The sequence below is a fragment of the Notamacropus eugenii genome, chromosome 4, assembly GCF_028372415.1.
Source record: "Notamacropus eugenii isolate mMacEug1 chromosome 4, mMacEug1.pri_v2, whole genome shotgun sequence".
Classification (NCBI taxonomy): domain Eukaryota; kingdom Metazoa; phylum Chordata; class Mammalia; order Diprotodontia; family Macropodidae; genus Notamacropus; species Notamacropus eugenii.
Window position 1 is genome coordinate 12,033,382 of NC_092875.1, and position 113,487 is coordinate 12,146,868.

Here is a 113,487-nt window from a genome sequence, read left to right on the forward strand (position 1 = left end):
TGCTTGGTTGGCTGGTAGTTGTCCCGCATTCTAGAAGAGGACCAAAATGACATCTCTGTGTTACAGTCAAGTCACAGTGTGTCCAACTGTGGCTGAGCAGATCAGTAGGATTTTCTACCACAGGTTGGGCACAAATAATCCATGTGAACACTTGGGGTGGATTCTCTAAATTTGGGTATCTTGTATTTCTTTTGAGTTTGGTGGATTTTGTGTTGTCTATAAGTATGGGCACATTCCATGTACCGATGGTAAGTGAAATTATCTTTACAAATGTTTTTATACTTTTTTCATCTTTCATCTGCAGAGTGGGATCATGGTCTGCAGCAGTAATATAGACATTTCGGTTCTGTTGTTTTCAGTTGTGTCTGGCTCTTCATGACCCCACTTGGGGGTTTCCTGATAAAAATACTGTAGTACTTTGCCATTTCCTTCTGCAATTTATTTTACAGATGAGGAAACTGAGGCAAACAGGGTTAAGTGACTTGCCCAGGGTCACACAGCTAGTAAGTGTCTGAGGTCCAATTTGTACTCAGGAAGATCAGTCTTTCTGACTCCAGGCCTGGCTGAGCTAGAAAAGTACCACCAGGTGACTTTGCTTGGTAATTAAGGATGGAAGAAAGGAGAAAGGTAAATTAAAAAAAAAAAAAGGAATTTACTGCTACAGAGTCCGTTCCTTTGACTAAAAATGTTTGACTCTCCCACCAGTTCCACATCCCACCCTGACCCTTGACTAGTGTAAAAAGAACAAAAAGAAATCCATGGGTCACTTGTATTGGTAATAATAATAACTCGCATTTGTATGGGCCACCAGATGGCGCCATAGTGGATAAAGCCCTGGGACTGGAGTTGGGAAGATTCCTTTTCCTGAGTTCAAATCTGGCCTCAGACACTTGCTTCAGTTTCCTCATCTGTAAAATGAGCTGGAGAAGGAAATGGAAAATCCCCACAGTGTCTTTGCCCAGAAAACCCCAAATGGGATCACAAAGAGTTGGACATGAATGAGGAATAACAAACGCGTTTATATAGTCCTGTGAGGTTTACAAAACACTTTAGAAATATCATTTCACTTTATCCTCACATCAGCCCTGAGGTAGGTGCTATTATTATTATCTCCATTTTACAGATGAGGCAACTGAGACAGACGGAGGTTAAGTGACTTGCCCAGGATCACAGGACTAGTAAGTACTTGCAGGGGGGATTTGAACTCAGGTCTTGCTGGTTCCGCGCTCAGGGCTCCATCCACTGCACCATCTAGCAATATTGGTGAATAGTCTTCTTATGATGATCTATTCCTCCCTGGTTTAGATATTTGTACCCTATAATCTGATATTAGGAGTGTGACAGAATGGCTTTTCTATCAGGTGTGCTGGCAAATGTTTTAACAATTGCCTTTCTGATAACAACACACTTTCAAGCCTGACTTGCATTATTAACATTTTTTCCATCACTTTCTTAAATCTAAACAATCCCAGTCTTTATATGGAGTAAATTCAGGGCCCTTCCCCATCCTGATTGGCTCCTTCTGGACATTGCAGCTTTTCAATGTCCTTAAACAGCACCACCGAGACAAGCCCATTACTCAGACAGGTCTGATAAGGGCAGAGACCTTGGGATCATCACCTCCCTCATCCTGGACTCTGCCCCAGGTTTCGTTAACGTTTATGACTGTTACCATCGTGTCACATCCTCCATTTACACTGAGCTTCTAGAATATGAAAACCCCAAGTTTTTATTCTGATGATTTGCTATGTGGTCATGTCTCCCCATCTTCCAAACATGTAGCTGATTTTTTTAAACTCTCTGCTCAATGAGTTTTTAGGACATTCCTCTGTCCTGGTTTCCCCCCATCCCTTTCTGGCCTATTCTTTGTCTCCTCTGCAGCTTTTTCGTCCTTGTCAGACCTCGTAGAAAGGATGAGGTCACCCTTCTCCTTGCCAAGACTGATTGCCTTGTCTGTCGTCCCCATGTTCTCACCAATCTTAAATCTCTCCATCTACTTCTTCTTCCCTATTGCTATCAAGCACGCTCATTGCTCCCCAGTTCTTAAAAAAACCCTCACTTGACCCATCCATTTCCACCAGCTAGTGATCCCATGTCTCTCCTCCCTTTGGTGGCTAACCTCCCTGAGAAAGTCATCTAAATTGACACCTTGACCTCCTTTTCTCTCACTCTGTAGTCCGGCTTCCAAGTGAAACTGCTCTCTCCAATTTTATTAACAATCTTAATTGCCAAATCTGACACCTTTTCTCAGTTCCCATCCTTCTTGACCTCTCTCCATCCTCTTTGATTCTCTTTTCTCTCTAAGTTCTCAGGATATCCTCCCCCCCTCCCAGTTCTTCTCCCACCTCTCTGACTGCTCCTTCTCTGTCTCCCTTGCTTGATCTTCATCTAGATCACACCCCTCACCCTAGGTGTCCCTCAGGACTCTGTCCTGAGCCCTAGTCTGTTCTCCAATACCACTTCATCAGTTCCTATGGATTTAATTACCATCTCTATGTTGATGATTCAGATCTATCTTTCCTGCCCTAATCTTTCTCCTGATTTCCAATCTGCCAATCTGCAGTCTGTAATGACTTTTCAGACATCTCAAACTAGATGTCCACTAGACATCTTAAACTCAGTATGTCCAGAACTCATTCCCTTTCCCCCTAAATCCTGGCCCCCTCCTACATTCCTATTATTATGGAGGGCACCATCATCTTCCAGACTCATCATCTGGCAGTCATTCTGGACTGCTTACTCTCACCCCCTATATCCAAGCAGGGACCAAGGCCCAACGATGTCTCCTTTACAACAGCTCTCAAACACACCCCCTTCTGTCATCTACCCCTGCCCCCACCCCTCGTGCAGACCCTCATCCCCTCACCCCTGGACTATTGCAATAGCTGTTGGGGAGCTGCCTATGTAGAGTCCCACCCCCTCCAGTCCTTCCTCCATTCAGCCACCAAAGTGACCTTTTTAAAGTACAGATCTGACCATATTACTCTCCCTCCCCAGTCAATAAAATCTAGTAGCTCCCTATTACCTCCAGGCTGAAATATGAAGTCCTTTGTCTGGGTTTCAAAGCCCTTCATGATGATACTCCTTCCTACCTTCCCTGTATCCTTACACCTTACTCCCTTAGGCCCAGTGACACTGGCCCCCCAGCTCCTCCTGGCCCAGGTCCCTCTGATTCCAGGAGTTTTTCCTAGCTGCCCCCATGCCTCTGCCCCTCCTCATCTCAGTTCCTGCCCCTGGTGGCTTCCATCAGGCCTCAGCAATACTCTGCATGAAGCCTTCCCTTGCCCTCCTGAACCTTAGTGCCTTCGCCCTGGAATCATCTCCAGTTTATCTTGTCTATATCTTGTTTATGCAGTTATTTGCATATTATGTCCCCCATTAGACTACGCATTCCATGGGGCAGTGGATGGTGCAGTGGAGGAGTCTGGAGGACCTGAGTTCAAATCTCACCTCAGACACTTGACACTCACTAGCTGTGTGACCTTGGGCAAGTCACTTAACCCCAACTGCCTCATCCTGGGTCATCCCCAGTCATCCTGATGAATATCTGGTCACTGGATTCAGATGGCTCTGGAGGAGAAGTGAGGCTGGTGACCTGCACAGCCCTTCACTCAAAACAAAGTCAAGAGCAAGTCATGTCATCATTTCTCTGATGTCATGGTCTTCTTCAGCAACAAAGGATGAGCACACACATGAGTTCCATGATAGCAAGGACTGTTTTTTGCCTTTCTTCATATGCCATTACTTAGCATGGTCCCTGGCACATAGTAGATGCTTAATAAAGGTCAACTGACTGACTCTCCACTTCTCTCTCTTGGTCATCTCATGCCTTCCTCTGAATTCAGCTTTCTTTTCCATGCAGATGACTCCAATATACGTATCCTGTGCATGCCTCCATCTGAATGTCCCAGAGGCAACTAAAACTCCACCTATCCAAAACAGAACTCATGATTTTTCCACATGTAGGACTCACTCTAGTACCACCTCCCCAACTCCTATTTGAACTGGTAAATTGAGTCTCCAGAAAAATGATTTCTACTTCTTTAGGGTTTAGGGATAAACCTAAGTTTCACCTGAAGTTTCTGTTAACATTGTTAATGAGCCCTCACCAGTGTGCTCCCTAACTTAGTTAGCCAGTAGACATCAAATGGCTTTTAGCAAAGAGATTTACTAAGAAGGTATCATAAGAAAAGATAGTATAAACATTCCCCTCCAAAATTATGAGCACACTCTCCTACCAATACAATAAGTGTCTGAAGTGAGCGTGGAGTCTAGCTCAAGTAGTGAATATAGAGAACATGTGTAAAAAAGGGGTACTTCATGAAACCTGGCTCTAGAATTGTTTTCCCTTTAAAGAGTCCTTATTGAATCTACTATAGGATGAGGAGGCAAGAATGGATGATTGGCTCTTCTGCTCCCGTGGGTTGGTCTGCTGTTGGACTAGACCACTACTCTGACAGGCCAGGCTGCTTCCCTGCTGGACTGATCCACTCTACGTACCCTGTTAGCCACCACCTATCTGAGGCCACCCCTACTATTGTCATTCATCTCCATCTTCTAGTGGGACTTTTGATGGCACCTTTGAATCTCCTGAATTCACAAGATCGTCTTGGAATATTCATTCACCTAAACTCTGGAAAGAAAAAACACAGAGAAACTGATGTGGCATTGTGCTCACAGCCACCACATCCAGGTAGAAGAAAGGGCTCATCAATTAAGGGGTAAATTCCATCAATGGGGGAATGGCTGAACAAGTTGTTGTATATGATCGTGGTGGAATATTAATGTGCTATAAGAAATGACGAGCAGGATGCTCTCAGAAAAACCTGAAAAGACTTCCATGAGCTGATGCAGAGGGAAGGGAGCAGAACCAGGAAAACACTGTACTCTGTAACAACAATACTGTATGACGATGTACTGTGAATAATTTAGCTATTCTCAGCAATGCAATGATCCAAGGCATTTCTGAAGGACTTAGGATGAAAGCTGCTGTCCATCTCCTGAAGAAGAACGGGTGGAGCCTGAATGCAGATCAAAAATACTTTTTCATTACGTTATTTTTCTTGGATCTTTTCTGTCTGTGTTTTCTTTCACAGAATGACTTACACAGGAATGTGTTTCACATGACTACACATGTATAATCTAAGTCAGATTCTTTGTCTTCTCAATGAGGGGGGGAGGGAAAGAATTTAGAACTCGAAATTTGAAAGAAAAAAAAAGAATGTTTTTTACATGTAATTGGGAAAAAATTAAATGTTACCTTTTAAAAAGAGGAAGAAAAAAGGGCTACCGTCCTTCTCTCACCCAACTCTTAGAACCAGCTCCAAATAGTGTTGCTTCCCTGGAAACTTCAAAGCCAAGAGACAAAGGGAAGGGTCATGGCTTTGTATGCCTACCTAGGTCTGGCTCAGCAACCCATGAGTCATCAGTTCTTCCAACCCACAGCCAATCAGAAAACTTTTGATCATCATGACCAGAAATCCTCTCCTTCCAAGGTTCCACATGGTTACTTGGACTGAAACTAGGCAGGGAATATCTAGGCAAACTTCAAGGATTGTCCCTCATAAGTCAGCTAACTCTCATTACACTTCTGTCCTCAGCAAAAGAGCTGGGGTGCATTAAAAACCCATTATCTAAACTCTTAATCCAGAAAAGTCTTGTGATGCCTTGGGAGAACCTTCCCAAGTACTTTAGACTCAAAAGTCTGGGAAACAGTCCATGAGGTGTGAGTCCCACACACTGCTGCCAAAGTCACTTTCCATAGATACAGATTGGACGTCGTGACTCCCCCATTCAGTCGCCTGCTGCAGCTTCCTGTTGCCTATAGATCCCATAGAATCTCCTCAGTTTGATCTTTAAAGCCCCATATGACCTGGTCCTAATTTATCTTTCTAGCTGCAATGGGACAACCTGCATAAATATATGCAACTTCAACCAAAAAAACATTTCCCCCCCCAAAAAATTATGTTTTTCCGTTTGTGAAACCATAAATCTCTGTAAATTCAATGTGTTGTTTTCAATGCTGTGCTGCTTGTCCATATTTCCCTCCAACCCTCCTTCTATTCCCTTCTGGAGATTTTTTAAATTCAAATTTTTTTAATTACAAAAATTTATTTTCTCTGCCTCCCACTTGCCCCCCCCCCACATTGGGAAAACTCAAAACAAAACTCTTGTAACAAATGTGCTTAGTTAAACAAAACAAATCCCAGTGTTACTCATGTCCAAAAATACGTTTCGTTCTGTACTTTGAGTCTGTCTTCTCTCTGGCAGGAGGTGAGGTAGATTTCATGACAAGTCCTTGGGAGTCATGGTTGGTCACTGCATTCATCAAAGATCTTGAGTTGTTTTACATGATTGTTGTAATTGCAAAAATTCTTTTCCTAATTCTGCTCATTTCATTCTGCATCAGATCATACAAGTCTTCCCAGGCTTCTCTGAAACCCTTCCTTCACCATTTCTTACAATATAATAACATTTCATCACATTCTTATACTGTAAGTTGGTCAGCCATTCCCCAGTTTATTGGGACCCCTGTAGTTTCAAGTTCTTTGCTCTCAGAAAAAGAACATCTCTAAATATTTTTTGTAACTATGGGTCCTTTTTCTCGTTCTTCAATCTCTTTGGGAGTATAACCTAATAGTGGCATTGCTGGGTCAAAGAGCATGTACAGTTTAGTAACTTGTGGGGACTAGTTCTCAATTGCTCTCCGGACCATATATCTCCAGTAACTATACATCAATGTGGCTGTTTTCCCACAGTGCCTCTGAAATTTGTCATTTTCCATTCTTGTCAACTTTGCCAAACTGAAGGGCGTGAGGAAAAACCTTAGAATTGCTTTAATTTTCGTTTCACTAATCATTAGTGATTTAGAGCATTTGCTCATATGACTATTGATAGCTTGAGTTTCTTCCTTCAAAAACTGCCAGTTCATGCCCTTTGACCATTTATCAACTAGAGAATAACAAGGAAAGCATTTCCGAGCCTCCTGCTTGCCCGGCATTTCTATAGGGCCTTCCTTGGTACTTGCAACCAAGAAATAAAGAAAAGAAAAAGGTAAAGGAGATCAAGCTTTGTATCTGAGGTCCCTGAAGAGCTCCCAAAAGAAATAAGATTTGAGGGTTACTGAAAGTCATCCCTTCACTTTCATTTGAGAAACCAAACTAATCATATTTGGGTTTTGTGTAGCAGCCTTGACTTGTGGCCACCAAGAGGGCCCAAGGTACACACTCTGTTCCTCTCCCACTGAGGGGCCCCTTTGCTCTGGGCTCAGTTGGATATTGAGTGCTACAACTAACTGATACTAGGACCAGGGAGAGAATGGCGGTTCTGACCCACTCTCTCTCCCACCAAAAAGCCTCCCAACCACAAAAGAGGCTTAAATATGGGAAATTCCCCTGGATCTCTGCAACAATGTTGGACGCATAGATTTTTTCCCAGAGGTTCATGAAACACATGGAGAATCCAACTGGAAATCTAGACCCAGCCTCTCCAGGCATCATAACACATACAGTGTGCCCAAGGCTTCTTCGGGGTCCCTGCAGTCCTTGGGGAATTGTACCTGGAGGTCTGAGCTCACGCCTCAGCAGGAAAAATAAGCTTAGTTCCAAAAGAGAGAAAGTAGGGCCAGGGATACCCTGAACATGAGTTCAAGGGATTAGGTCCTTTGAGTTCATTACTTAGAGTCTCTAGGTCAACGGGCAAACCTTATTTATGATCCTGTCTGTAGTCCATAAGGATCTCCCAATAGGGTGAGCAGTTATCATGTCTTTAAAAGAAAAAAAAAGAAAAATATATGGGGTATCATAATGTGCTTTCGGTGACCTGTTAGGCACCAATATTCTTGTAGATACACTAAGTTTTGGCTCAACAGCCCTGGAGTTGTCAGTTCCTCTGGCTCCATAGCCCATTGGATAGGAACATCATCATCACACACAACAGCAGCCCTGGGGTGATCATGGTCAGAAAATGGTTTCCCCCAAGTTTCCACATGGTCTCCTGGAATACAGGCAGGCAGGGGATGCCTGGGGATATTTCCAGAACTGGCCCAGAGCAGTCCATGCACCCATTTACACTCCTCCTAATTTCTCAGTCTCTGTAGAGGGCACCATCATCCTTCCCATCACCAAGATCCCTGACCTCCATTCATCCTCAACTCAAGGATCTCTCTCCCCACTCATCCAATCACTGACCAAGTCTTGTACACCCCACCTTCTCAATATTTCTTGTGTCTGTTCTTTTCTTTCCGTTCAGACCACAACTGCCTCCGTCTAGGTCCTCATTGCCTCTAGCCTCCTCATCTGTCCTGCATCTTGACTCTTTCCTCCAATCCATTCTCCTCACAGTTACCAAACTGGTATTCCCAAAGCACTGGTCAGCCATGACCAGTCACTTCCCTGCTGTGGAACACATTTAGTGCATTCATGTTTATTAGTTAGTTGGTTGTTAGGATAAAATACAAACTCCAGCTTGGCATTTAAAGCCCTTCCCAGTCTGGCTCCAGACTATCTTTCCATACTGCTTATATTTTACTCTCCCTCACTCTTGACATGCTGGTCAAACCTGCTAACTATGACTTTCATGGTCAAACTGAGGATTTTATATTTTGCACCAGAGGAAGTAGGGAGCTATGGAGCATTTTGGAGTAATGATGGGTACAATCAGTTCTGGATTTTAGGGATATCCCTTTGGCAGCTTTGTGGAGGATTGATGGAGAGGGAAGAAAACGGAGGCAGTGAGGCCTCTAGAAAGCTAGAGGACAGGTGAGGGAGGAGGGACTGAATCCATCTTTCTGTCTTGTCCACAAGAACACCTTGTCGAGTACTTGACGAAAATGAGAGTATCGGCATCATCCACATCTGCCAACCAGGCTAGTCATCCTGTCCCAAGAGGAAATGAGTTTTCTGCATTGTCTTTGACAACCCCGACTTGAGACCATGCCAGCATCTCTGCCAAGAAAACACCAAATGGGGTCACAGAGAGTCAGACGCGACCGAAGCAACTGAACACCGATGACAACGGCTGGTTCTGTGATCACTTCTCTCTTCTCCTGGTATTTATTAAACATCTCTGGCATGCTTCCTTCTAGAATTTTCTCTGGATTCAAAGTCAAGCTCACAGGCTTAGCAGACTACTCTTTCCCTCTTTTTGGAAAGTTTGTCCTTCTGTAGTTCTGTGAAATTGACTCTTCCTTTTCAGTAAGAAATGGGTTCAGATGAGAAATGCCTCTTACAGCTTCCCTCCTTCCCCCTTATCTCATGTGCCCTCAACTTTGTGCTCCCCCATTTCCTCTTCCCTTAGGCCTCTGATGACATAGTGTCCCTAGTGCTTGCTAAACCCTTGATAACCCCCATCCTGTCTCCTCCTGAAGAGTGCCCCTATCGTCCTCCTTCAAGACTTGACAAAAATGCTACCTTCCATGAGAGGCCTTTCTGGGTCTGACTCTGTCCTCCCCCCCCCCCCCATCCCAGCATTCCCCTCTCAGAAAACCTTCCACCTATTCAATACTTATCTTGTACAAACATGTAGTCATTTACATGCTGTTGACTCAATTAGAGGGTGAGCTCCTAGAGGACAAAGATTTTTTGTCCTTGTATCCCCATCCCTAGCGCTAAGTAAGTGCTTAATTAATGCTTGTTGATTGACTGAAAAACTCTAAAGAGGAGAAAGTATTCAGGTTGTTCACTTGTGTCTGATACTCTGTGAGCCCGTTGGGCATTTTCTTGGTAGAGATACTGGAGTGATGGGCCACCTCCTTCTCCAGCTCATTTTACAGATGAGGAAACTGAGGCAGACAAGGTGAAGAGTCATACACCTAGTAAGTGTCTGAGGCCAGATTTGAACTCAGAAAGAGGAATCTTCCTGACTCTAGGCCAGGCCTTCTGTGCACTATAGTGCAGCCTAGCTGTCCCCAAAGTATCCAGAGGAGGAGAACAACCTTAATACTTAACACTTAATAAATACTGGCTGATTGATTGATTCCCTACTCCCTGTCTAGCCTTCCTGCCCTGCTGCCCAAGGCTCCTCCATCCTTAAGAAGCCCTCCCTAGTCACTATGCCCACCAGGAATTGTCCTCCTCTCTTCTCGACTTCTCCACTATCTACCCAGGGGACGTTCATGCATGGGCAGTCTATCCTCCACCTCCTTCAAGATCTTGCTCCAGAATAAGGGAATACTTTTTACTTTTCAGGATCTCTCTCTGGGCCCATTTCAACTCTAAAGCTTACTTTCAAGGTTTCTTCTGCCTCACAGGTGTGGATTTTCCTCAAAGCTGGAAGCATTGAGTGCTGACAGTGAAGCCATAGGTGCCAATCATTGCATGGCTGGGGCAGCTGGCTGCAAGACTGTCCTCCTCTTCCCCTCCCCCCACACAACCCCCAGCCCCAGCCCCAAAGGGTCTGGTTTTCTGGGGGAAAAGAAGGGGAGTGTCGTTTCTATCCTGATATAGGCAGAACGTTCACGTACTGCCTGTGGAGCTAGCATGTGACAGAAGCAGGGCCCAGGACTTTTCTAACTTTCCGCTCTACCAGGGGGTCTAGTCCAGACATTTTCCCTCTGTACCATGTTAGTCACCACTGTGCAAAATTAAACTCGCTCTTCGTAGGACTAAGGGTGAGAAGCCCTACTCTGGGGTTACTTTCATATATAAAGTCTCCTTTGATAGCCTCAAAGTACAGGAAGACTCTTAGGATGATCTCCATATGGAAATGCTTGTGTAATAGTAAGAATGCGCATTTTTATAGTGCTTAAGGTGTGTCTCGTTGGATGCTTCCTCCAGCCCTGGGTAGGTGTGTCATAATTATCCCCATTTGACAGAGGAGGAAACTGGGCTGAGCAAGGTTAAGTGGCTTGCCCATCCAGCTTCATGCTCATCAAACTTTGGGATGACAATAAGTTGTAGCTCGCACATTGGATGACAGTCAAGATCCAAAAAATCTTGGCAAGCTCATACATTGGGCCAAATCTCATAAGATGAGGTTCAATGGGGAAAATATAAGTTCAAGTTTTATACTTAGATTCAAAAAATTCATCCTAACCAGGGCAGAAGCTGGATGGGCCGTGGTTAGAGTGGCAGTTTGCCAACAGCTTGTTGGGGAAAGATCAAGGGGATTTTGTGAACCATAAGATCAAGTGTTTTGAATCTGATGCAGCAACTTAAAAGGCTGACTTGTTCTTGGGCTTCATTGGGAGGGGCAGCATTTCCGGGAACAAGGAGGGTGAAGCCCCACCATCCTCTACCCTCATCCGGTCTCATCTGGAGAATGTGGTGGTTCAGTTCTGGGCGCCATCATTCAAGATGGATTTTGACAAGCTAGGGAGTGTCCAGAGGAGGCAGCCAGGGTAGGGAAAGGTCTCCATTCTACATTCTGTGAAGATCAGTTGGAGGATATATTCACCCTGAGAAAACTAAGGAGGTGGGGGAGTGTCACAATAACTGTGCTGAAGTCACCATCTCCTGAGTAGGGACTGTTTTATTCTTTTTATTTGCCCTCCTAGTGCCTAGTAAGGTGGCCTGGAGTCAGGAAGTCTCATCTTCCTGAGTTCAAATCTGACCTTAGACACTTACTAACTGTGTGACCTTGGGCAAGTCACTTAACTTCGATTGGCTCAGTTTGTTCATGTGTAAAATGGGGGATCAAATGGCAAACCACTCTAGTATCTTTATCAAGAAAACCCCAGATGGGGTCACAAGGAGTCAGGCATAATTGAAATGCTTGAGCAACAACAAAGGGCCTGGCAATGATCGATGCTGGTTAGGTGACCTGGATTAAATTTGAATAGCCCTGCAAAGGCATTTCATAGGATCACAGACCTTGGACAGGAGCTCCAAGGCCATCTGGTCCAAACCTCTGGTTTTACATATGAGGAAACTGAGGCCCACAGCGATTAAGTGACTTTCTGAAGGGTCACACAGCAAGTCATTACCAGAGGCAGGATTTGAACCCAGGCTCTCTTTCCATAGCCCCCATTTCTCCCATTATAGTCCCTTGCTCTAAGTTCCACACCTGGAGAAGTCGAATGATAAGTTATGTGGATGCCTCTTCGGGTAAGAGTTTCAGGTTTGTTAGTCATGGAACACAAGGTTGGGTTTTCTTGTGGTTTACTGTTACACCAAAGGGCTTTTTCGTCAAAAAGAATGCACCTGTCCTGTAACCACCTTCTCCCCTTAAACAAAGGGGTAGCACTTAAGATATGCATTGTCTATTTATAATGAAAACCTTTTGAGAAAGATGGAATTGGTTAGTGAGGGTGTGTGAGGCAGCAGCAAATATTTCATGGGCTTGGGGTCAAGAGCCCTGTTAGCCATCTTATACCATATACCAAGATAAGGTCAAAATGGGTACATAATTTAGACATGAAGGGCAAATTAGGGGAGCAAGGAATAGTTAGTTTATCCGTCAGCTCTATGGAGAAGGGAAGAATTTATGATGAAACAAGAGACAGAGAGCATTACAAAGCAAAAAATGGATAATTTTGGTTATACAAAATCAAAAAGGTTTTGCACAAACAAAACCAGTGCAACCAAGATAAAAAGAAAAGCAGAAAGCAGGGAAACAATTTTTACAGCAAGTGTTTCTGATAAAGGCCTCATTTCTCAAATATATAAAGAACTGAGTCAAATTTATAAGAATACAAGTCATTTCCCCATTGAGAAATGGTGAAGGATGTGAACAGGTAATTTTCAGAAGAAGAAATCAAAGGTATCTATGGTTATATGAAAAAATGCTCTAAATCACTTTGGACTAGAGAAACACAAACTAAAACAACTCTGAGATACCACGGCACACCTATCACATTGGCTAATAAGACAGAAATTCCTGACAGATGTTGGAGGGGATGTGGGAATATTGAGACACTAATATATTGTTGGCAGAGTTGTGCAGTGATCCAACCATTCTGGAGAGCAACTCGGAACTATGCCCAAAGGGCTATGTCTACTTTGACCCAGCAATACCATTACTAGGTCTGTATCCTGAAGAGATTTTAAAAAAAGGAAAAGGACCTATTTGTACAAAATCATTTATATCAGCTCTTTTTGTGGTAGCAAAGAACTGGAAATTCAGGGGATAGCCATCAATTGGGGAATGGTTGAATAAGTTGTGGTATATGTTGTAATGGAATACTATTGTGCTGTAAGAAACGATGAGCAGGATGATTTAAGAAAAACCTGGAAAGATTTACATGAACTGATGCAGAACAGAAGAACATTGTACGCAGTAACAGCAACATTGTATCATGATCAGCTGTGAATGGCTTAGCTCTTCTCCACAATACAATAATCCAAGACAGTACAATGAAAAATGCTTTCCACCTCCAGAGAAAGAACTGATGGAGTGTGAATGCAGATTAAAGCAGTCTTTTGGTCTGTGTTTTCTTTCACAATATGACTAAGAGGGAAATAGGTTTTGCATGATCACACATGTATAACCTATATTGAATGGCTCACTGTCTCAGGGAGGGGGGCAGGAAGGAGGGAAAGAATTTGGAACTCAAATAAATGTTAAACATCGTCTTTACAGGTCATTGAGGAAAAATAAAATATTATTCTTCCATGAAGTCTTCCCTATTATAAAAAAAAAAAAAAAGAATTCTGTTGGCAATCCAGTGTTCTGCCCACTTCACCAGTTTTAACCCTTTTGTCTGAAGTTTGGGGCTCTCCACACTCTTGCACCTCGTCCCTGCCCCCTTTCCCATCTTATCTCACATTATGACTTATTGTGATAATCCCCCCTCTGCAGTACAACCTCCGACCAAAGGGTCTAAATGACTCATCTCTCTCCCTAAAGCTGACTTTTCTCTCCTGTCTGCCCCTACACTCTGGGTCAAAAAGTCCTTCCTCCCTCTCTTTGCATGCTGAATTCTCACCCATTCTTGGGAGGAAAGGAGTGAGGGGAGACATGTTGCTTTATTTTTGTTCAAATACATTTCATTGACATTTTATTTTTGCATCACCTACATTCCCCAGTATATCCCTCCTTCCGGCCATTCTTTACAAAAAATTTTAAAAGAAGAAGAAGAATTCAGTTCAGCATAGCTATTTGATTCAAAAAATCTAACACTATATATAGCATTTCATTCCCTTCCTCATCCCTTCTGAAACCTCACTTCCTCTCTGCGAAAGTGATGGTGTATCTCACAGACGGTCTCCCTAATGCATTGATTTAGACCATTCCAGTAATCTGTGTTGGTGTCTTATCCCCATGTCATGTGGGACTATGAACTCTGTGAGGCTGAGGAGCTCATCTTATGGAAGCTTTCTGTTCCCTCAGGGCTTCATACAGAGTTCTGCACACAGTAGTTGCTTAATCAATGTTTGCTGAATGAATCAATGACTCTCAACCTGTGACAGAAGAAAGACTCTTAGTGGAGCCTAAAAATTGCTCAACCCCTGAACCACCTGTCTGCTCTGCTGAGATCCACATGCAGAGAGAAATTGGTCCGACTGCAAAATGACCAACTCATCTGTATACTGGAAACTTGGCACTGTCCAAATGCAGAATTAAGCTTGATTCAGGATCCAGCACGGAGAAGTAATAGAATCCTCTCCCTCCAGCTGAAAGGAACCTCAGAGCCTAGCTAGTACAGCCCCCTCATTTTGTAAAGGTAGAAACTGAGGCAGAGAGAGATTGTGACCAGTGCTTCTTTCTTTTTTTATTTTATTGGTCTCTATTTTTATATCCCCTACACTTCCCCACATTTGCCTCACTCCTCATCTCAATCCTCCTTTGTAACAAAGAATAAGAAGAGAGAAGAAAAAGAAATTGAACAAACCTAATCAACCCCCGAGGTCCACTAGCCACCTTTGACAGCTTCTGCCACGTCCCATGGTGCCCCTCCTCGGCTGCATTGACTATACCCTTCAGGGTCCAAGCTTGAACATTTTCACTACACCAGTCTCATTTGTAAGTTTACTTTTTAAAAGATCTTTTTATTGAATCCCAATCCAGCCCTTCCCATTTTCCTGTTATTGGCTCAGCTAAGTAAGCATAACCCGTCTGCTCTGATCCAGCCTGCTGACTATATCTGACCTTGACTCTGGCCAGAAAGTTTCTGGTTCAGCGTCTCCCCTGCCCAATCACTGATTTGGGGTGAAACAGACCAGAATATTGAATAGGGTATTGGGCTTGGAGTCAGGAAGATCAATTCCACCTCAGACACTTAAGCTGGGCAACCCTTGGAAAGTTACTGAAGTGGGCCTCTGCCTCTACATCTGTAAAATAAAGGGGTGGGACTCAGTGGCCTCTAAGGCCCTCCCCAACTTTTTGTCTATGATCCCATGATCTCAGGTGTGTAGAGTAGCCAGGTGCAGTAAAATTCAGTTCCTGCTCTCCTCAGTTTTCTTCATCTGTAAAATGGAAATAATAGTATTTGTTCAGAGGGTGAAGGGGACCAAGGACAGTGTTTTCCATCCTTTCTTTCCTACTTTCTTTGTCTCTGGAGATTTAATATCCTGTTACAATACACAGAGTAGATCATACCAAACGCCAGGCTGGATGAATCAAATGCTAGCAAGAAGTTTGCTGGAGAAACATCATCAATCTGAGATGTGCAGCTGATACCACTCTAATATCAGAAAATGGAGAGGAATTAAAAAGCCTCTTGATGGGGGTGAAAAAGGAGAGTGTAAAAGCTGGCTTGAAGCTTACTGTCAAAAAAGCTAAGATCTTGGCAACTGGCCCTGTCACTTCCTGGCAAACAGAGGCAGAAGAAATGGAAACCGTGTCAGATTTTATACTCTTGGACTCAAAGATCACTGCAGATGGCAACTGCAGCCATAAAATGAAAAGAAGCTTGCCCCCTGGAAGGAAAGCTCTGGTAAAGCTGGCCAGCTGGCTAAAAAGCAGAGACTTCACCTTGCAATACAAAGTCTCTTTAGTCCAAGCTATGGTCTTTCCCACAGCAATTCGTGGCTGTGAACGCTCTACTGTAAGGAAAGCTGAGCGCTGCAGAATTGAGGCTCTTTAATCATGATGCTGGAGAAGATTTTTAAGGGTCCCTTGGACAGCAAGGAAATCAAATCAGCTCACCCTTAAAGAAATTAATTCACTGAAAGGTCAAATACTGAAGCTGAAACTTAAATACTCTGGCAGAAAACAGGACTCATTGGAAAAGACTCTGATGATGAGAAAGACTGAAGGCAAGAGGACAACAGAGGATGAGATGGATAGAGTGTTATGGAAGCAACAAATAGGAGCCTGGACAGAGTTTGAAAGATAGCGGAGCATGGAAGGGTCTGGTGAGCTGCAGTCCAGGGGCTTGGGAAGAATCAGACACACCTGAAGCACCACCACAAAGCTACAATTAGGTCATTTTTTCTAAGGCAAATTTAATGACCCCCTCAAGTCCATTCAGTCTCCCTCCTCTAATGTTTACGGAGTTTATATTACCAAAAAGTTAAGAGTACAATCACAATAGCTCAGAGCCCCCGATTAGGAAAATTCTTGACATTTAGGTTCTCTGCTTTAAATGTTTTTGAGACTTTTTTTCTTCAAATCCCCTGGCTCTATGGCTGAGGCAAAATCCAGGCTTTTGGAAACCTTTGGGTAAAAGAAATTAGTAGAGTATGTTGCAATGTCTGTAAATGGATAGATACCTAGGGAAGTTGAGGAAAGAGTAGATCCTTTTGGAATGAGTAAAAATAAGAATCAGAATATGTATAATTTACTTATTTGTGTTCAATTCAAAGCCCTCAAGGAGACTATAAACTCCCTAACGGCAAAACTATTTCATGTTTGCCTTTGTGACCCTGTGTTTAGTATACAGTTGGTATCTAATAAGCACTTGATGGATTTAATGAGAGGCAATGTGGTAGAGCCTGGGTCTGGAGGAGGATGTGCCTCTAATGGGGCATCTTATAATCCATTCTAGTTTTCTCTTCCTCTCTGTACATCCTTCAGAGAATTCACCAGGGGTCAGGCTGGAGACCTTGGGCAGTGTATGGGCCTTTGTCTCCTGTCTGTCCCGCACTCTTGCTACCGGTCCACCTCCTTTTCTGGTCCTACATTTCTTTGAGGACCTCTCTTACGCTTCAGCTGACTTCTGCTCCTCAGCCTTGTCTCTGTTGCCTGTTGGCTGAAAGAAGTTTTGATTTATTTGACATTGGGATACTTTAAGATTCACAGACACTTAATAGGAAGAACCAAGAAGAACACTGACATCAAAAAAATTTTTAAAAATGGTTTTCTAGCTTTGTCAGACCACCTGGCTAAGGCACAAGGGCTCAGGCACTCACCTGTCCCTGTCCTGTTTCCATGCTTGTGGTTGAACTAGGCTCAGTCCTAAGAAGGCTGGTCCATGTAAGGGAGGCTCCCCTTTCTCACATTCCGCAGCTCACTAGACTCCCTACCCCAGTAACCCTGGGAAAAATTACATTCTACGTCATGTCTAAGTCCCTTCCTCCCAAAAAAAAGTGGGAAGAAAAAAGTATTCAAGGTACCCTACGAATCAAGTATGGGGCAGGAAATTTATTCCTACATGCTAAACTGAAGAGGCATTTAACTAGGATGAGTAGGAGTCAGTAATTTCACTTATACCGACTGTTTTGATCTGCTGGGAGGCTGATACTCAAACTGCATCAGAACATAAAAACAGTTTGGAAGGGCATAAAGCAGATGGATAATCAGGCTTTGCCCTTGTCTGATCCAATGATTTCTTTGGGCCATTTTCATTTCCTGTGGCCTCCATCTTGAGTACCAAGCCTTCCTAGGAGGCAATTTTCCATTCCTTAACCTGACTTTCAGGAGGCAGTTCAAAACAGCCCTCACATTTCTAAGGGAAAAAATGAGGCAGAGTGGCAGGTCATTTTTGTACTTTTTTTTTTTTTTGCATCCTATGATTGATTAGCTTCTTTGACTCAGAAGCCAAGAAGGAGAATCTTCATCATCTTCCAAACAAGTCTTGAGCCCATTTTCCACATTCTAAATCCAATGGTCTTTCTTCTGTACCACCCTGGGGTAGGAGTCAGGTTTCCCGTTTAAAAATGATTATTTTTACTTCCTCTAAGTTCCACAAAGAGAAGTTGCCTAGGGTAGGAGATGGGGAACTGGGCTCAAATCTCACCTACTGCCCAAGAGCCCTTGGTCATTTGGTGCTGGGTAAGACTTTGTGTCACAAAACAGTTACTGATCTGCCTTGGTAAAGGTGTGTGGGGGGGGGGGTGTCCTCGTGGGGAGTTTCTTAGACCAACCCAGATTCTAGCCACATCCTCGGAGCCTTCATCCTTGGGTAAAGCCCCTGGAGGGCTGCCTATGCCAGTGGAGTCCAAGCTCAGGAAGGTCCTCCCAAACGGGAAGGGCTTCAAGGACAGGCTGGTTATTGATTAGATACTTCTGACGTCTGAGAACCAGCCCATCTAGGGTAGGAGAGGGCCTGCCTCAGATTGGCCACAGGTGGATGAATTCTTTGGGCAGAACCACTCCTGAAAGAGAGCAAGAAAAACCGTGGAGAGACCACCAGGTTATTGAAATATGGTAGCTGCTTTTATAAAAAGCTTTCAAGTAGAATCTAAGACATTTCACGTGGGAAGATCCACTCCTCCCCCCCAAAGTCTCAAGACCAACTGGGCGCAGAGGTTTGTTCTCCTCCTGTCACCCCTCTACCCCCAGGTCTGTCCCTAAGCTCTTTTGTTTGGGTGAGCAAGAACTCTACTGCAAGCTGGCTGTCTCTCTGCCAGTCCCTCTCCAGCCAGTGCTGCTCTGGGTGAGGATCCTGGTGGTCCCAGCTGGGTGCCTTCCATCACCACACAAGCCAATGTTCAACAGGAAGGAAAAGCTGACTTCTTGCCTGACGCTGAAGCATGTCTGACGTTCATGTTGGTTGCAGAAGCAGGTGTGAATCCCTTTCAATAAACACTGTAAGCTCAGAACCCTGGGGGATATGCACAGTTTAGATAAGACCATTGCTGCTTCCTATTTACCCTCCTAGAGCCCTCAGGCTGGTAAGAAGATAAGATAAAGACAGAAATAACTATAATGCCCAATATTACTTCACCCAGAGACAAATCTTCTCAGCCTCAGAAGAACGTAGGATTTGCCTGGTGAGACAAACTTCAGGACTGTTTTCAGAATCAGCAGATGCTTCTGGGAAGGCCCACCTCTTCCTTGAAATCACCACCATGGGCCTTACCTCCTGTGGGCCCTGGCCCCGCTCATCCTAGTGCCAGATTCCTTTCAGTCTCAGTTCACCTGCCCTCAACTGTCTGTTCTCCTCACCTAGTCTGTGAGTTCCCTAATCTCAGCTGACATCCTTATACTTTGGTCAAATAATGCATCCTGAAGATAATGACAGTTAGGATCACAGACAAATCTGATAAAAGAGCACTGTATCTAGAGTCTGAGAACGCAGGTGATGTTTCCCCCAGATCAGAGATGTCAAATGTGAGACCCACGGGCCCCAAGTGCAGCTCAAACAAGGCTGAATGTGATTGGGAAACATCTGACAAGATAAATGAGAATAGAAAAGTCATAGATAATGTTACTGTATGGTTTTCTAAGTCTCTATGTGCCCATGGGGATCCTTGGGTTCCCTTTAGGAGAGTCTTCTATTGAGCTTGTACCTGTTTGCCTTAGGTATTGGACACCCTCTCCCTCAACTTCTCCCCTAGATCCTTGTTTGCTTACATGCTGTATCCCAGAGTAAGCTCTTGGAAGGCAGGCTCTGTTTTTCATATTACATTTTCCCTAGCACACAGGAGGTGTTTAATAAATGCATTTCATCCATTCTTTATCTCCCTAGTGGTTAGCCTTGTACCTAGTAGGTGCTTGGTAGATGTATACAGGATTGGATTGTTAGAGGCCTCACCACACACCGCTTGGCATTGGGCAATTTACTTCCTCTTTATGGGTCTCAGTTTCCTTATCTGTAAAATGGAATTAGGCAATTTCTAAGTTCCCTTCCATATCAGTTAGTGGCGTAATCAGCGGTGTAAAAACAGCAGGAGATTCTCTCTCAGGGGTTTGGCTGAAGCTTCTCTAAGCTGTCCAACCACTGGAATAGCAGACTCCAAACTGGCTCACAGCTTTATCTGCAGGAAATATGCTCCACGGACCCACTATCCCACAGTCAGGCCAGCGACATCCTTCCCTTTGGGTCCTAGGGGTATTTCTTCTCAGCCCCTCATCAGTTTTTCCCCCACTGTGTGGTTCTGGGGCACTAGTTGCTGGTACCTTTTAACCACTTAATATGTTAGCTTTTACAAATGGAGATTTACTTCTAAGCCACAAGAACTGAAGAAAAAGTATTTCCCCCCCAACATCTTAGGGGCACAGTGAAGAGTGTACATTCTCCACACACTTTCCACATAACATTAGTCCTACCTAGTCATGTCCAGATGTGCCATGACTGTTGGACAAGTCCTCATCTCAGCTACCAGTGGCCTGGGTCCCAAAGGTCACTCTTTGCTCTTAGGACACTGATGCTGGGCCAGCTGAAAAACCAGGCACTGACTCGGACAACCCAAATCCAGAAGGTTTTGTCTAATGGCCTTTTGAAACTCAGAGTCTCCTATCCCTTCACCTACAATGGAAATCCAAAGCAGACCAGGAACCAAGGTTCATTTTTATGAGACTCCCTGGGTCTAGCAGGGAGAAGGCCTAAGGTCCCTCTCATTAGAGCTGATCGGCACCCTCAGCTAAGCAGTCAGACCAAGAAAGAGGATCTGAACAGAGGGACTGAGGCTAGTTAAGGTCTAGTTTTAAAAATTAAATTTCATGTTTTTCAGTGAAAGAAAATCTGTCTTCTCTCCTTCCTTTCCTTCCCACCCCATATTGGGAAGGAAAGAAAAACAGAGCTTCCATTACATAGTCAAGTAAAACAGAATCCCTTCATTGGCCATGTCCATTCTTTTGGGGGGGGTTGAGGGGGGGTGGCCTGTGTCATATGAGTTGTCGGGACCCCTGGCTGGTCAGTGCATTGATTGGTGTCCCCAAATGACTTACAGCTTTTTGAAGGTTCTCCAAGTTCCCATTCTGAAACTTCAGCTAATCAAAAGGTTACAGTTCATTATGGAGTTATCTGCTTAGAACCAGTTACAAAATGCCTCCCCTTGCTCCTGAATCTCTACCTGGCTCTTTCATTATGAGTTGTCACAACCCTCCCAGAAGCAGGCTCCCTCACCTCTTCTACATGGAGAGGCATTTGGCACATGTGCCAGACTCCTGTCCTGTATCTAAGGCAGGCTACTTCCTGGTCTTCAGTATTCTCAGCTGGAAAATGAAGGCACTGCAACACCATCTCCAACCTCCCTTCCAGTTTTCAATCTTATCACCCTATAAGAGGTCATTCTAGGCTACTATATTTTAATAAAAACTGAAATGGAAGAATCTTTACAAAACTTTTCAGCCCTTGTGAGCCCCGTCCCTGTTTGTTTGGTCATTAATTCTTCTCTCTTATCATCCAAAGATCTGCTGGATAATTTCTTTCACGCATCCATACTCTGTCTATGATAGCACCCTTTAGTCTAAATCATATACCTATTTTTAGTTCATTTTGGTATATGGTATAAGATGTTGGTCTCTGCCCACTTTCTGCCAGACTATTTTCCAGTTTTCCCAGCAGTTTTTATTGAATAGTGAGTTCTTGCCCCAGTAGCTGGAATCTTTGTGTTAATCCAACACCAGAGATGCTCGTTTGCTTCTGTGTATTGTGCGCCTCATCACTGGTCGACCTCTCTATTTCTTACCCAGTCTCAGGTTGTTTGCATGATTACATTTTTGTAGTAAAGATCCTTCCTGATCTTTGTCACTAATTCCCTGGATACTCTTGACCTTTTATTCCTCTTGGTCAAACTCTTGGGCAGCTAGCTGCTCAGGAGAAACTCAGTAGCAGTCAGGGATGGCTCCAGAGAGAAAGTGAGGCTGGTGACTGCACAGCTCTGCCTCGCTTAAATCCAACTTACTTGCATGTCACAGCATCACCTCCTTGATGTCATGGTCCTCTTGGAGAATGAAAGATGAACAGTAAGAAACAGTCAGGGGAGAGAGAAGAGCCTTAAAGTATTGTAGAGTAACATGATTTACAGGTTCACTATCCCCCACCCCATTCACACTGGTAGGCTAAGTCCCTAGAAGTTACTTGGCTTTTCCCCCCTTGGAGGTTTTCAGTATAACCCTGAGGAACTGGGAACAGTTTTTTGGACTATCATAACTAATGAGCCACCACTGATTTCCTCCCTCCATTGATTATCAGTTAGCAACTTAGACTTAATTAGATTTTACAAATGCATATTTACTAAGGAGGCACAGCAGGAGGCACCTTTTGGTATAAAACATCCCATTACTTTGGGAGAGTATTCTCCCAAAGGTCCACCCCGAGATCAGGGGAAAGTGGGCTCAAGCTGAGAGAAAACATTCGCCTAAGGGGTAATTCACAACTCCTGGGTGCCAGAAATCCTTCCCTGCCCTTCCTGGAATCCTCATGATCTATGGCTTTCTGCTAGGTCTTTCCTCAGAATGTCTAGTCTGTTTTATTCCTGACGCAGGAAGTCCAGAATACTTTGCTTTTCAAAGTTCCCAGGTGGAGGCAGGGAGGAAAAGGAGACAGAGGCTCTCTTTTCCCCTTACTTCAAAGCAATTCCCTCTCAGAGGCTGCTCCAGGATGACCTCCCCCTGAAACATCCCAAGATTCTGAACTGGTTTATTCTTTTATACAAGAGACTAATTGGGTAACTTTGTCTCCTCTGCCAATCTAGAAAAAACTTACTGTGTAGCCTTGGTTCATTTTATCAAACCAAGTCAATGAGCATTTATTAAGTACCTACTATGTGCCAGGCATGATGAAAGAGAAAGAACAAAAAATAAGCAACATGAAAGAAAAAAAAATGGTGCCCTCAAGAAACCTCAGTCTAACAGGAGAGAACACTCTCCTGTACTCACATGCAAACAAGCTGGAGATAGGCTAAAGTGGAAATGGGTCCTGGGATTATGGGGGATCAGGGAGGCTCCCTTGGAAGATGGGGCTTTGGCTGAGCCTAGAAGGTGACGGATGCTGAGGAACAGGAACAGACTGGGACCAGAGTATTCCTTGACTTTCCCTATGCCTCCTCACTCTTGTGATTATATCACTCGATCTCAAAGGCCTGCTAGAAGTAAAGGAGACAGCTTCAGTTACTTTAATAAGTGTTAGTGTGAGTGACTGACTCCTGGAATGATTGATTCAAACCGGGACTCCAGGCTAATGACCTGGCGCTAACGCCTTGCTCTTTGGTTTAAACTGAATGTAGGCGGCTGGATTTCAATTTCCTGTGCTCTCCTATGTCTTCTCACCACTGTAACCCAGACACCCTGGCCCTCACCATCCTAAGGCCAGGAAGGTTACAGGTTACCTCTCCCTCTTCAAAAAGAGTCTTGGGGGTTCTCCAGGTTCTCTGCCAATGGGTCCAGCTCCACCAACTGTATTCACCCGAGTGTAGGAGCTGGGGATCCCTGCACCTCAGTTTCATTTGAAAACAGATTAGTTTTTACAAAGAAATATTCACTTCCAAAGGTAGAATCACAAATATATTAATCCCCCTCCCTCTTGCATCCATCATACTCTGGAGGGGGGGAAAGGGATTAGGTTCCTAGCTTAGTTCAGTTCCTATAGAACTCTGTCCACCCTCCAAACCCCAACCCACCTTGCATTTGCTTCCCTGGCACCCTAGCACCTCCCAGGGACTCTGCCAGGCTGGTTGGCTGCACCATTGGTCAGGAATCCTGGTTCCAAGGTTACCATGACTTGAGGTTCTGGGTTTACTGGGGCATCATTATAGACACTTGAAATTGAGGGCCAATGAGACAGGGGACCCCAGCCCTATTTCTGGGAGCCATGTGTGCTGTGACTGAACTGCAGCCTGCACCCTCTGGATGCAGCCACAAAGAGAGGGTGTTTCAGTGTGGTCAGCTGGAAAGGCTTAGCCTGTTCTGGCTCTACCCTCACCCCCAAGGCAGGGGATGCTGAGTACCTCAGGTTACACAATTTGGGCATGAAGGTGAGCCCAGTCCTCTTCGCACTGTGGCTGCCTCTGACCCAAGGAATCCTGACAGGGGCCATCGTAGTGGCCAGGGCTTTGCCAGCCAGGGACCAAAATATCTGCTTCTATCCCCTTTTCCACCAATAGGATTTCTGTATTGCTTATAGGTGAAAATGTCACTTCTATTCCTGATTTTCTATGATCCTATGACCTCACCCTATAATCAGCAGGGAGCCTTTGAAGCTTTGTGAGTGCATTGCAAGTCCCCCTTCTGTGGCTCAGTTTCACCAAGTGTAAAATGAAGAAAGGGGTGAGATTATTTCTTGACATTCCTTCCCACTCCAGACCTCTGGTCCTGTGTTCTTGGGAGGGAAGGAATGATGAGACCCTGGGTTGGAGGGGGCCCTCAGGTCTGCTTCCAGGGAATCTGAGTGGGGGGGCCCTCTGCTTGTCCACCCTAGAGAGGATGCTTTTTGTCACGGTATCTGGGGAGACGCGTGCTTGGGGATTTGTGAAGTGTTGGTGCGGTAAAGGACAAAGACAGCTGGGAGATCCCTTAGAGAAGGGAATGTCTGAGGTGTGTGGGAGGGCACTTAGAACATGGAATGCCAAGGGTTGGGGGGGGTCCTTTACAACAGGGAATGCGGGGGGGGGGGTCTTGGAACATAGAATGTTGGGGAAGTATACTTAGAACATGGAATATGTGTGTGGGAAACTTAGAACATGGAATGTGGGGGGACACTTAGAACATGGAATGTATATGGGAGGTTAGAACATGGAACGTGGAGGGACACTTAGAACATGGAATGTGGGGGGACACTTAGAACATGGAATGTATATAGGAGGTTAGAACATGGAATGTGGGGGGACACTTAGAACATGGAATGTATATGGGAGGTTAGAACATGGAATGTGGGGGGACCCTTAGAACATGGAATGTGGGGGAACACTTAGAACATGGAATGTGGGGGGACACTTAGAACATGGAATGTATATGGGAGGTTAGAACATGGAATGTGGGGGGACACTTAGAACGTGGAACGTATATGGGAGGTTAGAACATGGAACGTGGGGGGACACTTAGAACATGGAACGTGTATGGGAGGTTAGAACATGGAACGTGGGGGGACACTTAGAACATGGAACGTGGGGGGACACTTAGAACATGGAACGTGTATGGGACGTTAGAACATGGAACGTGGGGGGACACTTAGAACATGGAATGTGAGGGGACCCTTAGAACATGGAACGTGGGGGGACACTTAGAACATGGAACGTGGGGGAACACTTAGAATATGGAACGTGGGGGGACACTTAGAACATGGAACGTGGGGGGACACTTAGAACATGGAACGTGGGGGGACACTTAGAACATGGAACGTGTATGGGAGGTTAGAACATGGAACGTGGGGGGACACTTAGAACATGGAACGTGAGGGGACCCTTAGAACATGGAACGTGGGGGGACACTTAGAACATGGAACGTGGGGGGACCCTTAGAACATGGAACGTGGGGGGACACTTAGAACATGGAACGTGTATGGGAGGTTAGAACATGGAACGTGGGGGGACACTTAGAACATGGAACGTGAGGGGACCCTTAGAACATGGAACGTGGGGGGACACTTAGAACATGGAACGTGGGGGGACACTTAGAACATGGAACGTGGGGGGACACTTAGAACATGGAACGTGGGGGGACACTTAGAACATGGAACGTGGGGGGACACTTAGAACATGGAACGTGGGGGGACACTTAGAACATGGAACGTGGGGGGGTGACAGAACTCCCTCGTCGGGAGGCCTGGGCAGACTGCCGTGTGGCGGCCGGCCTGGCTTGGGGGAGGTGGGGGGGCGGTCTGGCCTGGGGATGGGGGTGGGGGCGGGGCGGCCTGGCCTCAGGGCAGGGCGGGGGAGGGGGCCGGAACCCTCGGGCCGGGGGCGCGGTTTCCCGGCGGGGCGCTTTGGCAGGTGCGCGGGTGGCCGGGACTTCCGGCGTTGCCGGGGCGCCGCGGCGGGCGGGCGGGCGGACGCCGGGGGATGCGGCCCGAGGCGGCAGCGGCGGCGGCGGGAGCGCGGGCGCGGGCACGGCGCGGGGGCGCGGGCGGCAAGGCGCGCGGCCGCGGCGGCGGCGGCTGCTGCTGCGGCGGCGGCGGCTGCTGAGGGTGGAGGCGGCGGCGGCGGCGTCGGGCGCGCGGGCGCGGGCGCGGCGGCCTCGGCCTCGGCGGCGGGAAGGAGGCGGCCTCGGCCTCGGCCTCGGCCTCGGCCTCGGCGGCAGCTCGGGCCCGGAGCGGCCTCGGTCTCGGCCTCGGCGGCGGCGGCCTGGGCGGGCCCGGGCTCGGGCCCCGCGGGCTCCATGGCCCCGGGGCGCTGAGCGCCCGGCCCGGCCCCGCCTCGGCAGGCAGGCAGCCCGGGGGCGGCCTCGGCCTCGGACCCGGCCCCGGCGGCCGAACAATGAAGCTCCTGAAGCCGACCTGGGTCAACCACAATGGTGAGTGAGCGAGCGGTGACAGCGCGCGAGGCGGGGGGCCCGGCCCTGCCGGCGGCGGGAAGCGAGGCCGTTTGAAAAAGGCGCCGGCCGGTCTGCTCCCTGCGGCCCCGGCCCCGGGCGCTCGGACGGTTGGGCCGCGGCCCCCGCCCCGGATCGCGGGCAGCCCGGGCCCCGCACGCGGACCCCGCAGGAGCCATGTGGCCCGAGCCGGTGGTCACCTTGGGCCCGGGGCCGCCGGACTGCGGGGGAGCCCCGGGGCTGAGAGCGCCCCCTGCGGCCGCTGCGGGCCGGGCCGGGAGGGAGGGAGCCGCGAAGTTGGTCCAAGTGTCCTTGGCCGGAGCGCCCGGAGCGTGCGGGGTGGGGGCAGAGGGCCCGGTGGCACCCGCGGCCGCCTCTCCCGGGGCTTCTGGGGGAGGCCCTCCCGGTCTCCTCCCAGCCCCCCTCCCCCGCGGTCATTCTTCGGCACCCCTGTGTGCCTAGGAGAGTGCCGGCGCTGGAGCAGAGCCTCCCCGGACTGTCAGCGGGAAGCGTCCGGGCCCCTCGTGGGGGATGCGGAGCCGGGAGCTTCGGGCTGCTGGGCGGCGGGGTGACCCTTCCCTGGCCAGGCCGGGGGCTCCCCTCCTGGCGGGCCCGTTGTCAGCCCGGTGTGTCGGGGCCCCCCACCTGCTGGACCTTTGGTGCCCCGTGTGCGGCCGGCCTGGGCCGCAGAGGAGGAGGGAAGGGTTAGGGGAGCTGACATCCCCTTTATTTTGGTTGTTCCGTGGCCCGGCCGGCCCAGCCCAGGCCCATCAGTCAGAGTCGGCCTGCTGGGGGCCTTCCATGCATGGTGTGCATGCCCGTGGCGCTCACTGTGTGCACATCTTTGTGATGCACTGGGCATGTGTGAGAGCCCTGCCGTCTCCATCCTCAGCTCTCCTTTAGGGGTCACCACGAGAGTGCCAAGGAGAAGGTGGGGTGGCCGGCGGGGCGCCTCTTCAGCCTGCTTGGCCTTTTGGGCTCAGTTCGGAGCCGGGACAGGCACTGCTGGCCGTCCAGCTGCGTGCGCTCAGCCCCGGGCTCTTCCTGGGCAGGTAAAAGGGCTGGACTTTTTCTAGTGATTGTGGAGCCCGAAGAGCACTGGATTTGGAATGAAAGGACCTGCCTTCAAATCCTCCTGCCTCCTTGGGTGATCATGGCCCTTCTGGCTCCAGGTCTGTGATCGGGGCTCTGGCCTTCATGAGAAGCTGCCGAGGTTTGGGGAGGGGCTCATTACCCAGTGGGGATCACTAGGAGGTGATTCCAAAAGGTGGTTTGCTAAAGAGGAGCTGCCACAGACATCCTTGAAGGGAATTGGACCGGGTCCTGACTCTCCATGCTGCTGAAGGGACTAGTGGTAGATGCAGTCAAGGAATGCTTCTTGGAAGAGGCACATGAGCCCCAGGGAGCGCATGAGCCACAACATAAAGGCTTCCTTCCATGTGGATGGGGTTTATGGTGCAATAGGGCACTCCGCCATCATCTCAGTAATTGTAATATGTACCTGGACTTGTGAATGAACTTAGAAGGGAGTGTAACACACTGTGGGAAGCACACGATGCAAACTACTTGTTTTCAGAATGCTGTAGCCCTGTTACTATTAGATCTGAGTTCAGAGTGCCTCAGATGCTGTCGCCCTGGGCAAATTACTTCACTTTGGTCTGCCTCAGTTCCCCCAACTGTAAAATGAAGATATAATAGCACATACCTCCCAGGTCATGTAGTAAGCACTGTAAAAATCCTTCTTTGCTTCCTTCCTTCCTTTCTTCCCTCCTTCCTCCCTTGCCTATACAAAATGATAAGGAGATTGGGCTTTTTAGTTGCTGTTTTGTCCCCCCAGGTAACAATACTAAGAGTCCCATATCGTTTACAGAGTGTGTCACTGACACCCCCTCCAGGGATCTTCACAGTGCCTCGATGCTTTAGGAATTAAGCATTGTACTGTCTCTAGTATTTGCAGATGAGGTAACTGAGCCCCAGGATTCCAGGCCTGCTAAGTGTCTGGTGAAGGAGGTGCTGTCCATCGGACCATTCATTTTCCCATTATAGCTCAATTTCTATCCAAGTAATTTAGGGCATTCACAGCAGCTAAGTGATCTGGCCAAAAAAGTGTGGCTGGTGTTTCAGGCCTCACAGGTATTAAGCATGTTCATGTAAAGAGGGTGTGCCAGTTTCTCTGGGCAGATGCTGTCTAAGAGGTATTTATTAAGTGCCTGCTGTGTGCAGGGCCGGGCTGCCCTGCCCTCAAAGAGTTTATTTTCTTGGGGGAGGTATACAGTATGGCCCCTTGCATGGCACTTGAGGGAGAGATTAGGGATGGGTTTCTGGGGGGGGGGCGGGGCGGGTTGGCATCTGAGCTTAGCCTTGGCCAAGGCTAGGGTTCTGAGAGATGGGGATAGGGTCCAGTTTGTTTGGGCTGCAAGTCACAGACATAAGTGTGGAAAGGGAACATGAAGACAGAAGACAGGTTGTGAAGGCTCTTGGAGGCCAGGCCAGGCTGAGGAGGAGTTTATCATTTCTCCTGGAGGCTTTTAAAAATAATTTAAATTCAGGCTTTCTTTCTGATATCCCTGTGCCTTTTTAAAACGGCTGTCAAATTTCTTATCTGTGTCCCTTTTTCACTTGAGAAACTTAGCAGCCATGAAAGTGTTGCCGAAATATCCTACAAAAGGTCTTAGACTAGTCACAGAGACTTTGACTTACTGACAGAAGCAGTGTGCCCAAACTCCTCACCTTGCCAGATCTGACCTGGCCTGCTGGGAAGCCAGGTGTTTGTCACAATTCCTGCCCCTTAAAGGGTGTGCTTGGCACTACAGAATGTGTCCTCAGAAGGTGACGGTACACTTTCTCTTTGGGAGTCGCCACCAAGGATTCAGGAAATGGGCAGAAGTGAAAATGATCTGAAGTCAGAAGAAGGGGCTTGTGTCAAGGCACATGGCAGAAGGCTAGGGCACTGGTGGTGGCAGGTCGAATATCAGTGGGCATGTAAAAAACCAGAAGATAAGATGACTGGCAGTAGTCAGTACAGACAGAGTTTGGCTTGGTTAAAGTCAAAGGTGTGTGTGTGTGTGTGTGTGTGTGTGTGTGTGTGTGTGTGTGTGTGTGTGTGTGTGTGCGTAGTGACTTCAGACTTGGCATTGTTAGGGCCACACACTGTGTGTACTTCTGGCAGGATTGACTAGACCCTGTTTCTCAGGGTATTGAGTTTGGTGTAATTTCAGGCTCTCACAGGCAGCTCAGGTTGGGGACATGCCAGCTTTCTTTGTACCCTAGGACCAAGTCTAAACATTTCCTTCCTGGTCTGAGCTCCCCAAATTCCTAATCTGACTTTGGGTCTGAGCAAACATAGCTGTGGACTTGTCCTTGGTTTGAGCTCCAGTAGGCAGCCATCAGTTGGAGAGTTCTGTAGGTTCAGACCCACAGAACTGTGGGCTCCTCGTTAGTCTGGTCTTCTTGCCATGGTCATTATGCTGCAGGCTTCAGACAAGGGTGGGAGTTGGATCTGAGACCCTGTTCTGTTGCTTCTGTACTTGTGCCTTGCTCTGTACACAGGCCAGGACTAGTGACTACACCATCCCTACGTGCAGATTGCCCCTTCAGTCCCCACTGAATCCATGGCCCAGCATTGGGTAGTAAGCAACAGAGTTGCCACTTCGCATCTGTTCCTGCTCCTCGAATAGTGTCCAGCCTCTCTGTGCCAGCCTCTGGTGTCCAGTTGCAGGCAGGTCCTCAGTCCCAGGGCTGGAATACTTAGCCCTGGAGTTCTCCTGGCTAGATCCCACTCCAGTTTTCACCAACTTCTGTTTCCCTGAGCTGGCCCAGGCTCACCATGGTTTTTCCTTGGATTCCCTGCTCAGGGTTTGGTCTGGTGTGTTTTCTAGATCTTTATGAATGAAGTAAGGGAGAGGGTGGGTTGTACTGCTTCTTACTGTTCCACCATCTTGGCTGGTCTCAGGAACAGTTATTTTCAACTACGTAATTTCATCTTGGTTTTCTCTTACTCAAATACTAGAAGGATCTGTGATCTCATTGGTGTGAGAATTCCCTCCAGATATTCAGATTTGTGCCCACTACCCATCTTATGCCACTTTAGTCTCATCAAAGAAGGTGTACCCAGCATGCTGAACGAGTTCCTCCTGCTCCCCTAGTATCTTGAGGGTACTTGGGGAGCGTCAGGGCTGTCTACCAGGTATCTTTCTGCACTCTCCAAAGAACTGGCCCTTTTCTTCCTATCACACAGTTCCTTGATTACATCTGGTAATCCTAGTCTCCAAATTTCTTCAGTCATTCTATGTTGCCGCCAGCTCTCACCTGCCATATGCCTCACCATTACCCTCTGCAGGAGAAATTCATTTCAACTTCTTTGGACGCTGCAACTCCCCCAAAGCCCATGTCTATTTGTTATATAGCCTGGCCAGCAGAAGGTTGGTAGTACAAAGAGGGACATCTGCTTTCATGGGTTGGCATCGTTAGAGAAGCTTTGCGGTTTCCTGAAGGCAGTGCTAGCCCCCTCTCCTCCTCCTGTTCAAGAAGTGAACGAAACTTTTTAGTATTTCTTAAACCTTTTATTCTTGTTAGATTTTTCTTGTATTGGTCTCCTTGAGGGCAGAGCTGGTGTCATCTCCATGGTGCCTTCCACAGAGAGATCCTCAAAGATATTTGGTGAATGGACTTATAAAGTTCCCAAGTTTCCCAATAGCTCAGGAACGGGTTCTGGAACAGGGCTCCAGACCATCTGGATGCAGACATTCACATTTAGATAACTGAGATTAAATTGTAATCTCTGCTAATGTGTCCTATTCCTTTCTGGTTTAGTTCTTTGGGAAAAGGTCTTGAATGAGTCTAGTGGATTGGAGTATTTCCAAAAAGTAGACTGAGAATGCCAGAGGAGGGCAAAAAGACAATTTAATTTTATGAGAAGCTGGAAGTCTGGACGAGATGGCTGCTGCTTGTGGCTGGCAGAGCTGTATTTTAGAGCTGTTGTCTCTGTTGCCGGTAGGGATGTCTTGGTTCTGGCCTGTTGGTGATCAGTGGATTCCTGGGTGGTCCCAGGTCCCCCTTTCTTCCTAGTCTCATGATGACAATGGCTTCATGTGTGCTTCTTTGGCAATTCCTAGCTCAGCCAGTAAAAAAGCTTTCAGATAAGCCTTGGGAACCAAAGAGCAAATAGAAGCACAATGATCCATTACCTGATCCAGCCTGGTAAATTCATCTTGATTTGCTAATTTACCCATTCTAAAGGGTGAAAGCACGCCATTAGTAAAATCAGCCAAGAGCTAAAGATAGTGTAGACAGAATTAATCTGCTGAGAATTGGTGAACTTAATTTTAACCGATGTATTTTGTTTTAAATTACCTTGTGAAATACTAGAGGCCAGGATGGCAATGAACCCTGAAAAACTCTCAGGTGATGAAGCATCAAGTGGCTGAGTGTGATTCCGCATGAGGCCAGGCCCTTCTGTGATTTACTGAGAGTTAAAAGAAGCCCAGACTACGTTTTCATTAGTTGGTAGCACAACTTTGTGTTGTTGCCTATGGGACCTTGTAAAAAAAATTTAGAAAATCTGTAGTTTTGATATTCTGATGTTGGAGTCCAGTAAATCTAAATCCTTTATTTTTTTAAATTATGTATTTTTTTCATTCAGCAAACATCTGTCTTCTTTCCCTCTCCTAATTCCATGTAAGAGATAAACAGACAAAACCCTTGTTATAAACATGTGTAGTCGAGCAAAACAAATTTCTGCGTTGGCCATGTCTGAAATAAATCTATCCATGTATGTAGGTCTCAGTCTGCACCTTTTCTATCTTTGTGTCTGGGACCCGAGGCAGAGTTATCCTAGCTGACCAGCCTCCTTCTGGCTCTTCTCCCTCCGTCTTGCTCTCGTCACATTCATAGCGTCGGAGCTGGCAGGACCCTTAGAGGTCATAAGCCTAAGCCACCCCCTTCATAGACCATTGTCCAGGTGATGGGTCCCTGCCCTCAGTTTCCAGTTCTTTGCTGGCACAAAAAGAGCCTTCTATAAACGTTTTTGTCTCAGTGGGTCTCTTTCCTCTTTTGTTGGTTTTTTGGGGTTAGGCCTAGGAAAGGTATGATTGAGTGAAAAGCTCTGCAGTTTAGTAGCTTTGAGGGTGCACTTCCAAATGGCTGGGCCAGTGAAGACACAGTTTCACAGACAGTGTATTCATGCCCCTGTTCTCCCTGCAGGCCTTCCAGCATTTTTCCTTTTCCATTTTTGGTCCTTATTGCTGATCTGATTGACTTGAATCAAGACAGGCAGCAGGCTGTAGCAGTAGCTCAAGTGTTGGCCTTGGCCTCTGGAAGATGCAGCTGTGTGACTCTGTGCAGGGCACTTGGTCTGTCAGCACTCCCTCCGAGCAGCTCAAAGCCTACAGTTTTGGGATCTAAAAGTTCCGCTTTGGGTATCCCTTTACCACCAATGAAATCACCTCACACAAGTCATGTGTGTAAAACAAAACTGTCTACCCCACCCCGGGTTACTTGCTTTGTGCTGTGTTGGATGCAAAAGGATGAAAACAATCATCCCTGTCCTCAAGGAGCTTGCTTCTGAGAGGGATGGGGAGGATATAATCGATAGAGAAGTAAATAAAGGTCATTTTCGGAGGGGCCACTGAACAAGTTGTACTGTTCTGAACTCCTCAACTAGGTGGCAGCATATAGCTGGTGACTCGAAGTCCTGAAGATCTAAGTTCAAATCTTTCCTCAGACACTAGCTGTGTGACCACCTGTGCCTCAGTTTCCTGATCTGTTAAATGGGGACAGTAACCACCCCTGCGTCCCAAGGGTGTTATGAAGACCAAATGAGGTATCAGGCGAAGTGTTTTGCAAACTTTAAGCACAAGATAAATGCTAGTAATTAATAACTGGAGGGTACAAGTCAGCTAGTGTGGCTGGGGGATGAAGGTGGGAAGAGGGGATGGGATCCAGGTTGTAGAAGGCTTTAAAACCATATTAACCAGACCAAAGCAGCGCACATTCTGTTCCAGAGTAAATAGGGAGACCCTGAAGGTTTTAGAGCAGAAGCGGCACTGTCAGATCTGTTCTTTAGGAAGATTATTTCGGCAGCTGGCCAGGGAATGGATGAAAGAGGGGAGAGACTAGAAGCAAGTTAAGGCATAAAGCATTTCATTTTTCTTTTTAAAATTCATTTAAAAATTTTTCAGTTCCATATCCTCTGCCTCCTCCTTTCCCCCTCTCTACATTGAGAAGGCAAGAAAAACAAATCCCTTTACAAATGTGTGTAGTCATAGAAAACGGATCCTTACATTAAACATGTCAGAAGGACGGTGGGGGGAGGGAGACATCTTTCAGTCTGTCTCTGAATCCTTCACGAGGTCTGTGGAGTGTGGTTGGTCCTTGGTTGGTCAGAGTTCCAAAGGCTTTCAGATTTGTTTGTCTTTACAATGTCATTGTTAGTGTATAGATTGTTCTCCTGGTTTTGCTCACTTCACTTTGCATCAACTCATGAAAGTCTTCCCAGGGTTCTCAGAGATCATGCCCTGCATCATTCTTTACAGCACAGTCACACTCATGTGCCGTTCTTGCTCAGCCATTCCCCAGTTGATGGGCATGGCCTTAGTTTCCAAGTCTTTTCTGCCACGGAAAGAGCTGCTATCAATATTGTAGTCCATATGGATCTTTTTCTTCATTCTCCTTTTTCACTTTGGGGTATAGTCCTAGTAGTGTTCTCACTGGACCAAAGGATATGCTCATCAACTAGTATTTATTAAGCATTTACTTTGTGGCAGCCAAGCAGGGAGACAGATTAGGAGTCTCTTGGAATAGTCTAGGTAAGAAGTAATGAAAGTCTGAACTAAGGTAGCTTTGAGGCGACTGCAGGGAAGAGGACCAGATGTGCTAGGTTATGGTGACTGTAGAATTTATAGGACTGCATATTTCCAAGTGTATGGGAGATGAAAGGTTGAGAGTGACTACAAGGTTTTGCTTTCTGAAAATGGGAAGGAGGATGATGCCATCAAGAGAAATGGAGAATTTTGGATAGGAAGGGCACATTTAGGAGGAAAAATGAGTTCCCTTCGGGTTGAGAATGTTGACCAGGCACCACTTTGAGGTGCCCAGTGGACAGAAGGCATGTGGGGTTTGGTTCCTGATGAACACAAATCTGGATGAAAATGCAAATTGAGCCTCTGTGAACAAATGAGGTCAGCAATGTGGAGAGAAGAGAGCCAGGCAGAGTCCTTGGGGATGGCAACGCGGAAAGGCGAGAGACATAGCAGAGGAGACTGAAGGCAAGGATAAGAACCAGGAGTTCTTATAAGCTGTGAAGGAGCTGAGTGGGATGGGACTAAACAGGGACAAGTTAGAGGTAGGCATCCAGGACAGGTGCCAGCCAGGGAAGAAGGTGTGGGATCCAGTGTAAATTGGCCCCGAAGTTCCCAGTTGTCAGTCTTCATGGGCAGAGGGGGAGTTTCCCTACTGGGCATTTTCTGTTCCAATGAAATCACAGATCTGGGCAAAGAAAGAAAGAGAAGCAAGTGGAGCTGGCCTCACACTGACCCTTGTTGGCCTTAGAGTCCATCGTGGGGCCTGGCTCTGGGCACGGAGAGATGGGTGGGGAGCAAGGGAAGAGGAGAGCTACAGGGTAATTTGGAGGGCTGGCCAGCTAAGAGAAAGGGGACTTTCCTTTTAATGGTGGCGGGGACTTGAGGGTTATCATTTTAGGCCCAAAGGGAAGGCTCCAGAGAGCTGGCTGTAGGTGGTGATGGATGGATTTCAGGGGCAGAAGACACAGCGATCCCATCCTGGGAGATGGTCCCTCAGATCCGGTCTTACTTTTTATTTCTGTGTGTCTCTCTGAATCTTTGATGTCCCTCGACTGTTTTCTGTGTTCACTTCATCTCCCTGAGATTCCTGGTGTCTTCTTGATGGAGCCTTTAATATTTTATGAACACCAGTGGCGCACTTGGGATGACCATCTGTTTGTACCCTTCCCTCTTCTTACCTGGCTGGCCTGCCTCCTTTTCTAGGCCCTGACAAGGTAATGAATTATTACTGTTTTTATTCAGGGCTGCTCATCAGTTGTTCTAGTATTTTCCAAGGGAGTATGTGGTAAATTGATAATGTTTCATAGCATTAGTTCATTTTTGTGCGAGGAGGAAAGTGGGGAAACCTCCAGAATGCCACTGTGTTGGGCAGGCGTGATGGGAAGGGCTCTTTCTCACTAAGTAGCATTTAACCCAGAGTCACTCATGTAGTCATTTTCCATCCTCTGGGCTGCCTAGTTCGAACCCTCCCCCAGATAAAACCTGCCCCCTGAAACCCCATCAGCATGAAGATTGGTTCTACTTGGAGACTCAACACCTCCTGGCCACCCTTGGGTAGAAGCCTCTCCCGCCTAATTGGAAACTGGAAACCCCTCCCACAGGCTTCATTTGCAGCTGGCTCTTTGCCTGGGGTCCACTTCAGGAACTTCTTGTTCCATGATGGATGTATACCCTACGCCCCCCAGCTCCCTTTTGCTTATTGGCTTCTCTCATTTGATTACAAGCTCCTAGAAGTCAGGGACTGCCTTTGTTTTGGGAGGTGGCTGTGAATTCCTGCCTGAGCAGAAGCTCTGCATGTGATTCTGTTATGAGGCCAAGCTTGAGTTGGTGATGGACAGAACTCTTTCTTGTGATTTGTGCTTGTCTGCGGGCATCGGCACTCATTTGGGTTGGATGACATTAGAATTGTGGGGGTCAGGCTTTTACCTAAAGCACTGAAGTTTGTTTTTTATTTTTCTGTGTGATGATAGTATGTGCCCCTGGAACATTTGCTGGAGAGAGCTTCCTAGTCCTGTGGATAAAAAGGAATGGAAATGTGTGTCCCCCTAGGCCCAGTGCCTTCTGGGTTATCTTGCCTTTCAGCTCACACTTCCTGCATATTGCAGATGGTCTCTCAGTTCTTTAGTTTGAGAGAGTTTCCCACTGAAATGCCACCTATAAAAAGTGTATATTTTTTTGACCCCAGTTGCCTCTGATTGGCTTCTGTGGGGTAGAGAGCTGCTTGGGACCCTGGGAGGTGCGGAGATGGAGCCTGAGACAGGGATCTTCCACTACCCAGAGCTGCCAGTCTCCTACTTGGCACTAATCAGCCACACGTTGTGCCTCTGTCCTTGGAGCCTTCTTGACCCATTCATACTACAGGTACACACTGCCACCATCTCCTCTCCTTGAGCAGCTCTACATGCCTCCTCCTCACTTTTATTCTGAGAGGGGACACACAAGTGGCATGTGTCATTTCAGCCCTTCGAGTTTCATGCCTCTCATTTGGCTTCCTGACTTACTTCTGGGGCAAAGCAGATCATGTGTTTGGTAAGACTGAGGCAAAGCCTCTGTCGTTGGAAGGCGCCGTTTGCTTTAACTGGACATTTCTTTGGTTGTTTTTCTATATATATATACATTTATATAATATGCATATGAATTTATATAAGTTCATTTTGAACTTAAAAAGGTGGAAAAATAAAAACATTTCAATGTACACAGTGCAACATATGAAACCATAAATCTCTATTCCACAGTTTGCATTTTTGGAAAAAACTATGTACTGAATATTATACATTTTCAAAGTTACCCCACCTTCTTGTGCTTCCTTCTGGGCAATTTTTATTTTTTATTCTCCCTCTCTACCCTGCGCCATTAGACACAGATGCGTGTGTGTATATATATGTATATGTATGTACATATACATATGTACACACACACATATATACGTACATGTAAAGTCATATTATACAAACTTACGTTTATCAGTTCTTTCTCTGGAGGTGGATAGCATCATATTTCACTGGTCCTTAGTAGTTGGTACTTATAATACTCAATCATGCACGGTTGTTAGAACAATTTTACTGTCACTGTATACAGTGTTCTCTTGGTTCTACTTACTTCACGTTGTATAGTTCATATAAATCTTTCCAAGTGTTTCTGAAATCATCATCATTTCTTATAGCACAGTAGTATTTCATTATAATCATATACCACATCTTGTTTGGCCATTTCCCCTCAATTTTCAGTTCTTTGTCACCATCCCAAAGAGAGCTGCTATATGTAGGTTCTTTTCTTTTTCCCTGAGCACCTTGGGAAACAGATCTAATAGTGGTGTTGCTGGTTCAGAGGATACACACAGCTTTATAACTCTTTCAAACTCTCCTAACAGATTGCTCTCCAAAATGGTTAGATTACTTCACAGTTCCACCAAGAGTGAATTGTGTCTCAATTTTTCCATCATCTCCAATGTTTGTCACTTTCCCTTTCTGTCATTTTAGCTAATGTGTTAGGTGTAAGATATTTTATACACATATTTTTAAAATGTTTTATTGGCACCTTTTGTCTTCACACCCCTGTCATTTCTGGATATATCCTCCCCTGATGTTGAACTGTAGCAAGTAAAAATTAAAAACAGACAGACAAGCTCCAGGTGGCCCAGTGCCCACATTTCATAGCTCCCACCATAAGCTGCAGCCCAACAGGTTTGGTGCGCATTTCCTCATGTCTCCGCACCAGCCCTGTTGGCATTATAATTACTCAGTGCTGTCCTTCTGAGCGTGTTCTGTTGATTTACCTTCTCTCTGGCATTGCTGATGTTCTTTGGGATGTGTGCGCTTCACTCCATGTGAGTTTTTTCATGTTTCAATATATTTCTGATTGATATTTCTTTCAGTGCAGTGACAGACTATTCCATTTGTGTGCCACATTTTGTTCAGCCACTCCTCAGGGCATGGGTAGGTACCCATTTTTTTATTAATTCTTTTTACATATATACATATATATATATATATATATATATATATATATATATATGAAAAATAAAAATAAATAAAAGAATTTAATGAATTCTTGAAAAGTACTGTTGCACTTTATTTGAAGATATGTTAGGTCTTTTTTTCTGGCTTTGGTCATATGTACAAGAGTGGGGACCATTGGATCGAAAGTGATGAATAGTTTAGTTTCTTTACTTCCAGAATTCCGGATTGTTTTCCAGAATGGTTGTACTGCCAAACTATTAGTTTGCTTGCCTTCCCAGCCCCATTAACATTGTTTCCATCTTCTTGTTATCTTTGTCATTTTGATAGGTTGAAGAGGTGAAATCTCAGAATTGTTTTAATCTGCACTTCTCTTATTGTTAGTGATTTGGAGCATTCTTTTGTTAGGTTGTTTTTAGCTTGTATTAATACTTTAATAGCTTCTTTTGAAACTGCCCGTTCATATCTCTGACCATTCTAAATGTTGGGGAATGGCTCTTGTTTGTATCAATTCTTAACATCTTGGACATGGAACCTCTATCAGAAATGTGTACTGCAAATATTTTCCCCAGTTAATTACTTCCTTTCGAAATTTAACTGCATTGTTTGTTCATGCCAAAGCTCTTTATGCATTTGAAGTTGTTTGGTCTTTTGTGATCACAGATGACCTACTTGTAAAGAATGGTATGTCAGATTCAGAATTTATTGAAATCAAGAGACCTGGGTTCAAATTCTGACTGTCACTAATTTACTGTGGGATTTGTGGCAAGTTACAGTCTCTAAGCCTGTTTCCTCAACTGCAGCATGGGGATAATACTTTTACTATTTCATGGAGTTGTTTGGAGAATTGCTTTTATCATCTTTGCCAATTTGATTAGTGATGTAAAACTTGAGTTTCACATTTGCAAATTTGCATTTCTCTTATTAAAGATTTAAACCAGTTTTCATATGGTTGTTGATAGTTTGTTCTTTTTAAAACTGCTGATATGTTTTGATTGCTTACTGGTCAGAATAATTCTTAATAGTTTTCTTGTAATTCTAGTTGTGTTGATTTTTTTCAAAGCTTTTTATTTTTATGATATACAAATTATTTTATTCCATATGATTATCTCTGTCTCTTGCTTGGAAAGGCTACTTTCCATCTTCTCTCAGAAATTTCAGTGGTGTGATCTTTTATATATAAATATGCTTTGGGTGCTTTTTTGAAATATATGGTGCAAGATGCTAGGGCAAACCTTATTTTTGCCAAACTTGCCAATTTTCCCAGCAGTACGTACTGAAGAGAGTTCTCCTTCCTGTCTTTTCCCCTTACCAAGAGTTTTTAAAATCTTAGTTAATTGTGCTATTTGTTTCTTGAGAAAGGATCAGAGCAGTCCAGGGTAGATCCTTTTCAGACGTGTAACAAGGTTACTGCTCTTTTACTATATGATTTTGTGCACTGCTACTGTATTATTTGATTGAGATGATTGTAGCAATAGAACAATGCCTGAAAATTCTCCAGCCTCCTCAGAGGAACAAATCCGTAATGAGGTCAGAGAGATCCATCTCACTGCCTAGGTTGGAAAAGCAAGGGATTGAAAAGGCATTTTGTCAAATGTGCATCCCCTTTGACCCAGCAATATCACTCCTGGGACTCTATCCCAAAGAGATCATAGAAATGGGAAAGGGTCCCACATGTACAAAAATATTTATAGTAGCTCTCTTTGTGGTGGCCAAAAACTGAAAATCAAGGGGATGCCCATCATTTGGGGAATGGCTGAACAAGTTGTGGTATATGAATGTAATGGAATACTATTGTGCTATAAGAAGTGAGAAGGAGGCAGACTACAGAGAGGCCTGGAAGGACTTATATGAAGTGATGCTGAGTGAAAGGAGCAGAACCAGGAGAACTTTGTACACAGCAACGACCACAGTGTGCGAGGAATTTTTCTGGTAGGTTTAGTACTTCATTGAAATGCATGGACTTAAAAAATTTCCAATGAACTCTTAAGGCAAAACACCTTCCACATCCAGAGAAAGAGCTATGGAACTGGATCACAGACAGAAACAGACCATTTTCTTTTGTATTATGTTATGTTTTGTTTTGTTTTGTGGTTTCCCTCATTCATTTTAATTTTTCTATGCAACATGCATTTAATAGGAATGTATGTGTTGAACCTATATAAGATTGTACGCCATCTCAAGGAGGGAGTGGAAAAGGAGGGAGGTATAAGAGGGAGGGAGTGGAAAAAAATCTAAGATATATGGAAGTGATTGTCGAACACTGAAAACAAATAAAATAATTTAATTTATAAAAAAAAAAAAAACAAAGAAAAAGGCATTTTGTCACACTGTCAGACAGGCTCTGTAGCAGTCTGTGGAGCTACAAATGGGTATATCTCCAACCAGGTACTGCCAATAGGTCGTGAGCTGGGCCAGCTATGAAGTAGGAAGGGGAGCTTTGTCTTGATTGTATCTGGGAAATTTTGTAGTGCTTTGAGATATCTCAGACTCGCTCTGCTACAATAGCTACTTTCTTTCATTGTTACTCTTCAGTGTATCTGAGTTTAGCAATCCACTCTTGCTCATCCTGTGCAACTTTTGTCCATTCTCTCCTATGAGAAGTTTACTTCAGGGTGTCCATCCACCTGGTGTGATTGTTGATACCTTGTTTTTATGCCACCTTTATTTCCACATATACCCCTCTCATACCTAAATGATCTGTCTCTGATAACAAAGATTTTTTTTCCTTTTTTTGGAGCCAGTTGGGGTTAAGTGACCTGCCCAGAGTCACACAGCTAGTGTCTGAATCTGTATTTAACTCAAGTCCTCCTGACTCCAATCAGTGCTCAGTTCACTGTGCCACCCAGCTGCCCTGATTTTTTTTTAAGAAACTCAGTAAAACTAGCCCATATCTCAGCCATGTAAGAGATTCCATGGAGGATGTGAACATCTGAAAAAAAGAGGTGTGACTGGACCATTCCTATGCTTTAAAATCCCCTTTCACAATCTGACTAGAGCCCACCTTCCCTCCTTGTTATAATTTCTGATTCCCACGCGCTCTGGGTCAGCTAAGCTCTTTTTTCTCCCAAGATGCCTTCTCTCGTCATCTCTGCCTATTCCTTTAGCACTCTACTCCAGGCCACTTTCTGAGCTCCCTGGTTGCTAGTACTTGCCCCCAGGAAAAGAAAAGTACCTTGTTTTGCCTTTTATATATTTTGAATGTATGCATATATGTGTGAGTATATTTGGATATGTATACATACATGCACATGTGCCACTTGGTCTCCCCTTAAAGAACATAAGTCTTTTGAGTGCCAGGACTGGTTAGTTTTTGCCCTTGTATCCCCACAGCTTAGCTGTGCCTGGCACATAATAGGTACTTAACAAATGGCTTGACTAATTTTTCAAAAGAGAGATCCGGATAGCAAGAGGAAGAGATAAGGAAAGAAAGTTAAAGAAAGTCCCCAACATGTTGGGTAGATCCTTGATGGAGCTTTCTCAGAAAACAATGTAAACAAACTTGCCCCAGGTTAAGAAGGCCTGGGTGAATGATGGGAAAATCCCAGCAGAGACTCTGGGAATAGGAAATAGGGTCAGACTTTATAATAGAGCTTCAGGCTCGATTTCTTTCTTTCTTTCTTTTTTTATTACTATTTTTAAAAAAATTTATTTATTTTTAGTTCTACAAGCTTTTGAGTTCCAAATTTTCTCCCCAAGATGGCATGCAATCTGATATAGACTCTACGTATATGTTCACTTTAAACATATTTTCACATTAGTCATGTTGTAAAGAACCAATGGAATGAACCACGAAAAAAAAGAAACAAAACAAAACAAAAAAGAGAGAGCAAATAGCATGTTTGATCTGCATTCAGACTCTGTAATTCTTTCTTTGAGTGTGCACAGCATTTTCTATCATGAGTCTTTTAGAACTGTCTTAGATCTTTGCATTGCGGAGAAGAGCCAAGCCTATCAAAGTCAGTCATTGCACATTGTCACTGTACCTGTGTACAGTGTTCTCCTGGTTCTCCTCCCTTCACTCAGCATCAGTTCATGTAAATCTTTCCAGGTTTTTCTAAAGTCCACCTGCTCATCATTTCTTATAGCACAATAATATTCAGTTACATTCATCCCACAACTTGTTCAGCCATTCCCCAATGGATGGACATCCCCTCAATTTCCAATTTGCTACCGCAAAAAGAGCTACTATGAATATTTTCGTACACATGAGTCCTTTTCCCATTTGTATGATCTATTTGGTATACCAAGCTCTATTTCTGTTATGTATCAATTGTTGTTTAGTCTCATGGAGCCTGGGCCACCTGCAGTTGTCCTGATAAATATTGCTATGGAGGAGGAAGTGAGGCTGATGACCTAGCACAGCCCTCTCTCACTCTAATCCAAGTCAACTGCAAGTCATGTCATCATTCCCTGATGTCATGGGCCTTTTCAAGAACAAAGGACAAACAGCCTCAGTTTCTACAGTTGCAAAATGGAATGTTACTATTTACCTTGCACTGTCACTATATAAATGGGAGCTCTTACTCTCTTTGTGAATTTTAAAGGACCTTCTTTACCTGAAAGGTGGTATGAGTCCTTGGTAGATAAGAATTCACTGGATTATAAAACAGCTAAAATTAAAAAAATAAAATAAACAGTAAGAAAAACACAAAATGCAGGTGTTTTCTGATTGAGAGAAAGCCTTTCCGGAGAAATGTAAACCTAGTGAAATCATGATGTGATGATTCTTTTAAGAGAGGCTCCTCTGAGGAATGGAGGACATGGATCCCATCCTCCTGCTCAGCTCCAAAGGGAACTCTTAAGCAAATTCTGAACAGAACCGAAGTCCTGCAGACCCAAAGACCAGTAAGAAGGCAAGATGAGGGCTTTTCCAGGTATCTGGGCAGCCCTTGAACATTTCCGAGGACAGAACCACCAGGCCTAGAGTGGGCCAAGACCAGCAGCTGGCTTTCTGTCTCATCCAGCTCAGGCCAAACCTATTAAACGCCCACCATGTGCAAACTCTATATAAAGCATTGAGACACAGGTTAGGAAGGTCAGTGAGAAGGCAAAAGATGAAAAGTGCAGAGAAGGCAGGAAAAAAACATGAGGGTTGGTGAGGGTGGGCAGGACATCCTTGTCAGCCAGTAAGTGCCTCCTCCCTGGAGGTATCCCAGTAGAAGGGGCAGGACCACTCACCTGAATACCCTGCTCAGGTGCACTTTGGAGCAGGAGACCTCCAAATGCCCTTCTCACTCGAATATTCTCTGATTCTAAAAAAATACCATCTCAACATTAAAGTGGAAAGAATGTGGGATTTAGAGCCATTCTTTGGCAAGGCACTTCTTCCCCCTTGGCCAGTGTCTTTATTGTCAGTTAAATGAGGGAACCAGCCTTAAATGGCCTCTGAGGGGTTTCTCCAAATTTCTCTTTCTCTAAACTCTATGCCCTAAAGGAAACTGATTTTTTTCTCTGCCTCTGGATGGATTTTTTTCTTGTGGATCTGGGCCACTTCATAGATAAAAGATCCCCAGTTCCCACTTGTACAGAGATATTCATTGTAGATCCACAAGGCTTTGTTACTGTGGGCCTCGTGCCCAGACATGGAATTTTGCTATATAGACCCTGACTTTGGAGGAGAATTTACTCTTATGGAATTAATCTGATGATGGAGTTCTTGGAAAGGACTGGCCCCTGCTGAATGGGCATCTTTTCTTCCTGTCATTTCTTTGTCTTTGTTGTCCTTTTCTAAGGAATGGAAAGGAATTCTTTGTCCTCAGTTTCCTCTGCTGTCAGAGAGGTGGTTGCATAAGGTAATCTCTGAGTCTCCTTCGGTTCTTAAATCTGTCATCCTCAAATCCACTTGTTTCTTTAGAGCACAGTAGCCCGGAGGGGCCTAGTTAGCATTCTTGCAGATTTTTTCTTCTGGTTTCCAGCTTTCACTTTTAGCTTTCAGGTTCCTCAAGGCAAATCTGTTGTCCTTTGATGAGCCTATGGTGCTCTGGGTCCAGCATCCTGTTCCTTGGTGGCTGGAAATCGTGCCACCACCTAAGGCTAGTGTGGACGAATCCATGCTGGCAGGGGGAGGACAGAGGGCTCTAAGCTCAAGAAGCATGGCCACTGCTCCAGAACTTGCATTTTGCTTTGTTATTTGTTGGGAATATGCTTGTCTCTGGTGGCAGTTCCCGTGCAGTGGACAATGTCAGCCAGGATGGGACACCTTCCGTCTGATCCAGCCAGCCCGTTGGTGGCCACCTTCTCCCAGCGCCTGCTGTATCATGGGGCACCAATCTAAGCATCTCAGAGGGGACTTCTTGGCTAGAATTCCAACAGGACTCGCACAAAAAGCATTCATTAAGACAGGCATTGGCCATGCACGTAACCGACAATCCCTATTCTACAGGAGCCACAAGAAGTATGTGTGTAAATCTATACAGGGATAACTGTAAAGAGAGGATGAACCAGTAAGTCCGAGGGATCGAGAGAGGGGAGGAAGCAGCAGGTGAGGAGAGTCAGGAATAATGATGATAGTGAGGATGGGGATCGAATGGCTACAAAGAGCTTATCTTACTTGTTTTGTAATTAGGAAAGACTTTATGTGGAGCAGGAACTCTTCACTTGGAGTCTATGAACTTTAAAAATGTATATGTTTTAATCCTTGTTTCCACAGAATTGGTTCCCTTTGTAACGCTATATATTTTATTCACTTTAAAGCATGATTCTGAGCAGGGTTCCACAGGCTTCACTCATTAGACTGATAAGGGGGCCCAGGACACAAAATGGTAATAACAGAACAGCAGCACTCATAGCATTACACATTGTCCTATGGGATCTTCAGAAGAGGAAGCAGAAGCTGAGAGGATAAGTGACTCACTTGCCTGAGGTCCCAAAGCTTAGCGTCTGAGGCCAGATTGGAAGCTGGGACTGCCAGACTCCAGGCCTCCACTGTGTCCCAATAACTTGCCGTCCCATTGACTTTTTTTAAGCTGCCATACTCTTTCTCCCAAATGGCCTGTGTGGGTTCCTTGAGGGTAGGGACTGTTTTGCTTGTAGCGTAATTACTTGAGCTCAGGTGCAAGGCTGTGCCTTCCTTGCCAGTAAATTTCATCTGCTGTGTGGAAATCCTGCTAGGATGGATCCCCTTCCTGGCTCCCAGAGTGGCAGGAAGGCTGTGCCCGCAGAGCACACACAGAGCAGGCTTTGAGGACAAGTCAGGCTGGATAAAACTGGGGAGCCTTGTCCCCGTGGGGCTGCTCTTGGCTCCAGAGGCTTCTGAAGAAGTTCTCTTAGGCCTTTTGGGATTCCTTGAGGGTGGAAATGCATGGTATGTTTGAAACAATCCCACTGGCTTCATCAGTCCTCTCAGGGTCTTTTTGGCCTTTGATTCTGTCATTCAAGGCATCCCCTTTTCTTCATCCCCTTTCTGCAGCTGGAGCAGCAGAGGCTTGTGGCCAGCCTCTCTGGGGCCCCTGGTGGCTGGGGGACTGTGGGCAAGTCTTTTCAGCTCTTGGGGCTTTAGTTTCCTCATCTGAAAAGTGAAACGAAGCCCAGTGGAATAATGGCCTCCCATGGCCATGGGGAGGTCCCAGGAAGTAGGTGGTGCACTGTGCTTGAAATATTTGGAGTTCTACCCAGTGTTTCACCTCACTGTCACCATGACTGGCTTTGGGGTCATCTGAAGAGTTGATGAGGGTGCCATGTGGACCTCTATCCATGACACAGAGAAAAATGATGGATAGAAGAGAGCCAAGGGGAGGCCTCTGGATCCCTCCATCAAGGATGATGGTGTCACTTCAAGGTGACATCAAATCATTATGGTTCCCATCAGTCTTATCTCTCTGTCTAAACTGCCCCTATCTAGATCACATATCCTCTCATTCTTCAGTTAATTGACAAGTATTTGTTTATTAAACACATGTACCATGCTAAGCACTAGAAGCACTCCTTTGATTCCCCCCTCAAAACCAACCCCAAAACAAAACTCCTCACCAAAATAGTCTTTGTTTTCCCGGGGCGCTTACATTCTAACAAGCAGATCCAAGATAATTATAGATTAAGTGAAATGTAGCCTTAGGGACATGACTCTACTATCAGGGAAGACCATGAGACCTCCACAGAAGGTGGCCCTTGAGCTGAATCATAAAGGAACCTTGAGAAATTGATCTGGAATCAGATTCCAGACATTGAGAGACTTGGCCAGTTATCTTGTTGAAATTCAGATATGCATACTGTCATCAGTTTGGTGATTCTGTGAAGAAGATACTCTGTTCTCAGTGCAATTGAGTATTAAAGTGAAAATCTGTGTCAGTGGAAATTCCTGGGTGTGAAAACTCTGTGGGACTTCACTGGGTGTGAAGGTATCAATAGTGCCCTGTGATCTCTAAAGCTTTGGAACCTGGAGCCATCATAGCCCCACTCAGCTCATTTATTCACTTAGTGGGAAGAACCTGTGGGATAATATTGTTCAGTTGTGTCCAGTCTTCATGACCCCATAGACCACACTGTACGTGGGTTTTCTTGGCAAAGCTTCTGGAGTGGTTTGCCATTTCCTTCTCCAGTGGATTAAGGCAGAGAGGTTAAGTGACTTGTCTAGGGTCACACAGATAGGAAGGGTCTGAGGCCAGATTTGGACTCAAGTCTCCCTGACTCCAGGCCTAGAGCTCTATCCATTGCACCTCAGAGCTGCCCCTCCCTGTTGGAGAATGCCCCACTTTTGTTTCTTGAGGCCTTCCCACACCCCCATTAAAGCTGCTTCCGTCCCTTATCAGAACTGCATCTTTTAAGACGTTAGTGAGTGTGGGGTCTCTTGGATATGGATCCTCCCTCACTGGGTCCCTGTGTGTGCCTTCTTGTTCACCATGCCACTTATCCGTATCAGTCATACGATCATACATTTAGAACTGAAAGGAACCTTGGAGGTCGTTGGTCTGGCTCCCCCCTCACTTTGACACAGGAAGGCCCAGAGAAGTCAGAATGACGTGCTCTAGGTCACACAGGGGTGAACCCCATCCTTGAACCCAGGCCAGAGTTTTTTCCATTGCCCACACTGTGCCAGGCACTGGGCTAGGTACTGAGAGCACAAAGATAAAAGTCCAGTGGTTTCTGCCCCATGGAGCTTACATTCTGACAGAGAAACACCATGTGCCCAAGCGAGGTGTACATAAACCTGAGCAGCTGGGCAGCGCAGTGCTATGCACCAGGCTCTGTGCTAGGCTTTGGAGACACAGACAAAAGGGAAATGGCTCTGCCTTCCTGGGTCTTTCATTGGAAGCTGCAATAGCTTACAGCCTAGCCAGGGCTTGGGGCACTGTGTGTCAGTATGTACTGAGTCAGTACAAGGGAGTTAGGGAGAGGAGTATTGGAGATGATCAGTAGAGGCTCCCTCTGAAGGTGGTGCTTGGGTGGGGTCTTAAGGTGAGGAGAGAAAGTGTTCCAGGCCTGGGGGACCTGCTGGCAAAGACCCAGACTTGGAGAGTGAGGAACTGCCAGAAGGTGGCCTGGGAGAAGGTGAGGGTGTGTGAGGGGGCCGGGAAAGTATGGTGGGGCTCGCTTCCAAAGGGCTTCCAAAGGTGGATGGGTTTGTATTCGATCTGTTAGAGAGAACTCTTGAAGTTTGCTGAGTAAAGGAGCTGGGTTAGGCCTGCTCTTGTCTTTTGAAGCATTTTTAAAACTGCCCTTGCCTCTTCTCTCCTCTCCCCTCACCACACCGAGCAAGCTAAAACATAAATAAATAATTAATTAAAGTTGGTAATTTATAGTGGTGTGGTCAGATTCACTGTGTCTGGAAAGGATTGCCTCTTGGCCTCATTGTGAGTTCATCACTTTCCATCGCTTTGCATCACCAGTTCTAAGGTCCCAGTTTTCTCTGAAACTGTCCACTTCCTAATTTCTTATGGCACAGTTAATATTCTAGTGCTTAATCCATAGCACAGGGTTTGTTTTAGCCATTTCCTAATAGGAGGACACACTCCAGTTTGGCCCCTACAGAAAGAGCTGATTTAAATGTTTTTGTACATGTAGAGTCTTTCCCTCTTTCTTTGATCTTCTTGGGGCACAGACCCAGTAGTGGTCTCGGTACTTTGGTAACTTTCTGGTTGTGGTTCCAAATTGCTTTCCAGGATGGCTACACCAGTTAATTCACAGCTTCCTCTACAGCATGGGGTTTTCCCACAGCCCCTGGTCAATATTGACCATTTTCCTCTTTTGTCATCTTTGCCAGCTGGTCAGGCCTGCTCTCCAGGGAAAGCACTTTAGCAGCTGTTCCGGAGAGGCAGCTCTAGTCTAGGGGATGAAGCCCTGAAGGGGAGGAGTGAGACGATAAACCAAAGGAAGGCGGGCATTGAGGATGATGTGGTAGAGAAGAAATGACAAAGTTTGGTCATCGATTGGCTCTGTGGGCGAGAGCAGAGTTGAGGCTGCAAACATGGTGGATTGGAATGTGGGGGTGCCTTCAGTAGTACTCGGAGAGCTCAGAAGAAGGAAAGATGATAATTCCACCTTTATGGTGGAACCAGTTTGGAATGTCCATAAGCAGTTGGTGGCATGGAGCTGGAGCACCAGGGAGAGATTCTGAGAGCTCCCCACGTGGGACAGTGGAAAGAGAGGAGAGACAGTGGCCCAGGGTGGAGCCTTTTGGGTCTTTCTACCTTTGAAGGGTGGAATGTGACTGAAGAACAGCTAAGCACACTGAGGCAGGCAGGAGGAGAACCGAGACAGAGCAGTGTCATGAAAACTCAAAGAAGAGAAGAGAGGGTGCTAGACATCAGTGTGAGAGGCTGCCAGAGGCCAGGAAGGAAAGAGGACTAAGAAGAGCCCCTGTTTGACAGGCAGAAGAGAGCTCCTGGGGAGCCAGACTGCAGGGAGCTTTGGTCTATAAAGGTCAGCTGTTGTTATCCGAGAGCCAGCAGTGCCTCCTCTTTGGCACAGCTGGGAGCCTCTCCCCCACTTTTAGCCACCCAAAATATATACTCACCTTCCTTTATTTGTCAAAGGTAACCTCTGTACTTTCAGGAGAGGGCATGTTGAGGTAGCGATAGTCACATCGAGCTTTCCTGCCATAGGATGTCTGAGAGAAGCAGCATTCCAGAATGTTGTTAGGAGAACCCGGAGAATGGCTGTCCTCACAGTAATGAGGCCACATAGGGGCTCTTTCCCTCTAGATAGCAGGCACACTTGCTCCTTCCTTTCAAGTGAATGAATAGGCAGCTGATTGGAGCCCATTCTCAAAGAACCTCTCCTCTCTAGGACCACATCACAAAGCAGGTTCTAACTGAATAAACGTCAGCTGTTTCCTGGCCCTCTCCTGTGGCCCTTTGAGATGCCTACCCTTTGAGGCATTTACATTCTAACCTAGTTTTATCCGAGCATCTAAGTCACTTTCCTCCTCCATCCATGCTGCGCTGAATGAAGTCAGAGCCTCAGCTCTCCTTTTGTAGAAAGTCTTCCCAGGTGTGTTTTGGAGAGAAGGGAAGGAAGTGAAAGAATTCACTGAATTTCAGGGTCGGAAAGGACTTTTTAAGATCATTTGGAGATACTTTCTCATGTTCGTAGGATCCAGAACCGCAAGGGACATTGGGGTCATCTCACTGTAGAGAAAAGGAAACCGAGATTCTAGGAAGGGGGGAAGGTGCTTTCCTGAGGTTCCCCTCATAGTCTGTGCCTGAGCTGGGTCCAGACTAGGGCTTGGAACACCAAGGGCAGTGCTACATTTTCTCTTCTCTGTGTGATAGGAGACAAGGGAAGGGTTCAACATGGCAGGTGGCAGAACCGAGCCCAGAGGCCTGGCTTTCTGCTGTCCACAGTATCTTATTTGAAATCCCAGCCTTATTCAGCTGGAGAGAAGCATCTTTGGAAGACGGTGCTGCCTGTGCTTCAAACCACAGGACAGGGAGCTGGGAACAAAGGGGCTGTTGCTCTTTGGGTGAGCCCCCTCTCCTTTCTTGTTCCCCATTTCATCCAGTCATTTATCAATGTAATAGACTTTACTTAATGAGCCCCTCCCCACAGCCGGGTGTGTGTGTGTGTGTGTGTGTGTGTGTGTGTGTGACCTTGAGAGGGAGCTGTTGGGCTCTTCTACTGTCGCCAGTGCTTCTTGCTTTGGTTTGGGTTCTAGTTGCCAGTACTCGAGGCACCGCTCACTCTGCCTTTTGTCCTCTGAGGCCAGCACATCTAGCTGAGGATGCAGCCTAGCATTGGAGAAGGAGCACTGGGCCTTAATCAGGCTGCCAGGGTGTTAGTCTCAGTGCTGACAAGACTAGACAGATGATCCCTTTCAAGCCTATATAATTTAGGTAGTTTTTTATCTAAATTCTGTCTCCTGGAGTACTGAGCAGCCCAGTATATTCTAAACATGATGGATCCTTGAGGGAGGATTTACAGAAGGATAGAAAGTGCAGAGAAGAATCCTTGAGCTGTTTGTCCCTCCATATGGGTGTGAAGAGTGTACAGAGCATCCCCCTGTGTGAGAGAGGAGGCCTTGGAAGAAACAGAGTGGCCTAGACACTGCCTATGCTTCCTTCCTGCCCTGGGCTTGAAGTTGTCCTTCCATCTCTTGGTCAGGTGCTGCCTTTTCTTAGACGCCTCCTCTGATCCCCTGCCTCTCTACCAGAGGTGCTCCAGCCTTCCTCGGGCACAGTGGCCTGTGTGCATTGAGTCATAACTTGTTTGCTTTGTTGTTTCCTTACATCATTAGCCAGGGCTAGTGTCTGTAGGGGCTTGCCAGCAGTGCTCAGTCCAGGTCAGGTGCCTAATGAGGATGGCAGATTTGTTACTGACTTGCTCGTGATCTAGAACTCTGGTTGTGGGCATGTATCATGTACCAGGTACTTGGAGGCACCAGAAAAGTCTCCTCTTAGGGGCCACTGGACTTTATTGAGTATGGGTTTGTGACATGGTCAGACTTCTGCTTTAAGAAAATTATGTTAGTGGCTCTGTGGAGGACAGATTGGCATGGGAGAGATTAAAGCAGGGAGACCAGGGAGCCTCCTGTAGCATATCTGAGCAGAGCTTGAACTTGTGAGAAAGCTATGTTGGGGGCAGAAAGAGGGTGGGCTCTACCCTAGGAGTGTGCTAGGGTCAGATGCTACTGGATGTGGCAGCCGATTGGATGTGCAAGATGGGTGATGCCAAGTCAGCACGCCTGAGTGACTAGAAGGATGGCAGTGCCCTTGACAGAAATAGGAGAGTTGGGAAGAAAGGAGGACTTGTGGGGAAAGACAGTGTGTTCTATTTGAGGCATATTGAGTTTGAGATGCCTAGAGATGCATTCTGTTTGAAATGGTTAATGTAGTTAGTAGTGCAAGAGAGAGACTGCATCTGGACATTGAGATTTGGCAGTCATCCTTCTAAACCTATGGGAGCTATAGAAATCATATCAAGAGGGAAGAGAACTGGGCCTGGGCAAGAGTCTCAGGGAGTAGCCATGATTAGTGGTTGTAATGTGGGTGATGAGCTGGCCAAGAGGAAGGCAGATGGGCAGGAGAAGAATCAAGAGAAAGCAGAGCAATGAGAAGCCAGGGAGAGAGTGTGATCAACAGTGTTAATTGGTGAGAGGGGAAGGAGGGTGAGGGTTAAGAAAAGGCCATTGACCACTCGTTGGAAGCCTCTTCACTCTTGTCAGTGTTCAGGAGTGAGAGCAGGGGAGGCGGAGCCATTGGCTAGAGTCAGCCTTCCCCAGGAGTTTGGGTGAGAAGGGAAGGAGCAACGTAGGACAGGAGCTAATGATGATAGTAGGACCTTGTAGGGAATGAAAGTAAAGGCAGAAAAGAGAAATCAAAGGGAAGCCAGGATTGCCTCTGAAAAGCGGAGCTGCCATGGATCACTCCTTTGACAGCTCTTTCTGCCCTCCTCCAGGAAGCCCTTTGGGACTGAAAAGAGAAAGATTGCCCCCAAACTCCCTCTGCCCAAGCATGTGACTTCTGAGAAGATTCACTTGTGCATTAGCCTTAAATTTAATCTCAAGCTGTCTCAGGTCTGTTTTGGTTGCTCCGTCTGCCACTAGTATGCAGATACACGTGGCTGTTGCTGGAGATCAGCCAGCTTTCTAGGCCTAGACTCAATGTGGGTGGCTAAAGGTGGAGCTTCTATCAGGCGATGAGGTTGGGACCTGTAATTCAAGTCCATCCCCCAGATTAGTCTTGAGAGAGTCTAGACTGTTGTGGTATTTTCTCTTGTGCCGAACACGGAGCCGTCCACATAGGAGATGCTTGACAAATGTTTGCTGGATGCATCGGACATTAAATACCCAGTATGCACAATCAGCAGGCATTTGTGGAGGTCTTGTTATGTAGTAGGCCCTGTGCCAAGGATGGAATAAGCCAGCCTTCTTTGCATCCATTTAGAGACCGAAGGAGTTTGGGGGATGAAGCCAGGGGGCAGAGACCAGTCTAGAAGAGGCCATCTTCTCTTAGAGTCCAGATTGTCCTGCATGAGAGATGCCCAGATGCTGCCCAGTACCCAGAGAAGATACCAGGATGTAAGGCAAATGTATCTGAGGACTTCCTTCAGCCTTCATCCCTCCTACATAGACAGGAAATAGCTTGTTAGAGGAAGTGACAGGCTGGGCAGCCAATCTTCTGACTTCAGAGAGGGCCTATGGACTAAGCTCCTCTCCATGTCCTAATAAAATGTGTCCCAAAGCTCAGGTTAGGGGTGACTGTTTTCCAAGCAAAATTATAAAGAAAACAGAATCACAACCAAGACCATGCATAATATGTAGGAGAGAAGAACCCTCCCCTCCCCCAAGTTGCCCCCCCTCCCTTCCTCCCACTCTCCCTTTCCTTCTTTCTCTCCCCCCTTCAACTTTGAAACTCTGAGGAAGAAGAAAGGTGTCTTTATGCCCACAGAGCATGGGTGGCTCAGGTTTGGCTTAGACTTGTGATGTTTGAATGGGGATGAGAAGTTCACCATCATCTTACCCCATGGGGGAGAATCTCAGCCTGAAATTCTCCTGCCCCTAGTCCTAGAATGAGGCACTAACTACTGCTCCATACTCCCCAACCCTTCTCCTTTTCCCCCAACCCCAATCCAGATTCTCCCTTCCTTCAAGCTCTGGCCTCCATGCTTTCTCCATGAAGCCTGCCATGATCCAATCCGCTGAACAGTTGTTCTCTCTCCTCTCCAGTGCTTCAGCACTGACTATTCCTCTTTCCCATTCATTCCACGTTCTGCTTAATTGGTATCCATATCTTCCAAAAATACTCTCCTTGAACTTTAAAGACCTTGATTAAAGGCTCTGCCCTTTAACCTTAGGGAAGTCTCTTCCCTTCTCTGAGGCTGTTTCTTTATCAGGAGCTGTAGAAATGTGCACTATGATGATGAGACTTCTCACTGAGAGTCCTAGTTTCTAGAGGTTGTAGCCAGTCTTTGAAGTTATTTTTGAGCCAGTGTGGGTCAGTGGAACGAACTCTAGAGGCAAAGGACTTGAGATCAAATCTCAGCACCTCTCCTGCTTACCTTCAGGACCTCAGGTGGGTCACCTGATCCCTTGGCCTCAGTTTCTTCCTCTGAGGTTCCTTCCCACCCTTGATCCTGGATCCTGGCATCCTCTGCTCTTTGAATGCGCCACTCTGTAGGCATTTGGCAAATGAACGAATGGAAGATCTCATTCTCCACGTCACTTTCTTCCTCTGAAAAACACAAACGAGACCAGCCTGTCCTCCAAGCCCCACATCTGAGGGATCGAGAAATCTGAACTCAACACATGTAACCCTCCTGCTCTCCACCTACAAATGAGCAAGCTGCTGCCCGAAGCAAGTGAGTGTAACCCTGTAAGAGGCTAGCAGCAGCCATGCAGAACTGTCCTCCCTAGGCCATCCCAGCCCTGGCATGCTGGAGAACAGTAACTGGGAGTGCTCCATTCCCCAGGTGACTTGGCTCACCATTGCAGTTTAGACTACCATTATTCTTCCCTTGGTCTTCTGTACAACCTGGAAGGACGTTGGGGAAAAGTGTTTGGAATGTGTAGGATGGAGTGCTTCATGGACTTGGATCTTTGGAGGCCCTGTCAGGGTCATTCTTCTTAAACCTGTCCCCGCATAATAGCCCTGTGGCCTGCTCTGGTAGCCAGTGGGGGAGAATCTTCCTTTTCTCTGACCACACTCACTTGTGTTGGGCTGTATCTCAGTCATTGGTAGGTGGAGAGCCTGTTCCACTGCCATCCTTCCCTTGTCTTGGTCCCTCAGGAGGGGCCTCTTGGCACTTCTGCTGATGAGCAGCCAAGGCTGGCCTGCTCTCTCCACTGGAGCCAAGTGGCCAGCTGTCTGATCTTGGCTTTTTTCCCTCTCCTGCTGTGGGGGCCTTTATTCCTCCTTGGGGGAATTAATCAATACTCAGTCTGTCACTGAGGCAGGTCTTCCTTCTCCCCTCCCCACCATGACTTAATGGAATTGAATCAGGATTTGCACCCCTGCATTGGAAACCTCCCCCCCCACCCCAGAGTCTGAGCCTTAGTCTCCCTGTGAGCCTCTTACTCCTATCTCAGCCTGCTGGCCTCCCTAAATCCCCCTTTTGAGAAGCCTTTAGCAGCCTCTCTTAATTGCTAGTGCTTGACCTAATCATGCTGTAGAGAGCTTGCTTTGTGCCCATTAGACTGTGAGTTCCTCGAGGTCAGGGACTGGTTTTTGCCTAGAGTTTAGTCCAGTACTTGGCATTAATATGAATACGTATTGACTGCCTGCCTTGGCTGGGGGGGTGGAGCGCAGTGGCTTCCCCCTGTGTATGCAGCCTCGGTGTGATCTTTGTCCCACAGCTATTCTAGCCTCTTTTCATTCTCTCTCTGACTGACTTTAGAGTGTCTTGTACTTTTCCTAGTTTTACCAGGTAGGGTGAGGGTTTGGCAGGGGAGCTTGGCATCTTGGTAGATGCATTGGTGTTTGGGGCTGCACTCTTCCCAATACCACAGGTCACCTGGCTGTGCTGCTAGATGGGGAGGGTGTGGCGGGAGGATGATCAGATGTATATGGCACATGTACTGATTGAGGGAAAGGGGAGCTGGAGACCCAGCACCAGGTTGTATCTGCCCCAGCTCCAGCAAGGGTGCAAAAAGAATGGATTTTTTTTTGCCACAGGGAAATCTTTTGATATGTTGGTGTACCCTTAGCGCTGAGAAACTCAGTCTTTAAACACTCCCAGCCTTTGGAACCTTTATCCCTAGAATTCACTCATTTCCCATAGCTTTCCTCCTTTGTATTCAATTCCCTGGATAGTCTCCTGTTTCCCCTTGTCCTCTTAGAAATAGAAAAATAAAGACTCAGTTGAATAAGTCTGTAAACAATGGCAGGTCTATGGGAATTACTCCCCTACTTTCTCAGGTTATACTGCTATTCATAAACCTCATGATGGTGGTTGCCTCCTAGTTCACTCCTAGTCAGGAGTGTGCCAAACTTGTATTAGGATCCTTGCACCTCTGAACCCAGGCTCCTACCTAGAATACAAGGAACTTATCACATGTACAGTCGAAGTAGGCACTCCTGTGCTTCACACACACTAGCACATAAAAGTCACCCTAGAGAAATAGTTACCTAGAAAAAAATATTTTGCATCAAATTTTTCTGAAAAAGGGTCTCATTTTGAAGAGATATAAAGAAAGAACTGATTTAACTTTATAAGAATGGTTCATTCCCTAATTGACAAATGGTCGGAGGATATGAATGGGCAGTTCCTGGGGAAACATCCCAAGCTTTGTATAGCAATATGGTACAAATCACCAATAAAGAGAGAAATTTAAAAGAGAGCCACTCTGAGTTTACACCTCACACCCATCAGATAAGCAAGGTTGATAAAGATAGTGATAGATGCGAGTGGGGTTGGGGGGAAAATCGACACATTGATGCCCTGGTAGTGGAGCAGGGAACTGATCTGTCCATTTTAGAGCACAGATAGGAACTCTGCCTCAAAAAGTATCAAACCCTTCTGATCCCCTAACCCCTTGACATGAAAAGTCACATATGTAAAAAAAATATTTGTAGCAGCTCTTTTTGTAGTTGCAAAGGGCTCAAAACTAAGGAAGCATTCATCTAGTGGGAGACAGCTGAACAAATTATCATAGATGAATGTAACAGGATACTATTGTACTATAAGAAGAGAAGAGATGGTTCAGAGAACCCTGGGAAGATATGTATGAACTGATGCAGCATGAAGTGAGCAGAACCCGCAGAACAATTTATACACTCTAATATCAACATTATAAAAATGACCAGTTCTGAAAGACTTACGTACTCTGATTAGTGCAGTGACCAACCAGGATTCCAGAGAATAGATGAAGAATCCTGTCGCCCTCTTGATAGAGAGGGGGTGGACTAATCAGAATCAGAATGATACGCCTGTTTTTGGGTGTGGCTAATATGGGAAGTTGTTTTGTTTGACTTTACTTAGATGTTACAAGGTTTTTCTGTTTTTTCTTTTTCAGTAGAGGTAGAGAGATGAGAGGGGAAAACTGCTTCATAATTTGTGGGGGAGGGAAACATTTTAAAAGAAAAATGGCCCTAAGCATCAGGAATCAATGCAGCCTGGACCATACAGAGTAGAAAAGAACTGGGATCAGGCCAGGCTGCTGTGGAATGTCATGGAGTACTGTTGGCTTACAAGATGTTGAACACCACCAAACCTTTTGGTTCCTTTGAAGGAGCTGTAAAAGTACAGAATGGAGCATGGGGAGAAGGTGATTCCTTTGTGGGGATGGAGAGCCTGTGGACTGCAGACTCAGTGTGAGAGACAGCATGCCACAGTGATTTAGAATGCTGGATTTTGAATCAGGAAGATTTGGGCTCGGATCCTTTGATATTTCCTAGGTATATGAGTTGGGACCAGTCACTCAAACTTTTTGTGACTCAGTTTCCTGAATGTGTGCATAAAGCACTGGGCTAATGGAGAACAACCACAGGAGTCTGTTGTCATTGGGCGCTAGTGTGGTGTGGCAACCAGAAAAGATGACTTGATGTTAAGCACTATCAGTGGAGGGCCACTGTCCAGTAATGATGAGCCTCCTTTAGTCAGCCTGGCTGAGACTGCAGGTCGTAGTCTGGGCACCATATTTAGGAAGGATGCCTATAAGCCAGAGTACTTCCAGAGGGGAAAAAAAGGAGAAGGATGAAGGGGACTAAGAAACCAGACCTTGGAAGAGGATCCATTGGAGGAACTGTAGATGGCTGCTTTAGGGAAGAGAAAACCAGAACTAAGGTCAAGGGGTGGAGGTAAGACCAAGGAAGAGCATCTAGGAACCAGAACTTCCCTAACATGAACAAGCTGCTTGGGGAGAGGAGGCAGGGGAGATGCTCACTGCCACCAGGGTTGGTGTTTCAGGTTCCAGTAGGACCCCATGAGGTCTTGGGTCACTTCCAACTCTATAGGGTAATAGGAAATCACATTGTTTTGTAGCTCCTTCCATTCAGTTATCTTGACTTCTGACTAGTCTGTATCCCTCCCCAGGATTGTATCTTATTTTTATTGATGACTCTTTTGAGACATCGTAGTCATCTCTAGTCCTAACCCTCCGTCCTCTCTGCTGTTGTTGTCTGGTCCTCGCATTGGTCGCTGCAGTTACCAAATTTGGCTTCCTTTTACTGCTGTGTTCAGTTATATCATCCTGATCATTGTGTCTCCTTGATTCCAGTTTCACAAGTATTTATTAAGCCTCTCGGTGTGCAGGCACTGGGGGAGCGTCCGTCTTTGTGCAGGGATCCAGGGTGTGGGCCTGACGTCTGGGTTCTTCTCTGAATCAGTCGGTAATGTAGGGATAGCGGCAAAGCCCTTTGTTCTTCCTCAGTCCTGCTACCTGGCCAGTGTACCCCCTTCCACACGCACATGCGTGGACGCCACTTCTCCCGATTAGGTCGTGAGTATTGATGGTTACTCTTTCCTTGTGGCCACTGCATAGAACATTTTGCTCTATTGAATCAAAGGGAAGGGAATAAACATTTATGTGGCACTGGCTATGTGCCAGGTACTGTCCTCAGGGCTTTTTACAAATATGATCTCATTTGATTTCTAGTCAACAAACATTCAGTTATGAACCTGTAAAATGTCATCAGCTTTGAATACTCATAGAGCTAGGAAATGAACCTGGGATTTCAGTGGTGGACAGAATTTGGACAAGGAAGCCATCTTGGTGCAGTTTGGCACCCACTTTGCTAGAGAGTATTGTCTGCAAAGAGCCTTCTTGTTCCTATCTCCTGCCTTCATCAAGGATGTCCTCAACCTTTGTCAACATTTTTCTCATGAAGATTTTCCAGAGATGGAAACGGTGTATAGTTGAGTTGGAAGTTTACTAGCTTGCTGTTTTCAGTAGAAACAATATCCTTGACTCATCCCAGGCATTTGGTATCTTGAGAACTGGTCCCTTGATGTGCCAGAATCAAGCTGCTTCCAGCAGTGTCTAGGCCAGCTCTTCCCACTTTTCTTCTTTAACCTTTCAGTGATGGTGGTGGCAGAGTGCCAGGTGGGGCTTCCCTTCTGGGGCATGGGTGGAGAGAACGCTTGGTGCCTGTCATCCACACTGGCCTCTTCCTTTTGTCCTTGAGTCACTAGGAGGAGGATGGTGCGGCTGTTTGCCAAGGGAAAGAGAAGGCATTTAGAGCTTGGAGTGATGGTGGGTCCTTAGGCCAAGGTGGTCAATAAGCAGTAGAAAATTCAGACCTGGATATTAGAGGGATGTTTGTCCATCTGCCCAAGCACCCACTGTGTCCCATTCCTGCTACACTGTGAGTAGTCACTGATCGGTCACAGATGTGCTAAGCTGGCCCAGCTGTTGCTCCTCAGGATAATTCAGGATCATCTCTCTTAAGACCTAGACTCTAGATACAGCAGGCATTCGGAACCATTTCTGTCCATTGGCCTGGGTCTCTCCTCCATGGTGAAGCTTAGGGATCCCTTCTCTGAGTCATGTTTTTAAATGCAAAAAATAAAATACATTAGATTAGAAAGGGAACCAGTTACATTGAAATGTTGTTATCTGAGCAGCAAGAATCCAGTTCACCCAGCCCAGGCTAAGACCCCGCCCTGGTCAAAGGAAGCCGCAATGTGACATGACCCTGCTTCTCTCCTTAGATTGAGAGCATCTGAGGATTTGTCACACGGCTCTGCCACTCTCAGAGGTAGATAAGGAGGAAACATTTGGAAAAAGGTTTGGTTGGCGCTCTTCGCATCCAAAGAGCTCAGTTCAAATCCTGGCTCCCACGCTCAGTCACTGTGGGCCTTTGGGAAGACACTTCATTTCTAATCATGGGTTTTCCCATCTGTGAAATAGGAGCAGTAATTAATACTTATATCACCTGCTTACAAGGTTGTAATGCAGGAAATGTTCCCCCAACTTAAAAACACCATGTAAAAGTTAGCTATTGTCTCAGTGACCACAAGAAAAAGGTGACATGCACTTTAGACGTAAATATGTATCTTGTCTTCTAAGGGATAGAGCACTGAGATGTCTTTCTTTTCTTTTTTCTCCAGGCAAACCAATTTTTTCTGTTGATATTCATCCTGACGGGACCAAGTTTGCAACTGGAGGGCAAGGTAGGTCTGCAGTGAAATGGAGAGGGGGCGAGGGACAGTTACAGGCCACACTTGGAGACTCATGATCTACTCAAAGATTCCCCTTTGGTGTGTGATGGCCGGGTGGCTGGGGCCAAGAAGCACCCCCGCACATGCGCATGTGCATACACTGTTCACTGTGTGAACATCCTGGTCACACATACACCTTTCTAATTCTTCCTCACTCTTACATGAGAATGATTTTGTGTTTGTTGATGTTTAGTGACAGTGGAGGATCACCTTGTGTTGTAGTAGAAAGAACTAAATGAGGAGACTTGGTAACTAGTTCTGACTCTGCCTCTATGTGATCTTAGTGAAGCCTTCTGACTCCTCTGAGACTTTGTTTGCTGTTCTCTAACACCCTTCCCACCTCTGCTATTCCCTGTTCTAAGACCCCTTCCCAGCTCTGACATTCCCTGTTCTAAGGCACCTCCTCAATTCTAAGGTCCCTTCCCCCCAACTCTGAGGTTCTAGATTCAGTGACCCGGTTAAGTCAAGCTGTACAGTTTATGTGGGCCCTCCTGCTCTCACCCCCACCCCCACCCCTTTGGCTGTCAGAAGCCCCCATTAGATAGTCATGGTGTTATAAAGGTTTAGTTGGAGTCGGGCTGACTGGAGCAAGAGCTTTTAGCTAGCCATGCCCAGCCCTAACAACTGGCTTCCTCATTTCATGGAAAAAGCCTGGACCCTACATTGCATCTGAATGGGCCTGGTAACCTTGGGTGGAACCCCTAGCTGCCTGGGCCTTCACTCTTTCTTTGTAGAGTGGAGGGCATCACCTCCCTCGAGGAATGTTCTGGGTCTCTGCTAGTTCCTAGTCCCATGAAGCTCTGTGAGCATCTGGTCGAAGCCCCTCCTCTGATCAGTGACCCCAAGGCCAGAGTGAGTGAGGCCTCAAGAGTGTACAGGGGGCCAAGGAGGGGAGTCTTAATGGAGGCAGGACCCCCAACAAGGGCTCTGGGAAGGGAAGAGCGCGTAGAGTTCGCCTGAAAAGAGACCAGAGCAGGAGCACAGGAGTGCTTGTCTATATTCAGACTGAGGCAGTGAACTTGGGGGCCCATTGGCATCTTCTTGGTGTTGGGTCCCATCTGCACCCGGGGAGTATTAGGAAAGACTTTAAGGCAGCCCAGAACAGCCACAATTAATCCTGATGGCCATAGGATCCCTGGTGCCCCCCACTCCCCTCCTTCCCCCTCAACTACTTGGTGCCTGGTGACTCTCTGCCCCTTGAGGTTCATCGTAGCCACGCCAGACTGGTCTAGACGCCAGTCAGCTTTAGCGATAGATGTCGCCACTGCAGAGCCTCAGCATCCCACTTCATAGGGAGTGACCAGTGGGAGCCACCACCAAGCAAGTGCTCTTCCACAGACCCCGTTCTCCTCCTACTATATTCTCCTACAGTGTTTTATGGGGAGGGTACATTAATAAGTCTCCTCCTTGAGCCTTGTAAGGTTGGGAGACCTTTAATTGGTACATTTCGTTGTACTCCTGTTACCCTGTGAGACAGGGGTATGTATGTGTACGTGTGTGTGCATGTGTGTGCATACGTGGGTGTGTGTGTATGTGGATGTGGATACATGCCTACTCACAGGCTTTAGGGTTAGAATGGACTTTAGTCAGCATCTGTTCCTGCCTTGTTTAAGGGCACCTGGGCCCAGAGAAGGGGGGACACTTGTCCGTAGGTAGCAAGCTGCAGAGTGAGGAGTTGACCCCAGGTCTCTGATTTCAGACAGGCCACTTTTAGTTGGCTCTTGGCTGGGACGTGCCAAAAGTTGACATTTCTCTGGCCATTTCCTTTCTGGAGCTCCCCAGTGTTCACAGTATGGGTGGCACAGAGCTGAAACTAGAGGCAGTGGGAGCCCTTCATCATAGACCCCCTGGAACTTACCTGAAACTTAGCAGAAGCAGCAGCCAAGCCATCAGGTCTTTACAGTATCCGAGCTGGAGGGCCGAATGAGCTCAGTAAGAACATGAGCCCCTTGAAGGCCCAGGGTGTTTGGAGTGTGCCTGGGTAGTGCTCCTTGGTGTCCAGCACAACACCTGGCACCTGCTGACTGTAACCTAAGGGATTGGCCTCTGCCCTGGGGCCCAAGCTGCAACTGTGGCCCAGCGCCTCTCATTCCTCCCAGGGTCAGGAGGGTACTAAGAGCTTCTGCTTTGGGTTATTCTACTTTTCCCCTTGAGGTCAGCCCTGTGTGGTGTTTCTTCAGGTTCTGGTCTGTCGATGGGGAGTTAGTTGGACAGATACGTTGTTGTGCTTGGAAGTAGAGAGCTTTTGGAAACCTGCTGGGATGAAGACAGCCTAGCCAAAAGGCTAGCACTTCAGAGTCTGTTGACATCTTCTTTCCTGTTCCTTGTAGGGCAAGACTCTGGGAAGGTTGTGATCTGGAATATGGCTCCAGTCCTCAAAGAGGAAGATGAAAAGAATGAAAATATTCCCAAGATGCTTTGCCAGATGGACAATCACTTAGGTATTACAGAATAGCCCTTCGGGGGCTTTGCGTGTTGGCAGATTGCCCAAAGTTAGCCCATGTGTTTGTAATTAGAAATATAAGGCCCCGTGCAGCGGTAAATGTCCCCGGTCTGCTGTCAGAAGGCACAGATGTTGGCTACACACCTGGTTGAGTTATTCAGCAGAAGACTTGGCCAACCCACAGAACCACCTTTGGACAGTCCTGCAGGTACCTCTGGTGATTTCCTGCTCATGAGTCTTACCGCCTGATTCAGTAGGGCTTCCACACATGTCTTGTGCATCTTTGGGTCCAGCTTCCTAGCAATAGGAAGATTCTGGGGAAGGGGGAAGAGAATGGACTGCTCGCTGTGGTTTTCCAGTTGGACCAGCGTGGTTCCCGGGGTTTCCCTGCCAGGACCCCTCTGGGGACCTGCCTGGATGTCATAGAGTCCTTTTCTGTGTTTGTGGCTTAATTTCCCCTTCCCTTGATCCCGGTGAAACCATTTTATTTTCATGGTATTTTCAGCTTTGCTGTTCCCCTGCTGGTTCCCCATGAGTTGTTGTTAATCCATCCTTTTGTCCCTCAGCGCGTCGCCTTTCATGGTGTGATAGGAGCCCTGGATGTGCAGTCAGAGGGCCTGGTTCAAATCCCAGCTTGGCCACTTGCTAGTTGTGTAACTCTGGCCAAGTTACTTAACTTTTCCTGGGCCCTCATGGCCTCTTCTGTAAAATGGGATGTGTGTGCCGAGTGACTGAGCTCCAAGGTCCCTTTGGCATTTGTCCTCTGAGCCTTCAATCCGGTTTCAGATGCTTCTCCCCCATCCTTGCTTTTGGAGCACCCTCTGGGCCTGGACCCAGGCTGGCCACAGGCCACTTTGGTGACAGTGGCTTTCATTCTCTTGGCCCTAACTTGATTCTCCTGAGGACTGAGCCATGAACCATCTGGAAGCTTCAGCTTCACCTGGTGGACACTGCCTGATGTCCTTGTTTATACATACAGAGTCTGTCTGCCTTGTTGGCTCTGCTCAAGAAAGGACCAGGCCTCCCAGGCAGCCCAAGTCAGTTCATTATGCCCTACATGGCTCCCAAGCATTGGTGAGGAGACATCCACTTCAGTGGTCCCTGCACCATGCAGTCCTCTGAGCTCATTCAAGCTCCAGAATGTGTCCCTTGGAGAAAGAAAGACATGGCTTATGTTACATTCCTCCTAAAACCAGAAATGATGTCAGCTGGATTGTGACTACTACCTTTAATGACTCCCCAGGTCACTTACCATTTTTCCCTCCCCAAACTGCAGCACCTCTTGGCCAGATCTGGTAGGTATCAGACCAGAATGGAGCCTGTGTGTGCCCAGTGGGACATCAGTGCCCTCATTGGCACGGAGATTCCACTTAGGGAGGGGCCTCTTGGTGGGCCAGTGCTGCAGCTCTGGCCTTTGTTGAAGGGCTGATCGATTGCTGTGTTCACAGCAAGATGCTTTTCAGCTGTGATACAGATAAATGCAGGTGTCCCCTGCTCCGCCGCCCCAGCCGCTTGCCCGCAGGCTTTGGCAGAGCTCCAGCTCATGTCTCCCACATCGGGGCCTGTGATTCTTGGACCAGAGCCTGCAGAAGAGGAAATGGGCGTGAATTGGGGATTTTCATCCACCTCTTTTCTTTTTCTTCCTAGCTTGTGTGAACTGTGTTCGGTGGTCAAACAGTGGGATGTATTTAGCTTCTGGGGGAGATGACAAACTGATTATGGTGTGGAAGCGGGCTACGTAAGCATCGTTTTCTTTTTCATGTTTTATTTTGGAAGCATTTGTTTTCCAGTTCTCCTTTTCCCCATCCCCTGTATGGATGATCATTCACTCCAAGTGCTCATGTGCAGTTTGGGGGCATCTTCCTGGAGCCCCCTGGACAGACTCTTAGCTTAACCCTGAGGCTGAGTCCTACTGCTTCTCACCAGAAGGACCACAGTTCTGCTCTACTAGGATTTTACTCCAGATTTGGCAGCAGGAGGTCCGGACTCAGGCCCAGGCCCTGATACTTGATCCCCATGGAACCTTGAGCAGATCACTAACTTCTCATAGTCTCAGTTTCTTCACCTGTTTGTGGTGAAATGAGCCCCAATTTGTGATCTAGCTCTGATGCTTCCTGGCTGAGTGACCCTAGACAAGTCATTTATCCTGATTGTGCCTCAGTTTCCTAATCTGTAAAAGGGGGTTCCTTTTCTTAGATTCCATCCCTGCTATATTTGTGTAGAAGGGACTTTGCATCCCTTTAAGAGTTATAAAAATGTGACTTGCTCTCTCGTCATTGGGGATAATAATGTCTGTAGTGCTGACTCAGTGGGACTGCTAACCTATGCTGTAGACATGTCAGCTGTCATCAGCTCATGCCCATGGCAAGGGGGCTACAGAGGTCATGTTAATGGAGACACCAGAAGTCAGGACCCCCCCCTGGAGCCATGTCCACAAAAGCACAGGCCACACTGTCCCTCCTCAGAGAGGCCTGTCCATGCAGCCCTGCCTTGGCGACTTGTGTGTTCTTTGCATCCTTGGTGTTTGATGAGGGCTGAAGTGGTGACCTGTTGGCTTCTCTCTCACAGGTACATCGGCCCCAGCACCGTTTTTGGTTCCAGTAGTAAGCTTGCCAACGTAGAGCAATGGCGATGTGTGTCGATTCTCAGAAGCCATTCAGGCGGTGAGTGAATGGCCAGTTGATTGGTTCAGAAAAACCCAGAGAGCACCCAGGAGGCTCGCCTTCCCCCCCACTCCTTCCCACCCTCCTTGCAAAGGTCCAGGGTCCTGGAGCTTTATAGGGAAAAGGAGTCAGAGGAACAGGAACCAAATGTGGTGAGGGTGCTGCTTCTTGCCCCCCAGGCAGTCTTCCCCAGCCTAGTTAAGAGAAGATGCAGGAGGACAGGATTTCTAAGATTTTTGCCAGCATGGACATCCTGTTTTGGGACCCTGTGCCCCATTCCTTCCACCCATGAAGACTCCTGGGAGGAAAGTGCTCTTACCTGGGAACCCTGCCATAGTTTTCCTCTCTTTCTTCCCCCCATCATCTCCCTCTCTTTGTCCCCTCCTTCTCTCTTTCTCCCTGTCACTCCCTCCTTTCTTTTCTTTCCATCTCAGTCCTTCTCCCCCCCTGCCCCCACTCCCTGTCCCTCCTGTTTTTCCCTCTGCCTTGTCAGTTCCTCTGCCATCTGAGGTCATCTTACTCTATCCCCCAAACGAAGCTGAAACTTGGGCATTTTCACGTTCCGTCAGCAGGGCAGCATTCTTGGAGTGGGTGCAGGAGCAGGCAGGCCTGCTTCGTTTCCTGGCTTGGCTGTTTCTGCCCCTGAGGTGAATTAGGGGCTTCTGGGCTTCTGTAAGATAGAGGCTTAGACTAGGGGACTGCCAGGGTCTCTTTGGCTCTAATCCTCTGGTCCCAAGTAGTCACTCTTAGAATGATGAGGAAGAAAGGGAAAAAGTATTAAGGGGCATTAGAAAAGGAAGCAGATCCCTGGAGGCCATCCACCATCACCAACAGAAGCATCTGTGCTTTGCTTCTCTACCAAGACTGACAGGCCCCACAGACCCTCTCTCAGAAAATCCATCATGTCAAGGCATCAGCACTGGTTCCCCCCAGGCATGCCCATATATCCACAGAAATCCTGTCTCCTCATGTCAGTATTTACTAAGTACCTACTGTGTGCCAGCCACTATGCTCCTCGCTGAAGATGCAATTAGAGGCAAAAGCCCAAATCTACCCTTGAGCTGATGGTCTGCTGGAGGGGCAACATGCAAACAGATATACACAAGGCAAGCTCTATACAGAATAAATAGGGAACAGATTAACAGAGGGAAGGTACCAGAATTAAGAAGGGTTGAGTTGGGAAAGGCTGTCTGTAGGAGGTGGGATTTTAGTTGGAACTTGAAGGAAGACAGGGAGGGGCAGCTAGGTGGTGCAGTGGTTAGAGCACCACCCTGAAGTCAGGAGAACTTGAATTGAACTCCTGCCTCAGACGTGGAACACTTAACTAGCTGTATGACCCTGGGCAAGTCACTTAACCTCAGTTTCCTTGGGGGGGAAAAGGAAAGCCAGGGAGGTCAGTAATCAGAGCAGAGGAGGGAGAGCATCCAGATGTAGGTGAGAGTCAGAGAAAGTGGCCAGAGCCAAAAGATGGAGGATCTTGTTTGTGGCCCAGCCAAGAGGCCAGGGGCACTGGAGCTAAGAGTATGTGTCAGGGAGTGAGGTGTGAGAAGGCTCTGAGGATCTGCATGTGGAGGCCCCAGGGAGCCACTGGAGTTTATGAGGGGAGAAGGGGGTGGCACGGTCCTTCCTGTGCTTTAGGAAAATTCATTTGCTGGCTGAGGCAGGCAGAGCCACCTGTGTGTGAGGGGATGAGGGTCTGCGCCAGGGTTGGGGCAGCATCGAAGGAGAGGAGGGAATTTGAGAGGTGTTGGGAAGAGATGACATGGATGTGGGCAGTGAGAGATCCTGAGGAATCCTCTATAATGATAGGGAAAGTGGGAGGGGCAAGGTAATGAGTTCCATTTTAGACATTTGAATTGAAGCTGTCTGTTGGATTTCTGGCTTGAAATGTCAGAAAGGGCAGTTGGCTCTGGGAGATTGGAGGTAAGCGGGAAGATTGGAGCAGGAAAGGCAGATCAGAGAATTGTCAGCATAGAATGATCATTAAATTCATGGGGGCCTAGGACAGAACTCTTATAGTTAGAGGGCATGACCTGCAGGAGGATCCTGCTGAGGAGACAGAGAAGGAGGAGAACAGGAGAGGCAGTGTGCTGAACAGCTAGAGAGAAGAGAGCACCCAGGAGAGGATAGGGAAAAGCCCACTGGGTTTGGGAGCCAAGAACTCATTGTCACTTTGGAGAGAGCCATTCCTTTTCTGTCCTTCATACCCCCAGAACTGACCACTTCCCCACTGCTGCCTCTTCCTAGATCTCTGACACTGACCACCAGGTTGCTTGAGCCTTTCTGTCCATTCTGTAACCAAACTCTCTTGTGTATGTTGTTTTCCCTCTTAGAGCAGGCACCATCTGTTCTTCTTGTCTGTGCTTCCCATGCTTAGTGCATGGTTTTTGTTTATTCATACATGCCCGTAGTAGCCACATCTGATGCCTTGAGCACCCAACTCACAGGACTGGTCTTAGGGCAGAGTCACAAAAGTCCACCCTGCAAATAATCTTACTCTGATATTTCCTTCAGTCTATCAGACAGTAAATATCTGTTAAGAGCCTTGCCTGTGCTAGGAGGAGCTTCCATTCTCTTTGGAGAACATTGATGTTAGTGCTTCCTCCTTGACTCTGGTTTTGTCTGTGACCAGCACAGGCTCCAGCATTGGGGCCTTCCTTCTGCATTGCCCTTTGAGCATCACTGACCCTTCAGAACCTTGTTATCCTGCCGGCTCCCCATGCTGGTTATGAGGGAACTTCACAGTGTGGCGGTGATGTGAGGCATGGGGCTGAGTGGTTGGTCATGGTTGCAGAGCCTTGGGGCCAGGCTTCCAGTTGTACTGAGCCAGACTCAGAGTGACCTCCCCTGCTCATGCTACTTCCCATCACCAGATGGGACCAGATGCTGTGACAGTGGTTAGCAGCCACGTCAAGTCCCGCTTCCATTAGATTCCTGCTTGCCTGTCAGTTCAGCCCAACTGCCCTGCACTGCCACACTGTCCCTTCTGTGTTGATGAGAGTTTTGTCCAGCTCCCAGAACAGTTCAGTTCCCCTTCCCAGACACAGTTCGCTTTTACTCTTTGGCATCTCACTTAGTGAAATATCAAACGAGGCTTAATTTTCTTAGAAACTGGGACCCTGAGAGCATGGCTGTGATGCAGAGGGCAATTCCTCCCAGCCCTGAGGGGACTGGAACATTTGCTCTCTGCATGGCCCATGGTGTCATCTCCTCAGTAGATGAGAAGCTGTTACTGCGCCTCCCCAGGGAGGCGGCCTTTGTGTTGAGTTGGGCCTAGGCCTGGGCCAGCACTCCTAGCGGCCCAGGATAGGCCTACCCTCTTCAGCTGTGGGCTCCTCACTTTTTAATCTTTCAGAGAGAGATGATATTTGCAGCCCCAACTCAGTTTTGTTCAGAGATGAACACTTTGTAGATGTTGAAGTTGTACACCAATGAGATTTCAGGGTGTGGGCGGAGTGCCTGTTATCTTGGTAGTAAGTTAGTTTTGAAGACTGCTGCTGGCAGTAGTTATAGCTCCCCTTTGCCTGCTAAGCTTTGAGTGGTTACCCCATTCTTTCTTGTGGTAGGCTGACCTGGCTGGGCTCTGGACCATAAGGTTTTCCCCACTAGCCACAGTCCTTTCTAAAGCTGAGAGTGAAGCCTTCGAGGGATTTCCTCGTTGGTCTGCAGTTGAAAGGCCCTGTGGGGCAGCTGTCTCCAGCCCAGGGGAGGCTGCCCAGCCTTAGGGACTTTCTCCATGGTGCTGTCTTCCGATAGCCAGGCCCTGTGCTGACCCATAGGATCCCTGTCCCAGAGGGTGGACTGAGTAGAAGTGGAGTGGGCAGTACCCACAGTGGCAGGGCTCAGCACCGCGGGGGATTATTCCGGACCCACCTTCAGTGACAGTTGGTCTCCTGGGGCCATGCTGTTGTGTTTGCCCCAACATGGACTACTTACCTTGTACTTCAGCACAAAATAGAGCAGCCAGCTCTTGGGAGGCTCGGATTGGGATTACATCCATTTATCTTCAGGTTCTCAAGCTTTAAGATTTATTGTTAAAGATTAAACAGAAGCCTCCTTCCTCTGTCGGGCACCAACCAAGCGCCCTGCCCTGAGTACACACTCTGGCCTTTTTGGGACACCCAGCACTTGAGTTCTTGTCTTAGGCTGGCTTTGGCAACAACAGTAGAGAAGACTGCTAGGCTGGTCTGAGAGGAGACCTGGGTTTGAACTTGGGCACCATTCAAGCCCATCAGGTCCCTTTTCTGGGATGGACTTTAGGCCCCTCACATGCAAAAAGAGGTGGTTGACTTGGAAGATTCTGACTGCTTCCAGACAAGGTCTGGTCACTCAGCTCCCTAAGCAGCCACCCTTTGCCAGTCTTTCTGGGTTCAGAGACTTCTCTCAAGAAGTCCCTAGGGCCTCTGACTGGAGGCCACCTTAGGGAGGGAGAGATGACTTCCCAATGGAAGGGGAAGGAAATGCCCTCATCCAGGCCAATCTTGATAGGGAGAATTCCATGTGGTAGAGGGCAGAGCAAGTCATCCTGTGGTATTGGCTTGAGCAGATGCGATAGAAAGGAGAGAGTGAGTCTCGATGGGCAGGCTGGTGCCAGCCTGCACAGGGCATTCAGGGCTAGCACTCATTCAGTAAATGATTGGATTGAGGAGGATGACCTGCAGGCATTCGTGGGTTTTGTGTGGGTCACAGATGGCACCTTTTCATTCCAGAGTTAGCAGTGACTTTTCTTTGGTGTAGGATTGACCCATGTGGTTCCAAATTAGCTTTCAAACCAAGGGGTGCAATGACAAGAGTGCCCAGCCCTGGGTGTTCCTACCACCGCTGGCCATGGGACCTTGGGCAAGTTCCTTCCCATCTGAGCAAACAGCGTGATGGGCAGAGCTGGGCTGTGATGAACTCTTCTAGCTCAGACAGTTGGATCATATGTGATTAGGCACGAGTCTTCCAAGCCATTGGCCATACTTACTCATGGGACTTGGAACTGTGACCCATCCTGGCTCTCCTTTCCAGATGTGATGGATGTCGCTTGGTCGCCTCATGATGCTTGGCTTGCGTCCTGCAGTGTGGATAACACTGTTGTCATCTGGAATGCTGTAAAATTTCCAGGTACGAAGTCTTCACTCAGACTTTTTGTATGGAGGAGATGAGCTAGGTGGGGTAAGTTGGGGTGGTACCCTGTCTCTGTAAGTAGAGCAGGAGACAAGCATTCCTGATTGCTGTTCTGACTTAAGACTTGTTTTCTGAGTCTGTCACATTTCACTGGAAAGGGTGTCTGTGGAGCCTTAGGTGTTTCCCCCTTGCTGGGGCGCTCATGCATCAGTTCAGCTCCACAAGTAGCTTCCAGAGAAAATGACCCCAGCCAGAAAGGCCCCTAGGGCTTCTGGCTCGAAGCCATGTCTTACTGTTTTTGGCCCTGCTTTTTTATTGCTTTCTGGCTAAGAGAAGCCCTGAGCTCCCAGGTGGGGATCAAAGCCAGAAGGTAGTCAGGGCCTTCACCCTGCCCTTGAGTTAAAGCAGGGAAGGAGATGCAGGGGACTGCTTCTCTTGGTGCCAGAAGGTGGCCGCCACTTGGTTGTTTGCCCAACACCCAGCCCTACTTTGGGAATGCTTCCATGGGCTCTCTCCAAAAGGGGTTTTTGTGCCAGCTTCCTTTCCTTTTTAGATTTTACCAGGTGGAAAGCAGGTTTGGACACCTAGGTGTCCAGTCCCTGGAATAGGGGCCATGCACTTAGTGACTGGATTAGCCAGCCAGTGAGCAAGCTCCTCATGACTGCTTTGACTTCAGAGAAGTGGGGGACCCTGGGGTGCTCGGTTTTCCTCAGATAAGGTTTGCACTCTTATTTCCCAAGACTTCAAGTTCCAGGCAGACAGGCTTGGCTCCTCACTGTTCCTTGATTTCATCTTGCTTCACAGAAATTCTTGCCACTTTACGGGGCCATTCTGGTTTGGTGAAAGGGCTGACCTGGGATCCTGTTGGAAAGTATATTGCTTCCCAGGCTGATGACCGAAGTTTGAAGGTGTGGAGGACCATGGACTGGCAGCTGGAAACCAGCATTACCAAGCCCTTTGACGAGGTACAAACCCTGAGTGGCTTGAGCTCTGCCCTCAGAGTCAGGTGCTTGTTGGGTAGCAGCCAAATCCCTGGGGCAGCACTGATGGCACCATGCCTCTGTGGGGTGGATGACTGAGCCCTGCTGCCAGGGGGAACGGTGACTGGCAAGAGAGGCCTGGGACTTGGAAATGGAGGTGCTGTCACAGCAAGGGTCCTTCCCTCTCCATCCTCAATTGTCCCAGACCCCACTGTGAACAAAGTGTGGGAAGGTCCTGGGGCATCTTCACCTACTTTGTAGACCCAGCAAGGATTCCCATGGCCTCCAGACTAAAAATCAAGCTCCTTTGGCTGACATTCAGGACCCCCTGCAGTCGAGTTGTACCTCACCTGGCAGCCTTTTCCAAGAAGTCCTGCTCCAGGCAAGCAGGCGTGGCCATTCACTAGTCCCTCATCTTGTCCTGCATTCTCCACCCTCTGTGCCTTTGCATTCACTCTTCCCCATGCCTGGAACAGACTTGGGCCCTCCCTGAGCAGGCCCGTCCACATCCCTCTGCTGTTCCTCAGGCTGCCATTGCTGGGGGTGTGACTGTGAGCATGGCCCTGGAGCACCCCCTGGGCTCCATGACTTCCAGGCTCTTCCAGCTCTAATATTCCAGCCATGGAGGAGTTTGCATGAGCCTAGGCTTCCAGGCTTCAATATTCTGGCTCCTCGTGCTTCATGACTGGTGAATCAAGTGACATGATGCTCTGTGGACCTAACCCATTCCACATGGACATTCTTCTGGGCATGCACATGTCCACATCCCTGGCCCCCAGCACCCTGTGTCCGGGGCTTAGCTGTCATCCCCAACCTCAGACTCAATAGTACCAGCTCTGAGTTAGCGGTGTCTGGAGCAGAGTTTGTGTTTAATGAATGTTGACTGATTTAACCTTTCATAGGTGACTGCGCCTCTCTTCCAGTTTCAGGCTGTTTTTCTTGCAGTGTATTTCTTATGTTTGTGATGATACACTGCATCTTAAAGTGCCAATGTCCACCCCATGAGGAGATTGACTGTAGCCTAGGGGAGGGAATTCTTTTTGTCTTTTGTGTGTAGTTCCCCAAGGAGGGACCAGGCGGGTGTGGTTGTGGCTTTCCAAGCCTTCTCTCTTTCTTTGCAGTGTGGAGGGACAACCCACGTTTTACGGCTCAGCTGGTCACCTGATGGCCACTATCTCGTCTCCGCTCATGCCATGAATAATTCAGGACCTACTGCTCAGATCATTGAGAGGGATGGATGGAAAACCAACATGGACTTTGTGGGGCACCGCAAGGCAGTAACGGTGGTGGTGAGTTTGCCCCATGTTTAGGCAGGAGGGCGACTGTGGCTTCCCAAGTGTTGTGTGAGGATGCCTTGGGATCTGGTGTGAAAAGTGCTTTGTAAACCTAAGTGGACATATTAAAAATAGAGAAAGAAAGGAAGGAATGAAGGAACCCAGGGGATGGTTAAGTAGATAATGTTCATCATGAGCAAGAAATCCTCACGTGCCATTTGTGCTCCCTGTACCTAGGCTCTTGGATGTATCCCCATGCTGATGATTAAGGGAAATTAATAGGCCTGAAGTAGAGAGCACCTGAGTGGGAAAGAGCACGAGGATTCTGAAATGCCTTTTGGGCCGAGGGCCAGGCTAGCACAGTGAAACAGAAGCAGGACACTGGTGTAGGGCTTTGGCAAATGCAGAGCTATGGCCAGAATTGGGCCCTGTCATAGTGCCCATGAACTGACCGCGCCTCCCCACTAAGCTACTTCTGTGCCAAGATGGACCCAGACAGCAGCTGAGCTACAATTTAGGGGGCCATGCCCTGTCTCCATAAAGTAGGATACAAAAGGGAGAGTGGCCCTGGTTGATGGGGGAAATCTAACTGAGGAGAACTGGTCATCCTCACCCTCAATGTGGCGTAATTTATGTGCTCTGAGCTTACCTTGGACTCCAGAAACCTTCACCCCTTCATCTGGGATCCCAGAGCAGTCACCCCTCTCGGCCTTTGTCATCTCATTTCAGCAAATCTTGCAGCTCTTGGGCATGAGATGCCAGGGGACCCCCACCTACCTCTGTGCCTTGAGTGGCTGCACAGGTCAGAGTGTTGGGAAGGCTTGACCCAGACTGCCTCATCTTCAGGATGGAGAATTCTTTAGGATGCTTCAGGCAGCGTGAGGACAGAGGGAAAGGGGCAGAGAACCTTGATGCAGTGAGTGGCTGGGGCTGGCCATTAGAACTGTGAAGTTCCCAGGTTGGCTTGGAATCTGCAGCTCTTGGGCACCTGGCATGGGCCCTGCCTAGCCAGGACCTTGAGGGAATCAAAGGAATTCCCCTTCCCATGCCCTTTGTGGGTTTGGTGGGCTGTCCAGACATGGAGTGCTCCTCCTGGCTGGGCCCTGGACAGGTAAAGATGTGCTGGTAGTACTTTGGACAGTTGCTTATTGAGTGCCTTTTTGTTTGTTTGGTTGCAGAAATTCAATCCCAAAATCTTTAAGAAAAAGCAGAAGAACGGGAGTTCCACCAAGCCCAGCTGCCCGTACTGCTGCTGTGCCGTCGGTAGCAAGGATCGGTCCCTCTCTGTCTGGGTGAGCCGCTGGGGCTGGGAGGTGAGACCCACACCCAAGGCCACACAGGGAAGGACTGCCGACATGAAATCCAGCATCCCCTTTCTGTGGCGCTATGCCACCTCTCCTCAGGGCTGTCCTGGATAGGCTGGGTGGGGCATTCTGCACTTGGTAGTGAGGCTCCCAGCCGGCCAAGTTTCCCGGACTGGTGAGCCCTTCTCCCCCCACCTGTCTGCTGAGTGTCCTTTTCCATACCCTTGAATGTAGAATGGAAGCCTCGTGGGCCTGTGTAGACATGGAGCAGTCACCTTGGTCTTCTGGTTAATACATGTCTAAAATGGGGGAAGAGGGTGGGGTGTGCTCCATCCCTCAGGCTGTAGGCAGCTTGTGAGCTTGCTCAGAGGGCTGCATGCATCCTGAACACTTGGGCGACCAGGGTCAGGAACAGCAAGGAGCACGTCTCGGTCAGTCACGGCCAGGCATTGGAGGAGAGCCCCAAGGGTTCGAGGGCTGGCTCCACAAGGCTCCCTCTCCTCTCAGGGAGAAGCCAGCCAGTCCATGAACACATCACATTCTTGCTGTATGCCAGGTCCTGAGGATACAAAGAAAGGAAAAGGCTGTCCCTGCCCTAACAGCTATGGCAAACTTACCTATACCACGTACAAGCTTGTTCAGACAAGCTAGGCCTATCTGGAGATAATACCAGGGAAGACTGAAAATAAGGGGGCTTGAGGAAAGCTTTGGTTGAAAGTTGGGACTTACAGGAAGCCAGGAGGTCAGTGGTCAGAGAGGGGGAGAGTGGGCCAGGCTTGGGGGACGGCCAGAGCTGAGAGATGGAGGGTCTTGTTTATGAAACAGCCAGGAGGCCAGGGGCACTAGATGGAAGAGGACGTGTGAAGCAGTGAAGGGGCAGCTTGTAGAGAGAGCCATGGGACTTTGTTGAGGAGGGGGTAGCACAGTCAGACCTTGGAAGCTGAATGAGGGCTGGATTGAGGCAGGCAGAGCCCCCAGCAGCTTCTGCAGTAATCAAGGTGTGAGGGGATGAAGGCCTGCACCCAGATGGGGGTGGTGTCAGAGGAGAGAAGGGACAGATTAGAGGCATGCTGCAGAGGTGATATTGGTGAGAGATGCTGCTCAGGTGAGATGGACAGGCCTTGGTACAGCTTGGATGTAGGGAGGGAAGTCCAGGATGACTCCTGGGTTGGGACCCTGATGGACTGGGAGAAAAGCAGTGTAATAGGAAAGGTGGAGGAAGTTTAGAGGGAAGGAGAATGAGTTCTGCTTTGGACACATTGAGTTAAAATGTCTGTCAGACAGTTGGAGATGTAAGACTCTAGGTCAGCCAAGATAGTGGAGCAGGCCAGGTAGGTTTGAGAATCATCCGCACAGAGATGATCATTAAATCAGTGGGAGCTGATGAGATCACCCTGAGAAGTGGTACAGAGGGAGAAGAGAAGAGGGCCCAGCACAGCCCTGGGGCCCACATAAGGTGAGAGGACATGATCTTGAGGAGAATCCAGTGAAGGAGAAGGAAGGAGGCAAGGTGCGGGAGAGAGAGAGGCAGAAAAGGAAGAGGGCAAAGAACACCAAGGAGGGAATGAAGGACAGTGTTGCAGGCTACAGAGAGGCCAAGGGGAAGCAGGATGGAGAAAAGGCCACTGGTCACTTTGGAGAGAGCAGTTCCAGGGATATGATGAGGTTGGAAGCCAGATCATCAGGGTTGAAGAAGAAAGAGAGGAGAGAGTGGAGGTTCCTGTTGTAGAAGCCTTTTGGAGTTTAGTCCCAAAGGTAGAAGACAACATGACCATAGAAGGGAAGGAAGGGTCAAGAGGGTTTTTAGGATGGGAGAGACATGAGAACAAGTAGAGGAGTCAACGCCTTGGCAAGGAGAAAGACAGCCTCATCAGGGGAGACACGGGTGAACGAGAATGTGGCCGAAGTCATCTGAGAAGAGGGAGCGCATGGCAGATGTAAAATATGAGGTTTTTAAGAGCCATGTCCTTTGTTTTACAGAGGCAAGAATTCAGAATCCTGTGGTCTTTGCTCTGGGACTGGCAGGGCCTTTAGAGGCCATCGAGTTCATCTCATTTTATAGTTGAGAAGATTGAGGTGTGACTTGCAAAAGTCACTGGGTCAATGTCAGAAGCAAGATTCACACCTAGCCCTTTCCTGATTCCTAGGCTAGTCTTCTTTCTGCCACAACTTGTCCCCTCACATTCACTCAGACATGATGGCCTCAGACAACACTTGTCAGTAGAAGCTGTCAGAGCAGCCTGGCACCTCGAGAGCGGGGCTCGGTGTCAGGAACACCTGGTTTGCATCCTACTGCTGCCAGCTTGGTCAGGTTACTTTGCCCTTCTGGGCCTCAGGTGGTGACCCCTTGCATTGGCAGAGAGAGTCCTCAGCACTAAAAAAATTCTTCTAGGACCTCATTTCCAAATGATAGAAGGAGTAGGGATTTGTCAAGTAGTGGATGGGGTCCCAGGAAGCATTGCTGGGCCAGGACACCAAGCTGTGCACCCTGAGGCAAGGGGGTACCTTCTCTGAGTCTCTGTACCCTCATCCATGCAGTGGGGCCAGTTGGCTCTGCTCACTTAGCTGAGGTATTGGAGGCTCTAATGGGATGATGTGTGCTTTAACAATGTCAGCTCTCCTAATTGTTATTCTTAGGGCTTACTTGAGTCTCTGGTCTGAAATATGTGGTCTTGTGAGGGGCCTCTGCAGGGTGGGAGGCATCTTCCTGAACTCCCTCTTTTCCTTTCCCACCAGCTCACATGTCTGAAGCGGCCTTTAGTCGTCATCCATGAGTTGTTTGACAAGTCTATCATGGACATTTCTTGGTAAGACAAGTTTTAGTTCTTTCTCCGAGACCAAAACACTCATATAATCTAGTCATGTAGGGCTGTACACACAGGCACAGCTCATCCTTTTGGTCCCTTTTTTTTTGAAGAGCCTCAGTGACCAGGCTTTATGTGGTTGGTGAGAGTCCCTGTACTCATGTGCCCAAGCTGCCATCTGACCTGTGATCTAAGAGAACGCTGTGTAAGCAGGTTCATTTACTGTGCAAAGGATGTGATTTTAGTCTTGCCTGGAAGGCCAATGGGCCTCTGGCCTAGTGTTGGACAACACTCTGGTGTCTGCATGGCAGAGTGGGAAGTGACCAGGACAAGGGCCCCGGGTCCACTCTCGTGGCCTTCCTTGGCATCTCTGTAAACAGAGAATGACTGACGACCCCCGAGCTCACAGGCTCCCAGGTCGTGAGGGAAGCACCAGATTTAGAGTCAGCAAGGCAAAATCCCCTGGCCTCTGAGCCTTACCTTGCTGATCTGTAACTAGGGCCAGTGATCCATGGGGTACTTTCCTCCCAGGACCATGGTCAGATGGAGTGAGGTCCTTGAAGCCCACAGAGAGCTGCTCTTTCACAGCCTTAAAGCATCCCCTGAGTGGAAGTGCTCTGTCCTGCTAGTTAGCTTCTAATTAAGCTAAGAGTTGCTGAGGACGACCACCTTTTTTTTTACCCGTTATTTTCATTCCTTTGCAGGACCTTAAACGGACTCGGCATCTTAGTGTGCTCCATGGATGGCTCTGTGGCCTTTCTGGATTTCTCCCAAGATGAACTTGGGGACCCCCTGAGTGAGGAGGAGAAGGTACTGAGCTTGTCTCATCATCACCTGCAGGCACAGAGAGGTGGGAGAAGGCCCAGCAGGCAGTCCCTTGTCCCTTGTGCTCAGGGGGGATGGCCAGGCCCACTCGGCCTCTTGTGCTCACCTGTCACCTGGTGTCTCAGGGGGAGGAAAATCAATAAAGACTTAGTCTTCCATCCTCCTCCTCTTTCTACTCTAAAGCAGCAGTTGCCATCCTAGGAATGTGTTCTGTGCATGGTTGCGCCAGACAAGAGCAGAGGGTGGTTCCGGCCCTCAGGGACCTTGAGTTTTCCCCAAAATGTCACAGGATTAGATTTAGCATCTGCTCCATTTCCCCTCCTCGCCTTCTCAAAGGATAACAGAAGAGAAGGATTCTGGCACAGCTGGATGGCCCATTGGTCATGCCCACTGCCCCGGGGCACTCCCCATCTGTAGCCCCACTCCCAAAGGACAGACCAGACTCAGACCTTCCCTCTCCAACACCAACTGAGGCAGACCCCAAGGGCTTTGGTGGGCCACCGCGCCTTTAAATACCATTTAGAGAAACCCACTCCAAACTGGTTTAATGGGTCTCTTTGAGGTAACAGGCCAAGAACCTGCAGGTCCTGGAATTGCTTTATATCAGTCTCCAAAGGGTCCGAACATCCCCTTTACCCAGCGTCCCCTTCTGTGCTCCCTCCAATCCCTGTAGCATAAACTGTTTTCAGAGACTATCTAAAAATCTGGGCTGCTTCTCCCTGCTCATCCTAGGATGGTTCCATGGTGTGGGCATGCCCATGGCAGGCCTCACTGTCTGGTGGACTGGGAGGCAAGGCCCTCACCTTCTCTAGGTGTGTTTCCTTATCTTTAGAATGATTCTCCTCATATCTCCCCAGCCCTGTCCAGTGGTCATTCCCAAGGCAGGATGAGGTGATGTTTCTTGAGGATGTTTTGTTTGCAAAGGTCTAAAAAAAAACCAGACGTGGCTACCTCCTCCTTGTTGGCCCTGGGATCTGACCTGACAGCGATGGGGCAGCACAGGCTGGAGTTGGGACCAGGGCCCATGAGACACTCTGGAATCACAGGCAGGTCAGCTGGGGCTGCAGACCAGCTGCTTCCCCAGACCCTCTGAGCCCAGCAGAGAGTCACTTTTCAGTTTGGGGCTTCATCTCCTGCTCTGGGGAGCTCCTATAGGCAGAGATGTCCTTTTATGTCCATTAGGCCTTAGTGAACAGGAATTAATCAGAGTCTCAAAGGCAGCAGCTTTTGATCATCACAAAGGGGCATCCAAGAAGAGGCTGGAGATGAAGCAGTGGGAGGCTGGGAGCATCCACACTCATTCACCTGCCAAGGCCCAGTCTGAAGCAGGCTGTATGGAGGAGGCAACCTTGAGGAGCTTCTAGAATGAACCCTTGTGTTGAGCCAGAACACTCTGGGCTCCATTTCTCCTCCTGATGTCAGTAACAGAGCCTCCTGTGAGGAGCAGGCTATGACAGAATCATCTCCCTGTGTGACCTTGGGCAAGTCCCTTCTCCTTTCTGAGCCCCAGTTTCCTGCTCTGTAAATGGGGATGGTAACCACCACATTGTTAGGACTGAAAAGTCTATCTCAGTAAGAAGAGTCTTTGGAGGCAGCTGATCTTCAACGACGTGAGTGTCTCAATTCGCACTAGTCACTGAGGTTGTAGCACGGATTCCAGAACCTTACTTGTCAAAGCCTCTTTTCATTCTCAGAGCCACATTCATCAGTCCACGTACGGGAAGAGCCTCGCCGTGATGACGGAGGCTCAGCTCCCCACCACCATCATTGAGAACCCCGAGATGCTCAAGTACCAGCAGAGGCAGCAACAACAGCTGGGCCACAAGAATTCAGTGTCCCGGGAAGCTGGCTCCAGCCCTAAAGTGGCCAGCATGGTGAATGGTGAGAGTCTGGAAGACATTAGAAAGGTGGGTCTCTGCCTGAGCCTGAGTGCCTGCCTGTAGAGGACCAGCTTCGGGCTTCTTCCATCTGGGGGTCGGGCATGTGGTGGGCTACCCCCAGGGGGCTTCCTGTCCATAGAGAGAGATAGAGCAGTGTCAGCATGACCAAAGGCGGTGTGGGAGCAAGTCCTGTGTCTCCTCATGTCTGTTAGAAAACTTCACAGACTTGCCAAGGCAGGGCTGCCTGGCCAGCCTGGGAGCTGGGCTTTGAAGGGTATGATCAATGGCAAAAAAGGGCCATCCTAAGGGAGGAGGCTAGGACTAATCACACGTGGGGAGGCAAGCAAGGAGGTGGCAGCCCAGGCAGAAAGTGGGGAGGGCATGGCTGGGGGTCTGAGTGGGGGCAGAGAGGGAAAAGAAAGGCTGAGCCCACATGTCTCTGACTCATTTAAGCGACTTTTTGGGCCTCTTTCTTCCAAGGATGTACAGAGCCCTCGTTGGCTGTCTTCATCTGGGGCAGGAGGGCTTCCCTCTGGTGTCCTGGCCTCTTGGGCTGTAGAATTCCACAGGTGACCACTTCTGTTCAATCAGAGTTGCCAGAACGTTTTTAAAAGACAAATTCACAAACCCCAGTGCAGGAACCCTGATCGTGAAGGACCTGACCCTCTGCCACCTTGTTTGCTTTCTTGGTTAAGATTAAGATAGGAAAAGGAAACTGACTTAAGTCCTCTTGGACAACCTCAAAGTCTCTTTGGAAGTACCCATTTTTCTCTCACGAGAGTCTCCTGGAGACCTGATCTTTTAAGTTCATCCAGTAAGTCCTCCTGTTTACATTGTGATCCTGGAAAGGAAAGAAACACCCTGGACTTGCTTGCCAATCATCAGTCAGCTCCTTAGGTTTTCATCTCAGGTTGATTTCCAGGGCTTCTTGTGGCCCAGTGTTCCTGGCCCTTCAATGTGTAGAAAATCAGTGGAGAGATTTTAGGGAGGAGCAGCTTGTGCCTACCTGGGAGGGTAAGGTCAGTTTGCTCAGGAGGACAGAGGCAAAGGGAATCTTGTCCTCACTGCAGGGGGTTCGTCTTCTCATTCCAGCCTCTCTGCAATACTTGGGAATAGGAGAGAAGGGGATTCCTTTTCATTTGAATTGTTTTCCCTTGGCAGAATCTATTAAAGAAGCAAGTGGAAACGCGGACAGCTGATGGTCGGAGGAGGATCACACCCCTTTGTATTGCTCAGCTGGACACTGGGTATTCATCAAGGTTTTGGTTTTCTCTGTTACCTGTGGAAGACTTAATCTCCCTTTATTTTGGTGTCTTCCTGGAGGACAACTCCAAGTACTCCTTGGGCATGGCTTTCTCAGGCCTTGAGGTGTTGGAGGTTTTCTCCATTTATCTCTACAGCATCCTCCCAGCTTGGGAGCAGTGAGGTTCTATGCCTCAGGACCCACATGTTAGCCATTTTCACTGGCCATGGACCCAAGGGCCCCAACCCAAACCAGTGTATGTCAGGAAGGTTTCCTAACTTTGGTTCAATTTAACCTGACTGAAGCAAAGCCGAAGATGCCCCCAGATGCCCCACACACCCTGGCTCTTCCCACCATGCTAAGTGTTTGCCTTGACCTTGTGGCCTCTATCATCCCACATGCCTTACTTTCTTCTTAGTTTTTAATGACAGCCACAGAGTCATAGGATTGGGGATGGGAACTTGGCAGCTGTCTCATCTTACCGCCCCACTTCACAGAACAGGACTCTTGACAGAGACAGTAACCTGCCAGGATTTAGACCCATATCTGATTGCCAAGTCTGATGCCCTTTCCACTGTGCAGCCCTGCTGGGACTCTGGGCCCTGTTCATGCCATCTCCTCTTCTGGATGGCATCCTGTCCTCCTCAACACTTAATCAGGGAGGGACCATGCCCTCAGGCCACTCTGTGGCCCATTTTGCTCCTTCGGGAGTCATCTGTGGAACAAAGGGCCACAGGTCAGTCTCACTGGCCATTTATATGAGAGGTTGTGGAGAGGCTGCTTCTTCCCATTTGGACTGAACCTCCAGCTCTGCAGCCCCACTCGGGCTCAACAGCAGAACTTATTGGGAAGGGATCATCCAGGAATTCTTAGATCCTTCTGGAGTAGAGACCTATTTTGAGGTTCTCCCACCTCCCAGTTAACCATCCACTGAGTGATTGTGTTTCCACGTGTGGCAGATTGAGCTGAATGTACACCGCATGCCCGCCCATGCCCTCCTCCTCTCCAAGTGTGTACATGGCAGTGTATATATGCATATGTGAACGCACGTTCTTTTTTCCATTCTCAGGCACAGCCTCTATTCAGGGGTAACCTACATTTAGTCCGATATTCTGTGTCCTAAATTTACCAGCTTCCTTCTCCCTTCAGACTTGTGTAGAGCCCGGCTATTGGTGTAGTTAAGAGGACAGTATACAGATTCATGGAGAGAGGAAGAGGCAGAGGAGGGAGGGAGGGCCCTCCCATCCATGAGCTGATGAGCTGTGCTCATGAGGAAGTCAGGATCCCCACTTGCCCCCAGAGTGGATTGCTGAGCCAACCTGTATTCAGTCCACTGGTCCCCTGACTGGTTCACGGTCTGTAACAGCAGGGACCCTGACGTACACAGGAGGACCTGCTTTTCTAAAAGGATAGCAGCTTTTGAGTGGTTAGCAGTCACTTTATTCCAGCACATTTTATCATTCACTTAGATCAAGGGGGAAAGTCAGCAAATAGAAAGAGATCAGGCTTCCAGCTGCCTGCCTGTAAACAATACTACATCATACAGCAACAGACAGGTAATTATCTGACCATACGGACACAGCTACCAGAGAGAAGCACCAACATCTGGGTTTTCAGACCAGGGGCTCCTTAGTGGCTGCCCAGGGGCTCATCTGGCCAAACACTTGCAGTGAGGAAGCCCCCAAGGAAAACCTCACCTCAAAGTATTTATACATTTTTCAGAACCAGAGGGCATCAAGAGGCCCTTGGGAACCAGTAAAGGTGTGGGTCTGCCCTAACCAAGCTTCCCCTAAAGGAGAAGATCTTTAACTGTCGTTAGCATTCCCCTCCTCAGGTCCCAGAAACAACTTCAAGCTGACTTTTCTGTTTGCGGCTCTATAACTCAATAGCTTTCCTTTCAAGAGGCAGAATGACTCAGAGTGATGGAGGTGGTCGTGACCAGATCTCTTATTTCTGATGTGCTTATCCTCCCAAGGACCCTATGAAGTAGATAATGGAGGTATTGAGGAAACTGAGACCCAGAGAGACAAAGGCCGTGATTGGGCTGGCACCAGACCCAGGCCAGGCCCTCTCCATGCACTGCAGTGGGGTGCCAGATATTTATCGAACCTTACACTTTTTAAAACACTTTCTTCACACTTGGGTGAAGGTGCACTCTTAAAACTGACCAGACAGTGGGCTTACACCCACAGTTGCCCTGGCATGGACAACCTAAGTAGCCTTTCACTGCCAGATTCATCCCCGGGTGCCCTAGTAAAGTCAGGCTGCCAGGATTCCTTTAGGCACCTAGATACTGGGCACATGCCCTTGGGAGGCAGGAGGTGACCCTCAGTTGTCCAGAGGAACATCTGCTCACCTGCTCAACTGCCTTAGGCTGTGCTCTGGTGTCCCCTGCCTTGGAGCACAGGCTGGTTCTACCTTGTCAGGAAAGATAGGTGGTGGAGAATCAGAGGCTATTGACCCTGACCCTGTGCTTGGCTCTTGTCCAGTGAGGCTTGGTAGAATGTCTGGGCTGGGAGGATCATAGAACATACAACCTCACAGACAGATGGGCCTGAGAACATGGAATGTTGTGGAGGGAAGGACCAGAGAACAGTCCCAGAGATGAGAACCGCCAGCTTCAACACAAAATGTCAGATCTTGAAAGGATTTCACTTAGATATGGAGTGTAGAATGTCCCATCTGGGAAGGGCCTAAATAAGTGGCCTTGCATTCCAGCTCCTTCATTTTCTAGAGGAGGACACAGAAGCCTGGGGCGGGAAAGGGGTTTCGTCCCATGTACGTGACTTGGTGACAGCCCAGCCACATGGTGGCCTCCTCTCGCCCAGGCCAGGACTCTTGCTGGGGCCCCATGCTGGCCTGTAGGTGAGCTGGTGGTCGTATAGGAGAGGTAAGGAAGCTATTTCCCTTACTTCAGATATTTTCTAAGTAAAAGGGAGCAGCTCAGAACTGAAGGTGACAGAAGGTGGGGGCCAAGGGCTCAGAGCTCCAGATGTGACTCTCCAGCGTTTCCCCTGACACCTTGACTAAAGGTTGGCGGCTTCTAGTAGAAAAGAGGTTGTGGTAGACTCTTGGTCTTTACTTTAGGAAGCAGGAAAACTGTAGGAACAAGGACAAAGGTTGTCCAGTGCTTCACTAAAGCATTTCCAGGCCAAGATCTCTGATGGGTGTGGGATGGGACCACTCTAGACTCCACTCCCACTCTCATCTCTCGTGGCCCTGCTCCCAGCTCTGCTGTGAGGTGATGGCCATGCCAAGGACTTTCACTTCTGTCCTTCCTTGTCCCTGGAACCGTGCCAGGCTCTGCATGCCGTATTCATTTAATAAGTGTTTGAAGACTCCCTGATTCAGCCAACAAGCATTCATTAAGTGCCACTTGTGAGCTGGGTGCGGTGTGTACTTGGTGCCCAGAGAAAAACAGCGAAGTGATGATGCCTCCCCAGAGGAAGCTTGCATTCCTCAAGGAAGATTGCATGTATGGACATAGGGCTTACGTAGAACAGATACAGAAGAGAGGCAAGATTGTTTTGACCAGGAGGTTAGTGGCATTCGGGACGCATCAGGACCAACTTTAAGTAGAAGGTGTCCCTGAGCTGAATAGTGAAGAAAACCAGACATTCTAAGGGTGAAGGTAAGGAGGACGAGCACTCCAGGCATGGGAGACAGCCAGTACAAAGGCCCAGAGGTGGGAAATGAAGCACTGTGTGATAGGACAGCGAGGAGGCTGATTGGACAGGAACAGAGTGTGCATAAGGAGGCTGGGGAGGTAGCTGTCAGCTTGAGGAAGGCTTGGAGCTAACATCTTCCATGTACCCTGTTGGCCATTTGTCAGGATGGCAGGTGAATGAGGTGACCCCACTGGCTTATTTGGGTACAGGTTCTACCTGCCCAGCACAGGTGTCATAGGCCCACCTGTGTCCTTATCATGTGACTGCTCCCTGCACCCACTGGGATAGATGCTCTTGCCAACTCTTGGGATCCCAGTCTTGTGGATTACACACACCTGTGCTCAGAGGCTTACCAGTTTTCCAGGAACCTTGGGTCACCCTGAAGCACAGGAAGAGACTTGAGAGGCAATACCTTCCTTGGACATTCCCCCCAGAGCTATCTTTGTCTCAGAGACAGTGATCCAGTATTAAGTGCAGAGACATCTTGTGTGTGTGTGTGTGTGTGTGTGTGTGTGTGTGTGTGTGTGTGTGTGTGTGTATCTGCACCCGCACACATGTCTATGTCTGTTGGTGGCCATTGATCAGGCACTGGACTTTTCTATGCCTCAGTTTTTTTGTGTATGAAATGGGAATAAGGATATCCCTACTCTACTTTTGCTTGACTCTGGGATCTTGGTGAAGCCCAAATGATATGACTTTTAAGCTGCAAAAGTGAAAAGGTCCATAAACGTGGGGTGTCACTATGGGCCTCCAGGGAAAAGGCTTGGGGTGTGAATGGGTCGCTGGCTTCCTTCCCTTTATCAGACAACTGGGTCTCAGGCATCTGCTATGTTTCTGTGCAGGGACTTCTCCACGGCCTTCTTTAATAGCATTCCTCTCTCGGGATCTCTGGCGGGCTCCATGCTATCTTCTCAAAGTAACCAGCAGCTCATGGCTCTGGACTCCACGGCCACCAACTCCCTCAGCACGTCAAAACCTTCCTTGGAGCCTGTGGTGTCAAGTCTAAAGCCTGCAGGGGATGCTGTCAACAAAGACAGGTCAGTGTGTGGGAGAAAATGGCTGAATCTCAAGGGATCCTACCGTCTTCCGTCAGGCCCTCTGGGCCCCTAAAGGACAGATTGGGAAATGCTTTCTCATCTTGCCACAAAATCTCACTTCATAATGTTCTCCATGCTCTCAGTTCTCGTTGTCTCCTGTCCTTTAAGTTAATAGTGGTTCTGTCCGTGTGACTAAAGGCTGTGTGTTCCCAGCACTACTAGGGAGTAGTCCCCCATATCACTGGCTGCACGCATACCACACATCCCTGTGCTGCCTGTGGTGTCCTTTGAGATCCTGTGCCACCCCAGAGAGGGTCAGGGGGAAGAATGACCGACCATGTGCTTTCTTTTGGGAAGAATTTTGTGTCACAGAGAATACTGGAAGCTTCATCTTCCCAGGTGGGATGCTGCCCACTTCTCTCCTCTGTCTCCCCCTGGGGTCCAGCTTGTAAGCGATCTTTAGGAGCTGACTTGGATCTCTCAGTTGCTTGTTCCATGCCCTGGTTTGTTTGTCGACCTGCATGTCGGGTGTTTTATCCAGTTTGTCTTGTGGGGAGTTAAGCCAATCTCTTTCCCATTGTTAACAAATTTAGTGCCCCCAGCGCATGATGTGAAATGTTACCTGTGACTTTAGAGAGCCCCACCATCAGCTCTTTTTCCCATCTTTTGTTTATTTGGTGATATTCCTCTGGCCACCTCCTTTCAATAGTCTATTCTTTTGGGGGGGTTGGGGAGATGGTAAGTATTTGGGGTTAAGTGACTTGCCCAGGGTCACACAGCATCTGAGACTGCATCCGTCCTCAGGTCCTCAGGACTCCAGGGCTGATGTTCTGTCCCCTGCGCCACCTAGCTGTCCCCATTCACTAGTCTGTTCTTAAGCACGCGTCTCCTCCACCACTTCCCTAACAGCCTTGGCTTCAAGGCCTCTCTTTAGAGAGGAATCATTTCCACGTGTTGGATAGCTTTGATTTTTACCAAGTTTTTCCCTCCCTCAGAATTATCTTTTTCCCTCTGACCTGTGATTCAGCAGTTATACATCAGGTCTTTACCCTGTGAACAGTCAGTCAGCCGTCTTTATTAGACACCTACAGTGCATAAGCCTTTCTTGCTCTAAGAACACACATTGTCTCAGGGTGGCAAACCTTGTTTGTTTGTAGAAGCGTGTAGAAAGCACACACAAAGCATTGCCAGGCTGATGTGGGAGGAGACCCCATCACAGGTATGTGACATGGAGAAAATCGAGGAACTTAAGAGGTGGAGGGAGGTGGGGGTGATGTGCCAGGTACCAGAGTAAGCAGCACAAAAGCACAGGGAAACAAAGACCAGTTAAGCTGGATCATAGAGTTCAGGAAGGGGGGGAGTGATGGGATAGAATAAGGTTGGAAAGAGAAGTTGGACCCAGATTGGGAAGAGATGTAGAAGCCAGATGGAGTTTATGTTTGATCCTAGCAGGAACAGGGAGTTGGGAGTTTGAGTAGGAGAAGGGCATCATCGGGCATGTGCTTGAAGACAATCCCATTTGCAATTTAGAAGTGGTCCAGGTGACAGGGGAGGGGCACCTAAGCTCAGTGATGCCTATGTGAGTGGAGAAGTGGGGGGTGGGGGAGGCCAGAGATAGAGAGAGGGGAGTAGCACCAGGAGATACGAGGAAATGAGAGGTTAAGGGTAATGCAAAGGCACTGGGATGGTGCTGCACGGCCTTAGCAGTGAGAGGGGAGGGTCTATTTTGACATCCATTTCCAAATTTCCAGGAGGCAGTTGCAGGTGTGTGACTAGGGCTAGATGTGGAGATAGTAATTAAACCAAAGAAGCTGTTGAGGTCCGAATGACAGCAAGTGCGATTGTTTGAGATTCCCAGGAAATCAGTAATGGCCTAGTGATGGAAGGCAGTATAAAACCCAAGGGAGAGCAGAGCTGCATATTTCAATGGCTCCTGCCTCCCTGCCTCACTCCCAGAGAACTACTCCTCAAGGAACAGGTTTTTGCCACAGTAGTTAACACAGTGTCTGGATCCCAGGAAGACCTTAATAAACATTTTTTGACTGCCTGATTGATGAAACAGAACCATCCCATTGAAAAAAACCAGCACAGGGAAAAAAGGTCCGACAATACGTCTCCCTTGGCCACACACACTCTCATCCGCCAAGTCCACCTGCATATTGTGTTTCCTCTGGGCACCTAAGTCACTCTGGCTTTACAGTGCCTCTCTTCCTTTTGACAACTTGCCCTTCTCCTCCAAGACCTGAGTTTTCTCTCTGAGTCATCAGCCTTTCCTTCTGGAGTGTGTCCTTTACTTCTCAGGCGAATTGTGTCCTGTGGAGTGTCAGGATAGAGGATCCTGCTTATTCTGAATCTGGTGAAACCTGCTTTTCCAAAGGAGAGTGGCTGCTGGCTAGTCTGGCTTTTTCTGCCCTAGCTCTTCCTTATTGGTGAGAAAGTGATCAGAATAGATTCTTCCCCTTGAAGGATGAAATGATTATGCTGGATCAGGAACTTACTTGATGCTCTGCATTTGGCAGAGAGAACTGTAGAAGGTATGCAGCTAGTGGAAATCCACCATCACTATCATCAATCAAGCATTTATTAAGTACCTGCTATGTGCCAGGCACTATGCTAAGTAGTGGGGATGCAAGAGGAGTAAAGGCAGTCCCTGCCCTCAAGGAGCTCATGCCTAGTGGGGGAGACAGAGTACAAACCGATTTATACAAAGGAAACTATGTATCAGATAAGTAGGAAATAATTAAAGGAGGGAAACACTAGCGTTCAGAGAGATTGGGAGAAGGCTTAGCTGGGACTTAAAGGAAGCGTGGAAGGTCAGTGTTCCAGGCATGGGGGCTGGCCAGAGAGAATGCCCAGAGTAGAGAGTTGGAGCTTGTTCGTGGAACACCCAACAGGACATTGTCAATGGATTAAAGAGTTTGTGAAGTGTAAGGAGACTAGAAAGGTGGGGAGGGGCTAGGTTTTGAAGGGCTTTGAAAGCCAAGCAGCATTTTGTATTTGCTCCTGGAGACAATAAGTTGTCATTGGAGTTTGTTGAGTAGGCAGTGATATAATCAGCTCTGAGTTTTAGAAAGATCCCTTTGGAGGATGGACTGGCAAGGGGAGAGACTTGAGACAGGCTGTGGTAACACTTCTAGCTCTGAGGTGATGGGAGCCTACACCAGGGTAGGGGCAGTGTCAGAGAAGAGAAGAGATGGAGAGGTGCTGGAGAGATGCTGTAGAGGCAACATTGGCAGGCCTTGGCCACAGCTTGGAAATCAAGGTTGGGAGTGGGAGTGGGGGGTGTGAGAGAGAGAGAGAGACATCCAGAATGACTCCTAGACTGAGAACCTAGGGACCAGGAGGAAGATTTCCTTTATAGAAATAGGGAAGGAAGGAGAGGGAAGGGCTTGGGGGAAAGAGAGTGAATTCTGTTTTGAACATATTGAGTTAAAGGTGTCTGTGGTATACATGAAAGTACATGGGCAGAGATGTTGAGGCAGGAAAGTTAGATCTGAGAATCCTCAGCAAAGAGATGGTCATTAAATCCGTGGGAGCTGATGGGATCAGCCAGTGAGTGAGAATAGAGGGAGGAGGGCCCAGAACAGAGCCCTGCCATCTGTGCTTAGAGAAAAGTCCAACAGAGAAGACAGGAGGAGAACCAGGAGAGGGGGAGTGTCCTGAAAACCTAGGGAGAAGAGAACACCGAGGAGAGTGAGGGTGGAGAAAAGGCTGTTAGATTTGGCAGTTAAGAGACTGTCATGAGAAAGGGAGAGGAGAGAAAGTGGAGGTACCTTCCCAGGCCTAGATAACCTTTTCTAGGAGTTTAGCTACAATAGGCAGAAATGCAAGGAGCTCCGCAGAACTCTCCCAAACAGACCTAGAACATGTTTCAGACCAAATGCAGATCAGGAAATCCCCTCCCCCAAATAACTGCAATTTCCAGACCATGTTGGTATAGTGATACACAGACAGTTCTCTGGACAAAGTCTGGCCAGGAGCATGATGCACAAAGTGCAGTGGGAGGCTGTGCCCTGGGGAAATAGAAGTCCCAGTCCCAGCCTCACCTTGTGCCAGGTGCAGAAAAAGTACCAACTGGCAACTCTGTTGCTCATTACCCAGTTCTGGGTCAGATTCAGGGGTAATAGAGGAGGAGACTGGCACTTAAGGGTGACAATTTAGAGTGAGTGATGACAACAGGTAGCCAGCAGCAGTGTGGTTCAGACCCCCCAGGAACAAAAGCCTCAGAGAAAAACAGACTGGACACAGATTCAACTAGAATTTCAGAAAGAGGTGGGGGAAAAGTTTAGAATGTTTTATAAATGAAATGAGAATACTTGAGGAAAAAAATTGAAAAAGAAATGAGACCTATGGAAGAAAGAACTAGAAAAAGAATTAACTGGTTGGCACAAGAGGTACAAGATCTTATCCAAGCAACAAACTCCTTCAAAATTAGAATGGGTCAGATAGAATATGATGATTTCATGAGACAAGGAATATTTTTTAAAAGTCAATGGAAAAGAAAAAGAAAAGAAGAAAGGTTATCATGTAGCAAGCTGGGTGGCTCAGTGGATATCTTCTTGAGTTCAGATCTGGTCTCAGACACTTACTAGCTGTGTGACCCTGGGCAAGTCACTTACCCCTGTATCCCTCAGTTCCTGCCCTATAAAATGAGCTGGAAAAAGAAATGTCAAGCCACTCCAGTATCTTTTCCAAGAAGACCCCAAATGGGGTCACGGAGAATCAGACACAATTAAAACAACTGACCAGCAACAACAGTCTTAAAGGAAAAAACAACTGACGTGGAAAATAGAAGGAGAAAAAAAATTAAGAATCATTGGACTACCAATGTTGTGAATCCAAAAGAAGAACCTAGATATGATGTTTCAAGAAATCTTAAAATATATGACACTAATTATGTCTGGCAACACTACTCTTACAGTAATCAAGGAGTCATGTTTTCATTGGGTGAGTTTGGTCCAAGTCACTTAACCCAAATTTCCCATTGACGAAAAGTGAATGATGGGCAATTTCCTTTTTTTGGACTCCAGGGTTGCAATAAAAATTGATAAAGTATTTCCAAGACTCCTAGAACATTCTAATTAAAAGCAGTCTTAAAAAAAATCATCAGAATAAAAGATTTTTAGTTTCTTCAAAAAAAAAAAAAAAAAAAAGAAATCTTAAAATAAAACTGCCTGGATCTCTTAAAACTGAAGGGCAAAGGAGTAGAAGTAGAATCCACTGGTCACCTCTTGAAAGAAACCCCAAAGTGAAAATTCCCGGGAACATTATAGCCAAAATTTAGAGCTTCTAGGACAAAGAAAAAAAATTAGCTGGAAATAGCCAGAAGCATCCAGAAAGGAAGAATTCAAGTACAATGAGCCACAGTGGGGAGCACACAGGATTGAGCAGGATCAGAGAGTTTGGAATAGGGATATTCCAGAATACAAAGTATATAAGAAGGATGACATAAAAGTACTTTCCTAGGGACCAGAGGCTAAGCTGCTTACATTCTTATATGGGGAGATGAAATAGCTGTTCCTTTTCAACCCTCTTACCATGAGGGGTCAGAGAGGGAGTCTAATGACACAGAAGGCCTGGGGGGCTCTTGTTATGTCTTGATGATCTTAAAAGAAGAATACAAAGGGTGGATAAAAGGAATACATTAGGTAGGGAACAGAAAAGAAAGTTAGAATTATCCCACATAATCCAAGCGTACACAGAGAAGTCTATAAACACAAGGAGGAGAGGTGGAAGAACTAGTCAACGCTTGAACTTCACTCATCTGAACTGGTCAAAGGAAGGAAGAATACACACACACACACACACACACACACACACACACACACACACACACACACACAGAGTTGGGTACAGAAATAGGTTTCACTCAACAGAAAAATGGGGGAAAGGGGAAATTAGAGGAAGGGCAGATTAAGGGAGGGATTAACATTAAGCAAAGCAACCTTCAAGTAAAGATGGACAAAATAGAGCCCTTTTTCAGGTGGTAAAGAATTGGATATCAAAGGGATGCCCATTGGTTGGTGGATGGCTGAACAAGATGTGGCATGTGCTTTTCATGAAATACTGTTGTGCTCTATGAAATGATGAGGGGGAGGCTTCAGAAAAACCTGGAAAGACCCGTATGAACGGATAGAGTGAAGTGAGAAGAAGCAGGAGGAGAATTTGCAATGAAAACATTAACATGAAGACCAAAGATTCTGAAAGACTCCAAAAGTGACCGTGGACAGCTCCAGTGGAGATGAGATACGCTTTCTCAGAGGTGGAAGTCTTAGTGTGAGGAAAGTGACAATCTGCACGCTTGTATGTGTACAGGCATTGCTTGGTTTGACTCTATATGCTTGTAACAGGTTTTGTTTTTCCGTTGTTCTCCATGGGGGAGAATGAGAGAAGGCAGATTTTTGCTAATTAAAAATAATAAAGCTTAACTTGAAAAAGATCATTTCATGGCAGCCTGGAAGAAGGTACTAAGCACCTTATTTTTATCAGTGTCTTGGATATAGGCCTAGTTGGCGTCCCCAGATAATCTGCAAATAACAGAAAGTCAGGGGGGATGGCAGCTCAGTGATGGGCGGATTCCATGAAGAACTTGGAACTTAATCTAATAAGATGAAACTTAATAGGGATAAATGTCCCCTTCCATTCAGACCCAAGGAATCAGCTCCCAAGTTAATCAGGACTCGGGTCATTTAGCTTTTCTTCTGAAAAGGATCCAATTGTTTTCATGAACTCTTGGGAATAATGAAGCCGTATTCCCACTGGGCTCTGCCTTGGTCAGGTCACCTCTGGAGTAGTGCTGAGAACCAGCAAGAGCCCCGAGAAAGGCACGATGACCTGGAGCCCTTGCATTGTGAAGATGGGCTCATTCAGTCACTGAACCAGTCAACCAGCCTTGCTTAATGATCTCTGTGCTAAACACTGGACATGCACAGAAGAAACAAACCTGTGCCTACTTGAGAAATTTCTGTCAGGCAGTCTACGGGCACTTGGTGCAGAAGATGCAGTCAGCATGCACCAGGGATTAAGGGCCAGTTGCTGGGAGTGTGAAGGATGGCAGAGCTGCCCGTGCTCTTGAACACCTTACCACTAATGAGGGAAGCAGCCTTCAAGAGCCATGTGCTGACAGGATGGCGACCAAGGGACAGCTCAACACTGAGCAGGGTCAGTGAAGGCTCCTCTTGAAAGCAGCATTCATTGGGGCCGAGACTTGGAAGAAGCCAGGAACCAGAGCCGAGTCAGAAGAAGAGAATGAACCCCACTCAGAGGGAGCTTGTAAACAGAATAAAAAGGCAGTAATTGCTGGAGGCTTCAGGAAAAGCTTTGGTTAAGGAAGGGAAGATGCCAAGGCATAGGGTGTTGGGGGTCATCCTTGGCCAAGAGAAGCCTCACTTCATCAGACACTGGAGATGAGGAGGGTGTGATGTTAAGGCATCTTGAAATGATGAGAAGGACTGAGGGGTGGTTAGGCTGGATGTTGTGGGGTCACCCCTAGCTTGTGGCAGCTCATTCTGTGTTGGGATCTTCCTCATGTCAAGCCTTTCATCTTTCCTCCCAGTTCTGCCTTCAAGGGCCAGGCAGAACTGCTAAGAAGTACGTCAGAGAGGAAGGAGAGGCCCTGAGCATGTATAGAAGAGCTGGTATGTGCCTGGACACTGCTAAGCACCTGGCGAATGTCATCCCATTCTAGCCCCACAACAACCTGCAGGTTAGGTGCTGTTACGATCCCCATTTTACAGTGGAGGATCCCATGGTGAGGAAGTGCCTGAGGCTTGGCTGTCTCTATCCACTGTACCGCCCTGTGCCTCTCACGGGGTGGTAAGAGGAAAGCAGTGAGCCATGAGATGGTGCTTATTACTCAGGGTGTATGAGGAGGTACGGATCTAGGGCTCTGCTCCCAGAGGCTTCATCTCTGCCCTCCCCTCTCCTCCAGGGAGCCCTCCTAGTGGTCTCTGCCTGAGAACCTTTCCCCCTTTGAGCCTTCCACAGGACGTGACCTGTGTGTTTGTGTGACCCCTGCCTGGACTGTCAGGTCCTCTAGGCCTGCATCTCTAGCCCAGGGCTCAACTTCATGAGGTGCTTGGTGCAGGGGATGGTGTTAGGCTTGGAATCACTAAGACCTGTGGTGGAATCTGTCCTGGATGAGGCACCTCAGCTTCAGCTTCTCCATCTGTAAAATGGGGATCCCTTACCTCCGTCACCTCCCTAGTTTGTTGGGGAAATTGAGTGAGAGAATGTATAGAAAGTGCTTGACAGACCTTAGAGTCATGTTAGCCCTTCTCGTTGTGGTGGTTAATAATAATCAGCCTCTTCTGTGTGCCAGGCCATGAGGATAGAAGGACAAAAAACCCAAGTATTTCCCGCTCTCAGAGAAACTGCAGGGCCTAGAGAGCTCTATACAAGACACATTTTTAGGAAGGGAAGGGAAGTTGCCAGTGGGGAGGTCCTAGCAGCTAGAGAGATGAGGCAGGGTCTCATCGAGGGTCTGGCACCTGCCCTGTACTGGAAGCTAGGAGGGAGGGTGTTCTAGGCCTGGCAGACACTCTGCAGGCAGGAGGTGGGACTTTCTTATCTCAGCAGAAAAATAAGAGGGAGGGCTCTGCTCTGGCAAAACTCATGACGTATGGTGGGAGACAGCATGCAGATGGCATCTAAGGACCAGACAGAGACAGGGTGCATTGGAAATGGTCAGCAGGTGAAGGGGGGTTGGGAATGGTCTCTTAGAGAAGGGGCGCCTTGGAGGTGCAGCAGAAACGTGCTTTTGGAGAGTTCTCGAGGGGCAGCTGATGGGCAGATATGCTGTTTATAGGTAGGAAAGCTTAGGTTCAGATCATGTTTCTAGAAAGCCTCAGCAAGAGTCCGAGGTCCCAGCCTCTGACCTCAGGGCTCTCCGTGAGAAGTCACTGGCCAAACTCATCCACACTTTGCTCCCGAGGACTGCCTTCCAGCCCTGGGCCTCTTGTCGCTGCCTGAGGACACTCCCCTCTGATTTTCCCCTTCGGACACATGCGTATCTCCTGCCCTCTGTTTGAGGGTGGGCTTGGCAGCAGTTTTCTGCTTGTTTCTGGAAACCTAGATCCCCGTTAATAACTGACTTGTCCTCATGTGAACGGGAGGCAGAAGGGAATTGGCACCTACTGTGTGCCAGGCACTGTGCTAAGGACTTGGAACACATTGTCTTATTTGAGCTTCACAGCAGCCGTGAAGAGCTGATGCTGTTGTCACCCCATTTTGTAGATGAGGGGACTGAGGCAAACAGGTTAAGAGACTGGCCCGCGATCAGCTCTATTTCGAGGTCCCATTTGAACTCAATTGGAGGCCTGCACTCTGGCGCCCCTTGTGGCCGTTTGAGTGTAGCTGTCGCAGGCGCCTTCCTGGGAGTTTCCTCTGTTTCACCTCTGGTGGGTACAGTTGCCAGTAGGGCATGCTTCAGAAAAGTGAGGTGCTTCATCTCTATTAAACTAACACAGGATTCGGGACCAATGCTGATGACACGGCTCCATTTCTGGGGCTCTGCTATGAGGGATGCTAATGCCAGGAGGGATCATTGCCTCCATGTTACAGATGAGATCCTGAGCTGCAAGGAGGTCCTTGGCTTGTTCTGCTGTATTTCCTCATCCCTAGAGAGCAAATGGGAGAGGGAAGGTGGCCCAAGATGGAGAGGGGAAGCAAACAGGATGATTTTTCCAGTTGGCTTCTCCCTCTAGCCCCCACAGAGTCACAGATTCCTGGGATCCACCGACTGTCTTTCAAGCCAATCCAGCTTAGAAAAGGTTGAGTTTCTTGGCATCTTCATGCATTATAGTTTAGTGGTGACTTAAAAACATTTTGTCTAGACCAAGTTCTGAATTTTCATTATTTTGAATAAAAATTCCTACATTTTTTTAAAATCTGGAAGCTGGAAGTGGATGAACATTGGGTGTGTATCTGAAGAGATTCTGTATAGTAATGGGAAAAGCCTCTGATATACTCCCAACAACCTGCTGGGGACATTGAGGCCAAGGGAGGGCTCCTTTCAGAGGTGTTGGGCACTGGTGGATCTCCCTCCTGACAGACAGGAGTCAAGGTACCCATTGCACTTGTCCCAGAAAGTCATCATCTCCTCTCTTCTGTCTGATTCCTTCTTTTCTCAGTGTAAATGCTACCTCGGCTGCAGCCGCCCCCCCCAACTCCTCTTCGTCCTCCTCTGTGTTAACGACCCCTTCCAAGATCGAGCCAATGAAAGCGTTTGATTCCCGATTCACTGAACGATCCAAAGCCACATCAGGGACCGGGACTGCTGCCATCACAAACATGAACCAGACTGCCATTGACCGGTAAGGTTCAAGGAACTGGACGGGGAGAAGGACGTGGTAATGGAGGGGAGGAGGTCAGGACCCTTTAGCTTGGGCCACCCCTGGCTTGTGTGTCCCACCATACCACAAAGCCGCTGTGAGGTGCCTCTCTGCTTGACCCTGGCACATGACTGTAAAGAAGGATAAAGTCCCTGCCCTCATGGAGCTCCTGGTCAGGTGATAGCAAGACTGGGGACAAATGAACGAGACACATCCATGGCAGTGAGAATCGGAGTTCGTTAGGGAGGTCATGCCTTGTGCCCTTGGCAATTGGCAGAGGCAGGAGTGGGAAGCATCCATGGCAGTCTTAATGGCATGAGAGCGGCAATGATGAGGTCCTTTGGGGAGTGTTCAGGTTCAGATGCCGTGGCACAGACATATCTTATCCTCATGGCATCCAAGGAGCTTCCCAGGCTAGAGCAAGGCGGGAGAGGGCTGAGTCAGAGACTGGGGAGATCTGTGCTGATTACCTGAGAGATAGATAATTAAGGTGGTTCAGCAGTGAAGGCTGAGAAAGAGACTAGCCAGGGAGATGGAGACCCAGGCCGGTCAGAAGAGGCCAGAAGAGTGAGGGGAAGGGATAGCTGTTGTATTTAGGACTGTAGAGAGAGAGCATTGTGTAAGACAGATGGCAGAGAGGTAGGGGCAGCTGACTCTTCAGGGAGAGGAAAGACAGACAAGAGATGAGCGCTGGAGAGGATGGTGGGTTATTCAAATGGAGGGCTAGACCTGGGCATGCAGGCCAACATCAGAGGAGAGCCGGCAGCTACAGAGAGATGGAACAGAGGCATGTGTGGAGGGAGGGCAGGGGAGGGGAGGAGCGGCCTACAGAGAGCCATGGGCCTTTCCCAGCAGAAGGGGCTGTACCAAGGGAGTGGGAAAGGGGTAAAAAAGAAAGAGTGAGATGATGTGGGGGGCAAGGGAGGGAAGGGTGTTCACATGAGATGATCTTGTGAATAAGACAGTTTCTGGGCTTTCCGTTTTAAGGGAACTGGGGATACAAAGCCTGTCTCAGAGCTGACTTGGTAGCACATCAGTGCAAAGGAAATTGACCCCATTTGACAGACAGTGGCCAGTGGGTGATGGCGCTCTCCCAGACCCCTCTCTGCCCGTGGCTCTGTGCATGGACCCAGCTCGGGCCTTAGAAGGCCCAGCCATGTTGGCAGGGGGATCCAAAGACTGGCCTTTTTTTCACTGGTCTGCAGAACTTTTCACTTCCCTTATGGTCATGCCACAAAGGTCTTGAACTCTGGTAACTCATGCCAGAAGGTGTCTTCACTTCCTTAAATGCTCTTTACCGCTCTAACGTTGGGATCTCTGCTCATTCTCCCAAATGCCCTGAGCTCTGGGCACTCCCAGAGACCAAAGTTACTGTTCGGCACCTGCCAGTGTTCAAGCCTGTTCCCGGAGGCCCACTTCCAGGCCCTGGGCCTGTTGCCTTACACTTTCCTTCCCTGGCCAGTGGCCCATTTTTTCAATAAACGAGGTTGATGATCACAACAGGACAAGTTTATATGTGGGGAGCGTTTCAGCTTTAGCAGTGCTGTGAAGAGTGGTCTTCACCAGGTATCTGATGCCCAAGGACCCCTGGGGCTACTTCAGGCACCCATACCTTGTGCTTTGTCAGGGACCAGGACTTGGGAGGTGTGGATGCTGAGCTGGGGTATCATCTAAGTTGTGAGCCTCTAGCTCTCGTGGGGCCTTGACCCATCTTGTGGCAGTGCCCTTTGGCCTGGGACGGCCTTGGATACCCTGCTTCTCAAAGCATCCAGGATCCATCTGTGTGAAAACTCCTTGCCAGCCATGAGCAACCATGTGGCATGGCGGTGTAACATGATTGCTTAGCAAACACACTGGCCTTCATGAAGCTGTACGATAGTAACAGTAGTGATAATGCCAGCAGCAGTGCCGGGTTTTACACGGCTCTTCAGTTTGCAAAGCACATTCTGAGTTACACGGCCGTCCTGGGGTGTAGGTGCTATCCTCATTCCCACTTTGCAGATGAGGTCAAGCGACACAGCTAGTGAGTGTCTCACATGCAGGCCTTTCTTCCCCTGTGGGCGTGAGCTCCCCATGTGGATTAGGGGTGTCCTATCAAAAGCCCCAAAGTTCTCCCAGCCAGGAGTCTAGCCCCTCTCTTTCTGGGCCCCTTCATTAGATATTGCCTCTGAGCCCAGTCAGATCCTTTGGAATTGACTCAGTGGCCCATGTTGGTTCTTTGAGGATGGCTTTGATTTTGGGGAGTGTCCAAGAGTCCTCCATGTTGTTACCTGAAGGGAGTGCAAAGGAGAGCAGGGATGGAATACCATCTTGCAGGCTCTAAGCAGAGGCTTCCACTGGGTGGCCCTGCCCTGGAGTGCAGGAAAGACACCTGGCTGAGGCCCCTGAAGGAGAATGCCAAGAGATGGGCCATGGGCCAGGCTGGAAAAAGGAGCCCGGAGAGAGAGGCCCAGTGCAGGCTGGTGGAAGGGGACGGGACAGCTAGCCCCAGACTCAGAGTCTGGGGCTAGCTGTCCTATCCCCTGTCAGCAACCCCACTGTGGACCTTAAAGGGACCATCTGGGGAGCCAGGGACGCTGAGGGCTGGCTCCTGCCAGCACATACAGACCCCCATGAGATCAGCTTTCTTCCATGTCTCTTTCTTCCAAGTCCTGTGCAGGGGGAAGGGAGGTCCTACAGAAATGGGAGCCCCTCTGGTGCAGCCCATCTCCCCCATCTTGGAGGATAGGTGGTGACCACTCAGCAGAGACTCATCTTGCTTCCTTGTGTTAGGTTAAAAGAGCAGAACTTAGTGAAAGAGACCAAGCCCAAGGACATCCTGGAGAGCAGCAGTGACAGTGATGAGAAGATCCCGATTTCCAGGCCCTCCTCACTGCCCAAGCGGAAGCTAGATCTGGAAGGGGAGACTGTGGAGAAAAAGAAGAAGGGCCGCCCACGGAAGGACACGCGCCTCCTGCCAGTGGCGCTGTCCGTTCAGGTGAGGCTGCTTCGGCCTCTGAGTCTGCAGGGGTCTCCAGTTAGGCCTTCCCCAGCCCTGGTCATCTGGCATCTTGGTGTCCAGGGCTTCAGCCCCTAAGGGTGAGGTGACCCTGGGCAAGTCCCTCACGTCTCTGAGGATCGTTTACCTGACCCATAAATGGGGATGAGACCCAGTGCTGCACAACATGGAGTTGCCATGAGGATGGGTGGGTGTTTGTTGAGGAACCCTTCATGCCCTCCTCTCAGTGGCCTGGTTTTGGGATTCCTCTCAGGGCAGCAGTGTCTGCAGGGGGAATGAGGAGAACAGCCCTGCCTCCTGCCTGGAGGATTGTCAGGATAACCAGAGATCTTGGGAAGGGCTCAACAGAGTGACCAGCCTGAGCACAGGGCCCAGGAGCTGGAAGGGAAATAGGAGGGCCACGGAAGCACACAGATCCAGAAGCGGCCACCTCATGTGTGACCTCGTGTTGGGCTGCCCATCAGCCCACTCTGAACCTTGGGCTTCTTCCTGGCACTGAGGACATGGCCACCTTCCTTGTGCTGTGTATGCCCTGAGCCAGATACTCATTGACCGTTCTCTGTTGTTTGATCCTTTCAGTCCCCGCTGACGGCCGACAAGGACGCCCTCTGTGTGTCTGCCCCAGCACTAGCTCTTAAACTGCCAACGCCCGCCCCGCAGAAGTCCTTCGCCCTGCAGGTAACCTAGGAGCCTGGGGAGAGCAAGGAGAGCCCTCCTTTCCCAGACAAGGCATCTCTCAATCTTGGGAGTCTGGAGCATTGTTGCTTCAGCCCCCCAGCAAGGCCCAAGGGAGCTGAGGCCTACAGACTGCCCCTCTCTGGGCAGGCCCTTGTCCAGCCTGCTTTGTACATCCTCTGTCCCCAGATCTAAGACTGACCTTGGGTTCCCTCCTCCCAGGCTCTTGTCCTGAGCCCCTGTACCTGGCACGGTGGCACTGTCTGAGTCAGCCAGGGATTTACCTCCATCAGGCCAGCCACCTGAGCTGCAGCGACAGCACCAGGGGGCCCAAAGGGGCTCCTCCATGGCCCAGGGTGCCAAGGCCCTTGGAGGTAGACCTGGGTTCTTGGCCATCCATCAGTCACGTGCTGTAGAGGATGAGCCCACCACAGCTCTGGCAGAACTCAAGGAGCCTTCTCCTCTGTCCTCACCCGTTTCTCCTTTCACCCCTAGCCTCCCCCATCCGCTGTAAACTATAAAAGATATATTATAGTAGAAGTACATTCATGTTTATGTAATTCAGCGATGGCATCATTGTTTATCATAACGTGTGTTCCTTGAGAGCAGGGCCGATTCATTGCTCTTCCTTGTGTCCCCAGTGCCTGGCACATAGTAGGTACATCATAAATGCTTATTGAGGCAAATGACGTTGATAGCCACCTCCTTAGCCAACACGCTCTGATCATCCCTGAGCTTTTCCATCATCCTGTCTCGATAATCCCCCTTCCCTCAGCCCCCAGAAATGATAGGAGGAGGAAGCAGCTCCAGGCATGCCCCTGCCAGGGCCCTGCTGCTTTCTAGCTGGATGCCATGCACCTTCAAGCTGCAGAGAGAGCTTGGGCTCAGCTCGGAGACAGATCATGGCCAGGCTGGTCATAAATGAGGACAGACCACCTGCCTATTTTGGTAAATGGTGACATGAGCCGCCTGGACAGCTGTCCTGATGAGCAGCAGTGAAGGTCCAGACTTGAACACACTGGTCTCCTGCACTGGCTTCGCTCAGTATTGATTAAGAGGCTGGTCTTTGCAAAGCCTAGGACAGGCCGCCAGAGAGGGGCAGAACAGAGATCTGGGGAGGATCAATGCCAGCCGGGGCTTGAGGCAGTGGGACAAGCTGGGTTTGCAGGACAAGGTTGGCTGAATCTGAGACACATTATTCCCCTGCTCCTGCCTTCAGAGCTCATATTGGTGAGGCAGAAGTAGGTTTTTTCCTCTGAAGGCTGGCCTATGAAGCCATGCTGAGTATACAGCTGGTAGAGATGCCTTCTCCGCTTGACAGTCCAGCAGTGAGTGAGCAGGTGGGGCTGACCTGACCAGCTGCCTCCTGAACCCCTTCCAGACAAGCGCTGTGGGGCAGGGCACGCAGAAATGTGGGGAAGCCCCACTGGAATGCAGCCATTTAGAGAGCTTCTCTCCCCTCTGCAGGTGAGCGCCGACCCTTCCCTGTACATTGAAGTGGAGAATGACGTAACCACAGTGGGAGGCTTGAAGCTGAGCCGCTTAAAGTGTACTCGGGAAGGAAAAGAGTGGGAGACGGTCCTGACAAGCCGGATTCTCACTGCAGCAGGCAGCTGGTGAGTGTGTGTGGGTCCTGGTGGCCTCCACCTGGGATCCTTGACATGGCTCCAGTACTGACCCTGGGGCCTGTCTCCTCCCCTGCCACATCCCATCACTGCATTACAGAGGAGCACCCGAGTGGGGCAGAGGCAGTCAGGGATGGCCAGAACATCCTGGAGACAGGTGCCCCTAGGTTCCAGCAGGCTCTCACTTGGCCTGGGAGCCACAGCACGTAGGCTTTTTAGGTGAAGGCTTGTTGGGTCCATCTGGTTGGTTTCCAGTCCATGTTGCAGCTGAGGAGGAGCCAGGGACTGGGTAGAGAGGCCCCTGCTCCCAAAGCGTGGCATGTGGCAGAGAAGAACAGGCTTCTGTGAGCAGCCAGTGTAGACCAGAGCTCTTCTGTATTCAGCCCCAACCACAGAAGGGTTTTTGGATGGCCACAGTGGATTGTTCCATAAATGGAATCAGCCTTTACTCAGCTTCCTCATAGGTAAAGTGATGGGGCTGGATGAGGTGACCCCAAGGTTCTCCTCCCAGCCCTCCACCCTCTTTTCATTTTCCTTCTCTGCAGAAGTGAGGTTACCAAGGCTCACGCTGCCTCCATCATGCTATCATCATGAAAGTCTTGGGGGACCTTTCAGGATTGGTCCTCAAAGGGCCCCATCCTCAGGCATATACCATAGAACCTCCAGTACAGGAGAACTCCTCAGCATGCTAGAGCTGTCTACGTCTTGTGGCCTTTTCTCCCTTCCTGGGCGTCTCCCAGACCCCTTCTCAAAGGCTTCTTCTCCTGCTTAGTCAGGAGTTAGGTGTCAGAGTGATCCCAGTTCCTCTGCAAAGGGAAGAGAATGGGTTAGACAGCCCAACTGTCTTCGACCCAGGGGGCCGGCGCTACACTGGCTCAGACCCTCCATGGCCCATGCACTGTTTCTTGGTCAACTGAAAGATTGATTCTTTAGAGAATCCAGACAGCATCCCAAGGGGACCTTTCCAGAGTGGTGGGAGAGTGTTTGGGGCTGGTGAAAGGACTGGGGTATCTCCCAAAGGCATGTCAGCTGTCACCTGAGTCCTGCTCCGGTCTGGTCAGGTCCACATCACCTGGGGTGCCAGATCTATGGACCAGTCTGTAACATCAGATGGGATGTGGAGAGCTTTGTGAACCTTCAGGCATGTTATAAATGCGACCTATTCTGTATGTTTGATGGATGGGCCGACTCGTGGGTGGCCTGGAGAACTTAGCAGATACTATATAAGCTCAAGCTTCTCTCCCCCCTTCCTTCCCTCTTGATTCCTTCCTCTTTCTCCTCCCCTTTCCCCCTTCTCGCTCTCCCCTTCCTCTTTTTCTCCCTCCTCACTCTCCACCCTCACCCCCAAGATGGGCTTTTCCCCTTAGCCTAGTGTTGGGAGTCAGGCTTGAACAGTTATACTGTTCCTGGTATTGACGCCTGCTTCCTCTTGGCTTCTTCCAGTGACGTGGTCTGTGCCGCCTGTGAGAAGAGAACCCTGTCCGTGTTCTCTGCCTGCGGCCGCCGCCTACTCCCTCCAATCATCCTGCACTCCCCCGTCTCCACGCTACATTGCACAGGGCCCTACATCATGGCCCTCACTTCTGCTGCCACCTTGTCTGTGTGGTAAGTACCTGAGCCCAGCCCTGTCCTCCTGGAGCTTGGTTCCCATTCCAATTCATACCAGGGACAGTTTGTGGACTGGGAAAAGAAAGTCAGTCTCTGAGAGAGGAGAGAGATGGTGAGGGTAGGGGAGGAAGGGTCTCTTGTAAGTCAGAATCCTCTAAAACTATAAACCCTCAGGGGCTACCTGGAGGCCAGGCTGTGCCCCTCATACCTGAAGGCACACAGGCAGGTGGGAGTCTCACCCACTGGGCCCCCCTTGTCTCATTGTGCCTCTGGGAGGTTACAGAAAGCCATTTGCCTCAGTAGCACAGAGAAGCCTCTACCTTCTTCCTTAGGGACCCTACCCTTAGCCATCCAGTCACTTTTGAATAGGATGATTTTTAAAAATTGGTTTTTTGGCTTCCATCTCTATTTTTTCTTTTCTTTTTTAAAAAATTTATTTGTTTTCAGTTTTATACAATCACTTCCGTAAGTCTTAGATTTTTCTACCCTTCCCTCTCTCCTCCCTCCCTCCCTGAGGCTGCATGCAATCTTATATGGGTTCTACACATACATTCTTATTAAACACATTTTCATATTAGTCATATTGCATAGAAGAATTAAAATGAATGGGAGAAACCATGAGAAAAGCTCAAACAAAACATAACACAAGAGAAAATATTCTGTTTCATTCTACTTTCTAGTTCCATAGTTCTTTCTCTGGATGTGGATGGTATTTTGCCTCAAGAGTCCTTTGGGAATGTTTTAAGTTCCTTGCATTGCTGTGAAGGGCCAAGTCTACCAGAAAAAACTCACACACTGTGGCTGTTGCTGTGTACAGAGTTCTCCTGGTTCTGCTCCTTTCACTCAGCATCAGTTCATATAAGTCCTTCCAGGCCTCTCTGAAGTCTTCCTGTTCACCATTTCTTATGGTGCAATAGTACTCCATTACATTCATATACCATAATTTATTCAGCCATTCCCCAATTCATAGGCATCCCCTTGATTTCCACAAAGAGAGCTGCTACAAATATTTTTGTACCTGGGGGGCCCTTTCCCATTTTTATGATTTCTTTGGGATACTGTCCTAGAAGTGATACTGCTGGGTCAAAGGGCATGAACATTTCTGTAGCCCTTTGGGCATCGTTCCAAATTACTCTCCAGAATGGTTGGATCAGCTCACAGCTCCCCCAACAATGAGTTAGTGTTCCACCTCTCCCACATCTTCTCCAGCATTCATCATCTTCCTGTTTTGTCATGTTAGCCAGTCTGAAGGTGGGATGTGGTACCTCAGAGGTGTTTTGATTGGCCTCTCTCTAATCAATAATGATTTAGAGCATTTTTTCATGACTACAGATAGCTTTAATTTCTTCCTCTGAAAACTGCCTCCTTTGCCCATTTATCAATTGGGGAATGACTTGTATTCTTGTACATTTGACTCAGTTCTCTACATATTTTAGAAGTGAGGCCTTCATCACAGACACTAGTAAAAGTTCCCAGTTTTCTGCTTCCCTCCTAATCCACGTGGCGTTGGGTCTGTTTGGCAAAAACTTTCCAATTTAACGTCATCACAGCTATTCATTCTGTACTTTATCTTGCATGATCATGAATTTCTCCATTCTCCATAAATCTGACACATGCACTATCTCTTGCTCCCCTAATTTGTTTATAGTATCACCCTTTATACCTTGATCGTGTATCCATTTGGACTTTATTCTTGTGTATGGTGTCAGGCATTGGCCTGTGCCCAGTTTCTGCCACTCTGTCACCCAGTTTTCCCAGCAATTTTTGTCAAACAGTGAGTTCTTATCCCAGAACCTGGGGTCCTTGGGTTTATCAAACAGGAGATTGCTTTATTCATTGACTACTGTGTCTTGAGTACCTAACCTATTCCACTGGTCTACCCCTCTGTTTCTTAGCCAGCACCAAGTGGTTTTGATGACTGCTGCTTTATAATACAATCTGAGATCTGGTAGGGCTAGGCCACCTTCCCTTGTATTTCTTTTCATTAGTTCCTTTGATGTTCTGGACCTCTTGTTCTTCCACATGAATTTTGATATTTTTTCTTGCTGTAGAAAATAATTGTAGTTTGATAGTTTGATTGGTGTGGCACTGAATAAGTAAACTCGTTTAGGCAGATTTGTCATTTTTATGGTATTAGCTTGACCTACCCATAAGCAACAGATGTTTTTCTACTCATTTAGACCTGACTTTATTTGTGCGAAAAGTTTTTGTAATTGTGTTCATATGGTCCCTGGGTTTGTTTTGGCAGGTAGACTCCCAGATATTTTATAGCGTCTACCGTAGGTTTAAATGAGATTTCTCTTTCTGTCTCTTGCTATTGAACTTTGGTAGTAATATATAGAAATACAGATGGTTTATGTGAGTTTATTTTGTAACCTGCAACTTTAACAAAGTTGTTTATTATTTCAAATAGTTTTTTACTTGATATATTTTTTCCCTTCCAAGAGAATTCTTTTTAGGTCTGTATTCAAATGAACACAGTGCATGAGAGGGGCGTTTTTGAAATAAGAATGGAGCCTCTGGGGGCTCAGTCTGTAAACACTGAGCCCCCAGTGTGTGCTGGGTATGCACAGGGCGGGGCAAGGACTCGGAAGCTGCCCTGGAGGAGGTCCAGGTCCCACATGTTCCTGTGCCAAATGCCAGTCCCCCAACCTTTTCACCTGAAACCTGGCCCGCCTCTCTAGGTGGGTCTGGAAGATGTGTAAGCTCTCTTCTGGCTCAGAGTTCCGGGACCTCTCTGAGTCTGAGCTGCTTCCATGTGAGACCAGAGACAACATCAGTGTCCCTAGGGAAGTCATTTCCTCTGCCAAGGCTGTGTGTCCTGCTCCAGGCTCCCCCATGGCCTTAGACATGGAGTCCAGAAGTGAATCCACACACATGCCCATTGGTGAGGTTTGTTTTTGGAAACACTGACTATCCCCATTTCTTTTCACAGGGATGTCCATAAACAGGTAGTCATCATCAAAGACGAGTCTCTACAGACTATCCTATCAGGTAATGGAGGCCTGCTCACCTTTCCCAGCTGGGCGTGTTTAAGGGACTGGCTCAAGACAAGCCCCCTTCTCTAGGCAGTGGCCCCATGTGAGAGAGAAGCAGTCCTGTCTTTGTCCCTGCTTCGACTGAAATCTGCCCCCTGCTCCAGGTCCAGCAGCCCTGACTAGCCCCACCTGCCCTCCCACCTCTGCCTTCCTCAGTCCTGGGTGCAGCAAGCATACTCAAGAGGGTCTGGGGGAGGGGCATGGTCACCCTGCAGAAGAGAAGGCCCAGGGTTGTATGAGACCTTGGCCTTGGCCTCATGGGATTCCTTCAGATGAGGCCAGTCAGTTTTCAAGGGAGGGGCTCATCTTCCATCTGTTGCTGCATTATTCTGGGCCTCAGTTTCCTCATCTATAAAATAGGCCCAGTAATTCATACGATCTAGCTCATTTTTGTGATGAGCATAGAGCTAACCTGTGAAGTACTTTGTAAACTGTGATGTATTAGAGAAATGATTTTCTGTTATTTCCGTTATTAAGGAGCAAATTTTCAAGGCATTTCTAAAGCTTAATGGCCATGGGAGCAACGTTCTTCTGTTCTCTCTCTAGGAAGTGATATGACTGTTTCACAGATATTGCTGACCCAGCATGGCATCCCAGTGATGAATCTGTCTGATGGGAAGGCCTACTGTTTCAACCCTGCCCTTTCCACGTGGTGAGTAAACAGGGCCTCTGGCTTCCCTCCCTGTCCTCCTGCTTCTCTCGTGGGAGCTGCAGTGTGCCTGGAGGTAAAAGCAGGCACTAGGCACCAGACATGCCGGGGGCATGGGTACTGATGCTCCTGAGCTCAGTTAGGGGCTCCTCCAGGTCAGCTGGCTCCATAGTTCACTTTAGGGATTCAGATCATTGAAAACTGAGCCTTGGGTCATTGGCCAGCTGGGCCTGTGCAAATGGTTGTGGGTTGCCCCTTACTGCTTTCTCCACGTGTCCCACTCAGTCACGTCACCTCTGGAGAGACACCAATGGGTGATGGTGGGGGAGGGCTGAGGAGCGTCAGAGCCTGAGCCCTGGGCTCTGCCACCAACTTTGTCTGTGAACCTTGAGTCAATCACCTCCCGGTTGGCTGTTGGAAGGGCAGGACATTTATGCCACCTGATGCTTGGGCTTATTGTGAGGAAAATGCTTTACCAAGCTGGAGGCCCCTGTGTGGAAAGGCCTGAGTCTTGTGGGTGCCCAGAGGCCTGCTAACAATAGCCTTCCCTCCCTGCCCAGCTGTGAAGGAGGCACCTGTGACTGCCCCGGGGTGCTGGAGATCCCCAGCTCCTTTGTCATTGGGCAGGTCACTGCCCCTCCCTCTTCTCTCTAAGGGCTAACATGATCCCTGCCCTTCCTCTTATCCTGAAACCAGTGCCCAGGGGCAGCAGCTGATGGCGGTGGCTCCTTTAGGATCCCCAGAACTGTACCATACAGTTGTCACTGAGGTCAGAGCCCCAGGGTCTCTGATACCCTTGTGGCATGCCCTGGGATCCCTGCATGGCTGTCCCACCTCCTTGTAGCTGAATGTCTTTGGAGAGTGGCCCAGGTCCCCTTCTCACCTTGTTCACAGGAGAGGTGCCACAGTGAGGCCCTGTGACTGACCAAGCCCCTTGCTCACCATGACCCTAAGCAGCAGGGAGTACATGTATGTTCTGCTGAGTTAGGTTCAGTGTGCTGGACAGAGCACGGGCCTTGGGGCCAGAGGAACCTCAGGGGAGCCTTTGTGTGTGACTTGGCAAGCCTTGGCTCCCCACGCACAGACCAGGGCTGGACAAAGCTGGTGTGGGTTGCCTCCTCAGCTCCCGAACAGGCTGCCCTCCCAGGGCCTTTCCACCTCTACTGCCAGTACCCCAGGCTACAGGCTCCACAGGGAACCAGAGATGCCACCAGTCTAGGCTTGAGGCCCGCTGGCTGTTTGAGGTGGGCCAGTTCCTTCAGTATTCAGGGCCCCCTGGCAGCTCTCCTAGGAGACCCTGGTCTCTGTTGGTGGAGGGCCTGTGCCTAGGGGGAGTTGCCTCCACTGTGACTTTACAGGTCCTGATGCTAAGCAAACACAAAGGAATTCACTAATTAAGTAATAAAATGAGGATCAGAACCCAGCACATCACATAGTGCTCCAGAAGCACCCTCATCACCATACCTGTTTCTTCCCCCTCTAGGAATCTGGTTTCTGACAAGCAGGATTCCCTGGCCCAGTGTGCAGACTACAGGAGCAGCTTACCATCCCAGGAGGCCATGTTGTGCTCTGGACCCCTCGCCATCATCCAGGGACGCACGTCCAAGTACGCATACCCCCTGCCTCCCCCCAGGAACTGAATGAACGAATAAATGGATGGATGGATGGATGGATGGATGGATGGATGGATGGATGGATGGACGGACGGACAAATGGACAGATGATGGTGAGCGTAGAAGAGGCCAGCATGTAAGCAGCAGCGTAAAGTTTGTAGAGTACTCTCCCTGTTAGAGAAGGAAAGAATGAAAATGTGCCAGGCACTGCTCACATGCTCAAAATACAGACTGAAAATCCTTGCAGATGACCCCACACGCCTGGACCTCAGGCTCAGAGGGAGAGGGCACTGGTAAGGCCCAGAGGGTGCAAAGGAAGGGTCATCGCAGCAGCGTCTCACAGATACACCCCCTCCCTGGTGCAAGCCAAGGGGGCCGCTGCTGTCTCAGTCTCTCCCTGCTCCAGTCCAGCCTCCTTTCAACCACTAAAGTGATTTTCCTAAAGCTCAGGTCTGGCCACATCACCCCTCTGTTCAGGAATCTCCCATGACCTCCAGGAGCAAATACAGAATGCTGTTTGGCCTCATATCCCTTCCTGATCTGGAGCCCTCCCACCTCTGGGGTCCCAGCCTCCTGGCTCTTGTACTCCCCTCTCCATCTTCCACTGCTGACCTTCTGGCCTGCTTCAGGCACCTTCCCTAGCCCTGCCTTAGTTCATTGTTTCTTGTGCATCCTCTGTGGAGTCCACTTTGTGTACGTTTGTTTGCAAAGTTGCCTCCTCCTGACAGACCAGAAGTGCAGGGCCTGGCATACATGAGGTGCTTTAATAAATGCTGAATTCTCCTGATGGCTGACCAAGCCCAGAAGTCAGTCTCCATAGGGCCAGGGCACAGGCTGGTTCATTAGGAGTATCCTCCCCCTTATTGAGCGGTATCTGGTTCTGACACAGAGTTGTCCATGGTCAGCCTGCCCTGGCCATTTTGCAGCAGCGTTTTGGGGTAGGTGGGTGGATAGAGGGTACCAAGGGAGGCCCATGACCAAGGGAGGAGAGTGGGATGCTCCCCAGGCTTAGGAAGGAAGGGTCTGGTCTCACCATATTCACAGTTGTTTGTGGTGCAGGAATAGGTGTTGATTGGATGGAAAGCAAGAAGGCCTGTGGTCTGGGCTGGAGAGGTGGGGCCAAGGAGGACTGGCCTCTTTCCCCTCCCCCAACTCTTTCCATTCCCTGTGTCCTGCTTGGCTCCGATCCTCCTCTCTATTACTTGTGCACCCCCTCCCCCACTTACCTTCTTGTGCTTTGAGGGAGAATACAGGAGAAAGCCCAGGTGAAGGGTGGGCAGGTCCCCAGCTCATCCCATACCCCCTCATCTTGTCTTTGCAGTTCAGGAAGACAAGCTACTCGGTTGTTCTCTGTGCCTCATTTAGTCCAGCAAGAGACCACCTTGGCCTACCTAGAGAGCCAGATGGCGGCTGCACTGACTTTACAGTCCAGCCATGAATATCGCCACTGGCTCCTCATCTATGCACGGTACCTAGTTAATGAAGGTGAGCCAGGGCCCCCTTCCACCAGCCGATTGAGGGTGCTGGGTGGGTTGCTGAGAGGACCTAAGTCCATAACTGAGGGATCCTGGCCCAGATGTGAGCTGCTTCAACAGCCAGGATTTACCAAGCACCTGATTCTCAGGTGGGCCTGAGAAACAAAGACTTGCTTAGGACCTGTGTACCTCCATCCCTGGAGTAGGGAAGAATCCCCAGAGGCTTTGCTAAGAAAGTGTCAGCCCTGACTGGAGCAGGGGTGGGGAGGGAATTATTTCTGGAGCCACCAGGACCCCAGCCCCAGAGGCCCCTCAACCACCCATGTTGCAGTCTGAAGCCCCATTTGCACATCCACGGGCCACTTCACTGTCTCCTTCTTTCATGTGCAGGGTTTGAACATCGGCTTCGAGAATTATGCAAGGATTTGCTGGGGCCAGTCCACTCCTCTACTGGAAGTCAGTGGGCATCAACGGTGGTGGTAAGGCCTCACACTCCTTTCTGCCAGGATACTCAGTGCTGCCCCAAAGGAGGGCAGCCTTTTAAAAATGGCACACTGCTGGGGACCCCCTCCAGAGAGGCCCGTCCTCCTGGGTGCACCAGGTGGAAGGAAGGGCAACTGGAGGGGGCGCAGAAGAGAGTACTATGGAGCAAGAGGGTCCTGGGCCTTGGAGTGAGGGCAGGGGCAGAGGAGAAGGCCCCCTCGAAGAGCCACCCTCTCACATGAGAAGGAGGTGCAGGACAAAAAGCACTGGGTTCAAAAGTCCCATTACTTCCTTGCCCCTCAATTTCATCATCTATAAAATAAGAGATGATTAGGTCACCTCTTGCTCCAGAGTTCTTTCTGATCCTATTAAAACCATTTATTTACGAAAGGGGAAAATGCGGAGCAAGAGGCCCTGGCAGAATGCTAGACGATGACAGGCAGAGGACTTGGGTCTTCTCACCCTTCCAAAGGGGGCTCCCCAGGCCTGTGGTCCCCAGCAGACCACCCTGGCTCTGCCCTCACCAAGAGAATGCCAGGAAGGCGTGAGAATGAGTTCTCTGGGCCCGTTCCTGCCTTTGGCCTCTGAGCCTTAACTGCCTCCTGCAGAGTGCTTGGGGAGGGCCAGGCCTGAGGAAACTAAGGCTAATTTGGTCCAGGGTCACACAGCCTCTCAGTGCCTGAGGCAGGATTGGAACTCAGTTCATACTGATCCCAAGTCTGGTAATCTGTCTGTTGCCCCACCAAGATGTAATTAATGGTCTAGATCAACAGGTTAGGAAGAGAGAGGGAGAGAGAAAACAGATACATAGCCACGGATGGACAGCCAGATGGGCCGATACACAGACAGACGGGCAGATACACAGTTGTGGACAGAAAGATGGATGAGCAGATACACAGACATAGACGGACAGATGAACAAGCGGATGGGTAGATAGACACAGATACATTAAATAGCTACTTGATGTAGCAGGGTAGAGAGACCCTAAATGCTAGAGAGATTCAATCCAATATCAAGGACATCCAAGCTGTTTGTTTCCTGGTTTATACTGAGACGTGGCATGAGAAGGCCTGAGTTTCGGTCCCATTCCCACCCCAGGGCTGGGGCCCTGAAGGAGACACCATCCAGAAAGCCTTTGCAGTCCCTTGGGGGGCTGTTGCAACATCTGCCCCAAGATGTGCTCTTCCTACTTGATTGTGGGCTCTGGCCCAAACAGGAGAGAGAGAAAGCTGGACTTTTTACCCCAATAGGGAAGGCTCCAGGAGGGTCCCCAGCAGGGGAGGCTAAGAAGTGATGCTTTCCTCGGTGGTTTGGATGACCATGTAAATGGGGTGCATGCTGCTTTAAATTATGGGAGACCCCAACTGTTGAGCCAGTGGCTACCACAGTGGCTGCCAGGATTCAAAAATTCCTGTAACCTAGAATATTGTGGTTAATCTAACAAGGGGAAAATGAAAAAGTATAAGTGAGAGGTTCTTCTCCCACTGCCCTTGGGTTCGCAAGTAGAGATCCGGAGGTATGCTGGGACAGCATGTTATCTGGGGGAAAAAGATTTGGGAGTCTTAGTGGACCGCAAGCTTTATGAGTTGGCCCAAGCATGTACAGATGCCAAGAAAACAAATGAATACAGTGTAGACTGTGCAGTTAGACGAAGGCGACAGGGCTCATCTTCCCTGGCCAGACCATCTTTGGACTATCATGTTCAGTCCTGGGACCACATTTGGGAAATGAGTCAATTAGCTGGAGATTGCCAGTCAGTCCACAGCATTAATTAGGTACCCTCTGTGTGCTGGGCACTGTCTGTGGTTAGCACTGAAAATACAGTAAGTAACCAAACTGGACAAGGGCCTGCTTTCAAGGTGCTCATAGTCTGTCACTGCCACCGGAGAGCAGCCACCATCTGAGGAATCAGCATGGTTCTGCCTGGTCCCCAAGGAGCAGAGCCCGGAGCAGAGGGAGAAGGGCACAGTGCCCACTCAGGCTTGTCTCAGGAGAGGGAGGCTGGGTCCCCTTCCATGGGGGTCCTGGAGTCAAAGCGGGGTGGTCAGGCTCAAGTGGGCCCCACTGCCTCCGAGGTCCCTTTGCCTAGACGCTGGTGATCTGGGACCTCCCCTCCACAGGCACAGGCAGCAGTGACAGGTGCCGCCCTGCGGTGTGCCCTCTATGTCTAGCAGGCTGCTCAGTCTGTCACATCAGCACCTTTTGGCTTTTTTCCTTTTTTCCATCCGTTTTCTCTCTTCGCTTCCTGTGAGTCCCGTAGGTGGCCAGGTGAGGAGATGAGGCCCTAGGAGGCCCCGAGGGTGGGCAGCTGGGCAGCTGGGCAGCCTTCACCCCCTTCACCCCCCTGTGCCCTCTTGTCTCTGTATGCAGGGCTTACGAAAGCGAGAACTCCTCAAAGAGCTGCTTCCAGTCATCGGTCAGAACCTGCGCTTCCAGCGACTGTTCACAGAGTACCAAGAGCAGCTAGACATCCTGAGAGACAAGTAGCTGCTTCTGGTTTTCTGGAGGTGGCCTGCTCTAGGAGGAACACCCCTTCTCGACACTGACCCAGTACTGACATAGCCATGTCTTGCCTGATGGACAGACGGCCGCCCTGCCCTCCCGACAGGAGCCAGCGGGAGGGCCTCCAGTGCCCAGGGGCCCGTTTTTGTCCAAGGAGATCACGGCACAGGGTGTGCAACATCCAGACACGGCCAGACCCAACTCTCCTTCATAGAAGGACCTCCCTCTCCAGAACAAGGTCCTGGGACTGCAGGGAGCTGCAGCTCCATGGGGCTGGGAGGCCTCCCCATGTGCTCCAGGGGACTTGCCACAAGCAGTTGGGGAGGCGGAGGGAGCCGGCCATCCTGCAGGCAACAAGCTCAGCGCCAGTGGCCGCAGGCAGCCCTGGGGCCCCAGGAGCTCCGTGGGCTCGGAGCCCTGCCAGGCAGAAGGTGGAAGCTGCCCGCCCTCCGAGAGGAAGGTGCGAGCCGCCCAGAGACTCCCTGCCCAGAGGAAGGCTGCGCTTCCCCCACGGGCGGGCTTTCCTTGAGGACTTCCTTGGCCACTAATCAGGATTTCCCTATGGGGCACATGGACACTTGGCACCCATAGGACATCACAACTCTAATTATGACTGCTCCTTGCTCAGTAATTGTACCAAAATTAACCTGTCCTCATTTGGTTTTTAATTTTTAAATGTTTGTAAAAGAGACCGTTTTTCTGGGAAGGGACAAGGGGCGGGCAATTCTTTTTGTAAGTATGAAATAAATGAACACAGCATTGGATACAAACTCAGCCAGGCCTTCTGCCAGGCTTTTCCTGGCGCTTACCCTGCCCAGCTCCCCTAAGGGTCTGTCTGTAGTCACTGGGAAGAAGGGTGAGCTCCCGCCAGCAGGTACAGGGCTATGCAGGTGACCCCTGCCCCATGCCATTCTGTGACCTGGAGTCAGCTGGACAATTGTGTGTGCTCCATCTCACTGGGGACCTTGTGGTGTACATACACACATGCACACACGTGTAGAATGTCACTGGTGGGGAGGGGAGCGATGCCTTAAAACAGAATTCCAAATATTAAGATGGGAGCACAGAATGTTTGAGCCAGACGGACCTAAGTGAGCATTAGTCTAGCACTTTCATTTTACCCAGAAGAAAGCTGAGAGCACAAGAGAAGCGAAAGAATTTGTTCAAGGTCCCCCAACAGATGGGTGCCAGCCAGGAGCCTCAGGCTTCTGACATCTTGAGTCAAGGGCATTCAGGCTGGCGGGTCAGATCTCTAGCCTCGGAGCAGTATCTGGGCTCCTCTCACTCCCAGGGGCTACCTTCCTGGGAGCCAACCCCAGCAGCTTCTCCAAACTGCAGAGATGTCCACGATCTCTCTGAACTGTTGTTTGGAAGTGATCTGAAAGGCTCTCACCGACAAGGGCCTGGGCCTACGCTCCTCCGCCAAGGTGGCACCCCAAGAAGCTAGCCCAGTCTGCTCTCTAGGTCATCCATCCCCCTCCCAGGCCCAAAGAAGTCACTGAGGGGCTGTCACCTTT

General features: G+C 48.5%; 1 protein-coding gene across 4 annotated transcripts; it reads left to right on the plus strand.

Annotated features, from left to right (window-relative positions):
• The first annotated feature begins 26,157 nt into the window (after positions 1-26,157).
• On the plus strand, positions 26,158-112,744 carry HIRA (histone cell cycle regulator). Of its 4 annotated transcripts, none has more exons than XM_072599816.1 (25): positions 26,158-26,436; positions 59,633-59,695; positions 62,074-62,184; positions 63,834-63,924; positions 64,755-64,849; positions 69,860-69,955; positions 70,763-70,923; positions 72,060-72,227; positions 73,391-73,504; positions 76,253-76,323; positions 77,025-77,130; positions 78,840-79,052; positions 80,187-80,284; positions 84,779-84,973; positions 95,104-95,286; positions 98,077-98,281; positions 98,882-98,980; positions 100,445-100,593; positions 102,046-102,207; positions 105,146-105,204; positions 105,795-105,900; positions 107,381-107,503; positions 108,832-108,995; positions 109,376-109,464; positions 111,839-112,744. In XM_072599816.1, the coding sequence occupies exons 1-25, from the start codon at positions 26,400-26,402 to the stop codon at positions 111,953-111,955; spliced, it is 3,075 nt and encodes a 1,024-aa protein (XP_072455917.1). In that variant the 5' UTR covers positions 26,158-26,399; the 3' UTR covers positions 111,956-112,744. The 4 variants fall into 4 exon arrangements, with proteins under 4 accessions (XP_072455917.1, XP_072455918.1, XP_072455919.1 ...); XM_072599817.1 differs by having other exon boundaries at positions 80,187-80,272; XM_072599818.1 differs by lacking the exons at positions 26,158-26,436; positions 59,633-59,695 and having other exon boundaries at positions 62,074-62,394; positions 73,391-73,525.
• The last annotated feature ends 743 nt before the right edge of the window (positions 112,745-113,487 follow it).

What these genes read in the sequence shown, in the direction of transcription:
- HIRA (XM_072599816.1), top strand. Translation starts at nt 26,400, where the DNA reads ATGAAGCTCCTGAAGCCGACCTGGGTCAACCACAATG. An exon ending in TTACCAAGCCCTTTGACGAG is followed by an intron (nt 70,924 to 72,059) that starts GTACAAACCCTG and finishes CTTTCTTTGCAG; the next exon opens with TGTGGAGGGACAACCCACGT. An exon ending in AACCCTGCCCTTTCCACGTG is followed by an intron (nt 105,901 to 107,380) that starts GTGAGTAAACAG and finishes TTCCCCCTCTAG; the next exon opens with GAATCTGGTTTCTGACAAGC.